Raw genomic sequence first — 129,231 nt, 5'->3', positions numbered from 1 at the left:
CTCCACAGCAGCCTCCTCCCTCCACCACACTATTTGTCTACCAACCCCCTTCCACCACCATCACCAATTCAGCCACCACATACTCAGCTAAATCTCAAATCCTTGACCCATTTTTGATCTCCCAAATGAACAAAACTTGCCCCAATTTTAAATTCCCTAAAAAAAAAAAAACCTTTATCATATGTACTGCGCATACGGTTATATATCTAATTTATAAACAGAAATATACATATATAGGTCTGTATATAAACTAGAGTCCAAGTGAAACACAATGCATGTGCAACTCAGGAATAGTGCAAAAATGTGAAAATAATGTATCATTCCATCCCTCTTGAAGTTCGTTACAATTGGTAAATAAAGCAAAGAAAAAAGATGTTAAGAGTGAAATTGGAGGCCCTCGTTTGAAATGGATAGTAATTAGTAAACCTATTGCATTCCAACCTGAAAGTAGTGGAGAGAAAAGAAAAAAAGAAGTCATACGGTTGAGGAGAAGATATTCCCATACACTAACACAGCATCATGTATCTAAAGTCTAAGACTAATTTGAACGATTCGATGAATACAGATGAGAATACATAAAAGTAGAAAGCTATCATAGAAATGAACCATGTCTAATTTTTCTGGAGACACATGACCAATTGTTTGATTATCCAATTTGTATTTAACGTGTTTATCAATGAAGAGAAGGAAGACTGAGAATATATAATGATGGGCATGCAAAGACTTCCAGAACTACTTAAATGAATAGATAAAGAAAACTAATGAACAATTCACTTCCATGTGAGGCATTTTTTCAAACAATATAAAGGCAAGAAAAGGGTATAATAACACAAATCATCATTCTTCAATCTCACGCCCGACTGTTAACTTTTCTAAGAAAAGAAATCAAGCCTCCAAACAATTTACTTCCATGCTTGTATACCTTTCTGCTTATTTTCTGAGAGAAATACAAAGGTATGCAAGCTTATTTCCCGAGAGAAACACAAAGGTATGCAAGCTTATTTCCCGAGAGAAACACAAAGGTATACAAACTACCATAAGCAGAAAATTGTACACCAGATACAGTGCTAATCACAACTTTATGCTAACATAAATCCAAATGGGTTTTATACAAAGTTAATGGGTATTTCACTGGTGGAAAAGCATGCAATATCCATTTTCTTTTTCCTTTTTTACCAGAACAGGCAATACCCTTAGCAGCGATTACAATAATAAAAACCAGATCGAGCATGGAGATATAACGAAAAAGTTCAAGAGCATCTCCAGACTCCAGTCCTTACTGTTTCTATTATTGACTCATTTGATTAATGAGCAAAACCTCCTAAAATCCACCAGAGTCTTCACCCACCTAGACCTCACTAACCTTGACTTATGTCAGATGGAGTTTTACTCAAATTGGAGGTTATTCTCATACTCCAAAATCGACAAGTATGCCGTGAATGAAGCTTTTACTTAAATTTATGCGCTTAAATTTGACTTTACTTATAGATACTAAAGAAATCTTTAAACAAAACAAACCAAACCAAACAAACCTCAAGTCCCAATCAAAGGAAGTTTCCACTTAAATTTTTCTCATAACTATGTGTTCGCCAACTTGTGCACATCTCGATTAATCTCGGGCATGAAGTTCACAACCAGGCAAACCTCTGGTTGCGAGAGGTTTCGAAACTGAAATGGAGCAAGCCCTTACGTTTGAGGCTTTGACAACCTAGCTAGGGCTGCAAATGAATGAATCGAGCTGCTCGGACGGCTCAACTTGTTTAGTAATCAAGCCGAGCTCAACCAGTTCAAAGCTCGGCTCAGTTCTCAAGAGCTCGAATTGTTTGTATAGGTTCGGCTCATCAAGTAAATTAAGCTGGCTCGGCTCGTTCGTTTACTAAACAAGCCGAGCTCAAACACTGTAAAGCTCGGCTCAGTTTGTTCACAGTTTGCAGCCCTAAACCTGGCCAATCCGTTGGGATTGTTTCGAAAATTTGAGTGAAGACTCGAGATGCTCTAACAATGCCAATCAAACGCCCAAATGCCAGATATCCACCTTGGGATAATGGTGGGCGATCGATGAATGTGCCGAATGTCAATCGAACCGTCGATGGGTCCCATCACCGCTGAGCCGCCAAAAACGCTACCCATGTTAGAAAGGGATCTGTGGGTGCAGGTGCTGCAGTTGGTTGGTGTTCTCGGCGGCGACGAGTCCAAAGGTCGAACAATAGAGAGAGAGAGCGAGAGAGAGAGAGAGGAAAAGAAATCGGTATCGGTCGAACTAGAGGGAAGAAATCGTATTAAAGTCTAAACCCAAAAACCTCAGGGAAGGTTAAAAAGCGCGGGTGGGGAAGGGCAGGTGAGGCGCAAAAAGCGCGCGCCTTGGGAGTGGGACCAATGGTGTAATTTTCCAAAAAAAACAAAGGACTTTTTTTTGTTTTATTCTTATTTAATTTTTTTCCGTATTTGTTAATTTGGGTCAAATAGGAAAAAATTTTACTGACTTATCCCCTTTTTTAAAAAAATATTCAAAATTTTGTACTATTAATCCAAAAAGCTGGGTTAAAAATGCTAAATTTTGAATTATTTCCAAACAAAATTGGATAAGTCATATCTTTAAATTTTTTAATTTCTCTTATCGAGACAAATCAATTATGTACAAAGTTTGACGCAAAATTAACAAAGAAAAAAAATTACCTTTTTTTTTGGAAACTAGGCCTAAGTACAAGGCCATGAAACATGTGCTTAATCGTTGGAGTGCACCAGATCGATCAAAGCTTTTAATGAGACAAAAGTACCAAATTACAGCTTTTATAATGAGGTAAACGTTTTGCCCGGAATTGGAAATGCACTGTGTATTGCAGCATCGTAGTTGTTTTGCTCAGAATCGGAAACGCTATAGTGCACTGTGTATTGTAGCATCGTAGCCGTGTAGTGTGCTCTTGGAATTTTTTTTAATCTCAATCGTTAGTTGATGAAATCGACGGCTGTGTATCATCTTAAATAGGATGCAGAAAAAAGAAAAAGACAAAAAATAAACAAAAATATTGGTTCATAGGGGTGCAACGGCAGGGTTGGCATGAGATTCCGGGGCGCTAGACAAAAAATTGTATAATAATAGGCCCTATGTAATTATGTTATAAAAAATTTAACCCAATTATAGATTTAAAAAATAGAACGTTAGAGCATCCACAGTGGAATAATCAAGACCATAAAGTTGTTAAAGTTAGCAATTGTAACAACTCCGATTTTTCGTGTAATAAAAATCTCGTTGTTATTTGAAATTTCTTAAATTTCTCTTAATTGCTCGTTGATGTTCTTATTTGATTTTCTTGTGGTTTGTATTTAAGCAATCGATCGCCTTATCATCGTATTTCTCGACTAGAAACCCTAATCGCACTTTGGACCCTCAAGGATCGTTTCTTGACTTATATGCCCTACTTAGCAAGCCTAGTTAGCTTCTAACCGGCTTGATGGAGTAACCAAACTAGAAAGTCACCTAGTTACTTATCCCTAACCGAAGATGGACCATTTTGCCCATCTTGAACCTTTTGAACCCTAGACTAGAAATTGTTTAATTGTTTTCTTTTATTGTTTTAACTTTATTCTTTATCCATTGGACGATAAATGTTAGGGGAATTATTATCCATTGGAGAAACGAAACCCATTTCTTTATATTAAAAGGATTTTGAAAGATTTAAGCAAAGTACTATGATTGACATTTATAATTATTTTGAAAAGTACTTTTCAATTACTTTACTAATAAAAGTACCCAAGTAACATGGACCATTGGACAATAACCATTAGGGTAATCTTTACCCATTGGACAAAAGCCTTTTCCTTATTTTAATTGGTAAGTACATATATATATATCACATGTGTATTTCCAAAAAAAGGACATGTAGTCTTTTCCAAAAAAAAACTTAATTTAGTATTTAGAGTACTCGTACCTTATTATCCCTTGGATAATAACCATTAGGGATTCTATTAACCATTGGGTAATAGGCTCATCTTTCAACCAAAGTACTTAACCCATTAAACTAATATTTTGTTAAGATTCCCGGGAGTACAAAAGTACATTATTTTATTATTTAAAGTACTCGTACTTTATAATTGTTTATTGGGAAAATTTTGACCCTTAAAGACTAAATTGCCCTTTTGTACAAAAGTACCTATTGTTTAATTATATTCTTACATGTTTGTACATATATATACATATATAGTTAGTACATGAGAGAGAGAGAGGGAGAGAGAGGAGAGAGAGGCCGAGAGAGAGAGAGAGAGAGAGAGAGGGAGAGAGAGTGTAGGAAAGAGGAAGGAAGAAGAAGATGGATTTGATGTGTACTTTGACATTAGTCTTTCAAAGTACTTCAAATCTTTGGTGATTCCTTTCCTAGCCAAATCTTAACCCCATTAACCTCCATTGTACAAACTTTCAATTGTTTAAGCCATGAATCTTGTACCAATGTCTCCTCCATTGCAACATATCTTCCAAGAATCCCATCCAAGGACTAACCTAGCTATGCAAGCCTACCAATTTAGCTTCCAACCTTTCAATCAAACCTTGACATGTGAAATAAAGTGTGACATAGAGAGAGAGAGAGAGAGAGGGGCCGGCCAAGAGGGAGAGAGGGAGAGCCCTTGCCTATAAATAGAAGCTCATACTAAAGCTTAAACTCACACCTTCCACCATTGCTCTCACTTCTCTCTAGAAATTCCAAAAGTTCTTACTTTCAAAGTTCTAGTTTTCTAGTGTTCTTGAGTGTTCTTGAGAGAAACCACCAAACCACCTCCCAAAACCACCGTTAGATCTTTTAAAGTAGCTTAGTTAGTTAGAAAGTTGTTTCTAGGAAGAGAAAAGATCAACTCTCTTCCTTTCGAAGCAAACCGACGCCGTTACGCCGCCGAAATCCAAAACCGACGACCGAATTTTCATAACCAACTACTACCGCCAAGAAGCACGGTAGGATTTTCTTAACTTCCATCCCGGTAGAAATTTCTTATCCCTATTCTTAAGTATAACGTAGTTTTGTATCATAACCCTAAAATAAGTTCATTTGAAAGTAACTTTGATCATTAAGATTATGTAGATAAGGTTATCTTTGTTTAAGAATGTATGAGATGCATGATGTTGTTATTATTCAAGCATGTTATGTGATCAAGAGTTGGATAATATTGTTGTATTCATTTTGGAAATTTATAAATGCTTGTTTATGTGGAAAGTTCTACACCACGGAGTCTATGCATGATAAATGTGATACGAGAAACAAGATAGTAGAGACATGGCACTTAGGGTGTGTTAACAAAGATAAAAATGTGTATCCGAGGGAGGAAATATTTTGGAAACTACATAATGACCGGTTTTAGGTGCATTATGTGAGTTATGTGTGTGTATGCCAATGGGAACCCGGCGCGGCGGAACCATTGTGAGGATACTCGAGAAACCGGCGCGGCGGAACCGAGGTTGGGTGTGTGCTTGGTTATCCGCGGTACGGAGCCAATGCGGTTGTGTGCCAATGGGAACCCGGCGCGGCGGAACCATTGTGAGGATACTCGGGAAACCGGCGCGGCGGAACCGAGGTTGGGTGAGTTAAAAAGGAGTTTTTGGGTAAAAAGGAAAGTGAAGTAAAAACATGGTCTACGATGAGTCCAAGTAATGAACACAACGTTAGTCAAGTAAGGATTGTAGATTCGAATATTTGGATGGACTATATGCATGATCTAAGTGGAAATTGTTGTTATTATGTTCTTCGTTCATAAGTTAAGGGTTAGAGGGTTTGGATAGTTCTATTGAGCTTTTTGGCTCACGGTGTTGCCTTTTTGGTGACCCTAGCATATTATACCGGTGGCGACGTGGGTATAATATGTCAGATCTCATAGATGAGCAGGGCGAGCTTTACACCTTGGAAGCCTTCGGAGCCGAGGAACTAGCTGTGATGGAAGAACAAGCGGAGCTATAGTTAGGAGCCTTAGTTTCCTTCCGTTTGTAATAAAAGTACTCATTTTATGTTTTTGTTGTAATAAAAGAGCCGGACTCAGCTTTTATTTCAATAAAATATTTTATTTAACGTACCCAAAATTCGGGGCGTTACAGCAATGTTCTCTCAAAAAACTGATCACAGTCGCATAACCAAACTTAACAACTTCTTAGCAACTCATCAAATTTTGGTCATTGAATAATCAAAACTAGTAACTTTTTACCAATAATCAAAACCTTTTCTCTCTCTCAACAATGTTTTTAAGAAAAATACTGTATTTTATTAAAAGAATTTTTTTAAAACAAAAACAGTTAAACCGTTTTTCAAATACTGTTTTTCATTTAAAAATTATTTTTTAAAACTATATTTTTTTTCAAAAACTTTTATTAAAAAAAATTGTCTTTTTTTCAAAAACTTTTTTTTTAAAAAACTTTATTGGAAAAGTGTTTTTCAAAATTTAAAAGTTTTCAAAAAATTATTTTCTATTTCTAATAACATGTTTTTATTAGTTTGAAAATTATTTTAAAAAATGTTTTTTATTGTGACAATTTTTAGATTTTTATAGGTTGAAAAGGTAATGTGGCAAGTTTTGATTATTCGATCAATGTTCGATTATGCCACTGTAAACATCTACATTGCTAACCTTAGTAACCCCTTAAATAGATAATCAAAAGGTGATGTGGCAACTTTAGATTATCCAATTTTGATTAGTCCAATGTGGATGCTCTAAGGTTGGCAAAATATGTGGTATCTTTTAACCAAATTGATTCACTTTATTAGTTCATATTAACTATTCAAAATAAAAAATATATATATTTTGATTGCCTAAAAATGCTAATAAAATGAGGATTGTTGAATTTTGTAGCACATTTACATTGCGAGTCATACAATTACAAAAAGTAACGTTAATTTAACCTAAAACCTCAAAATAAATACTATTAAAATGAAATCAATAAATCGAGTAATTCGATAAAAACTCATATGAAAGTATTCATATTTACAACCATTAAGGCCCTACGCTGGAATAGGAATGATCGGCGTGTTTTTTCAAAAAATGTGATAGGATCACATTTTTTGAAAAAACACGCCCATACTTATGGTTATGGATACCAATCTGATCTGGTCATTTGAAGATGGGTACCACCCGAGGTTTTTACCCATTAGGAGTGGGTACGGGGTAATCATATCATTACCTGGTCGGATACGAGGAAGGTATGATTTTGCTACCCTCATACATTCTAATCGTTTGTCAGATTATTTGTCCAAAATAGAACAAAAAATTCGAAGTCTTTCATCACCTTGGCACGATTCTGTTCTAGATACAAAATTTTACCACAACCAATTTCAGAATTTATTTTGCAAACACAATCACTTTATGAGTCGATCGATTGTTTAATCATTGTAAGTTTGATTGTACTGGATCCTTCAATGCAAAATATTATATAAAAAAAACAACTCAGATTTACTTAACTAATTAGACAAACACGAGTATATATCTGATTCCGTAGCGGCAAATTCGATGAATTGATTCTCGATAAAAAAAATTATCGTGAAATTCATCACCAACTTCACAACAATTAATTCTCAAATGAATTATTAATTTGCAAAATATATTATTATTGATTTTGGAATAAACAGGGGGAAAAAAACAAAAAAAAAAAAGAGTTTTTTTTTATTGATGAAAGTAACATTTTATTAAAGAGAGCGAGAAAAGGGTTGGAAAATACATCAGAATGGGACAAAGCCCACACACACCTTAGGGATAAAACCCAATACACCAAATGGCTTACAAAGCCCAAATGTTACAAATAAAGCCCAAATATCATATAGTCTAAAAGTGCAAATCTTACAATTAAACACATAAAGAGAACCTAACCCACCAAAGTGGGCTAGCCCAGCCAAAGGCAATCCCAAAAGAAAACCCTAAACCTAAACACACGGAAATAGAACTCCTTCCAGTCCGCCGCCGGCCACCCACAACTACCCAAATCAAACAGCAATTGGCAAGACCAAACGTCGGATCACAACCCCCTAGCACCACCACAGACACACCCCAGGAGGACGCAAAAATGTATTTAGCCTAATTATCGGTACGGTATTACTTAGGAGTTGGTTTTCCTGCATACCTTGTAGCAGGAGTTCCTCCTACCATGTAAGCCCCACAAACTAGCGAACTTGGGCAACCACTCGGCATGGGGCAACCAAAAGACCAAAATGTTTCATAAATTTAAAAAAAATTGATAAATCCCGCAAGAAAAATTAGGAGTATGTATAGTTTCTATCCCAAAATTTTTTTAGAAAGTTTCTTGGACATTTGAAAACAATATTGCCGAGAGAAGTACCAGAATCAATTGACAACCTTGATTTTTATAAGGTCTTGTTGGAAAGATGGTGGTTTTCAAATGGTATTAGTTGTTTATCGAATTTTGTTGCTTATACTGGTCACAGTTGTTTCGGTCAACAGAGAGGAGCTTTTTGAAGTTCAAGTTCATAAAAAATTACCTTAGACCATGTTGTAGGAGAGATTATGTAGATTGGTTATAAGCTCAATTGAAAATAAGTATTTTGATAAGTTAAAATATGATGATTTCATTGAAAAATAATTTGCTTAAAAAAATGCAAGAAGAATTTGTTTTTTTTGAATCGGATCGTGTTAATCATAAATCACTATAACAATATATGATTGCATTTTCATTGATTTTTGTGAGAAATTTTTTTTTTTTCTGTTCAGAGGGTTTTTTTCTTATCCATTCTATTCTAGCTTTGTTGGAGAGAGAGAGAGAGAGAGAGAGAGAGAGAGAGAGAGAGAGAGAGAGAGAGTAGGAAAAGAATACTTTTACAGGATAATTGTAGCAAATAAGGGGTTGCCATGCACGAGTACATGGCAGGAGGAACTCCTGCTACAATATATGCAGGAAAACCGATCGACTAGTCCAGACTGTCCAGTATGAGTATTATTGGCTGAAAGTTATGAACCTAATTGGTCTAGATGATCGGCTACACAGATAGCAAATATTAACACTCTAATTACGTAAGTGATGAGATTAAATGTTAAGCATTCAATGAATATTAAAATTAAAGAGGGGTACGTTTGGAGATATGGAACCAGATCCTTTAAACTAGGGAGATGGAGAGATATAGATACATTGAGAGAGAGAGGGGTGGAGGGAGAGACAGAGAATACCTTGTCGAGGTTATGTGTGAAATCCGCGGCGATTGTAAGAGAGCTGCCGATATCATTCATAATCTTGTTAGTGAAGAGGAACGTCAAGGGCGGACAAAGCCCTTCGCAGACGGCCCCGATGAATCCGAGTCCCATTAGCAACTTATCAAAGCCATCCGAATGCATGAAAATGGAACCATATGAGCCAATAATGCTCTTCTTTTCCATCTCTCTCTCTCTCTCTCTCTCTCTCTCTCTCTGTGTGTGTGTGTGTGTGTGTCTCTAAGATGCCATTTGATCAGTTAGGAGATAGAGAGAGATGTCTACATCATATATTATTCCAATCGGAAAATTGCAGACGAGAGGTGTTTACTGATCGAACTGATTAGAAAATACAAAAAATAGTGTTTTATTTATTTATTTTTCATTAAAAGAAGAAATTAATTTTCACACTCTTATTTTGTCCAAGTGCACCTTATTTTTTTTGTTTTCATGTAGAATTACAAAATTACCTTTTGTATATTTTTTCCTTCACACATGAAAAAAATAATCATGTAATTTTACCTTCGTACAAAAAAAAATGCATTTGAATAAAAGGGGGAGGGGGGGACTGTGAAAAAAAATAAAAGAAAAGAAAAGTGTGAAAATCAATTAAATGTGGGGGTGACTATTTACAACCCTCTATTTTCTCCTTTAGCTCGTTAAAAATTTTCAACTAATTACAACATAATCCCCAATGCAAAATGACTTATTTACCTTTATACCTATACATGAGATGACCTACATGCCCTTATAACCAAAATCCTAAATTATCTTCTTTCCCCTTCCCCTAAAAATCAGTATTCACATTTCCAACACCAGACATGTTCTTCATCCAACGCCAGGAGTGTTCTTTATCTTCTCTTCTCCTCTTTAACACAATTATATGAAGCTTAATATATGCCTTCCAAAATTGTATCAAATGATATCGGATCAACGTAAATTCACACAATTTGAATGCCATTGTAAGTGGAAACGATATATAATTTGGTGTGACGTTTAATTCTACAATAGATAATTTGGTGTGATGCTCATGGAATCGTTGGTTTTTTTTTTTTTTTTTCAATCGATAGAGGAGTGATTTTTACATCAAATATGAAGTATAGAGTACAAATCCGGGAGACTATATCAATTATGAGAGTTCATGAGACAATCAAGCTCAACAAACAACTCAACCAATACACGAAATAAGCTCATTATAAGATATAAACAAGGGAAATGATATTGGCACTCCAAAAATTAATGCAAGCACTCCAAAAAACAAAGGAAAATGACTTTGGAATTACACTGATTTTGGAGTGCCTGCATCAATTTTTGGAGTGCCAATATCATTTCCCTATAAACAAAGAAAGAAATGAAAAGTCCTCTAAGGAAAGGAGCACCCACACGTAGATGGGGAGACTTGAACTCCTAACTTCTTAGTGAGATGCAAGAATTGTGGTCAACTGATCTAGTCGCAGTTAGTTTATTGAATCGTTGCTTATCTGTCACAAAATATTAATATGACTTTATATACGATCAAACAACAGGCCAGAAGTTCTGGTGCATATTTCGTCTACATTCGACTTGAATGCGTGTCCCTCGACCTCTAGACTTATATATATATAGAGTTAGGTTCCGGTGAGGGATCTCTCATTTTATTAAAATGCGGGACTCCCCTTCCCGATTGAATTTCGATGATCCGAGCCGCTCAAAGTGATCAAAACGTGATTTTAAGGGTCCTATGAGAAATCAGCAAAAAAAAAAGACCGGACAAGGCTTCATCCGAGCAGTTTTCATTGAACGGTTCAAAAAAAACTGCTCGGATGACGCCCTTCCCGGTCATTTTTTTTGCTGATTTCTCTCTTGGATCCTTGAAATTATGTTCTGCACACATTGAACGGTTCAGATTTTCAAATTTTGATCGGGAAATGAAAGTCCCTCATTTTGTTAAAATGAGGGATCCCTCACTTGAAAATTCCTATATATATATATATATATATATATATATATATATATATATATATATATATATTAAAGTTAAATGATCATTCAGTGAGGAGAAATATGGATGCAACGTGGCACGAAGATTTCAGTTTTCTTATATAGTGGAAAAATTAAATGATAGTAACTGCTAAGATCCAAATATTGGGGAAATTAATAATTCTTATTGAATAAAGGTCATGCATAATCTAAAATGTGTCTTTTAGCTTCTTTGGAGTCATAAAAAATTCGTCGAATCGTTGACAAATCTTTCAGCATATTAAAACTTAAAATCAAATCAATTGCGTAAATTAATTGCGTCTATATACATGGTTTGGATGCTTAATTAGTTGGTACTTAATTGTTATTCAAAGCCTGATGACAATGCAAGTAAATTGGAGAAAGAGTTGTTAATACATAAAATCCTTAATTTCAATCATGGATCGGTCATCATATGATTTGGGAAGATAGGCCAAGACTGATAGTGAGAATATTAAAGGTGCAAACGAGATTTGCGTGCAAGTGTTTCTTAATTTTTTACACTTCTTTAACGAATATCTGTACTATATAGTATTGCAGAATGATTTTTTTTTTTTCCAACCGATAACAGATATTATAACCACAAAGAAAATCATTACATCAAGAATTGGACTGTCCCTAATTAAAGGATCAAGTAACCACGACGGTGGAAAATCAGTCTACAGACAAGACCCCATACCAAATATACCTATGCTCGCCAACAGATGATCAACCATATTGCAAGACCTACGGGCAAAGGAAAAAGAATAGGCTTGAAAACTTCTACCCAAAGCCTGGACATCATGAATAATAACCCCCAACTCCTGACTAGTCACAATCTGTCCATTTATCATATTAATCACAGCTTGAGCATCACCCTCCACTACAATTGACCATAACCCCAACTGGCTCCCTAGCAAAATCCCTCTTCGAATTGCCATGGCTTCTACAACTGCAGGGCTAGCACACCACGACAGCTTCCCCATAATAGCACCAACAAAGCTCCCCCTACTATCTCGAATCACGGCACCAAAACCGCCTTCCTCAGATTCCTTATTCCACGCACCGTCTACATTAATCTTGAAGGACCCCTTCGATGGTCGTCGCCACAATTGCCTTTGCACCTCCCCACCTCCTCCTCTCTCATAAACTACCAGCGGGTTCACTGCCAAAAATTCCTGAAAAGCAGCCACTGCGTGTTTACTGATCATTTCAAGGAGGAGGATCTTGTGATAAAAAACCGCACTATTTCTCCCTTTCCAAATGTACCACAAAAGCATAGCAATTAACCCTAAAAACCACTCCCTATTAGATACAGTCTTCCATCATGATAAGAAATCATCTCACAGATCAATAAAAGAGTTAACTTGTAAATTTACGACATCCAACTAAAAAGGGGAGCATAACCGCACCGATGGGACAACGGACAATCCCAAAAAAGATGCACAATCGATTCCAAATCATCACCACAAACCGGACAGCTAGCATTGTCAACAATCCGTTTACGCTGCAGCTCCCTCTTTGTCGGTAAAATTCCATGGCAGCATTTCCACATAAAGACCTGAACCTTCCTGGGAACGTGCAGCTGTCATATCCCTTTCCAGCGCTTGTTGGACCCATTCTCATCAATGGGCCCAGCATCCGAGCTACCTTGCCTTCTATGCTGCAAATCCAGAGCAGCCATATAACCGGAGCTCACAAAATAATGCCCCGAATGAGTAAAATGCCAAACCATCGTGTCCAGTTTATTTGTCCATGACAATGGGATGGAAAGGATGCATCTCGCGTGATCTGGAACAAATAATCGCGAGACCACCTCCTCTTTCCACGTTGCCATGTCGTCATTAATGAGTTGCCGAACCCAAGTGAAGCTCTCGTCTACATCAATTCTCTTTGGTTTAAAATCCCTAGCCAAATGTAGCCAAGGATCTGTATCAATGCGAACCGAAGCCTCATTTTCGATCGACCATCTCAATCTAGCCTCTAAGACCTTCCTTCCTTCCCAAATGCTCCGCCAAACTCAGGACGGATTGTTCCCCAAACCTGCCTCCATAAAAGAACAATCCTTGAAATATTTACTTTTGAGAACCCTAGCCATAAAATAATTTGGTGACATCATGATCTTCCAACCTTGCTTTGCTAGGAGAGCCAAATTATAAGCACTAAGGCCCCGGAAACCCAACCCTCCTTTAAATTTAGCCTGACATAACCTGCTCCACTTCATCCAATGAATTTTCCTTTCATTATTCTTTTGTCCCCACCAAAAACTTGCCATAGCTGACTCAATTTGATGGCATAAACCTTCTGGAAACTTAAAACACATCATAGCATAAGTAGAAAGCGCCAATGCCACCGATTTGAGCAAGACTTCCTTCTTGGCATGAATAAGAATTTTCTCCTTCCAACCCGCCAACTTCTGCAGCACTCTTTGCTTTATATAGTTGAATTTCTGTTTTGGATTTGTCAACCTCCGCCAGGAGCCCTAAGTACTTCCCCAAATCAGCCCTAACAGGAATGGCTAGATTTGAACTAAGAGCCCTCTTTAAATCAGCTCCTGTATTTTTGCTAAAAAACATAGAAGACTTTTGAAGATTGATGAGTTGACTCGATGCCTTCCGATAATTATCCAGAATGTCTCCAATAGCTTGCAACTCCCTTCTTTTGCTTTACAGAAAACCAGTGTATCATCCGCAAAGAGCAAATGACTAATGGACGGGGCACCCCTACAGATCCTCAAACCTTGAATAGCACCCCGAGATTCAACATGGCGCAACATCTCTGAAAAACCCTTAGCACAAAACAAGAATAAATAAGGCGACAAAAGGGTCGCCTTGATGCAAGCTCTGGGATGCAACACGTGTTAGTGGCATTTCAAAATATTGTCTAAGGATTTTAATTTTTTTTAAATCCTGAATTTGACTAATTTGAATTCTTAATTAGCAATCCATGAATGTAATTATGTATCCTAAAATTGTATATACGATATATCAATCGACTTAGGAGAAGGATGAGAACTAATTAAAAAGGTATCCTTTCCAAAACAATGACATTCACACACCTCAAAGAAAGAAAATTTAACAACAAAATAAAGAAAGAAAATTTGGCCAACTATATTGGGGAAAAAACTGAAATAGTCCCTGTAGTTAAGTATTTGTGTCAATTTGGTCCCCGAAGTTGTAATTGGCTCGATTTACACTCTGTACTTTTCATTTTGTTCCAATTTGGTCCAATTACAAACTTCCGCTAGTCCGCCGTTAGTCCTTTAAACAACAAAATCATATGGCCCCCTTTTTTGGGGTTAAAATAGACTCGTTCGGCTAAATAAGCCAACTGGCTTATTTTTTTATCTTTATTGAATTTTTTTTCGTATTTGTTAGTTTTTCGTCAATTTTTTTGGGGTTATTGCATCGTCATGACGAGAGGAATCTAAAGGTAAAAAATTATGATCGAAATCCTTTTTTTTTTTTGAATAAAGACGAAAAAATTGGCTTATTTTTGTCTTTATTCAAAAAAATTCGGTTTCGATCGTAATTTTTTACTTTTTAGATTCCTCTTGTTATGCCGATGCAATAATTCCCAAAAAAATGACGAAAAAACTAACAAATACGAAAAAAAATTGAATGAGGACAAAAAAAATAAACCAGCTGGCTTATTTAGCTGAATAGGATTACTCATTCCCCTTTTGCCCTAATATACCTCTGAACCAAAACACAGCTCATTCTTTCATTCTCCATTGATAAGGAGGCACTTGGGAGGAAAATTTGGTTATAATTTTCTACAAAAAGTTGCTATCGAATTCAACAATTTCATGATCAGCCATGGGGCATCATAACTACTGATATTGTCTACATGTTCAACTTGTGAACAAATACTGAGATGCCTTATTTTTCTGCATAGTACTGAAAATGCATATAGAACCATGTCCAAAAGTTATAACATGATATAGATCCAAAAGTCACAATATGATAAATAACCATATCCAAAAGTCAGAATATTCTATAAACTCAGTTTCAAATTTACCATGTCATAACCTAATACATAGACATAACAAACCAATCAACTAGGTTACAATAAACCTAACTTAACAGCCCAAGTGGTTACAAAAAATAGTGCCCTGTTATTCCATTCATTTTTCTACACTTGGCCCATACACTGATTCCTGACTAGGAATGTTGAAAAATAAATCAAAGCCAATTTTTTCGTCTTTATTCAAAAAAATTTGAATTTCGATAATAATTTTTTACTTTTTAGATTCTTCTTGTCATGACGATGCAATAACCCTCAAAAAAATTGATGAAAAACTAACAAATACGAAAAAAAAAAATTGAATAAGGACAAAAAATAAGGAAGTTCACTTATTTAGCCGAACGGGTCTGTTTTAACCCCAAAAAAGGGAGCCATATGATTTTGCTATTTAAAGGACTAACGGCGAACTAACGGAAGTTAGTAATTGGACCAAATTGAAACAAAATGAAAAGTATAGAGTGTAAATCGAGCCAATTATAACTACAGGGACCAAATTGACACAAACGCTTAACTATAAGGACTATTGCAGTTTTTTTCCCTTGTATTTAGTATCCTTCTTCTATATGTGGAATGATTTCCAATGTATTGTGCACTGTTAAAATTTGGGAATTGATAATGCCAAAATTATTTTTATTCCTTCCAAAACTCAAGGGATATATTTCATGACTTAATTGCCCTCTATTATATCACTTGTTTTTACAAAAATGCCCCACTGATTCCCGTCTACAACCCCTGGTTCCAAGTTCCATCTCCACCCGCACCAAATTTTCTCAATTCTTCCAAATTCTGCCTCCCACCGCTAGGACCAGTTTTTAGCACTAGCTTTTCCCAATTCTTCCATCTCCCTCGGTCAGTCCCCAGCACTTCCTGAGGAGCGTCTCTCTTCCCCTCTCTTTGATTTGTTGATGATGCACTCACAACAAATGGAGTACTGCATAACGAAAGCCAGGAAGCAATCGATGGAGTCGATGGATCGTCAACCGGAGCAGGTTATCCCGAACCGCTTGCATCCGAAGGAATCGAATCGTCCTCAAGAGGCAAGTTTTGAACTTTATTTTTTTATTTTTATTTTTTATTCACAGGATGGTATGTTTTTAGTTGATCCCGAAAAAGAAAAGAAAAAGGACGGTATGTTTTTGTTCTTTTTGATCCACTCATTTATTTTTGATTTATTTTTTGTTTGTCTGTTCAGATCAGTTAAATTCATAGACGGATTAAAAAACGATGTCGTTTTGGCACAAAAAGTGTTTGGCTCATCTCAGCCGTTGATTTGCGAGATCAACTGCCGAGAAGAGTTGGACAGACCCCTGTCCGGATGGGAGTCGGACAGGGGATCTCCTTCGCTGAGTGGGGCGGTGGTTTTTGTAAAAACCGTGTACAGAACCAAAACGAGGTGGATTTTGTCTTTTCCTTTTCCTTTTGATCTGTCTTTTTTTTTTTTAACTCCTATTTTGTTGTGTACAAAACTAAATATTCAATAAATAAAAAAACGAATGGATAAAAAAAGTGGGTAAATGATCAGTCCCAAACTTTACATATCATATTTTTAAAAAATAACCATGGATAAAAAAAACACAATAAGAAAACGAATTTTTAATTTTTAATTTTTAATATTATTAAATTTATTAGTACAACTAATTATTATGGCATAAATGTAAAAAATTAATTATATTTGCATTTATATAATATTTAATTACTAGCGAATGAGCTCGTGCCTGAAGGCACAGTGCAACTCGTTTTGTGCACAACTAAATTGAATTATCCTTCTCTGCTTCTAACCAACCTGATAACGAACCTAACTTTTTCAAACATGATACATCTAATCAATTTCAAGCAAGTGAATTTTGAAAAAATATACTACCAATTTACAATTACCAACAAAACCCTGTTTAAGTTTTGCAAAACAAAAAAAATTAGATCACAACCTAAGCCAATTAAATCACTACATAGTGATCCACATAGAGTTGTTAAAACCCTAACATTTATCGTTAAGAGCCGTGCTGTTAGGCGGCTAGACCGTACTTCTAAGACGGTCCGTACTATGAGATATAGTTTATGCCTTTTAACAATTCAATTATTTTCTTATGATAAAGTTAGGGTTTGCAAGCCCTAACAATAATCCATTCTGATTCGAATAATTAATCGCCTATGCATGATAGAGTTATGCAGTCGAAGTGGATTCGAACCCTAGATTTCCTGTCCACTCGTTACAAACTTTTAATTTAATTGCTTTTCTTAGTTTAATAAATTCTCCAAAATCAAACAACCAAACTTTCTTTGCCCGAATTAATCTAGAAGTTAATCGAATTTGTCGTAACTCAGCCCTTTAGTTCCCATTGGAATGATACTCGGTCTTAACTACTATTCTACGTAATAGTTAATTCTTAGTTTTATAAATTTATTTTTGACACGGAACGACATGGTCACAAGACTTTATTAAACACCCCACAAAATACCCAAAATATAAAGAAGAAAGAAAGCCCTAATTCACAAAGCAATTAAAAAGCCCTTATATACAAATATATATACATATATACACAAGCAATCAACCTTCCATTAAATCAATTCGCAAGGAGATTCAAAACTACCGTAAACAAATTTGAAACCAAGCATACCGGATTTTAGGGTAAATTCCTATATATACATGTGTGTGTGTATATACACACACAGTTATACACAGAGAGAGTGAGAGAGTATGAGAGGGACAAAACTCTCCGGATTCGAAGGAAGACAGCAACAGAAGACGAGGGACGGCGAAGGCGGACTGATACAGAGTACGGCGAAGGCGAACAGCGTTGTGTAGCAATAGTTCGTTTTATTTTTAGGGGTAATGTTTTGTTTTACACACACACACACAAACTGAAAATTTGACTGGGGCACGTGGGTGTGTGTCCGTCCCTCAGATAATGTAGTTCATGCCACATGAATTAGGAGTGAATCTTGAATCTGGACACGAGTTTTCACTGTAAGGTAAGTACCCAAATTGCAGTTGTCCTATGTTTGAACAAGGAGTGCAGCAAATTAGGAGTCTCGCAACTGCTAACTAATGCTTTATAACGGCACAAATGAAGAACCCAGCTACCCAACTCGGCGGCAAAACTGATGGAGGGACACAAGTACGCAACTCGCTAGCTATATTGGAAAGAAACCCCGCCTCAGTCAGGTTTTTGCATGTTTCCAGTTTAACCAACCACCAGAATGAGCGTAACCAAATCAAAACAAATTGAGGGAAATCGCTAGGATTGGGAAGTGTAATGACACAAGCAAGTCGGCATAGGATGTTTAAGAAACAAGAAAAATCACCTGTTAATTACCCAATGCCACCATTTTCCAACTCTCCACCGACACATCAGAAGAATAACAATTGGAAACCTACTCAACAATCGCAACAAGAGGCACACAAACCAAGTTTAGTAAATAGATGAGAGCAGACAAAACCTGGGTACTGAAGGAATCGTTTAATAGGATGCAAATACCAATACATGATGAGAATGAAAAACCAAGGTTATCAAAATCTTGTTCTTTCTCACCAGAATCCTATATATTGCAAGTAATCAATCCCATCAACACATACAAACAAACCTATACCAAAAGAGGGAAAAAGATGGTGAAGATAGTACTGGAAACTAGCAAAATGTTCCTTAAAAAGGCCAAAAGACACAAATGGCACTAGAAAGTATACAAAAAAAGGAGAAAGTATTAATCAACAGTGGTCACCTGTTGCCACTCCCCATCAACTGCTTCTTTCCACAAAGTGACATTGTTGTCACCAGAAGCCACAGCCAACAAGTTTCCTGTCAAAGACCATGATGCCCTCCAAACTGGAGTCTTGAAGTCCTTCAAGACTTTACCTTCCCATTGATCACCTTCTTTGGCCACAGTCCATATAACCACTGTCCCATCTTGTGAAGCACTTGCCATAGTAGTCTTTGGAAGGCCCAGGTTGGGAGCCCAAGCCACATCCCTAACCCAATCAGTGTGCATTTGCAAGGCAGGGAAGCAGTCCATCTTCCAATTCCCATTATATAGCTTCCAAACCTTCACAGTATTATCACAGCCACCAGAAGCCAGCTTCTGAACAGAATCCAGCATGCCAGATCCAACGAGAGCGCCAGGAGCCGTAGATGGGGCCCAAGAAACCGAGGTCACTCCAAGAGGGTGGGCTTGGTCTATCCTGGTGGTGTCCCAACCACCATCGGATCTGGCAGTGAAAACTGAGATATTCCCGTCGGAAGATCCACAAGCTAAGCAGAGACCAAGTTCTTGAGGCGCCCAAGCAATTGAATTGACGGATGATTTATGTTCGGTGAACACATGGGCCTGTGTCCATTCATTTGGGTTACCTTCCTTCCAAATAATTACCCTACCATCGTAGGAACAGGAAGCAAGGATTGATCCAAACTTGGGATGTGCCCAAGCAACCTGCCAAACAGGGCCTTGATGTCCAGTTAAAGTCGTGAGGTGCTGTGATGTCAAGTTGTTGCTTACGCCAATTATTTTTATAGTGGTATCAGATGACGCGCTTGCTAAACGCTTTCCATAGTAATCCATGGACACATCGTGAACTGTGTCATTGTGACCGCTTTCAATCTTCTGGGCAGGCATTTTTCCTAGATCTTTATAGCCCCTCCTAACCTTCCTTTAATTCCTAGTTTTGCCCTCCTTATCTGGTACCTCCCAAACTACAATTGGCAATCAGAGTCAAATGCACAATTAGACAAATGGCCAGTAATATTGAAAATAAAACTAGGAACTTGTGAACATATCCTTACAAGCCCAAGCGGTTCTAGTGAATCAACTTTCATATCAAGAAAATGCTCTCTTTGTGGTTTGCTCTAGTGATGAAGGGTTTGGAAGGCACATTCATAAACATTGTACACCTTTATTAGTTCATTTCAAACAGTGAAATTTAGCAATCCCAAGCTCTCACCAAGGTATTCTCCACTTTGGCATTTTTCAAGCGTAAGAACCAAATGGAATAAAACAATACTAGAGTTTTGGCAAGACAAAAATGTGGAATGGTCTATCATAATGCTCCTATATATATGTGCTTTACATGGTCAAATTAAAAAATGGTATTCCCTCTTATCTTATGTTTACCTGTTAAGAAGAAGTGCATTCAAGATTTTATCCATGGAAGCCTACCTCCATCACAAGGCAGTTTAAGGAGGCGTACAACGTCTCATTTTCCATTTACCGTACAAGAACAATTCGCGTTCCATGCAACATAGGGAGAGACCAAGGGTTGAACCATGTGACACAGACAACTTATCTTGGACACGTGACAAGTTCCCCAAGGCTTGACAATATGTAAGTTAATTTTCTAACTCATCCTAGGTGAGAGATTATGAGTGGTTGTATAATGGGATGAATCCGATATGCCTTCATCGCGATAAGTATGACATGTTTTGAGCGGAGTTCCTAGGTCTTACTCCTAACCCATGTGTCTTGGAGGCATCTACAAGGGGCTTCTAAGAGTGTCTGCATGTGGGGTTGCAGTTGCACAGCCAATTCGGGAATATATTTGCTCAAGCAGAGATCTTTTAGACAAGCAAAGGTATGCTGCTAACCAGCATCTACACCAAGACATATCCATCAGGCAAATCGCACCATGTGAGCTCGCATTCCCATGACGCATTCGAGGAGGAATGACAGCATGAGGGCCTGTAACTATCCACATGGCACCTCACGAGGATTACGGTGATAAACATCCACGACGGAGATGATAGGGATTTGGTCAAGTGGGTATGAGAAAAGACTTGCTGTGAGTATGAATTCCACGAAGACCAAACATTCCAAACCTTTGGGCCACTAAAGGTTTGCCCGGTCATTAATTTCAAGGCCTTGGAATCAGTCAAAGGCGTGCGTAAGCTGGCCTAGACATCTAGTTATAAAAAAAATGTTAAATGATTTTCCTTAAGACCATTCAAATTCAATTCCAATTCTCTAAAGTTACAAACACAACTAGGCCTTAGATATATCAACATGCTATGCTTTCCATAAAAATGCAATACTACCAGACCCGACTCAAATGCGTGAATTCTTATCCCCTTTAGTCTAACAAACCCATATCAAGTCATTCAGTTCCAAAATTGGTCCGATTTAGGCCTCTAGAAATTCCACAGTACACGTGCGTACACAACATATCTAAATTTTTCGCTCTAGACCCAAAAAACTTCTCAGAAAACAAATTGACTCAAACCCAAATACTAGTGATTAACGTAGTCAAAAATTTAACCGATTTACCTGTGAGAGAGGGAGCACTTTCACGAATCGGATCTCTAGGGTTGGCAATGAGGCGGGTAGGGGGTGGATACCACTATCCCCGTCCCCGATCCCCGAATCCAAATCCATTCCCATCCCCTCCCCGATCCCCACCGGGGAATTATTTTTACCCTCCATCCCCTCCCCAAACAGGGAATAGAGATCCCCTTGGGGAATCAAGGATCCAACTGAAACCATAGGCAAAACCGGTATTCTTAATCCGATATTCCTCTTGCAGCAAGACGCCAAGAACAAACAACACATGCAAAGCTCTTTAAAGCTTCGTTTCTTAGTCTCTCAACACGACGCTATTTAATGAGTTTCCGACGTGAACAATATTTATCAGACGTGAACAATATTTATCTGACTAGAACTATCGATTTGAGCTCTTTTTTCTACTAATCTTCTATCCGTGATAAGTGAATTCAATTACTTCTATGTTAATTAACAGTGAGATTTAGTTTCTTTCTTTCTTCTTCACTTATGTATATATAGTACTCCTATATAATTTTCATTTATGTATATAACTTATTTATTTTATATATATATATATAGACACACACAAACAGGGCGGGGTGGGGATGGGGCGGGGATAGACTCATACCCATCCCCTACCCGTTCCCCATTTTTTTAAAAAAATTATCCCCATCCCCTATCCGATCCCCAAAAAATCCCCAAATCCCCAATCCATTTGAGGTGGGAAATGGGGCGGGGCGGCCGGGATTGCCATCCCTACGGATCTGAGACGAACTCCCAAGAAAAGAGCTTTGTTGTGTAACATCTCGTAAGCCCCGAAATAAGGTTTTGCCCCTACCTCTTTCGGCCCTGGGCTTTACAAGCCTTCATTACAGCCAAAATGGGCTGTTTGGACGGAGGCTTATAAGCCCGATCAAATGGGTCAACTGAGGGCTTAGAGCCATGTTATTAAGAAAGGCCAGCCCAAAAAATAGTACTACTACCTTCTTTTAGGGAAAATGACGGCCAATGACGTGTTTTGATAATTAATACCCGCTAAGGACGTTTTCAACATTAACAAATGTTTTTAGCATATCCTTGGCGGGTATTAATTATCAAAATACGTCTTGCGTCGTCATTTTTCCTTAATCACGAACCTAATGAAGGAAGCTCAAGAGTCACGAGCCCCACTATAGATACCGACAACTGATTTATCGTGGGCTCACTTGATTTTTTTTTTCAAAATTATTAAACGGATCGAATCATTCGTGCGGGATTCGGAGTGGACCCCACGTGCCAATCAGTACCCTCCCTATCGATACCTCAGTATTTTCGAAGAGTTATTTGGTATTGTTGGGGCAATGCTCCTGGAGCATAGAGCTCTCATTATCACACATTTTATGTTATCAACTTGAAAATGAATTAGACTCATCATTGACCACTTTCTCCGTTGTGTCGTGTTGAAATTGATGGAGTATGATTAAGCAACTTTTTGTTGGCAGTATTGCCTATGCTCAATAATACATATATTTTTTTTTGCCAATAGGCAACAACTTTTATTGAATCACAACGGCAAATAAACACATCTAAAACGCTTTTCTATCAACCCAGTCAGAAAAATCCCTTGACCAACAGACCAAGTAGTAGTAGCTACACTAGTACCATTATGTGTGGAACGAAATTAAAAGTAATAAAATGAAAAAAAGTGGCCAACTTTAAAGCATAATCATTGATGATGCCAAAGAAACTCTACAAATTACTCCATTTTTAAAAGGAGAAAAAATCTCTTACGGCACTCAATTGCGTGCGTTCAAAAGTGTTTTGGACAATGCTCGCTGTGTTTGGTTGCCCTTTTTTAGAGTATCTTTCAACTCTCGGCACAGTTTTCAATAAATCTTTCTATCTCTCTCCACTCATTACCACTCCAACTCTCAAAAAAAACTTTCTAAAAGCCCAACCAAACAAAATCTGGCTGTGTTTGGTTTGTGTTTTGCAATTTTTTTTGAAAAATAGTAGGGATAATAAGTGGAGAGATAGAGAGAAAAATATTAGAAATATTGAGAATATAGAAGGAGTCTAGGGAGAATTTTTTTAAGAATGCTTTCTGAAAAGCAAAGAGAACAAGGCATTGGATTTTAGAAAAATTATTCGCTGAAAGAGTTTTTTTAAAAACGGATCATTAATTGCTAAAACGAATGATTGAGATTGCGCGGCAAGTTTCTCGCTTTTAAAAGATAAGCTACTTAAAACTTTAAAAAGTGATTAAAGATGTCGAGAATTGTCAAATCAAATCTGTTTTAATTGAAGACCACTTTATGGGTCAGAATTCTTTTCTTGGTAAAGTACGTACAACAATATTGGATATTCAATAACGATGTTTCTGATCAATTAATCCGCTAATCTCTAATTTCGGACGAAAACATGTTCATGATTTCAAATCGCGCTTATGCATTTCGACGAGATCTACATTATGGACGGAATTGATAATTGAATTAAGTCTAACAAGCAGTCGAAAACACCCAACTGACCGTATCCTTCCGATATCTCACATTACAACACTGTAAACAGTTTGATTTTTTTTTTTTGTAATAACATATCGAGACCAACTTACTTGTACCCCAACTAATTATTGAGGCCCCGTTTCCACTAACATTTTTGCACTACAACTTATTAGCTTTTGTGAAATTGTTCATAATAAACTAATTTTTTTTTTTTGGTAAAAAATTACGCTGTTTCCACTAAACTAAAATATCCAATATATTTTCTTCTACTAACCTAATGCGCAAATATATTAGTGAAAACAACTTAACTTTGTATGTTGGGTTAGTAGAAGGAAATGTGTTGGATATTTTAGTTTGGTGGAAACAACATCTTAGCTACAAATAACTACTAAAAGTTGTCCACAAGATCTACCTTACCGATCGAAAACGTCCCTTGAGATTAGAAAATATTATTTGGTGGTTTTTAAACAATGCTCCACCACTCATCAAATGACAAATTAATATCAATTTATTTATCAAATCACTAGTACAAAGTAATGGATCCGTAATATTAGCCAATGTTACATGAGTTGGGACAGTACAAGTCTACAATATAATATTAATTCCTTTCACATTGGATAATTTATCTTAATGCTAAACTCAACGTGCGTAGGTGCTGAGAAAAAAAGAGCTTGTGCAGGTTCGTGCTATTTGCACCGACACCAACCTACCGACGGTATACCGATCGTCGCGCGCGGCCGTCGCCGGCCACCGGACGGCCGATCCGAGCCGTCCAAAATTTTTTTTTAAAAAAACCGAGGGGCCCAACGCGGGAATAAAAGGCATCCGATGTTTGTAGGATGCTTGATCTAGACACCATATTTTTCGTGTATATATGTCGCCGCGCGCGACGGTAAGAACGGTTTTCCTACACTTTTGGTCGGTGCACATAGAATTTCCGTTTTATAATGGGTGAATCTAGACAGGTACACAAAGAAATAAGGGCTTGTGCGGGTAGTATTTTACAATGGATGAATCTAGAGAGGTACACGGAGACAAAATGAGGCCGGCTAGTCATAACCCCAATATGGAGGACCTAGTCATGAATCCATACTTTGTTGCGTTTGATGATTTGACGAGGACTCTTTCCTTGCATCGTGTCAACTCAACTTCTGCCTATGTCACCTACATGGCTAACATATTTTGCAAAAGCCAATAACACGGATCCTTTTTTCCAAGTTCCAAAAAAAAAAAAAAAAAAAGCACGGCCCAAATTGTCTTCTGATCGCAAGGCCCAGTCAATGAACAAAAAATCGTCTTGATATGTGTGAATTTCATAAAATAATGAGAGTTCTACGGGCATGGACGGCTCTGATTACATCAATACACCCAAATATGTGCACGTTTGTTTGCGTATATACACGTATGTAGCCTCATTCATAGTAAAAAGCCACATAATTCACTCCATGAAATATCCATAGCCGAGGAGTTTGCTACACACACTCACATAAGTGTCTGAATTCTACACAAATTTGTGTATGACCACAGAAGTATGTGAGTGCTTCGAGCGAACTCCGGGAGCACCGATTGATCTCACTTGTTGTAATTTCGTTAAGCCCAAAGGGTTGGCTTAGTTTTTTCGAAGAAATTGGGTTGACTTAGTAGTCAAGGCTTGAGACTTAAGAATTTGGTCACTCGTAAAATCGCAAGTTTGAAACCTCTTATGTGCTATCAATTTGTTTGGGGCCGGTCCATATAGAGTTTTGCTCTCTTTTTAATTAGGACCCCCCACTAATAGGCAGTATGATTGGTCACCCATGATTAATCGAGGTTCACATAAGCTGGCTCGAACACCGAAATCGTAAAAAAGAGTTGTAATTTCCTTGATAAAGTTAAGGCAGATCCTTTGCGTGTATTGATAAATTAAACAAGAAACTGACGTCCAATGAGAAACGAGCTTGATTTTCCGATTTGTTTTGGTCACAACAGACGTAATCTAAACTTTATCCTCAGTGGGAGTGTGAAGACAAAAGTGTTTTCCAACTCATTAAACCACCAATTGGTACATTGCCTAGATACTTGATGCCATGGAAAAAAGCAAACATTGGCTCCGGGCAATAAGCAAACTTCCTGTTGAATTTATAATATTGAGATTAGAGGGTTTGTTTAATTCTTGCTTTTAGGTGGGGAATGACAAATTATTGTTCACAAAAATGTAAAGAGTACGTGCACGAGTCTACTACTTGTAAAGTTGTAATAGAGGCTCGTTTGAATACCAGAGGCTCGTATTGTACACTGTCTTAGAGATTAACAAGTAGACGAGTTTGTTTAAATTTTGTTTAAAAAAAAGAGACATTGGCAATGCGTGATAAGGAAGGATCTTATTAATTTGCATGTGTATTCTAAAAAGACAAAGTCATATTACGAATCTCTCAGAATTAAGGTGTAACATATAGAAAGAAATAATGAAATATGACACACTCAATCTCTCACTTATATACAAGAGTTTGCGCAGTTTTTCTATTTTGAAGAAAAATAGAAAAGCAGGTTGTTTCATCTCGAAATTTTATTTCTCAAAATATTGATTGTCGTAACCCGATGTCAAAGCTAGAAGCAGATAAAAAAGTAGACCTCAAATCCTTTATATCCAATTTTTTTTTGTACCAATTTTCTATTGCATTTTAGGCCCATTAGATCAATTGAACGTCTTCTCATCTTTCAGAATTTTCACGTGATTCAGTAACCGAAAACGCAGCGAGAAAACCATTGCATACAAACAAACTAGCAAAGAGATTTTAGGGGATAACTTCTACCTTTCGATCATCCAAGGAATCTTTAGTGGGATATGTCATATACTTTCAGTTATAGTAACAAACTCACAAGTGCTCTTTGCATGCGTGCAGTCTAATTATGATTGGTTTAATTAGTTAGTTAATTATATAAGCAAAACTAACCAAAGTCATACGTGGCTCTCTCGTGTCCAAAAAAGAACGTGTATCTGGGAGCACCGAATTTCCTTTATTGCGAAAAGACCAAATTACCACTGGAGCCAAACCTTGGAGAGATGCAATCCAGGGATAAAATTGGAAAAATTGGCAAGCCACCAGTTTGGGCTTCAACGTTCTTAGTTTTTAATTAGAGATAAGTAAAACTAACCAATTTTAATAATCTTCATGAAAAATACAATGGTTACGTGAGGGGTGTGTGTGTTGGCATTAGCAAAGTAATGCGTGTGTGACAAGACCTCCTACACGTCACACTCCAACAGTTTTCTTTTTCGTGACATAATAATTAAAAAAAAAAGTAGGACCCCTGCATTGCTATTTAAATTGGGGTAAATTTCCTTGACACCACGTTTGTCTTGACGATGGACACCCTCTCATATATAAAAAATGACAATAAATTCCTCATGGTTTTTATATGCGTTTCACCGACACTTTCAATTGACAATTATTTGCTCAAACAAGTGATTGTATGAGCCAAAACTGAGGTGTGTTTAATTTCTTGTCAAAAAAAAAAGAAAAGAAGGTGTGTTTCACTTACACAAATAAGTACTTATTTTCATTAATTTTCAAATAAGCACTTAATTTTTGAATTAAAGGTAATGTATTGTGAGAGAATGACTTGCCTCGTAAAGCGAAAAATAAGTATTTATAAAATAAGAACCTTATATTAAAAAATTCACATTCTCTGATCATAAAAAAGTAATAAGAACAGTCAATTTTCACTTATTTAATTTTGAACAAAAAATACTTTTTGTACCCATTGGAGGAGCTGTTTAGATGTTTAGATTAAAAAGAATAAAATTTATTGATAATTTATTTTTTACTTCTCGAAAGAACTGTTTTTGTTAAGAGAAAATGACAAATTTTTTACTTTTGGGTCATAATGAGAATTGGAAGCTTGTTATTATTTACTCCATTATTAAAAAGGGTGAAGTTATCAATATAAGACTTTTTTTTATACCAACAAATAAAATTTTATTAATCAACGAACTGAAGAATTAGAGATTAAAAGGAAACGGAAAAAGAGATATATCACCACCACTTTTTGCTAATTATATCACCTATTTGGCCGAACAGTTGTTTGTTGGGCATCGGTGAGATGAACATTGGAAACCACATGGAAGTTTATGGTCATTATTTTTTTTACGTGAAGGAATATTTGTCATGAAGGCAAACCTTAGGAGTGTCAGTGATATTTAACCTTTAAATGAAGTGGGATTCAATAGAAGATTTGAGAGAAGTGCATAAGAGGATCATCATTTGACTCTCGACAAAATGTTTGTTATATGACAAAAAGTGTTAAAGGTGGTACATTCTCTCTCTCTCTCTCTCTCTCTCTCCTTCCTTTAACCTTCTTTAAAGGTCATGCCGCACGTAGCCAAGGCTCTAAAATCGGGAGGGTGAATTTTATGTAACAAAGCCTCTAAAGTGTTCAAATGGGACAACATTTTCTTTAACCTTCTTTAAAGGTCATGCCGCACGTAGCCAAGGCTCTAAAATCGGGAGGGTGAGTTTTATGTAACAAAGCCTCTAAAGTGTTCAAATGGGACAACAAAATGCAACATTTTTTTCACTGGCTGACACAAGTCACAAAAATGTCAGACTAAAAATTGTCTTCAAGAGCCAAATGTGGAAGTTCTAAGCAATCTTTACTCGTGCTTCTTTTTGTCGTGCTTCTTTGCGAAGAGAGAGTGTTCCGTGAGACTCAAAATATGTGTCGTGTTAGTAACTTAGTGGTACTGCAGTTTGTCATGAACTTGCGACACCCAACCTCGTGATCTTAGGGTTGCTGGGCGAGGCGATGGCGTAGGACCTCCTCCGAATGTTTTAAAACCCGAACATACCAAAATTCCTACCATAAGAAAAAAACATATCAATGACTTTGATTTAAAGACTGGAGAATTGAATCCGGTCTTTATTTTTGTTTTAGCAAAAAACAGAGTCTAGAACAAAGCCCGACTTTACTAAAAACGCACACAACAATGGCAGTAGACTCCTGTTAAAATGCGCCACCCCGAACCCCAAAGTTCTGGCTCCTCCACTGGAGAAAACTAAACTGTTGAGGTGTCAATTAATTGGTCATTCGTGGAGAGCAATACTCCAAAAGCGAACATGGTGAATTGCCCACGTACGTTATGGACGGTACGTGTTAAACAAACTCAATTTCCCTACAATATCAGATCAACACGTATGTATAACAGTGCCGGCTCCGGTGTTTGGGTTACCCAAGTCCGATTCTAAGCTTGGTTACCTACTTACTATTAAGTCATAAAAAATAAAGAGACATACAAGTCAAAATTTTCTTGTTCGGTATACAAATTTTTTTTTTGGTTGCCCCATGATGGGATTTGCCCAAGCCCATGGTCTTGTGGGGCTTACCCTAGGGTCGGCTCTGCGTATCACAATTGTTTTTTTTTTTTTTTGGTGCTTGGCGAAAGTTTGTATGATTAGTTGTAGTTAGTGAGCTTTAAATCCCAGTTAATTGCATCAGAGTATATGGTCCCTACCACTGGACTATCACCCCACTTGCCATGCATGAAAATTGTTGCTACAAACACTGTGAAGACAGAACCAACGCACAAAAACTGCGAGAGTGGAGCCTTTAATTTCCTGTTTATGAATAGTTACAAACTTTCAGTGCTGATCTAGCTAGTGTTCCATTAACCCAAAAGAAACAAACTTTGCTACAAAAACGAAAGCTTAAAAAGAGAGAGAAATATATATTAAGTGGGGGAAACCAACTGACAAGAGAAAAGATTGAAGTGGCTCAATAATGTTGGTTTGTTTACTAATGGAGAGACTTGTATTTTAGATAGTTTGCAAAAGCCAACCAACCATTGGTGTTGGCACGACAATATAGAGTTGTTGCTCAGCTCGGTACGTTCATTCTCTCCCCGATGGCTGGAGGGCAAAGAGCACAAGGACTCAACAAACCATGCATCCTCCTCATAGGTAATTACTCTCGTCACCTTGCGTAAAGCCTGCAGTAGCAACGGAATCAGGAAAAGTATACCGAAAAGACATTTCTATTCTACGAGTGTTTTCTATTATATTAGACATCGTTAGTGATCCCGGCTTAGTGAGTCCTTCCGTGATGAATTGTTGGCATTAGTACTACATTTTGTTTTTGTGAACCGAGGAGGAGAACCGGGGGCTTGGTGGGAAGAGGAATATTGTACCATGGGAGAAGCCAAGGATGTCTCTTTCAAATTAAATAAATAAATAAATATATATATATATATTTTTGTTATTGGAATCTATATGATTCGTAATCGCGAGATGCTATCAAAGCTTCGAAATACATGAATCATGCGGTATGATCATGCAGCCGTGAAGACAAGACGGAGGTAGTGAAGGAATTTTGAGAAACAGAGAATCATGCGCCTCAAAATGGCCTTCACAAAAGAGTCGAGTTATGATGCAAATATACACAAATTTCCGAGGATTTTTTTTCTTTTTTCTTCTGTTGCTTTGCTTTTTTCCTTAGTCTCTCTGTTGTTTATGGACAGTGATAGCTGGTATGGAGAGGTTTGCATTCAAAGGGGTGGCATCAAATTTGGTAACGTACCTAACCGATGTGTTGAAGATGAGCAATTCTACAGCAGCCAAGACAGTAAACAGTTGGTGTGGATTCACATCTATGTTGCCCCTACTAGTGGCACCCCTTGCTGACACTTACTGGGATCAATATTCCACCATATTAGTCTCTTCTTCCCTATATGTTCTGGTAATTTACTCTTGTTCACATAATTTTTTGGTTAACAACATACAAAAGGAAAATTTATATCGGAATTTTCATGTAGACTGATATAGCGATTTGTTGTTTTTTTATTTCAAGCCAAACGACACTGTTACGCCTTGTAATTCAAATTGTCACGGTCACATCATTCTGATTATGTTGAGTATATAAACTACGATTCTATAGAGATTCCCGTATTACTTTGTTTGCTAACAGCCTCATTCACTAGACAAATAAAACTTTCTAGACCGAAGGATGTTGTGTTTCGCGATCCTTTCTATTCGACTAAAACAATTTGACTTGTCATGGTTATAAAATGCAATGGGCATACCATTCTGGTGAAGTTTCTCGGTATAATTGTTCTTGGGGATCATTTTCCATTGCGATTATTTTCTGTGTAGGGACTTCTAGCATTGACATCAACAGCATTGGTGCGGCCTTGGATTCCCATCAAGAAAACCGGTCCCTCTTCATCCCTCTTCTGGTCGCTCTACATGATTTCTTTAGGCCAAGGTGGATACAATCCCTCCTTACAAGCCTTTGGAGCAGATCAGCTTGAAATTGACGAGGAAATATTGCCTTGTAGTAGCAAAAACGACGAAATTTCTGATAAGAAGAGCTTGTTCTTCCAGTGGTGGTACTTTGGCATTTGCAGTGGCAGTCTTTTGGGAGTCTCCCTTATGGCGTACGTGCAAGACACATTCGGATGGGGGTTGGGATTTGCTATCCCTACAATTATAATGGTAACTTCGATGGCACTTTTCTCCGGCGGGAGTAGATTTTACGCATTGAAGCAACCCAAGGGTAGTAGTGTAGCTTTCAAGTCCTTTGAAAACATGGTTCATGCCATGAAAGCAACCGCATTGAAAATTGTGAATGTCCGATTCGCCCTGTTGAACAAATCAGATGTTGTTGAGCTCGAGTAAGTTTCCTTACATAGTATCAGAAATCCATACTCTGAATTTTCTTAATTCTAACTTAAACGTTGCATTCATCTTGATTGAGCATGGGTCATTCAGAATGCGAAACAACATATTGGACGCTTGTAATTTTTTTACTTGTAGTTGTAATGGTGGAGTTCTGTTTATAGGCTTCAAGAAAAACCACTTTGTCAGCCAGGTCTTGATGTGAGTGAGGGCTTGAACAAGAGCTCCAACGACGGGATTCAAATACGCGAAATCGCACGAGTTATATTGCACCTCTTGCCTATCTGGACTATGCTTCTAATGTTTGCAGTAATTTTCCAACAACCCGCGACATTTTTTACCAAACAGGGCATGGCAATGAAAAGGAACATCGGAAGCAACTTCAAGATCCCACCGGCCACACTGCAGAGCGCAATCACAGTCTCCATAATCCTTCTAATGCCTCTGTACGACGTGTGCTTCATCCCCCTCGGTCGGATAATCACCCGCAACGAGAAAGGCATCACCGTGACGCAGAGGATGGGGGTCGGCATGGCTCTTTCGGTCGTAGCCATGGTGATTGCAGCGATCGTGGAGACAAAGAGGCTCGAGATCAGCAGAAATTCACAGTCAGAGACGGTGCCACTGAGCATATTTTGGTTGCTACCCCAGTACATCCTGCTGGGCATTTCAGACATTTTCACTGTTGTTGGGATGCAGCAGTTCTTTTATTCTGAAGTTCCCATAACAATGAGGACCATGGGGATCGCACTGTACACAAGTGTTTTTGGGGTAGGGAGCTTTTTGAGTGCCTTGCTAATCTCCCTTGTTGAGCATTTCACTGGTTGGTTTTGTGATGACATGAGAGAAGCTAGGCTAGACAACTACTACTGGCTTCTGGCATTGGCTAGTGCTTTTAGCTATCTAACCTTTGTAGTTTTGTGCAGATTTTACAAGAAGTAGGTTGTGATTGGCTAGTGTAGTGGTGATTGTAAATAAATGTAGGTTGTGGTTTGAGCATAAGTGCACTGATGATGTATTTTTTTGGTAAAAAAAGAAATTGGTCTAGGAGCCAATACAAGAGTAGCTGGCTTTCACATGCCTGGGAAGCACCTCTGAAAAGATCATGTGCAACATTTAAATTACTTAGTCAACAATGGAAAAGTCGACGTACACAACTCCCGACCACAACTCTAGACACAATTGCGTTTGGAATTGTTCGATGCACATGAACCCATCTACATCGAACGGTTCTAGACGTAGTTATGTTTGGAGTTGTGGTCGAGAGTTGTGTATGTAGCATTCCCCGTCAACAATTTTTACTAAGTATTTTCTTCAACGCTACAAAGAAATTGTGCATTTTGTGTGTGTGTGTGTGTGCAGGTTTAGACATAGCCATCTTTGTAGTGCATGATGCGCATATTTTTTCGTTCATTAATTACGCATTTTTTTTTGGTATTACTTACGCATTTTTTCGTCCTTGGCATTCCTAACTCTCTCTTTTTTTTGAACTGGAAGAATCCTAACTAGGTCAGTATATTTATAGATTCACTCAGTCAATTTCTCAAACAGTTCGTAGGCAATCTTCTCCAGTTTCCGTAAACACAACTCGCCAACTAAAAGCCCCAATTTCGACCAGATAGAAAAATTAAAATTATAGAGATGTTAAAGAAAACAATGTCCCATCCCCATGATCAAAAGAAGCAGAGATGTTACGTCTTGGGCTAAGCTCCTTTTTAGTTGAATCTCTCTCTTGAAGGGACTAATTCATGTGGTGTGTAATTTTTTTTTTCTTTCTGTTTTAAAAGCCTAAATTTTGATTGATCATATGTAAGAATAGGAGGAATAAACCTTTTTGTGCCGATCGATGAGCAATACACCCAATCGGGCTCCCATCCCCATGATCAAAAGTAGCATAACCATCATCTTCCCGTGCGTATGCGTGAATGAGAGCGCGAGCGTGAAAAAACAACTTTCGAAATCGTCTCAAATTGCAACAAAATTCACAAGGGCTGAAATTGAGAACTATGATGAGCTTAAACGGAGGGTCTTAGGATTATGTGACCTGGGATGGAACCCAATTATGATATTAACATGTTTTAAGTCTACTGGAAGAATGTAAATTGTGTTGCAAAAGGTCCGTTTTCTCGGATAATCAAGTTTCACAAGATATGCGTTGAGCTGGAGGAGACTTTTTACCATACCGACCACCCTTTTGCATCGATCCTTCCTTGAGAGATTATTCATTTTCTTACCGCACATTTGGTGTGGGGTATACACATTTTGTCTTGGGCCCGTACCAATGTGCGGCAGAAACGGGCGACACTATGTGATGGTGGCACGGTGGCCCGAGGGCCCTGAATAACTGTTCTCCTTCCAAACGCTTGATAAATTCGGAGGGGCGGAATTTTTATCCGTAGGACTGGAGTGGAAGAATCATGGTGATTCGATAACAGGGAAATTCACAAGCAGAAGTGAAAAACCTTACTTGCCATGATTGAGTTAGAGGGACTTTTGGAGTACGAACAACATTCTATATAATTTAGAGGAGTCTCCATATATGAAGAACAAAATGAGAATTTGAAGAACGAGTTTGGAGATTTGAAGTATGGTTGATGCTCTAACAAAAGAAATACTTAGGTTAGCATTGAGCTCTAGTTTTACTGCCAAAGCAAATGAGAGTATGAGACCAAAGGCCAACTAATACGAACCAAATCGAGTGAAATTTATGAAGGGATATTCTACAGCTGCAATTCTGGAAAACCTAACACTCCAACTAATAAGCCAAAACCTTTTATTCTTTTATATAATCTGTACTACAATCATTGTTCCATTATTAATTAGCAGCTTGCCAAGAAGCCTTTTTTCTGAATTTCAAAATCACAAATCAAACGTTGTATAAAGCCTTTATACCCTGTATGTCATCTCCATGCAAACCTTTGGCCACCCCTTGATCAATGCTCGCGTACATGATAGCATCCGGAACCGAGCTGTGCCCTAGCCCGAGAAGGTGTCCGATTTCATGCAATGCCACCGTCTCCAACTCGAACGCACCTGGCGTGGGACCCACAGTCCATGTCTCGTCCGCATCGTAGTGAAACCTCCCGTCGGTTGGGGCCCACGCATGAGCCAGGATCCCCAATGGACCATCGAATGGGTGACCATCCCCGTGATCGCGACTGTGGAACCCGATTTTAAGATTTGCACTTCCAAAGTCCTGGCTCTGGGAGAATGTAAATTGTGTTGCGGAAGCCCATTTGTCAAATGCTCTGGCCACGGCGTTTCTTGCATCCTGTTTGGTTTCGGGTAGAAACCCGTACGTGAGGTGGGTCTGAGAAGCAGGCCATTTCGGGTTACCCTCAAAGAAAGCGTAATGGGACACTGTGTGGAGAGCGTTATGGCCATGATTCGGCCTTTTTTTTCCCGCTCGCATCCAATTGGTGCCATTGACGATATCAGCGACTCCACATCGAGGGCTAGACATTTTAGACACTGTTTGGGCGTCTAGAGTTCCGGTGGCCTTCAAATGGTAATTCAGCTGGTATGTTTTGACAGCAGCCTCCAACAAGTCATCAAAATCGTCATCGTTGGCATGGCTTTGATCTTGGGAGTGGTTATAGTTCAAATAACCGAGTTTCTCAAGATACTTCTTGAGCTGTTGGAGGCCTTCTACTGTTTCACCCTTATGGCAACCTTCCAAATGCTTGATGAAGTCAAAGGATGATGGTTTTTTAGCATTGGGTTTTGATGGGATTGCATGAGAGGAGAGTGGAAAGGCCAAGGTGAAGAAGAAAATGCATAAGCAGAGCTGGAAAATTCTAGCTGCCATGATTGAGCTAGAGGGAATTTCTATGCTTGAACCTGAAGCAAATGCAAGCATCTGATGGATTGTGCATTTGCTTCTTATGACTTAGGCCTATTGTTACCAAAATTCTTGTTTTCTTTCCAATCGACGGAGAATCGATGGGAAATTGTATTCGAGGTTTGCTGGAATGTGGGTGTGAAAAGTGGAGTTTGGTTCCTTGCCGTATTTCAGGACTTCTTTGGAAACAAACAATGAAGTGGATGAAGTATGGAAGAAGATTAACAAATTGGACTTTATTAACCCTCAAAGTAGAAGAACATCCAATCGAGATGATTGAGTGAACAATTACAAGTTAATTCTACTCCCAGAAAAGAAAAGATAAAGGCCTGATTGGCGTTGTTTGTGTGTCCCTGAAACTGCTACTAACTTGTGTAACGCCCCAAGCAGACCACTAGCCCAGTACCCTGATTTTGATCCACAGGCCACACCACATGACCCAAAAGCTTAAGCACAAGGTACTAGTAGTAGCCCACAAGGTTTGTTATATGTCCAAGATCATCCATGTAGACTTCCGATGTGGGACGGGGTGTTACAATCTCCCCAACTTCATAGCCTCGCGCCCTCGCGAGGGGTTGAGCACTATAATCACCAATACAAATCAAACCAACAACTAAATCAAACCAAACTCCAAGGCCCACATGGTCGTGACCACTAGCCCAGTACCCTGATTTTGATCCACAGGCCACACCACATGACCCAAAAGCTTAAGCACAAGGTACTAGTAGTAGCCCACAAGGCTTGTTATATGCCCAAAATCATCTATGTAGACTTCCGATGTGGGACGAGGTGTTACAACTTGTCTTTAAATAGGCCTCCTTACATTTGAATTCAAATCTTCCCTCCAAAGTGGCAGTTGAACATTCCCCCGAATTTTGATTAAGAACTTTCTCTAACTGCCGATCATGCCCACGTTGAGAAAGTTGCCTTGTTAATTGCGGTTACCATCTTCTTCAATCGTGGGATCATGGGATCTAATTCCTCTTTGACAGCTGTCACCTGATCGACGGATCACAGGGCCCTCGGAATACGCCACGCGTAGGCCAATCGACGGACATGACTTTTTGTAGTTTCACTATCGATTCTAAATTATTAAGGTAAGTCCATTCTATTCTCCTACTTGCCCATATTTACCCTTGCCACGTGTCGCCAGATCGACGGGTAAAAATGGAAATCTTAATTGTGGTACAAACACCTATTTATAGACTTGTTTGATGCAAATTGTGTTGACCGATGGATTATACCATGTGGCTTTTGCCAAGTGGTAGTCCCTGCAAATAAAAGATCGACACCTCACAATATGGGTCACTTCTATTCTTCTAACTACCCAGCAAAAGTGAATTGTAATATCCCTACTGCATGATTTGTCGCTTTGTAAATGGTACGTAAATGGTCGGAAGTAACATGTAAGCAAGGCCATGAAATACTCCAGAAATGCTGAATAATTACTCGGCTTTTTCGTGGTGCTATTCCAACTTCGACTGATAATTCCCAAGAGAATGTGGCTTTAAGTTTGACATGGTCTCGAGACCATATAAAAGTATGACAGTACGTAACAGGGAATTAAGGAAAAGAAAATACAATTATTAGCCAATGATCTCACAAGGATGTGGTCTCTTTTTCGAAGATCTTTTCTCTCCGAACATTTTATTTGCAGGTGCGTGAAAGCACTAGGGGTGTTAGTACATCTCAATTGGGCTCGTAACAAGTTCTTTATCATGTTCTGAAGGCCGATCGAAGCGTTCATTTCACACAAACTTTTTATTTTTTTTATAACAATATGTCCGGGCCAGCACGCATCTTGACTAATTCCGGAGTCCTGAAGAAGGTAACAACCGCGCACAAATGATTGACTCCAAGTCAATCCAAGGGGTCTGGTCAAGTGAGCACTACAAGAAATCAAATGTGTGTTGTATCCTCCCTGAGGTCTTCAAATCCAACAGAGGTCAAACATTCCGAATCTTGGGGCCACTAGAGAGTTTTTCTAATATTAGTCGAGGTGCTCACAAGCTGGCCTGGACATCCGGTTTTTAATTAATAAAAAAAATGATTGACTCCACCAAGTCAGTGTTTTCTGCATGCCTTGGGCGACGGGGCAATAATAGTATATAGCAAAGACTCAAAGAATAATATATATAGCAAAGACTCAAAGACCTAAACAATTCCCACTAGAAAGCTGCCTGAGAAGTTGCTTTCAGTGGTCGTCTTCTAATTCTTTCGGACACGATTCCCTGCATAGACCTCCAGAGCCACGGGAAGAAGAAATTAAAGCAGACAGCCAAAACGCCTAGTTCTAGAAAAGGGTCTGGACTTTTTCCGCGTAAATGGTGGACCAGATAGTCAAGTCATCGCGTGTGGAGTCTACCTTGGTCGTGCTAAGGCGATCTAAATCGTTCATCGTGTAGGTTTAACTGCAACGACACATTATGCACCAGTATTCATCAACTGAATAAATAAGATTGATTCGAAAAAAGTAGCCCTTTCATTTTAATCACATATATCTTTAGCAAATTCAAAGGGGCCGGAGTACGTATGATTTGGAAATAGATCGTCTGTGTTTTCAAAGAATAGTGGTCGAAAAAATAGTGGTAGAGCGCGCCCTTAATAATTGCATCAAAAAGTATGATTGAATTACTAGTATTCACATATTATTATTATGTCGGATTATTGCTCAAGAATGATGTATAAATTGGGAAAATTTTTATTTACGGAGTTTTTGTAAATAAATTTTACAGAGGTTAATCTGAGCTGTCCAAAAGTATTTTGGACGATTTAGATTGAAGACAAACTATTAACGGTAAAAAATATTTATTACCGGTCAAAGATTAAAAACATATCTCAATTGTTGATTGCCGAAACGAATGGCTGAAATCGCGTGTTTTCCGTGAACAAGCTATTCACGGCTGCTCCGTGAATAAGACAATCTCGTGTAAATTAGGCTCACCAAATGAGCTACTTAGATTGTTAAAATATGACCGAGATGGGTCTCAGATGTCATGGCTGGACTTCCGATCCAATTAAGTATTGACGAGGATCCAAAAGCTGTTGATCAAAGAGAGTTAAGTGCAGGGATTTTGAAGACTATTAATTAGACTTGAGAATGTTAGGACCAAAAAAATTTGTTAAGATTAAGGGGAAAAAAGTAGGTACAAGTAATGTGAATACATGATTACCTACCAAGTTAACTCAATGGGTTGGCCTCATGGTCTTTGCCTAAATATAAAACTCAATGAGTTGGCCTCATGGTCTTTGCCTAGTATATATTTAGGTATTAGCTAAAGTCTTATGTTTGATTTTCCATGCCGTTATTCATGGGGCCACCCACCTCACGTCACGCATATGCGTGCGAGGGTGACTGTGAGAGGGACTTTAGGGATTAGTTCGAGTTGCACGCAAGCTGGCCAAAAACACCTAGCATTACCAAAAAAATTAAATTACCTCAAAGTCCTAGTTGTGTAATTTATTTTGATTGAGTTATACGCAAACTGGCCTAAAACACTCAGCTTGCTAAAAGTTTAGCAAGCCCAAACACCCCTAACCGCCAAACACAAAAAAGAAGAAGAAGAAGAATACCATGCAAATTTCTCAAAAACTGAAAATTTGTCAGGTTAACTTATTAGTTGGAGCATTATTTAGTTCAATATATATCTATAAATATTCGTTAGCATTTACTTTATGAGATATACTTATTCACGGAGCCTCTTTACAGTGTTGAATGATCTTAGCCATCTGTTTCGGCATTAGACGGCCCATCATAAAAACAATCTATTAACGGTAATAGACCGTAAACTTTATTTACGGAACCTCCGTCATAAAGATTTTCTCGTACTTTATTTTAAGTCTTTCTTTTTTGGAACAGTTGGAAGAAAATTTTGATGTCTAGACCAAGATAATTAGATTTCACTCACAAGCTAGGTCCTGGCACAAAAGTTCAGGCTCCGCCCCCATAGATACAGTCCAACGAATAATAAAGCGACTGACCCTGGCTTTAATCTTCTAGACGAACGAAATTGATTGACTCAAGAGTCGTGATTGAGGTGACCAATTTTAGAGGTTGGCTGGGGTTGATTGGTACGGTCAACAAGGAAAAACTCAAAAAAGGTTGATTGGTCTAAGTTCAGACTCTCTAAAAAGTCTGAAAGGTTGATTGGTACAAGGTCATTAGTCGTGCCTAGCTTAGAGGACGGGGTACGAATAGAATGAGTAACCCAAAGATCGAAACCAGAATGAAACGGGCACTGTCCTGAGCCCTGAAACATGATTTGAATTATTCACTTTGTTGGCCTCAAATTAACGCCTAGAACAGACTTTTATAAATCATGTTCATTAGACTTTGATAATCTAGTCATCAAAGCCACCAAGCCCACAAAGTCTTTTTACTCCATTATCAAGTCACCTTAAATTGTGGGAGTCATCTTGGGTATTTATTGCTGCATCGAGTGTTCTCTGTGTTAGGTGCCGTTTCGTTTTTTTTTTTAATTCTTCTTTTTAAAAAAGAAGGTAATTTAAGCTCAAATATGGAGTAATGAAAATGAAAAATAAATTTTTTTTTTGCACCGTTTAAAAAATCTCAATAAGATCTATCAAACAAGATCTATATTGGTAGGAAAATTATTTGTGTAAACACATGATTTTTGAGCTTGAAATTACCTTCATTTTCTAAAAGTTTATTTTTCTAGAAACCGGAACGGGGCCTTAGCCTATTCACAGCGCCCCGAGAGTCAGTCCATAGATAGATCGTCAGTCATCGGCTTTATACCTCTCTCTTTTTTAATCTGCAAAGCCATATATTATTTTACTAGATAAATAGGTATATCGAGAAAGGAGCAAAGCAAAATACGAGCAACATGACAGGACATGGAGTTTGTACGATGCATCAATCCGCCCCTTGCAATTTGCATGCTTAAGAACCATTTCGTTGTGGAATAATGATACTAAAGAGTCCATCATATCATTTGGACCCAATATATATTGAATACACTCCGACCCAATTTTCTATAAGGCCCATTCTCAAAATGAAAATGAATTAATAAAATCATGAAATTGAGAACAACATAATTTGTTGTGGTGGTCCCGGCCACGAGACCAAAGCAAGTCATAGGGGAGGCAACTCCTTAGAGCATCTCCAATCCATCCAAAATAGAGGATGGATGTAACACATTGAGGGGAGATTTTGTAATTTATTCCATTTTTTCTTCACTTTTTGTACTTTTTGGGAGAATCTTTGAGGGACCCATAGTCCTTTTTAGAGTTTTGGAGGAATTTTGTACTCTAAATTTACTTTTGATCCTCTATTTTTAGAGGACCAAATTTACTTTTAGAGGACCAAACTCTAAAAAGGACGGTGGGTCCCTCAAAAATTCTCCCAAAAATTACAAAAAGTGAAGAAAAAAGAGAATAAATTATAAAATCTCCCCTCAATGTGTCACATCCATCCTCTATTTTGGAGAAATAGAGGTGGATTGGAGATGCTCTTAGAAGAACAACTCTCATCCCCTCTTTAAAAAAAAAAAAAAACCCTTCGTACCACTGATATATTTTCTTCATAGAAGTCTATAAATAGGCCTAAGACATGGGATTCAAATTCACAAATCCACCAAGTACCCAACTAGCTACTAGCTTCCCTCTACCAAAAGAAATGGAAACAAAAGTATTTCAGCTTTTCTTATGCATTTTCCTCGTCTCATTACCCCTTCCTCTCCCCTCTCATGCAAGGCCATCAAAACCCAGGGCCGAAAACCCAACATCCTTCGACTTCATTAAGCATTTGGAAGGATGCCACAAAGGCGAGACAGTAAAAGGCCTCCAACAACTCAAGAAATATCTTGAGGCATTTGGTTATTTGAACTACTCCCCTAACCAAGCCCATGCAAACGACGATGATTTCGACGATTCCTTGGAGGCTGCCGTCAAAACATACCAGCTCAATTACCATCTAAAGACAACTGGAGCTTTAGATGCCCAAACTGTGTCCCAAATGATGACCCCTCGATGTGGGGTCCCTGACATCATTAACGGCACCAACTGGATGCGAGGAGGCAAAAAAGAGGCCAATCACACCCACAGCAATATCCACACTGTCTCTCATTTCACTTTCTTTCCCGGTAACTTGAAATGGCCTCCAACTCGGTACCAGCTCACTTACGCATTTGCTCCTGGAACCAGCTCGAATGCCATATCCGCCGTGGCCAGAGCATTCAACACATGGGCTTCCCAAACACAATTTAGATTCTCTCAGAGTCAAAACTTTGCGAGTGCAGATCTTAAAATCGGGTTCTACCGTGGCAACCATGGGGATGGGGCACCGTTCGCTGGGCGAAATGGTGCCCTGGCCCATGCTTTCGCCCCAACCGATGGAAAGTTTCACTACAACGCAGACCATTCATTTTCCGTGAACCCGGTTGCGGGTTCGTATCATCTGGAGACTGTGGCCTTGCATGAAATCGGGCACCTTCTTGGACTTGGACATAGCAATGTCCAAGCTGCTATCATGTGGCCTTCCATTCCTCCAGCAACAACCAAAGGTTTGAATGCCGATGATATACAAGGAATTAGGACTTTATACGCGTGAAATTAAGAATACTTTGGCCAACAATACAGTGATCTATGACGTACACCATGTATATGCATGGAAGTATTCAATTAGAGTCATCCCCAAAATAAAGGTAAGAAGATGGGGTATTTCTTGTTTGTGTTTTCCTTTCCCCCCCCTATATTGTGTAACCATTGTGTGTTCAAGTTAAGATGTATCAGTGTTTGTCAAAGAGTATTACAGAGTCCTTATCTTATCGATCTTCTTCTTCTTTTTATTATAGAGTGTCCAGTTTAACTTGCACATCGACTAATTTCAAAAAGCATTACAAAGTTTACTCTATTGGATCCAACAATAGTGACCCAATGGAAAATTCAATTTCCTATCCAAAATTGATTAAGCCAAAAAAAAAATTTGATTAAGACAATCTCGTATTAATTAGGGTCACCAAATGAGCTACTCAGATTGTTAAAATATGACCGATATGGGTTTCAGATGTCATGGCTGGACTTCCGATCCAATTAAGTATTGACAATCTCATCAGGATGGCTACTCTACCTTGAAAACTATAGTAACAAGCAAAATCCAAATTGATCATTGGCATGGAAAGTGGCGGAGCCAGAATTTTAACAGGAATAGAGGAGGGAAGGGTCTTAATAGACATGTATTTTTTACCGGAACGTATAGTTACCAAGGCCTACCAATAATTTTTCTAAAGGCAAGCTTTTACGGCCTTGGGATGTACTGCCTACTTTCTAGACGACGTATCAATACTTTAGACATTGTCCCTCCAAAAAAGGCTTTAAGCAGTGTCCTGCTGTCCTTGGTAAATTGCTATTCCCCCCTCCCCTGACACCCCACCTCCCGACCCCACAGCACTTTTCCACACTTTTCCAGGATTATCCCCCGGCTCCCCCCCTAAAACGGCAACGTTTTAGTTAAAAAAAAAAAAAAATCAAAACCATCTATTTGCAATTCTATGGAGCAGAAACGTAATTATGAGAGCTTTACAGATAAAATTTGATTATGTCTCTTTAGAATAATATGATCAGAATAAAAATATCTACACATCCATTCAAACAAATTAAAAATTGAAGCACTTAATTTTTTAACCATATTTTTTAATATATAAACGGTCTCAAAAAATTAAGTGCTCAAATTTTCACTCCGTTTAAGTCGGTGCAAAGATCTTGTTATTTTGATTATATTGACAAGATCTTTGCACCGATCCAAATGGAGTGAAAATTTGAGCATTTAATTTTTTAGACCGTTTATATATTAAAAAATATAGTTAAAAAATTAAGTGCTTCAATTTTTAATCCATTTAAACGGGTGTGAAGATCTTATTATTTTGATCATCTTATTCTAAAGAGACATAATCAAATTTTGTCTATAGGGCTCTCAAAATCACGTTTCTGCTCCATAGGATTGCAAATGGATGGTTTTGAATTTTTTTTTTTAACTAAAACGTTGCCGTTTTACAATTGCCGTTTCAGAGCAAAAATCTTTTTATTATTATTTTATTTTGAATGGTCATAATAAATTTAATGAATTTTTTGGTTTAAGGTCTTTCAACAAACACCTTAAGACTCATTATTTAGTTTCAAGACTCTCTTAAGGTGTCTATTGAAAGGCCTTGGAATCAAAAATTTATTATGACCATTTAAGATGAAATGATCAGAAAAATAACATCTTTGAACCGATTCAAACGGATTGAAAATTGAAACACTTATTTTTTTACACCGTTTATATATTAAAAAAATAAGTGTTATAAAATTTATTACAACCATTTAGGATGAAATGTTTAGAAAAATAATATCTTTGCACCAGTTCAAACGGATTGAAAATTGAAATACTTTTTTTTAACTATATTTTTTAATATATATATATAGGAAAAAAAGGGAAAAAATAGTCAGATTAACTTTTTAACTATATTTTTTTAATATATAAACGGTTTAAAAAAATAAGTGTTTTAATTTTCAATCCGTTTGAATCAGTGTAAAGATGTTATTTTTCTAATCACTTCATCCTAAATGGTTCTAATAAATTTTTGGCTTTACAACTTTTCAATGGGCACCCTAAGAGCTCTAAACTAAATAAGGAGTCTTAGGGTGCTCGTTGAACTGGTGGTTAATGTTGTACTTATATATATTTGTTTTTTTTATATAGATTTTTGAAAGCATAGAAATATGTTAGCTTGGGCACAGAGCGTTGGTCTTAAATATGGTATTGTGGTGGTTAATTGAAAATAGAATTTTAGATATAAAAAAAAAGGAGGAAAAATGGGAAAGGAAGCAAATAAAGAAAAAATTGAAAATTAGAAAGAAAAAAAAAGAAAAGAAGAAAAAGAAGGAGCTGGGGGAAGAGGGTAAAACGGGAAGGAAGGGGTGGGGTCGGGAGGGAGGCTGTGTCAGAAGGGGGGGCGTAAATCTCTTTGCGCGCCCCCGACACCACCCCGCCCGACCCCACCCCCAGACCAAAATACCCCCGGCAATAATTAAACCCACTCAACCCACGACATTTTTTTATTTTTTATTTATTTACATCATAACTTTTATATCTTGTTTCATTTTTATTTATTTAATATTATTTAAGTGTTTCAATTTTCAATCCGGTTGAATCGATGTAAAGATCTTGTTTTTTTTATCATTTTGTCTTCAATGATCATAATGAATTTTTGGCTCGAAGGCCTTTCAACAAGTACCCTAAGACTTATTATTTAGTTTCAGGTCTCTCTTAGGGTGCTCATTGAAAGGCTTTAGAGCCAAAAATTCATTACGACCATTTATGATGAAATGATAAGAAAAATAAGATCTTCGCACCGGTTCAAACGAATTAAAAATCGGAACACTTATTTTTTTACTCTTTATATGTATTTTTAAATTATTTAATATTATACCCACAATTAATTCAACCACGGCATTTTCTTATTTCTTATTTATTTACTTAATAACTTTTATATCTTGTTTCATTTTTATTTATTTAATATTATTTAAGTATTCCAATTTTCAATCCATTTGAATCGATGTAAAGATCTTGTTTTTTTTATCATTTTGTCTTCAATGATTATAATGAATTTTTGGCTCGAAGGCCTTTCAACAAGTACCCTAAGACTTATTATTTAGTTTCAGGCCTCTCTTAGGGTGCTCATTGAAAGGCTTTAGAGCCAAAAATTCATTACGACCATTTATGATGAAATGATAAGAAAAATAAGATCTTCGCACCGGTTCAAACGAATTAAAAATCGGAACACTTATTTTTTTACTCTTTATATGTATTTTTAAATTATTTAATATTATACCCACAATTAATTCAACCACGGCATTTTCTTATTTCTTATTTATTTACTTAATAACTTTTATATCTTGTTTCATTTTTATTTATTTAATATTATTTAAGTGTTCCAATTTTCAATCCGGTTGAATCGATGCAAAGATCTTGTTTTTTTTATCATTTTGACTTCAATGATCATAATAAATTTTTGGCTCGAAGGCCTTTCAACAAGTACTCTAAGACTTATTATTTAGTTTCAGGCCTCTCTTAGGGTGCTCATTGAAAGGCTTTAGAGCCAAAAATTCATTACAACCATTTAGGATGAAATGATAAGAAAAATAAGATCTTCGCACCGGTTCAAACGAATTAAAAATCGGAACACTTATTTTTTTACGCTTTATATGTATTTTTAAATTATGTAATATTATATACATGAGTAAATTTCTTTATGTTATTGAAATTTTACTCTTATTTTCATGTATTTTCACTCTTCCATGAAATTAGTACAAGTTATGTTTGGTTTGATTAATTAACATTAGTACAAGTTATGTTAGTATAAGTTATATTTTAATTATTCATTTATTAATTAAAATTATAGTAAGAAGTCTTTTAAAAGTAAAATAAAAAACTAGTAAAAGTAAAACAAAAAAAAAGCTAATAAAAGTTTTAAAAAAAAAGTAATTAAAGTTTTTTATAAGTAAACAAAAAAAAATTAGGCAAAATTACAAAAAATTAAAACAGTAATTAAAGTCTTTTAATAGTATAAAAAAAATTAGTAAAAGTAAAAAAAAATAATACAGTAATTATTTACTTTTAAAAAAAAAACAAAAAAAAAACTAGTTAAAGTGAAAAAAAAAAAAAAACCGAAAAAGAAGGGGAAGGGTGGAAAGACAGTGAGGCCGGGGGGAGGGAGGGTGTCAGGGGGTGCAAGAAGAGGGTCTCGGGGGGGGGGCGGGGCGGCGGAATAGCAGCTCTCCTGTCCTTGTTGCCGACTTTACAGAAGACTCATTTTTTCCTCCAAGTCTTCTTCAATCGTTCATATTGAACCCCCAGTCTAGCAAATAAAACTCATATGCAGTTTTAATGTAAAGTTTCATTTTTCAGCACCGAGATATATAAAATTGTCTACGCCAATTTACGTGCACCTCAACTAATTGAAAATTTCAAACCGGCCCCGCTTTTTGAGTTTTGTCATATACTGGCCCTTTATTGTATTTCCCTTCCACATAGGTCTTGACGCACGTGGATAACATATTAAGCACGTGCTTAATGTTGACTCGTGCTGATGTGGACATATTATACTTATCCGTTTTTTTTTTTATAAATTTTATATTTTCAGAACCTACTCGACGAGATCTATTAAATAAGACTCATATTGGATATAAGATTAAACATAGGGAAAAAAAATGTTTTGGGGTGTGAATTTTGTATTTTTAGGGTGTGAATTGTCTATTTAAGGGAGTGTGAATTTGATATATAACATGCGATGGAAATTGTCTGTTAAAGGGATGTGAATTGTTGTATATCTAGAAAGAGTCTTGCCTGTGCCTGAAGGCACGTCCATATGTAATTAGACCGAATTTTTTTTCATCGACAATTAGACGCAAAAATTAATCAACCATCTAGTGGTGTGAGTTTATCAATGCCTCGGTGAGGAATGAGAATGTTGAGTTTTCGATTTACATATCGTTGTTTAGATTAGGTTAATTTGCACTTACACGTACTATTTCCGATTTGAAGATATATACTTACACCCCTATACTTTGAAGTAAAAGAAGGGGAATTTGCACTTAAACCACATGTATTTTTATGTATAAGGGGCATAGGTGCTTAAATTTGAAGTACAATAGGTGCATTTTAAAATCGGAAATAGTACAGGGGATCTAAGTGCGAATTCCCCTTTAGATTAATGAGAATCAAAGTGGAAAAGGAAGGAAGCCCCCTGTTTTTCTTTTGCACCTCCAGTGATAGAGAAAAGTGTGCCTCGGTGGCTAGCACATTGAGAGGGGGAGGGGAATTTACGTCGATTTTGGTATATTAAGCAGTAGAAGAAAACCTGTTCATTTGAGATTTTAAAATGTGAAAAGGATATACGAAAAGTCTTTTAACCCTTGGATCAAACTAAATTTTCGGTAGCAATCACAACCCTTCAATGTGTCACATAGGATAGTTGTGAGTGAGACATTTTATAAAACCGTTGTGTATTATAAGATAGATGGAAATTGTGTATAACATGGGCTGTAAGTTGTCTGTTATAACAGGTGTGAATAGTTGTGTATTTTTTTGGTGTAACTTCCCTATTCTAGGGGGTGTGAATTGTTGTGTAAGGATGTGAATTGTGTATTATAGAGAGTGCGAATAGTTGTAAGGGGTGTGAATCATGTGCAAAGTGGGTTGTGAATTGTGCACAATAGAAGTTTAATGAGTGTTAGTTGTCTGTTACAGGAGGTGCGAATAGTGTAGAACAAGAGTATAAGGTGGTGTGAATTGCTTAGATATTTCAACAAGTCCCATAGCATTTACGATAACTTGTGACTTCTTTTATAATGCTATTGACAACTCATTTGGGATCCCTATGACATTTTTTACCAAGTGTAAGCAAAAGGCAAATTTGAAAGATAGCATATTGATTTCCTAATAGAATGGGCTTGAGCTTTATGATATGTTGATGGGTCATCTTCTGCAATCATACCAAGTACCTCAATTTTGTGACTTCTTTTGTAATGCTATTGACAACTCATTTTTTTTGCTGAAATTTGGGTTAGTGATCTAAAATTTGGGCTTTCAATTTCAACGTGGATTAATTTGTTGGTTATTTTTGGGTCAGTGTTCATTTATTTATGAATTGAGCATTCAATGACATTTAGGTTTGTGTTCATTGATATATATTTGGATTGGGTGTTCAAAGTAACGTTAGCCCAACACTTTTACATGTATCCTAAGCAAAAAGAGGTTTTTTTGGGTGTTCAGTTGATCATTGAAGGCTCCAAGTAGAGCCGCCTCTGGGTGTTGATGTCGGATAAACTTGTTGTGTTGGATGAGCAATTCAGTTATAGTACTTTATAAAATGAGCGATTTGGATCATGAATAAATGATGGATACTAGATAGCATGCATGGCTCCTAGTTTCTCGACTATTACCATAAAAATAAGTAGATTGACATTTTCAACAAACAATCACAATCGATTGACTCCAAGTCATTAATCCCAAAGGGTTGGATCCGTCTGGTCAAGTGAGCATGAAAAATCAAATGTGTGTTTATCCTCTCTGAAGTCCCGTGTTCGAATTCAATAGAGACAAAACATTTCAAATCTTGGAGCCACTAGAGAGTTTGCCTGATCGTTAACTTCTAGATCGTGAAATTAGTCGAGGTGCTCGTAAACTGACTCGAACATTCCACTTAAAAAAAATGATTGACTCCACCAAGTCAGTGTTTTCTGGAGGCCGGGGAGTCTAATGGCTGTTTATGGGTTGTGAGGTTGGACTAGTCTTTGGTGATTAATTAGTCACTGCCTTGGGCGACGGGCCGGGGAATAATATATAGCAAAGACTCAAAGACCTAAAAAATAATTCCCTCTAGAAATTAAGCTGCCTGAGAAGTACTTGCTTTCAGCGGTCGTCTTCTAATTCTTTCGGTCATGATTCCCCACATAGACCTCCACAACAATGGGAAGAAGAAATTAAAGCAGACAGCCAAAACGCCTAGTTCTGGAGGAAAAATGGTCTGGACTTTTTCCACGTAAACGGTGGACCAGATAGTAAAGTCACCGAGTGTGGACTCAACCTTGGTCGTACTTAGGCGATCTAAATCGTTCATCGTGTAGGTTTAATTGCAATGACACATCGTGTACCAGTATTCATCAATTAAATAAATAAGATTGAGTCATAAATTAAAAAGTAGCCCTGCCATTTTGTTCACATTTATCATTAGAAAATTCAATGGGGCCGGAGTACGTATGATTTGGAAATAGATCGTTTGTGTTTTCAAAGAATAGTGGTCGAAGAAATAGTGCTAGAGCGCACCCTCAATAATTGCGTCGAAAAGTATGATTGAATTACGAGTATTCAAATATTATTACATCGGATTATTGCTCAAGAATGATGTATAAATTGGGAAAGTCTTTATTTACGGAGGTTCCGTAAATAAAGTTTACAGAGGCTAATCTCGGCCATCCAAAAGTATTTTGGATGATTCAAATTGAAGACAAACTATTAACGAGAGGAAAAATTTATTACCAGTCAAAGATTAAATACATATCTCAACCGTTGAGTGCCGAAACGAACAGCTGAAATCGCGTGTTTTCCATGAAAAAGCTATTCACGGCAGCTCCGTGAATAAGACAATCTCGTATAAATTAAGCTCACCAAATGAGTTTACTCAGATTGTCAAAATATGACCGAGATGGGTCTCAGATGTCATGGCTGGACTTCCGATCCAATTAAGTATTGACAAGGATCCAAAAACTGTTGATCAAAGAGAGTTAAGTGCAGGGTTTTTGAAGACTATTAATTAGACTTGAGAATGTTAGGACCAAAATTTTTTGTTAAGACTAAGGGGAAAAAAACAGGTACAAGTAATGTGAATACATGATTACCTATCAAGTTAACTCAATGGGTTGGCCTCATGGTCTTGGCCTAGTATTTTTTTTTTTGCTCAGCCTTGGCCTAGTATATATTTAGGTATTAGCTAAAGTCTTATGTTTGATTTTCCTTGCCGTTATTCATGAGGCCACCCACCTCACGTCACGCATATGCGTGCGAGGGCGAAATGACTGAGAGAGATTTTAGGGATTAGTTCAAGTTGCACGCAAGTTGGCCCAAAACACCTAGCATTACCAAAAAAAAATTACCTCAAAGTCTCTAGTTGTATAATTTATTTTGATCGAGTTGTACGCAAGCTGGCCCAGAACACTCAGCTTGCTAAAAGTTTAACAAGCCCCTGCTTTAATTTGCGGCGTAACAATAACGAGCGTATGCAAATATTATGTAGCGGAAATCGGGTGTGGCCATAAGCTACCTAGCCGTCATAATTTAAATCATTGCTTGGGGTCATCCAAATTTTAACTGAACGTGTTGCTTTGTGGGATGGAAAGGAGCCACCAGACTCACGACTCCTACCTCCTGACCACAAGGTTAAACCTTTTTACAGAAATATATCTTGCCATGAACCAAATAACACAATAAAACTATTAATATTCACGTTTTATTGAACACCAATCTAACAAATACAGTAGCTACATACCCATCAATAGGAGCAGAAAAAGTGCAATAATATATATTTTGTAGAATCCAAACATTGGTGCAGATTGCAGAGTATGACCGAAGAAGGTTCCATTCCGAAAAAGTACTTGTTTTTTTTTAATTAAATGCGATACATTGTAAGAGAATGACATATATTGTAAAACGAAAAATAAGTACTATTTAAAAATAAAAACTTTAGTGAAACAGGGCCGAGACTGTGGAACCCCGGGAACCCAAGCACTGGTAATTGAGAAACCACCTCCTTATTTACAAAAAAGAAAGGAAAAAGAAAGAGAAAGCACCTCCTTGAAAGAACGACTCTCAACGTGACACACGACCCATAATTTCTTAATACAAGTCTATAAATAGGCCTAGGAGATGAGATTCAAATTCACAAATCCACCCAAGTACGTACCCCAGCCAGCTACCTACTAGCTTCCCTCTACCTCATAAATGGCAACAAAAGTTTTTCAGCTTTTCTTATGCATCTTTCTCTTCTCATTAGCCCTTTCTCTCCCCTCTCATGCAAGGCCATCAAAACCAGAGGCTGAAAACCCAACATCCTTCGACTTTATTAAGCATTTGGAAGGATGTCAAAAAGGGCAAACAGTAAAAGGCCTCCAACAACTCAAGAAATATCTTGAGGCATTCGGTTATCTAAACTACTCCCCTAACCAAGCCCATACAAACGACGATGATTTCGACGATTCCTTGGAGGCTGCCGTCAAAACATACCAGCTCAATTACCATTTGAAAACTACTGGAACTTTAGATGCCGAAACGGTGTCCCAAATGACGGCCCCTCGATGCGGAGTCCCTGACATCATTAATGGCACTAACTGGATGCGAGCAGGCAAAAAAGAGGCCAATCACACACACAACATTCTCCACACTGTCTCTCATTATGAATTCCCTTCCGGTAACCCAAAATGGCCCGCTACTCAGTACCAACTCACTTATGCGTTTGCTCCAGGAACCAGCTCGGATGCCATATCCGCTGTGGCCAAAGCATTTAGCACATGGGCTTCCCAAACTCCATTTACATTCTCTCAAAGTCAAGACTTCGCAAGTGCGGATTTAACAATCGGATTCTACCGCGGTGAACATGGGGATGGGGCACCATTCAACGGGCAAGATGGGGTCTTGGCCCATGCCTTTTACCCTCCTAATGGTAGGTTTCACTACAACGGGGACTATTCGTTTACCGTGAACCCGGTCGCGGGTTCGTTTCATCTAGAGACTGTGGCCTTGCATGAAATTGGGCACCTTCTTGGACTTGCACATAGCAATGTCCAAGAAGCTATCATGTGGCCTAGCATTCCTGCAGCAACAGTCAAAGGTTTGAATGACGATGATATACAAGGAATTAAGACTTTATACGCGTGAAGGAATACTTCGGCCATGGTTTCTATAATCTACGGACGCCATTGATATAGGGAAGTTACTAAATTAAAGTCATCCCCAAAATAAAGGAATAAAGATGGGGTATTTCTTGTTTGTGTTTTTTCTATGAGGTACTATCGTGTATTCGAGTTCAGATGTATTAGTTTGTGTCAAAAAAATATATTATAGCGTCCTTATCTTATCGGCCTTTTTCCTTTTGGCTAACGAGTTTCCTGATCGCTTGCTCGCATATCGACTGTAGCAGGCTGAGCAAAATGGCTCGGACCATTTCCGAACATAATCCAATAATCCCTTTCAACTCCAAGTCATCTTTTTCTCAACGTTCGGAACAACAACCGTAGCCGAGGGTCCCCGTAGCCGAAGGTCCCGTTAATTACTACTTCCTTAAACGCTCCAGTCCCAGCACCCGCATGGGCGGGGAATACATTCGTTTGGACAGCTGCCGAGGTCGCACGACATGCTCGGTTCCGAGCGTGGCGTGGCCGACGATCTAGCCCGTCTGCGTTGGAACAGTAGCCGTGGCAATGATGATGGTCGTGACGTCATCCAAACGGTTATGAGGATAATGATGGGGCACGTGAAGGTGCCAGCTCATCTTGAAAACGGTTGCAAAACCCTAAACGTGATGTAAGAGTGACATCAGCCAACGCGTGTTGAGCGTTGGTGCGACCTTGGAGACCAAGCTAAGGGTTCCCTATAAATATCCCATTATGCCTACTTGGACGAGGTACGCACAGAACAAACCCTAACTCCTAATCCCTAATTCTTCCTTGCAAGTAAAATGACTCTTGCACCGGAGGGCCATCCCGGAGAACCTCCGGTGTGGTCTTTTAGTCGTGCTTCGTTTTGCAGGACAGAGCAGGGAACCAGGAGCTGACCTCGAACCCACATTCAGAAAGTATAAACCACTCGGAACGGAGCCCCCACGTCGACTATTTCAATAAAATATATATATATATATATATATATATATATATATATATATATTATATTATATTATATTATAAAACAGAGCGATTTTTGTTGAAATTGTCTGGGCATATAAACGAAAACAACCTCTACAACCGTTAGATCACTTCCTGTAAAAAATTTTAGCCGAAGACGCTATTTCTTGGGCTTGTCCTCAAGGCCGGCTTTTGTGTTGGGTTGAGTGGTGTCGAGACTGCCGCTGGACCAAAGAATGATCGGGTGCCGATCAATAAAAAAATTTGAAAACAGATAGGATCGAGTGTGTTCTACTAACTAAAATAGGGAAATGATATTGGCACTCCAAAAATTGATGTAGGCACTCCAAAAAACAAAGGAAAGTGACTTTGGAGTTGCACTAATTTTGGAGTGTCTGCATCAATTTTTGGAGTGTCAATATCATTTTCCCTAAAATAAGCACTTAAAGCACTTATTTTTTGGATTTAAGAATTTTAATTTCGGGAAGTTAAATAGAGGTTGACTCGTATAAATACAAAGTCTTCATCCTACTTGATATGAATACTTATGTTTTAATTCTGAAATTTGAACAAATCCAATAATACTCTCATGCCCATTTTTTTCCTATAAAACCTACAGTAATAAATAACACCCATAAACTCATCCTCTCTCTCTGCTCTGAGAAATTCTTCGGTTTCGGATGGATATGTCCCATGTGGTACTTGCTTGGCATATCCGGCCATCCAATACATTTTTAGACGTTTCGGATTGAAACTCTCTCCCTCCTCTCACCACAACACTTTCTTTTTCATTTTTCTCTCTCCAAATATGCTACATACACTACCATCCATCCACTACACCATCCACTATATCTTTTGTGGGGTTCATCTTGGGTCCCAAAAAAATACAGAAAAATGTCCATAAATTTTAGAATAATATTTTATGAGGCCTTGTAAAAAATCAGCTCCAACGAATATTGGTAAGTATTATTTCTTGATTTGTAGGGGCGAAACTGCTCAATTGTACAATTTCGCCCCTACGAATCAAGAAATAATATTTATCGATATGTGTTGGAGCTGATTTTTTTTTCTGTTTTCTGGAACGCTTTAAAAAAAAGATTTTGGTTTTGTTTTTTTGGAACGCTTATTCTGGAACGTTTATAATAAAAAAAAGTTGCCGGTTTTAGAATTTTAGCAAAACGTGGGCTTAACCATAGTACGTGCGCAAGGCTCAAATCCCGGATTTGCACCCCCCCTGCGCGCGAATGACTCGTGACGCGCAACCGGTTAATTGGTTTCCGAATCAGTTTTTCCAAATTGCCTTTGGCCACGGCCCATTTTCCTGAGCGCGCGTGACCTCTTCTTGGATCTTCATTCACAAGTTCACTAGTGTGCAAAGTCATTAAAAATGGAAAAGAGCTTTGTAACAAGGCAATGTGGGACAAAAGGCAAATACATATGTGTTTTATGATAAATTGCATGGTATGGGGGAATTTTTTGAATTATAATTATTATATATATTCTAGTTGCGGTAAATCTGAAACGGTACCCGGTACCTGACCGGTACCGGTACATATCGTACCAGTAGAAAAACCGGTACCCTGTCCGAAACGGTATTCAGAACTATGATCGTGACCCATACCACTCGTCTCTCTTCTCCCATAAACTCATTCCAACACCCCATTCTTCCCCCCAACCGCGGTCCATCTGTAGCTGCCGGCGCCACCGAACAATATTTGCCCAATCGTGTGGTGGGCTACGTACCGTCCATCCCGTCATCAAAGCCACCGAGGCACCAAGGCCACAAAGTCTTTTTTATATCAGAAAAAAAGGCACCAAGGCCACCCAAATTTTTTTCTAATGGCAAGCTTTGACCGCCTAGGATCAACTCTCTGTCTCATTCCTCCATACCAAGAATGAGCCAGAGGAGACAGAGGGTGGCTAGTAGAGGCTGTCCCCTCTCCCCCACCCTCCCGGCCCCAATAATTTTAAAAAATTTTACTACATTGAAAAAAAATTCGTCTCTCCTATGCCAAAATTCTAGCTCCCTCTCTGCTCCACACCCCTCCCAATTTTTATCTACGGATCATCCTGGCCTTAGAATGATAATCCAAATCATAAAACTTGAAAATAAGAACGAGTTTATGTAAAAAAGGAAAAATCAGTTTGATTGAATATGTGAAGGTACGCGAACAAGTTGAGTTTTGTTATAAAAAGTAATACATCTTCCGAGTAAATCCAGATAGGTTGAATTGATATTTCCTCTGTGAAGATTGTAGTGCAAAAGCCTTTCGGCAAATTGCATTCTTCATTATTCAATTGCTGTCTACTTTCTAGACGACGTATACAAGACTTTGGACATTTGCCCCTCCAAACAAGACTTTAAACAGTGTCCTGTTGCATGTCCTTGTTGCGGACTTTACAGAAGACTCATTTTTTTCTCTAGTCTTCTTCAATCGTTCATATTGAACCCCAGTTTAGCGAATAAAACTCATGCAGTTTTTATGTAAAATTAATCTCTATTAATTTTTTATTTTTTAGCACCGACATATCTCAAATTGTCTGGGCCAGTTTACGTGCACCTCAATTAATCGAAAATTTCAAGCTGGCCCCGGTTTATTTTGTGTATGTTTCAACTTTCTTCCTTCCCCTTTGTTTTTATTTCCCAATGTTGTCACCAATATATTCATGCAAGTCCCCGGTGTAGATACCTGCCTTTGATAGAATTAGAAAAGGAATAAGTCAAAATGCGCATAATCTGTCCGTACACCCCTAACCACCAAACACAGAGAAGAAAAAGACTATCATGCAAATTTCTCAAGAACATGAAAATTTGTCAGGTTAACTTATTAATTGGAGCATTATTTAGTTCAATATCTATAAATATTCGTTAGCGTTTACTTAATTAAGGTCTTTTGTTTTTGGAACAGTAAAAAAAATATAACCAAGAAAATTAGATTTGAAACAAAATATTTGGAAAAATGGTTGACTGTTTGGTAGATCATTGTTGTAAGAGCTTTATTAAATTTCTTTTAGGCTGCACGCTCTACGAGCTTTGGTATAGTCTTGTGGTTCATGATCGGTCACTTCTCATTTTGGAGTGTGACATGTTTGGCACAAGGTGAGTTTAAACCAAGAGGTCCTATATAACCCTAACGAGGTACGTTGTTACTATATATATATACACCCACGTAAGAGTTATGCACTTCATCTTCTCTGTCAAGGTACTTAACCAAGGGAGTGCCTTTCCCGTCATCCTTGGCCGGATAGGAGCTAACGGGGGTTCCTTGCCTTGTAGTGCTAGGTCTGAAGACTGAGCTCAATATGCCAAATCCGGACCTGAGATCTAGCGTAGGGATTTCAGAGGAATGTTCGACACAATTTATCCAATCCCATTGTCCACTCACGAGAGCTGCGAGACTCTAATTAAAATCAAAGACAAAACCTATAGACTGGCAAGCTGCCGAAATAATACTCGATTATCATCTCATGTGGAACATTTTATGGACTACTCACATCCGCTAAGGTGCAAAAAAGAGCCAATTTGGTTACCTCATTTGATCATCCTTATCTTTGCTTCATATCTCTGCAGAAAAAGTTTTTGAACGTTTTCGTCATTGAACTAAAATTTCAAAGCCGCCTTGTAAGGTTTATTTTGTGTATGTTTTGACTTTGTTCCTTCCCCTTGGTTTTGATTTTCCAATTTTGTCACCAGTATATTCATGCAACTCTCCAGTGTAGATCATCTGCCTTTGTCTTGACAAGATCACAAAAGGAATAAATTGAAGTGCACATAATTTGGCCCAGCCGGAACACCCCTGACCGCCAAACACAAAAGAAAAAAGGGAAGAAGAAAACCATCATGCAAATTTCTCAAAAACTGAGAATTCTCAAATAAGGCGACTGACCCTGGCTCTAATTCGCTAAACGAACGAAAGTCGTGATTGAGGTGGCCAATTTGGGGGTTGGCTAGTGTTGATTGGTTCAAGAAGGAAAAACTCAAAAAACGTTGATTGGTACAAGGTCATTAGTCCTGCCTTATAGGACGGGGCCAGGGACGGAACCAAGATTTTATCCTAGCAATGGCAAAATGTATATTAAAAAATTTAAAAAAATACATTACAATATTAATAGTCATCGGCTCCAGAAAAAACTAAAATAATATAACAAAAACTATATTAAATGATGTTTGTACGTCATTTGCACATAGAGTATGAAAAAAGACTAATTATAATTTTGGGCATCGATAATGTCACTCTCCAAATCCTTATATGGATTTTCCAAATTGATAACTGCACTCCCCTCCCTTTTGGGAGTGGCATTATAAATTTGGAAAGTGCCATTATAATTAAATTCCCTTAATTTTTTAGGTTAAGTTGTTTTAGGGTTAGAATGTGGAGTTTTTTTTTTCTTAATTACACATCATCATTTATATTATTTCACTTTGGCCGATTGAATTTAGTTTTGAATACTTTTTTGGGTCACCTTTCTTGAAAAAAAGAAGAAGATTTATGATTGGTTTATAATAAAAAATAAGAAAAAAAACTTAGCAGTGGCGAGACTATATAAGTAGGGAATAATTTTTTTTTTACATATAATAATTATATTTTCTAAAAATTTTGTCGTGGCAGCCGCTGTCTCTAGATCCCCTAGTTCCATCCATGGACGGACCACGAATATATTGAAGGAGCAACCCGAAGATATGGAAGCCAGGATGAAACGGACACTATCCCGAGCCCCGAAACGTGATTCGAATTATTTGCTTTGTAGGCTTTAAATTAACGCGTAGAACAAACTTGTATGAATCAAGTTCATTTGACTTAGGTAATCTAGTCATCAAAGCCACCAAGGCCACAAAGTCTTTTTATATCTGCAAAAAAGGCACCAAGGCCACCCAATAATTTTTCTAATGGCAAGCTTTTACCGCCTTGGATCAACTCTCTGTCTCATTCCTCCTTACCAAGAATGGAGCCAGAGGAGACAGAAGGGGGCTCGTAGGGGCTGCCCTCCCCCGTCCCCCTCTAAAATTTTAAAAAATCTTACTTTTATATTGAAAAAAAAATCCGTCTTGTGTATATTCGTCTCCCCTACGCAAAAATTCTAGCTCTGTCTCTGCTTCACACCCCTCCAAATTTTTATTTATGGATCATCCCGGTCTCAGAATGATAATCCAAATCATAAAACTTGAAAAGAAGAACGAGTTATAGAAAAAAAAATAAAAAATCCGTTTGATTGAATATGTGAAGGTACGTTAACAAGTTGAGTTTTGTTATAAAAGTAATACATCTTCAGAATAAATCTAGATAGGTTGAATTGATATTTCCTCTATGAAAATTGTAGTGGAAAGGTCATTCGCAAATTGCATTCTTCGTTATTTAATTACTGTCTATTTTCTAGACGACGTATACAAGACTTTAGACATTGGCCCTCCCAACAAGACTTTAAACAGTGAGGGTTGCGATCTTGATTGGCAGTTTGGGCGGCTGGATTTAGGTGTGTGGATCAGTTGTTGCTCGTAGGTTTCGGTTTTGTTATTGTTTGTTGTTTTTTGTTGGTACTTGTGTGGGTCTTTCTCCCCTCCGTGGGACTTTCTCACCCCTTGTGGGTGTTGTTGTGGCAAGTTTTACTTTTCTACAATGTCTTGATGGCTTTTCGAGGTTGGAGACGAGTCTATTCTGTATGAGGTCTTGAATGTTTTTTTTGTGAGTTTAAGCCTACTTTGTGATTGTTTTTCTCTCTCTTTGGGGGTGGTTGCCAGTTTTCGATGTTTGATTTTCGACTTTTCGTAATGAAAGTACCCTCCAAAGATTGGAAAAAAATATAAACAAGACTTTAAACAGTGTAAGGTGCGTACTGTCCTTGTTGCGGACTTTACAGAAGACTCATTTTTTCCTCTAGTCTTCATCAATCGTTCATATTGAACCCCCAGTTCAGCAAATAAGACTCCTGCACTTTTAATGTAAAGTTGCTCTCTATTATTTTTGTTCTTTTAGCACCGAGATATCTCAAAATGTTTGGCCAATTTTCAGACACCTTAACTAATATCTGGGGATCAATTCCGCCGTCCACCAACTGGGGGGCCCATTCAAACCCTTAGCAAAGTTTCTTATGTACTGGCCCAGAAGATTTGATAGCATGTCGGAGGTTTCACATTTCAATGGTGCTTCGTCAAAATTGCTTTGTTCTAAAAAATTTTTAACATTGTCCTCCACATTAATTTAAGGATAGGACTAGTAGCAGTCTACAAGACCAGTGGGCTACAATCAAGATCAATCTCATTTTAGCCATGAAATTTTGAAAATTCTATTAGACTCCTTGGCCTCCACATATCACGCCTATAAGTAAGTCATCGGTTTCATTTGTTTATGACGTCTAAATTATAGTAATTGGACTCCTTCAATAATCTTCACCTCAACATGTTCTTGATCTAACAAAGTTTTGATAACACTTATGTTGGCTTTACCATTTAACTATTTATTGATTTTAGTGGAGGAATCAAGAGATTTTGGGCAAATTATGGCTGCCCAAAAAAAAGCCACAGGAGCCGAAAGAAACAGGGGAGGAAAAGGGGCTGCTCTCAGCTCTTGCTTTCTTAAAATATAAGTTAACTTAAGTTCATCAAACATCACACTGAAAGACAAATTTAAAAGAACTAATTCTAACAGGCTCAAGATCGTACAAAGTCTTAATTCCTTGTATATCATCGGCATTCAGACCTTTGGTTGTTGCAGCAGGAATGCTTGGGTACATGATAGCCTCTCGGAAAGTGCTATGTCCAAGTCCAAGAAGGTGTCCAATTTCATGCAAGGCCACAGTCTCTAGATGAAACGAGCCCGCGACCGGGTTCACGGAAAACGAATAGTCTGCGTTGTAGTGAAACCTCCCATCAGTTGGCGCGAAAGAATGGGCCACGACACCGTTTGTCCCAGAGAATGGTGCCCCATCCCCATGGTCACCACGGTAGAACCCGATTTTAAGATCTGCACTTGTGAAGTCTTGACTCTGAGAGAATGTAAATTGAGTATGGGAAGCCCATGTGTAGAATGCTCTAGCCACGGCGGATTTGGCGTCTGCACGGGTTCCGGGAGCAAACGCGTAAGTGAGCTGGTACTGAGTTGGGGGCCATTTCATGTTACCGGGAAAGAAAGCGAAATGAGAGACAGTGTGGATAGCGTTCTGGGTGTGACTGATCTCATTTTTGCCTGCTCGCATCCAGTTAGTGCCCTTACTGATGTCAGGGAACCCACATCGAGGGGCCATCATTTGGGACACCGTTTGGGCATCTAAAGTTCCAGTAGTCTTTAGATGGTAATTGAGCTGGTACATTTTGACTGCGGCTTCCAAGAAATCGTCAAAATCGTCGTCGTTGGCGCTGGTTTGGTTAGGGGAGTAGTTCATATAGCCAAATTCGTGAAGATATGTCTTGAGTTGTTGGAGGCCTTTTACCGTCTGGCCTTTCCGGCCTCCTTCCAAGTGCTTAATAAAGTCGAAGGATGTTAGATTTTCAGCCTTGGGTTTTGATTGGCTTGTATGAGAGGGGAGAGGAAGGGCTAATGAGAAGAGGCAAATGCACAAGAAATGTTGGAATACTTTTATTGCCATTTTTAGTAGCTATCTGAGTACTTGGTGGCCTGATTTTTGAGTTTGAATCTCATGCCTTGTGCCTATTTATAGACTTCTATGAAGAAAATATGGGTGGTGTGTTTCGTTGAGTCTTGTCAGTTTTTATTTTTTGTCACGCAATAGATGTCTAGCTTACTTCTAAAGAGATGAGATAGGGGTTCCGACATACCATTCGGGGGCGGACCGAGTGCAAGGCATATAGGGTCACGAACCCCCACTGGCCCCAGAGTTTTTTTTTTTTCCCTGCTGCTATTGTATCGCGCTGTTATATCGTTTTCGACCGGATCTTCCCTTTGTAAAACAAATCCTCTGACACCAGTATGTTAGAATGGGTATAGCACCATTGGACTTGCCCTTAGTTCGGATCAAATGAATGTTCTTAGCCACAAATTACGACTAGTTATTACTTATTCTACAAATGAGAGCTTCTAAACAAACAAAATCAGTTGACCCAGAGTCTATAGTTTTTGGAGGGGAGTGTAATCATGGCTGTTGATTGGTCTTTGGTCATATAGTGGAAGCCCTGTCTTAGACGACAGGGTTCTAAAGTAATTGGTCAAAAAGACCAAAAGAATTCCCACTACAACTTCATTAGCAAATTGATCAAACTTCCCTAACAACTTCCTTCAAGTGTGAATTCTCGGTTCGGAAGTTTGATTAAATGTTTTTAATAACCCAATGTCTGGGCCAACTTACGAGCGTCATAACCCTTTAGTGATCTCGAGGTTTGGAATGTTTAATCTCCGTAGAATTCGATAATGCTATTATTTATAAAGGGAAGAAGGTTTGATTGAGTATCAGAAATTATATGAACACGTTGAGTGTTGTTATTCTGGTGTTCTTGACCTGGAACTTAGGGATTTGCTTCTTTCCAAGGCTCCATGTTTGATTCCTGTAGAGACTCATAATTATTTTTTTCAAATTTTAAATGTTTAATATGTATTTGGATTATCAAAGTTGGGATAACAATGTAGATATGAGTTGGCGCAAGGTGAGATGACTTGTAAGTTGTGGGAGTTGACGTAATACAATAGGAGTGAAAGGGTGTAAGTGTTATTTGTGCTATATAATCAAAAAAATGGGGCAGGAAACCACTCACTTTCCCTTTTCTTTTTTCTCTCTTCTCCGGCGTCTCTCTCTCTCGGCTCTCACCTCTCTCACCTTTTCTCTTCAATTTCATCTCCTACGAGTGAGATTTTTGAAAAATCCCAAGCACTAAAGTTGTTCTACGCGACGAGAGCTTTCTATTCATCCAAGAAAATTCGTGATTGGAGCACTTCGAAGTTTCCTCCATGTTCGGGCTTGCTTCTAACCTTCGAGGTAGGGATCTCCTACCTTTCTTTACATGTTTGAGTGTTAGTTGGATGTACAAGAATCAAGTTTGATCATCTATTTTGAGTCTTGCATAAATCTTGAGCATGCTGAAAATTTCGTGGGTTTTGGTAATCTGTCTTTTGGGAGCCCTTCTGCTAGGAATCAATTTTTGGTGTCTTCATAACTGTTAAAGTTCGTTTCAATACGAAGATTTCGGTACCAAGATCATGCAAAACCGATAATCACACAATTAGTTATGAATTTTTGAATACTGGCTGTTTGCTGGATGTGCGAATCTGTGCGTGGCTGTCTTCTTTTAACTTTCTGGGCATGACGAACATTTTGGGTGGCTTTGGGTCTTTTACAGGAGGTGCATATTTAAGTTAAGAAGAGATTGGCGTTGGAATCAATTAATTTGGTTAAGTATACAATTTTTGGTGAATTTCTAAAGCTGGGTTGGTTGATAGGTGCGAAAATGGTTGCGAAACTGTTTTTCTTTTGATTGTTGGGTTAATCTCCTCTCGTTTCTGAACCTGGGATTTTTACTGAGTGTAGGGTTTGTCGTCGTGCAACTTTTGGCTTTGGTTTCACTATTTTTGGGTTTAAGATGAAAGAGTTATGATTTTTCAATCAATTTTACTTATTCCCGCGTAGAATCTGACAGCATCGGCGGACTTAGGTAAAATGGCCATAACTCCTAGCTCGGGACTCGAAAGGACACACCGTTTGTTTTGGTAGAAACTAGACACATAGAGCTTTCCAACGATACATCCCATGCATCATGGGTATGTCCGAGCGATAACAGATTTGCATCCAAAGTTGACCTAAATTCTGCCTTTGTACCAGTTTTTACTGTTATATTGGAGCTATAATTGAAAGGCCGTAGTTAAGTTACCCGAACTCCGTTTTTGATGTATGATCTATGGATTCAAAGGAGAAGCCTACTTTTCAATGGTTTAAATGTCGTTCTTAAATTTATGTTATTTGATCGGATATAGTCAGAACTTCAAGTGTGAATAATTAATTTCACCTATTGGATATGTGGGGATATGATGAGTTGATCTAGATGATTAATTATTGGGATATGAGAATTAGTGAGCATAAGGGTTAAAATACTTGTAAACGATTGGAATAGAAAATGGATTAGATGGATGATACGATTGATGATAAATTAAGTTGTAGAATGTTTGACGCGATGTGTAAATTATTCGATGTCTTTCCATGAGATTGAGTCTTTGGGCTTGCGGGATACTTGTAGTGAGTTAAACAGGATTTGGTGAATCACTTGGCATGAGTGCATGGTTGTTAAGCACTGATGGGTACTACAAAGATGAGGATCTTTATAAGTATTTGCAAATTAGACTCTTAATGGAGATGTCACAAAGGGGGTCCATTGGGTGGTAATATGAGATGTGAATCAAAAGGATTTTAGTGGACGCACGGGGGTCCTTAATGCCCGGAATTGAATGAAAGGATTTTAGTGGACGCACGGGGGTCCTAAAAGCCCGGAACTGAATCAAAAGGATTTTAGTGGACGCATGGGGGTCCTTAAAGCCCGGAATTGAATGAAAGGATTTTAGTGGACGCACGGGGGTCCTTAAAGCCCGGAATTGAATGAAAGGATTTTAGTGGACGCACGGGGGTCTTAAAAGCCCGGAATTGAATCAAAAGGATTTTAGTGGACGCACGGGGGTCCTTAAAGCCCGGAATTGAATGAACGGATTTTAGTGGACGCACGGGGGTCCTAAAAGCCCGGAACTGAATGAAAGGATTTTAGTGGACGCACGGGGTCCCTAATGCCCGGAAGTGCACAAGAAAGCCACGGATCCACCGAAAGGTGTGATGCCGGAATGGACATAGGACGCACGGGGTCCTTAATGCCCGGAAATGAAATCGAAACATGTGACAGTGAAAACGGAGAATCTTCATAGTATTTAGCATCATACTAAGATTGAAATGTCAGTTTGAGTTGGTAACTTGGATTGTCTAGTATGTCAATACATGTTTTACATTCCTTCTTTTAGACCTCCAAATCATTGTGGCTTGTTTTCCTGATATGTGGTGGTCAACTTGTTATGTGTGAATGCATATTTGGTACCTTGTGGTGCTATGCATTGCGAGAGTTTCATAAAAGACATCTTATTGTGAAGAGATTTTTACTAGATGTTAAACTTGAGATTTGAAGATTGATTTGGGGAAGACGGGTGAGTTTCCTTGTTGTTGAGGTGCGATATTGTTTGACTTGTTATTGCTTACCTTATGTTCTAACTCCACATGCCTAGCGTGTATATTTTGGGGTGAGGTAGGCTAGTTGTATGAGTAAAGAAAGTGAAAACATTTCGTTAAAGAGCTGAGATTAATCTTTAGGTCATTGAAATGGAAATGAAAAAGCAAGGATTGATTTGGATAACGTCGTAACGGTAAGCTGAGATTTTTAAGAGTATTGGTGTGAGTGGGTGAGAGTGTTGGTGTTTGAGAAATGGAGTTAAATATTTTCCAGCGTGAGTATGACATTTTGAGTTTCACTTTTGACAAAACAAGTATGCTTTTGGAAAATGTTTTCCCTTGTGATCTGTCTTCACTTCTGCATGTAATTTAGGTATGGATATCTCTACGAGCTAGTGTAGCTCACCCTATCCTTTCAGGTACTCGCCATTACACTTAGCTTGGATTGCATGGAGTGCACATTGAGACGTCTCTTGAGAGCTTCATTGGTATCATAAAGGAAGTGTTTAGCATCTAGTCTAATTCATGTTGTGTATTTTACTCGCAATGGAAGGTTGTGCCCTTTTGATTAGAATATTTGTAAAGCCATGTATAAACTCTTCTCCTTGACGATTATGAAACCCATTTAATTGTAAATGTTTGGGAGATTTTAAAAAAAAAAAAAAATTTAGAGAGAAGAAGAAGTAGCGACTTGATTGGCTGTTTGGATTTACACGACATTTAAAGGAAGATATAGTTGAGAAAAAGACTTTTGTTTGTAGAAAACATATTATTATTTTAGTTGAAAATCGAGGGTGTGACAATTCCTCTTGCCAACAATTTTTAGGGTATTCTTACCTTCGCGCATAAGCATGTGAAACAGTTGTGGGAGAGGCTGTAGGGATAAATCTGTGGTGCGCGTAAGCAGATCCGGGACATCGTGCAATCCCAAAAAAAGAGTTGTGTTTTTCTGTATGTAATAATACTCCTATAACACATCTTCAAACTTCAAAGTACATACAGGAGTAAATGGGAGTATATCACAATTATTTTGGAAAGGCAATTTGCAAAATGGACTCTGCTACGGAAACAGAAAAGGGGCACTGACGGGAACTACCGACGGCCACGCGGGGCCCACTCTAGGCCCCGCACGGATGATCTGAGCCGTTCAATAATTTAAATTAAAAAAACCTGAGTGGGCTTGTGAATAATTAGCTCAATCTGATATGTGTAGATATTCGATCCAATCTTTCATTTTTTTCACGAATCCAAAGTCTGAATGAAAAAATGTAAGATCAAATCGAGCTCTTACACATATTAGATTGAGTTGATTTTTTACAGGCCCACTCAATTTATTTAAAAAAAAATTATTGAATGGATCGTATCATCTGTGTTGGGCCCCGCATGGCCGTCGGTGGCTCTCGTCGGTGGCTCTTGTATGTTTCTTTAGAGTTTCCGTTGCAAATTGCAATCTTTCATTATTCAATAACTGTTTATTTTCTAGACAACGCGTATTCCATTTTCTTTTTCAGCAAAGGAAAATGATTTTCACACTCTTTTTTTTACAATTCACATTCCCTTTTCTCTTTTTTAAAAGGAATGTGAATAGTAAAAAAGGAAGCATAGCAAATTAAAAAAACATCATTTTGAGCATTTGTCACGGTCAATAAAAGCAAGTCCATCAAAACAAGACTTCAGACATTAATTGTCCTCGTCACGGACTTTACGGAAGACCTTTTTTTCTTCTAGTCTTCTTCAATCATATACAAATGAAACCCTAGTTTAGCAAATAAGGCGAAGCAAAACTCTGTATAAACGTGCACCTCCATGGAATGACAAAACTGAAAACAACGAGCGTGTTTCAAACATGCTGCCTGTCCCCTAATGTTTTTGGGAAACAACTTATGCCATTTTACGATCTTGTTCACGCTAATCAATAAATTTTGGTATTTTAGCATCTTGTTAACACTCATCAATAGTTTTTTGCATTTAAGCATATGGTTCACACTAAATAACAACTTATTCACACTAATTCACTCACAATCAACAACTTATTTAGTATCTTGTTCACACTGATCAACAACTTATTGGGTAGAGAAAATAACTAGTCAACGACATGCAACATCTTCTCCTTAATTTATTCACTACTAGAAACACCCCATAAAGTATTATTTTCATTTCCAGCATTCTAGGTTTTCCGTTTTCCGAATTTCATATACATTTTATCAAAGACAATGTATTATTTTCATTTCCAACATTCTAGGTTTTCCGTTTTCCGAATTTCAAATACATTTTATCAAAGACAGAGAACTTTGATGAAAAATGTCCTATTCGCATCGTCGTATTTTTTGTGCATTTCAAAAATGAGTTTCCATAATTCCAAAAAATAAATTGAATTTTCATAAATTGAAAAAAAAAACATTTTTATTGGTGCCCCATCAAAATTGATTTGTTCCCAAACCCAAAATTCTGAAAATAGTCCACCACACTAATTTATGAATTAGGACAAAAAAAATTGTTAAGATTAAGGGGAAAAAACCAGGTACAAGTAATGTGAATACAGGATTACCTACCAAGTTAACTCAATGGGTTGGCCTGATGGTCTTTGCATAATATATATTTAGGTATTCGCTAAAGTATTAGGTTTGATTCTCCTAGCCGCTATTCATGGGGCCACCCACCTCACGTCATGCATATGCGTGCGAGGGTGAAATGACTATGAGAGGGATTTTGGGGATTAGTTCGAGTTGCACGCAAACTAGCCAAAAACACCTAGCATTACCAAAATAATTACCTCCAAAGTTCTAGTTGTGTAATTTATTTTGATCGAGTTGCACGCAAGCTGTCTCAGAACACCCAACTTGCTAAAAGTTCAGCAAGCCCCAGCTTTAGTTTGCGGCGTAACAATAATGAGCGTACGCGAATGTTATGTAACGGATATCGGGTGTGGCCATAAGCTACTTAGCCGTCATAATTTTAATCATTGCTTGGGGTCATCCAAATTTTAACTGAAGGTGTTGCTTTGTGGGATGGAAAGGAGCCACCAGACTCACGAGTCCTACCTCCTGATCACAAGTTTAAACCTTTTTACAGAAATATATCTTGCCATGAACCAAATAACCCAATAAAACCATTTATATTCTCGTTTTAATGAACACCAATCTAACAAATAGCTGCATACGCATCAATTAGGAGCACAAAAAGTGAAAAAATATTTTGTAGAATCCAAACATTGGTGTAGATTGCCAAGTATGACTGAAGACCCCATTCCAGTAAAGGAAATAAGTACTTATTTTTTATTATTTATTTTTCAAATAAGTACTTATATTTTGAATTAAATACAATGTATTGTGAAAAAATGATCAATCGTGTAAAACGAGAAATAAATACTTAAAAAAACAATCTTAACGGAGCAGGGCCTGACTGTGGAACCCCAGGGGACCCATGCACTGGTCATTGAAAAAGCAGAACGACTCTCAACGTGACATACAACCCATACTTTATTCATACAAGTCTATAAATAGGCCTAAGAGATGATATTCAAATTCACAAATCCGCCAAGTACCCAGCTAGCTAGCAACTAGCTTCCCTCTCTCTACCTCAAAAATGGCAACGAAAGTTTTCCGGCAGCTTATCTTATGCATCTTCCTCTTCTCATTAGCCCTTTCTCTCCCCTCTCATGCAAGGCCATCAAAACCCAAGGCTGAAAACCCAACATCCTTCGACTTTATTAAGCATTTGGAAGGATGTCAGAAAGGGCAGACAGTAAAAGGCCTCCAGCAACTCAAGAAATATCTTGAGAAATTTGGTTATCTAAACTACTCCCCCAACCAAACCGGTTCCAACGGCGACGATTTTGACGATTTGCTGGAGGCTGCCGTCAAAACATACCAGCTCAATTACCATTTGAAAACTACCGGAACTTTAGATGCCAAAACAGTGTCCCAAATGGCAGCCCCTCGATGTGGGGTCCCTGACATCATTAATGGCACCAACTGGATGCGAGCAGGTAAAAAAGAGGCCAACCACACACAAAAGACTCTCCACACCATCTCTCATTTTGTTTTGTTTTCTGGTAACCCGAAATGGCCCCCTACTCAGTACCAACTCACTTACGCATTTGATCCCCAAACCAGCTCGGATGCCATATCCGCCGCGGCCAATGCATTTAGCACGTGGGCTTCCCAAACTCCATTTACATTCTCTCAGAGTCAAGACTTCGCAAGTGCGGATCTTCAAATCGGATTCTACCGCGGTGAACATGGGGACGGGGCACCATTCAACGGGCAAAATGGGGTCTTGGCCCATGCCTTTCCCCCCACTGATGGTAGGTTTCACTACAACGGGGACTATTCGTTTACAGTGAACCCGGTCGAGGATTCATATCATCTAGAGACTGTGGCCTTGCATGAAATTGGGCACCTTCTTGAACTTGCACATAGCAATGTCCAAGAAGCTATCATGTGGCCTGTCATTCCTGCAGCAACAATGAAAGGTTTGAATGACGATGATATACAAGGAATTAACACTCTATACGCGTGAAGGAATACTTTGGCCATGGTTTCTGTAATCTACGGACGCCATTGATATAGGGAAGCTACTAAATTAAAGTCATCCCCAAAATGAAGGAATAAAGATGGGGTATTTCTTGTTTGTGTTTACTACGAAGTACTATCGTGTATTCGAGTTAAGATCTTATCAGTTTTAATTTGTCAAAGAATATTATATATGGAGTCCTTATCTCATCAGCCTTTTTCTTTTTGGTTAATGAGTTTTATGGTAAGCTTGCTCGCATATCGACTGCTTTGATAATATATATATATATATATATATATATATATATATATATATATATATATATATAGAGAGAGAGAGAGAGAGTATATGAGTTAGGTTCCGGTGAGGGATTCCTTATTTTATTAAAATGAGGGACTCTCCTTCCCGATTGATTTTCAATGATCCGAGCCGCTCAAAGTGATCAGAACGTGATTTTAAGGGTCCCTGTGAGAAATCAATAAAAAAAATGACCGGGAAGAGCTTCATCCGAGCAGTTTTCATTGAACGGTTCAAAAAAAACTGCTCGGATGACGCCCTTCCCGGTCATTTTTTTTGCTGATTTCTCGTGGGGACCCTTAAAATTACGTTCTGCACACATTGAACGGTTCGGATTTTCAAAATTTGACCGGGAAATGAAAGTCCCTCTTTTTGTTAAAATGAGGGATCCCTCACTTGAAAATTCCTATATATATATATATATATATATATATATATATATATATATATATATATATATATATATACAGATTCAATCAGGTAAGGGCGCCCTTACCTTGTTAAGGTAAGGACCTCCCATTTTCCGATCGAATTTCGATGATCCGAGCCGCTCAATGTGTTTAGAACGTGATTTTAAGGGTACTCGCAAGAAATCGGCAAAAAAAATGACCGGAAAGGGCTTTATCCGAGCAGTTTTTGTTTGTTTTTTATCGAACGGTTCAAATAAAAACTGTTCGAATGAAGCCCTTCCTAATATTTTTTTTTGCTGATTTCTCGCGGGTACACTTAAAATCACGTTCTGAACACATTGAGCGGCTCGGATCATCGAACTTCGATCGGGAAAAGGGAGAAAAAGGGAAGCCCTTACCTTAACAAGGTAAGGGCGCCCTTACCTGAAGGGGACTGATATATATATATATATACAGAGTTAGGTTCCGGTGAGGGATCCTTCATTTTATTAAAATGCGGGACTTCCCTTCCCAATTGAATTTCGATGATCCGAGCCGCTCAAAGTGATCAGAACGTGATTTTAAGGGTTCCCGTGAGAAATCAACAAAAAAAATGACTGGGAAGAGCTTCATCCGAGTAGTTTTCATTGAACGGTTCAAAAAAAACTGCTCGGATGACGCCCTTTCCGGTCATTTTTTTTGCTGATTTCCCGCGAGGACCCTTAAAATTACGTTCTGCACACATTGAACGGTTCGGATTTTTAAAATTTGATCGAAAAATGAAAATCCCTCATTTTAACAAAATGAGGGATCCCTCACTTGAAAATTCCTCATAGAGGAATTTCATTTCTCGATCAGATTTTGAAAATCCGAACCGTTCAATGTGTGCAGAACGTAATTTTAAGGGTCCCCATGAGAAATCAGCAAAAAAAATGACTGGAAAGGGCGTCATCCGAGCAGTTTTTTTTGAACCGTTCAATGAAAGCTGCTCGGATGAAGCCCTTCCCGGTCATTTTTTTTTGCTGATTTCTCACAGGGTCCCTTAAAATCACGTTCTGATCACTTTGAGCGGCTCGGATCATCGAAAATCAATCGGGAAGAAGAGTTCCGCATTTTAATAAAATGAGGGATCCCTCACCGGAGCCTAACTCATATATATATATATATATATATATATATATATATATATATATGAAAAATCCTAGCTTGCCTAGGTTTGTAGATTTGCTATGTTTCAAACTTTTTCAATAATCAACGCACAATCAATATATCAGCCTAATCAAAACGCCGAAAAGCTATAAAGAGAAGAACACCAGATATACGTGGAAATAGTTCTTACTTTGTGTATGATTACAAATAAGGACTCCATAATTATGATTACAAATAATGAGTTTACCATGAAACTCGATCATTAACCATTATTTGTAATGAGTAATCATCATAATACGGGGAAATAGAGTAAGCTTTTTCAACGGGCTTTTTCTTCAAGAGGCTTTTTCTTAATGGTTCCAGGGCCGGCTCATAAGTTTTGGAAGCCGAAAGCGAACCTCTTGAATGAGGCCACCCTATATTTTTCATATAAAAGTGGTCTATAAAGAATCATAAAAAAAAAAAAAACCAATACAAAAAATTTACCATACCTCAAAATCTATCATTTGAAAATTATTTTTCTCGCACTTTTTGCTGCAAACGCATTGATTAAGTCTCCATAGTCAAGCTTCTTCTCCAATTCTTTCTCGATAGACAACATAGCCAATCCATTTAATCTTGCTTGAGACATGGTTGATTGAAGATAATTTTTGATCAATTTCAACTTTGAAAAGCTTCTTTCCCCCGATGCAACTGTAATCGGTATAGTCCACAATTTAGGCCTATTTTGTAGCTCTTAAATTTCAATTGGGCCTATTTTGTGTAAATGAGGCTAGTGTAATTTTTTTTTGACCATACACACACACACACACACACACACATATATATTTTATCAAACGGTTCAAATAAAAACTGCTCGGGTGAAGCCTTTCCAGTCATTTTTTTTTGTTGATTTTTCCTGGGTACCCTTAAAATCACGTTCTGAACACATTGAGCGGCTCGGATCATTGAAATTCGAACGGAAAATGGGAGAAATGGAGAGGTCCTTATTTTTTCTCATTTGAAAATGACTGTGTATATATATATATATATATATATATATATATATATATATATATATATATATATATATATATATATATATAGGAATCCTAAAATTTGGGGGCCCTCGTTTTTTATTTTTTTCGGGGGCCAGAAGCGCCCGCTTCCCTCGCCTTGGCTATAAGCCGGCTCTGCATGGTTCATGGTTGATGGAAATAGATTATCTTCAAGAGGCTTTTTCTTCTTACTACTTCAACATAATTAACATCTGTGCGAAATAGTTCTTTTTTCTTCTCATTGTATGATTACAAATAGTTCTTACTCTGTGTTCGCATATCCTCACCACGAATCCTAACGACCGGGCAAACCGTTCAATAACCCCGAAGTCTGAAATGTTAGACCTTCGTGAGATTCAAATATACTGCCCCATATGCACTTGGCCAAACTCATTCGCGTTGGAAAGTTGATCAACTAACTAATAGAGTGGGCCTTTCTTCCAATTCTGTGTGGTCATAGTTCCGCAAACAGACCTTCACAGCGATGGAAGAAGAAGAAGAAATACAAATAGCCAATGCATGCCTAATTTTGATCTAAAAATGGGGGCCATTCTATTTCGATTATAAGAACTAGCATAAAGCCCGTTCATACATTTGCTTTATCGGCTATCCATGCAAACGAACTGTTTATATGTGTAAATTATTCTTGAAAGAAACCAAGTGAATAACGTTTTTAATTTATATTTTTTTTAAGATCGTGAGAACAAATTTGACACCATAGGTGGAAGAACAATATTATGATAGCCAATTTTTAAAGGTGTCAAATAGCCACATCAGTATTCAAAAAATTTAATTGAAATATTCAAATTTGAAGTAACGTTTTGACATCTTCAAATTTAAAGTAAAGTTTGGAGATACTCTAATGCAGTTAAAATAGAGTCTGTTTTTTATCTGAAAAAAAAGGCACAAAGGCAAGCCTTTACCACCTTGGGAGTTGGGATCAAACCCCATGTCTCCCATTCATACCACTCCAAACTTCTATATATGGGTCATCCCTGTAAGCAGAAATCACTAAGTGATTTTCTGCATTCTTTAGATACATATAGCAATGCTGAGCTGGCAGTCAATTAGTTTAGTTTGGTTAAGTTTCTGTGGTTAGTTTAGTTTGTTAGTTAAGAGCTAACTAATCTGAGATTAAGTGGGAGTATATAAGCTCCAGTGTACTCTGTCTTCATTCAAGAGAGATGAATGTCGTGAATAGAAAAACCCTAAAAATCAGTTCTTGATCTGATTTGGATTCTTGAATGAGAGTTGTGTAGATTCTTGTGTATTTCCATATGGTATCAGAGCCGTGAGACGAAAGTCCACAGATCTAGTTGCTTTTCTGTATTTCGACGGCGATTTCCTCCCAATCTCGAAGGTGATTTTCAATCTCGAAGGCGATTTTCTTCTTTTGTCTTCTCCAATTACTTTTCTGTGTTTCAACGGCGATTTCCTCCCCATCTCGAAGGCGATTTTCTCCTCGAAGGCGATTTTTCTTCGATTTTACTTCTCCGATCTTCAATGGCTTCGAATTCCTCTTCCGCGAGTTCAACCTCCACTGCATCAGTAACTGTACCTTCTTCTCTCGCCTTCTTAGTCTCTAATTTTCATTCGTTAGTGAATATTAAACTCGATGGGGCCAATTATCTTTTATGGCGTGTTCAAGTTGAAAGTGTGTTAAAAGCCAATGGATTTCTTGGCTATTTGAATGGCACAACTACTTGTCCAGCTTCTCAAATTCGTAATACAGATGGTGAAATGGTTCCAAATGCTGATTTTGTGATGTGGAATCTAGTTGATTCGCAACTGTTGTCATGTTTACTTGCCTCGTTATCTCAGAATACACTGCCTTATGTTCTTGGATTAGATCATGCCTATCAAATCTGGCAATCATTGTCGAGTCGATACAATTCGTTGTCTAGAGCACATATACATGACGTAAGAGACAGACTGTATAAAAATACCAAAACCTCTACCATGGAAGCCTATATAGATACAATCAAGGGCTATGCACAGAGGTTAGTAGCTGCAGGCTGTCCAATGGAGGATGATGATCTTGTTTTTCACACACTCAGGGGTCTAAAATCCAAAGCATTTGATGGTTTTAAAACTGTTGTACGACTGAGGGGCGATGATATCACTTTTGACGAATTAGTGACAAGGCTTAATGGAGAAGATATGCAAATGATAAAAGATGATGAAGCAGTGACTACATCTGTATTGGTTGCTACACATGGTAATTCTTCAGTTCCCAATCCAATGTCACAAGGCAATTTGGGTTCTATACAATCTGTACAGCAACTACCTAGCCCTTCCCCATCAATTCCTATGCTTCCTATGATACCTCAAGTTCCTATGATACCTCAAGCTAGTAGTGCCAATCAAAATCCATTTCTCCCTTCCTATTCATCACAGCAGTTTATGCCTCAACAACCATTCTATTCTACTTCATCCAGAAATTTTTATAGAGGAAGAGGGGGAAGAGGCCCTAGATTTCCCAGAGATCCTTGTGAAATCTGTGGCAAAAATAATCATATCACTAGCTTTTGTTACTACAGATCTCAATTTCCTCAATTTCAAGCTCAGATTCCTCAGTTTCAAGCTCAGTTTCCTGCTTATGATCAGTTTTCGAGTGGCCAATGGAGAGGCTCTCAAGGAAATCCATGGATGAATTCTTCACCTATACAGTATAATTTTCCTGTGATGCCTTCTCAGGTTCCTTTTTCAGGCCCTAGATCATCTTTGAGGGGCTCTCAACCTTTCAACTTTCAACAAATGTCACACATGTCACCTGCCTCAGTTTCTGCACAGGCTCATTTTATTGGTTCTGTTGGTCCTTCTGGGGTTTCTAGCTCTGGGTCTGGTCAGAGTTCCGTTAATGGAAATTACAATGGTTATGATGGATTTCTCTCAGCAACTCTGTCACCTCCGCAACCTTGGTATTTTGATAGCGGGGCAACGAATCATATAACCAATAATCTGCAGAATCTGGACATTTCTCAACCTGTTCATGGGACTGAAGGAATTTTGGTGGGCAATGGTAATTCTCTTCAAGTAACCCATACTGGAAAAGGTCTTCTTCCTACTCCAACAGCACAGTTTCATCTTTCTCATGTTCTTCATACACCTCATATCACACACAATCTTATTTCTGTTTATCATTTTGCCAAAGATAATAATTGTTCTCTTACTTTTGACTCATCTGGTCTTGTCATTCAGGACAAGACTTCCCACAACATTCTCTATCAGGGACCATGTCACAAGGGGCTCTATCCAATTATGAACAACTTTAAAAGCTCATCTTCTGTCTCAGGTTCTCCTATCTTAGTGAGTTCTGATTCCTCTGCTATGTTGTGGCACAGGAGACTTGGTCATCCAAGTCCTCCTTTGTTTCATGCTTTAATAAATCAGCTTAGTTTAGCTATCTCTAAGTCTGTAATGTTGAATTGTTCTTGTTGTAATATGGCCAAAAGCCATAAGTTGCAGTTTCCTTTGTCTATATCAAAAACCACTGCTCCCTTTCAACTAGTCCATATGGATGTTTGGGGCCCTGCTCCCATCCCTTCTAATAAAGGTTTTCGATATTACTTATTGGTTATTGATGACTTTTCAAGATATTCTTGGTTGTTTCCTGTGCATTATAAATCTGAAGTTAAGCAGAAAATTGCTGAATTCAAATCTTATGTTTCTACCCAATTTCATACTTCTATTAAGATTGTTAGAAGTGATAATGGGGGTGAATTTGTTAATCACTTTCTTCTTCATCTATTTTTGTCTACTGGAGTTCTTCATCAAACCTCTTGTCCCCATACACCAGAACAGAATGGAGTTGTAGAACGAAAACACCGACACCTAATCGAAACAACCATAACTCTTCTGCTGCAAGCTAAAATGCCCAGTAAATTTTGGCTAGAGGCTCTTACTACAGCTGTGTACTTGGCGAATAGGTTACCTCATTCTTCTTTGAAATTTCAAGTTCCTTTTTATGTGCTATTCAATACTTCCCCAAATTACCTGGCTTTAAAGCCTTTTGGTTGTTGTTGTTATCCTTGGCTTAAGCCCTATGTTCCTCATAAACTTGCTCCAAAATCTACACCATGTGTGTTTCTGGGGTATAGTGAGACATCTAAGGGCTATAAATGCTATGATCCAGTTCAGGATCGAGTTTATATCTCTAGACATGTCAAATTTGTCGAGCATGAGTTTCCTTTTGTATCTCTATCTTTCATTTCTCATACCTCTTCATGTGATTTACCTCCTCCTTCTCTATCTTTTCCTCTTACATCCTTTGATGACATTATAGTACAATTGCCTATTTCTGTGTCTCTTCCTACATTTTCTACTACTGTTGCCCCTGCACCTGTCTCTCCTGTTGTTGTCTCTTACGCAGTTCCTCATATTTCTTCTTCTTGCTTGCCTGTATCCTTCAATAATGATGCCTTTTCTCCTCTCTTATCCTCCAGTCCTACTTCTTTGTCTCTTTCATCCTCATCTTTACCTGTATCCTTACCCATTTCTGTTGTTCCACCTCCTGTTTCTCATTCTATGACTACAAGATCTAAGAATGGCATTGTTAAACCAAAATATCCATGAAGTCTCAGTGCAGTTGTTTCTGATTCTGTTTTGCCCACTACAGAACCTACTCATTTTTCTCAGGCTATGAAACATACAGTGTGGCAATAGGCCATGGGGGAAGAATTTCAAGCTTTAGTCAAACAAGGCACTTGGACACTTGTTCCTCCACCACCTAATGCTAACATTATAGGATGTCAGTGGATTTACAAGATCAAACAAAACTCTGATGGTAGTGTAGCCAGATATAAAGCACGATTGGTAGCCAATGGAAATCAGCAGTTTGAAGGGTTGGATTATACAGAGACATTCAGTCCTGTTATCAAACAGCCTACTATAAGGGTTGTCTTAAGCTTGGCTGTTCATTATAATTGGAATATTCGTCAATTGGATGTGTCTAATGCGTTTTTACATGGAGCGATCGAAGAAGAAGTGTTTATGAAACAACCGCTCGGTTATCAAAATAGTTCTTTCCCTCATTATGTGTGTAAGTTGACTAAAGCCTTGTATGGTCTCAAGCAAGCTCCACGGGCCTGGTTCTCTACTTTTTCTGCATTTTTGCTTAGTCAAGGTTTTGACAATAGTAAGGCTGATGCCTCTCTTTTTACTCTTCACAATGATCAAGGGACCACTCTTATTCTGGTGTATGTTGATGATATTCTGATTACTGGGAGCAATACTTCATATATAGATGAACTGATTACTCTTCTAGGGACTAAGTTTGTTATGAAGGATCTTGGGACTTTGAGCTATTTTTTGGGAATAGAAGCTCTGAAGCATGGTTCTAGTCTGCTTCTATCTCAAACAAAATATGCAACAGATTTACTATTCAAGGCAGGCATGCACGATTGCAAGTCTAGTTTTTCTCCTTCCTCAGTGAAGCCTGCAGTACTGGATCCTGATCCTCCTTTTTCTGACCAACAGTGGTATAGAACTATAGTAGGTTCACTTCAGTATCTTACATTGACACGTCCTGAAATTTCTTTTGCTGTCAATTTGGCATGTCAACATATGCACAACCCAAAGCATAGTCATTTCATTGCTGTGAAAAGAATTCTAAGATATCTCAAGGGTAGTTTAAATCAAGGCCTTCTTTTTGTTCCTAGTCCTCTGATGCTTACTGCTTACTCTGATGCGGATTGGGCAGGTGATCATTTAGATCGCAGATCTACCTCAGGTTTTTGTTTGTTTTTGGGTTCAAATATGATTTCATGGTGTTCCAAAAAGCAACATACCGTTGCGCGATCATCTACTGAGGCAGAGTATCGATCATTGGCACATACAGCAGCTGATCTCTCTTGGGTTCAACAACTTTTGGTGGATTTACATGTTTCTGTTTCTGGTTCTCCTATTATCTGGTGTGACAACCAGTCAGCAATTTCATTAGCTGCTAATCCTGTTTTTCACGCAAGGACTAAGCATGTTGAGGTGGACTATCATTTTATTCGTGAAAAGGTTCTCAGCAAACAACTACAGGTTCAGCATATTGGGACTTTGGAGCAGATTGCTGATATCTTCACCAAATCTCTCTCTGTTGCTAGGTTTTTGTTTCTAAAATCCAAACTCATGGGGGTTGATGCAGGGGACTGTAAGCAGAAATCACTAAGTGATTTTCTGCATTCTTTAGATACATATAGCAATGCTGAGCTGGCAGTCAATTAGTTTAGTTTGGTTAAGTTTCTGTGGTTAGTTTAGTTTGTTAGTTAAGAGCTAACTAATCTGAGATTAAGTGGGAGTATATAAGCTCCAGTGTACTCTGTCTTCATTCAAGAGAGATGAATGTCGTGAATAGAAAAACCCTAAAAATCAGTTCTTGATCTGATTTGGATTCTTGAATGAGAGTTGTGTAGATTCTTGTGTATTTCCATAATCCCATCCTCACAATGAACTTTCGAATCATTTACTTACCACAATGGACTAAGGCTCCGTTCCAGAACACCTTTTTAAAAAATAAGTACTTATTTCACATTTTTAAACTCAAAAATAATGTAAATGAAAAATAATTTTTCAATTTTTTTTTGCATCGTATTAAAGATTTCAATGAGATCTATCAAATAAGATCTAAATTCATAGAAAAATAATTTGCGTAAGCACATGATTTTTGAGCTTGAAATTGCCTTCTTAAAAAATAAGTACTTATTTTCCTTTCCGGAACGGAGCCTAATCAAAATTAGATAATCAAAACTTGTCAAAACAGCTTTTTACTATTCAATAAAATTTAGGGATACTTAAAGAATCATCCTCAGAAATCACTTTCTTTAAGTTTTCATCCTGCTCAATTTTGGCACTTATGTTTTCATCCTCACTCTTTTTTAATTCCAAAAGTGCCCTTTTTTATTATTTCCATGAAAACTTAATACCATATATATGCATTGAATTTTGGGATGGAATCCTAAAGTTGGAGGTCCTAATGGTGATTATGAGATATACTTTACTGCACAAAATCCGGCAACAAACAGATCCATATCTCCATTACTAGAACATGCACCTAATCTGCACCTAATTCACGGGATTGGTTCTATAACCCACAATCCAACTCCATCATTCTCGCCATCCTCCTGTCCACAAACCATATGAACATGTTCCACTGCCGTCGTCGTCCTCCTGCCAAGACCCGTTTCAAATCCTCCATAGTTGTTCAATATAACAGAAAACGATGGAGAAGATGGAGAAGAAGACAATACAACCAATTCTCCATTATCTCGACGTTCGGTGAAGAAAATCAACGCATGCACTTCACCCCACATCGGCGTCCTCCACATCCTCGTCCTTGTCGCTCGCATCCATTGTCCCCGTACGCTGCATTCATGTTGGCAGAGTAGCGGTGTTGGCAGCAACAACAGCGGGAGGAAGACGAAGACGCCAACTGGAAAGCCACCATCGATTCCGTCGCCGTTGCCGCCTGTCGGGGTTCGATTTTGGATCAATCGGTTCGGGTTCCACTCCTGGCTCCTTCTTTATAGCTCCTTGTGTCCTCCGATGATCAAGTTAGATCTAAGGAGAAGAAGATAGGCCTCGGGTTAGGGAGAAAGAGCGTCCTCCCTAACGACTGTTTGGCCATGACGGGAAGAGCGTCGATGGCCTCGGGAAGGAGATAGGCCTCGGGAAGGATATAGACCTCGGGAAGAACATGAACAGTGCAATGAACAGTGTTATTTCATGCTTCAGACGACAAAACCGGCGTTTTCCACCGATTGTCGGAATCTTGATCGCGAAAGGATTTCGGTTCCTTCCTCCGTTTGCTCCGCGCCTCCGCCGTTGGACCTGCAACAAGTCACTAAGGCTGTGGAAGCCCAGTGACCCTCCGACGATCAAGTTAGATGTAAGGAGAGAGGTTTAGGTCTAGGGTTAGGGTTAGGGAAGAATGACATACCTCTTTAGATTAGAGTCCCTTTGTATTTATAGATCTTGGTTTGCTTAGCCTCCAAGTTAGTGCGTGGAGGTCACGCTCAGGTAACCGCCTCGGGTGACATCATAGATAACGCACCGGATAAGGCGGTTACGGAGCACATGGCCAGGTCAGCCCTTCGCGAGGATTCTTCTCGATGATGTGTCTCATTAGGCGCAGGAGGCTTGCTCGGGAGCCCTCGGTACTGTGTTTCGGGGGTCGGTATGGAGCCCTCGGTGGTATGTCTCCGGGGTTGGTACGGAGCCCTCGGGTGCTGTCGGTAATATGTCTTCGGGGTCGGTACAGAGCCCTTGGTAATATGCTTCCGGGGTCGGTACGGAGCCCTCGGTGGTATGTCTTCGGAGTTGGTACGGAGCCCTCGGGTGCCGTCGGTAATATGTCTTCGGGGTCAGTACAGAGCCCTCGGTAATATGCTTCCGGGGTCGGTATGGAGCTCGGTGGTATGTCTTCGGAGTCAGTACGGAGCCCCATTTTTTTGGGCCACTACACCGCCACTATTGGTCGCACGTCTATCGACGACCGGCATCAAACGTCGGAACTCGAGCTTGATGGCCATAGTCCGAACTCGATTGCGACGACGAAGACGACAACAAAGACGGAGTCCACAATCTGCACGATCTTAGAGCATCCATGATCTCCACATCCTTGTGGGTTTCCAATTGGTATTGTCAATGTTGAGTTCCTTTTCTTAGAAATTAAATAGGCATTATTTTTTTCCTTGTAACGAGATGGATTTTTTTGAAAGTTGGGTTCCTGTCAGTATATGAATCGTCATGAAATGTTGAAATCGACATGATAATTTAACCATGAAGCGCTGATCACGATAACTTGTTTTGATGGTAATTTAACCATATTTGAACCGTTTAACATGAAATATTTGTTCGAATCATGGGATATTTATCGTATTCACGTTGTAATCGTCATGGTAATTTAACCATTTAACGATGTAACGGTTTGAGTATGTCATGTTATTTTTTTTTTTATGATAATTTAGCCATGTTCCATGTAATAAGATCAATGGAAAATATGACTTTTTGTTGCCTGGTTAGCCAATTCGAAGAATGAAGAAAACATGTAAATGTATGGTCAACTTATCATATCATATTCCTAATAAAATTGATTTCTCAAATACATTCCATGATAAAAAAAGAGAGAAAAGTATCAATCATATTTAAATTACCAAATTCCACTGAATTAGGAAAATAATCCAATTTAATCCCACTAAATTGGGAAAACAATTCAATCCAATCCAACTAAATTAGGAAAGCAATATAACATAATATATATATATATATATATATATATATATATATATATATATATATATATCATAGGGAAATGGGCAAGATAGGTAATTCACACACTAAGAGGATGAAAACATAAGCATGAAAAAAGGGCGAGATGAATTCTTACATGGCATGGATAAAAATGATGGATATTTAAATATTCCATAAATTTATTGGTTACTAAATTTAATGATATTGTTAAGTTCTACAATGGTTTTTTCTTTTTTGTCCATAATAAAAATAATAGATGTCACTGTAGTGATAATTTCACGCCTGAAAATGAAGGGGAAAGACAAGACAAAGAGGAAAGAGAATAATTTTCAGTTTGAAGGTGGGCGACAATGAGAATGATTAATTTTTACCCATTAGGCGGAGGATAATAAGTACTCTGAATATTGATTCACTTTCTGCCCATTATCCTAAACCGAACGGGAGGAGGTTAGCAATAGCATTTTCCATAAGAATTTTAAACGTTGATGGAATCGGGGGCTCCTCTAATTAGGGGTCATATACAAACGAAACTGAATGAGTTATAGGGGTGGCTAGAATGAGATTGATCTTGATTGTGCACGAAACTGAATGAGTGATAGGCGTGGCTAGAATGAGATTGATCTTGATCTTAATCTTGATTGTGCACGAAACTGAATGAGTCATGAGTGATAGGCATGGCTAGGATGGATTGATCTTGATCATGATCTTGATTGTGCACGAAACTGAATGAGTACTGATATAGGCTTGGCTAGAATGAGATTGATCTGGATCTTGATTGTGTGATTTTTTACTAACCTAAAGACAACTGCTACGAAGTCCTCACCGTAAATTACTTGTGTGGAGATGTAGGATAAGATCTTGGAAGATTCTATATTCTTATTTTTATGATTCTAGAATTAGAATATAAAATCTTTCAAATTCTTGAATAAAAATATAAAACCTTTCAGAATCTTAACCTACATTAGGAGAACTATTTTCATAATTTTTGGTTGGAAAACAAATCAGTTTTGACAAAGCATCAATAAAAATATGTTTTTTTTTTTTCCCAATCTGTGGAATCTCCATTTTTCTTTGAAATTAAGAAGGAAAAAATCATTTTTGAATTGTGCAAAAACGAAAAACAATGCAAATAGGAGAGCTTTTATAAAAGTTCTCGCTATCTCGGAAGTCGGAAAACGGAAAAATATAATATGGTGGAAAGGAAAGTAATACACAAAACAGGGCAACATGTTTCTAACAAACTCGTTGTTTTCAATATTGTAGAGGTATAATTTAATGTTTCTTGAAAGGGGAAAGACTACAATACACATCATTTATTTGAGTGTATATCATATGTACTCCTAAAATATTATGAATTATACAGAAAATGTTACGAATCGTATTAAGGTTACGAGATATACCAAAATGTTATGAATCATAATAATAATGTTACGAATCGTATTGCTGAAAGGTTATGAGTTCTAGAACAAAAGTTACAAAACACATTACACACGAAAATGTTATGAATAAACCATAAAATAGGTGCATATGGTACACCCTTTTGAATGGTATGTATTGTAGACTTTCCCTTCTTGAAAAAACTACTGTTGTTTTGGAACGTAATTCTTGAATGTTTTTTCAAATTATACCGCCAGACAAGCACTTAGTTACTTTTTCTCTCCGACAGATTGATAAAGAAAATGCCATTAGCGGTTGAATCATTTGGTCTACGAAGAAATGAAGAGAGAGATAGTTCATTATGAGTTAGGGGCTGGTGTTGTCCAGTAGTGCGCGTAGCACGGTGCTATGTGCCTCAATCCGAAGTCCGTTCATTATATAGGTAATTATAATTAACCTTTTTTGCATCAAACAAGTAAAAATCTGCTTGTTCGGCATTTTCGATTTAATTCTGAGTTCTTAAAATACACGCTTTTGGTTGATTAGATAATTCGTATTTGAAAAAAAACAAAAACACTTTTTGCATTGCCTTAAAAATGGTCGTAGTTGTGAAGAAAATTAAACATTGTCCTCAGTCATATTTTTAATGGTTTTCTTCTCCCAAAGTCTTAAGTTCGAAACTTTTCACGTGCTATCAACTCTTGTTGGGTCAGTTCATAAGGATCTTTGCTTCGGTTTTGAATGTCCCTTGCTAGTGGACGGGGAATTGTTCCCCTTAAGATTATTTGAAGGGCACGTAAATTGGCCCAGACATTTTTAGGTATCGGAGCTAAAAAAATCAAATTTAGGAGACCAACTTTACATTAAAACTGCAGGAGTCTTAATTTTTATTTTTTTATTTGGTAAGGGAGAAACAGCTCTACAGCCAAATCACTAAATGGATGCGACTACGCAATCCAAAACTCCGGGGGAGCTAACGCAACCAGACCAGTCACCGCCCCATACTCACTCTAGGTTACTCACTCTTTGGGAAATTGAACCCAAACCTTAAAGAGTACTCCCAAAACTTAAGCATCCGCCCGAATCACTGGGGCAACCCTTTGTGTGTGCAGAAGTCTTATTTGCTAGATTGGGGGTTCATAGTTCAATATAAACGATTGAAGAAGACTAGAGGGAAAAAATGAGTCTTGTTTGGAGGGACTGGATTTTTGGTCTCGACGGTTCACTGATTTGTTGAAAGAATGCAATTTGCCAATGGCGTTTTCACAAGTGTCATAGAGGAAATATAAATTCCAATTCTAATGATTTACCTTGAAGATGTGTTATTTTATACTATAAAGGAAAAAAACGCAACTTCTTCTTCTTTGCAAAGTTCTTGTGAGGTACTACTATATGCACAATGGCGTAACTAAAACTAAACCGTTGCTAAAGTTAACAATATTTGCTAAGAAATAGTATTCACATAAGAATAATCAAATTTAATAATCTCTTAATTACTAACCAAATTCTGCCACTTGCATAACAAAAATTAGAAATCTTTTGCCAAGAATCAAATTAGTTGACCCCACCCCACACAAGTTAATTCAACTCACAGGCCACTCGGTGAGTGCATGATTTTAATGGAGTGCAACATGCGCGCACTCTCTCTTTCTCTAATCTTCATTCTCACTGGTACGTACCCCCACCTTCAAAATTTTCAGAAAGGAGGAGAAAGAATAATTTTTTGTTTCAAGCTCTCCTATTTGCATCGTTTTTCGTTTTTGTGCAATTCAAAAATGAATTTTCATAATTTCAAAGAAAATAGAGATTCCATAGATAGGGGAAAAAGACACATTTTTTTGGTGCTTCGTCAAAATTGATTTTTTTTTTTTTTGCTACAACGATAACAATTGATATTATAAAGGGTGGCGCTAATGCCACGAGGCAGTTTATTAAAGCCACGACAAGTCATAAACTGTGACAAAGTTGTCCTCGGCCTTTAACACCTCTCTCTCTAGAAAGAGAGAGATCTTCTACTCTCTCTGTTTCCTCTTCTCATGGATCTTTCACCCCCTCATTCAAATTTTTTATTTTTTTATTTTTTTATAAGCCCCTCATTCAAATCTTCTCTTCTAGTTTCGGAAAAAACCACCGGGAGGTGATGGATTTGAAATTGCAGATATGCATTTTGCGACCATTACCAGAGTTGGACCCAACCTCTCCGTACAACTAAATTTAGCAGTGACCACAGCTGTGTACCTACTGATCTGGGTATCAAGCACAATCCATATCGATTGCTTCTGTGTCTCAATTTTTGATAGAGGAAATTTCTTTTCTGTAGGTTAATTCAAGGACGATGGAGTAACTGTTGCTCCAAATAGCAACCCAAGAGAGGAGGTGAATTGGGTATCTCAAATATAATGCGGAATTTTAAAAAACGAATTGCAATCTATTCAACTACAATTCCAATTTCAATGATATACTATTCTACTCATGCAATATTGATATGCAAGATGGAAAGTAAAGAGAGTAGGGAAGAAAGAATCAAACGCAAGGATTTATAGTGGTTCGGTCCGCAACTTCACGGCCTAGTCCACTCCCCAAGTGTCCAACTCGGGATTTGCTGCATTATCTCCAAATATCCTTTGTTGGTTACATACAAACATTACCCTTTACCTCCTCTTTTTCTCGTCCCTAGCTATCCTCTCTCTCTCCCAAAACCGACAAACCTCAATACATTTTTTCATATTTGATTCGTCCATGGACGCTTTCAATTGGCAAAATCTGGATTAACAACTTATGATCATGATGAACATGGGAGGGAGAGAGAGAGAGAGAGAGAGAGAGAGAGAGAGAGAGAGAGCTATTTGCATGTGAGGCCCTCAAAATCTCAATCTTGAATCCGACAAACCTTCATGGCTCTAGCAATTATCGGCGGCTTCCACATCCTTCGTAGTCCAGGTTTGGTTTGAGTTTGAGGTGTAGAGGTTTGGGTTGGGTTTGAAGGTTAAAAATGAAAATTCGGAATTGGGATGAGGTTTGGGTTGCCAATCTTTACCATGATTTTTTCGTTGGGTCCTGTTTCTTTGTCGCCCTACTGCAGACTTACACTAAAGTTTTTACAACGCCACTGTAAATGATCAGTTACGATAATCAGGAGAAGTCAAACTCTTAACATGAATTACGAGCACTTTGAACAAGATGTGTAATGTCTTCAAAATAAAGAAGGGGGGCGATAATGCGTCCACGATCGTATTGGTTAATGACACGATTATTGTTCATATGGTCTGATAGTTTTGCCCTCAAATGTCTCTCTTGGTCTTTGTGGGGCTCCGTCCCGAGTGGTTCATGCTTTCTGAATATGGGCTCGAGATCTGCTCCTAGTTCCTTCCTTCGCCCTGCAAAAATGAAGCACAACTAAAGACCACACCGGAGGTCCTCCGGGATGGCCCTCCGGTGCAAGAGTCAGTTTACTTGCAGAGAGAAATTAAGAACCAGGAGCTAGGGTTTATCTGTGCATACCTTTTCAAGGTAGGCATGATGGGATATTTATAGGGAACCTCTTAGCTTGATCTCCAAGATTGCACCAACGCTCAACACGCGTCGGCTGACGTCACTCTTATGTCACGTTTAGGGTTTTGTAACCATTTACAGGATGAGCTGGCACCTTCACGTGCCACCATCGTTATCCTCATAACCGTTTGGATGACGTCACAACCATCATCATTGCCACGGTTGCTGTTCCCACGCAGGCGAGCTGGAACGATGGCTATGCTTTGTTCGGCACCGAGCGTGTTGTGCGACCTCGGAGGGTGTCCAATCCGAGCGCGTTTCTCACTCGCGTGGGTGCTGGAGACTGAGGCGATTAAGGAAGTCGTAATTAGCGAGACCCTCGGCTACGGAGGCCTTCGGAGTTCCGAACGTTGAGAGAAAGATGACTTGAAGTTGATAAGGATACTGGATCACGTTCGGAAATGGCATGAGCTTTTTTGCTCGGCCTGCTACTGTCTTCCATGTGAAAAATTATTCAATGCCGCATGAACATGCCACGTGATGCCCTAATTTTTCACTTTATTATTTACGCCCATAACAAAACTGAAGCCGGCCCACACAAATATGTGGTGCAGAGTTTACTGGGGGCGCCACTTGACAATGCCACTAGGGCACTGAATAATCACTCCTTATGAGGGTTTCAAAACAAGAATCAAATTGAAGAAAAGTGGAATGAATGGAATATTAGAAGTAGACGAACAGAGAGGGAAGAGAATGGGCCAAATGGGTTTTCCATTGTAGTGAGAGGTAAAGCGTATTGTGTACGTGGAAGGGCCCATTCTTTCCCTTCTCTGTTCGTTTACTTCTAATATTCCTTCATTCCACTTTTCTTCAATTTATTCTTGTTTTGAAACCCTCGTAAGAAGATACCCATGTACGCGCATGACCAGATTATTACGTCCTCTTTCAGTTTCTTACTTTTAGCTAATAACAAGAAAGTAAGTAACTTCTTCATTTTCATACATCTTATTGACTGAAAAGACTGATGAAGAGGCCGGTTCAATTTCTATTGTGTAGAAGTATGTTTCCGCTCTCAATTGTTCATTCTCTCGATTTACAAGTATATTGATAATCCAGAGTGTTACCCGTATTCTGACATGATCGAGGAGCATTGAGTTCTATCACTTTGACTAAACAAGGGTATAATGGACAGTCAGCACAATTTGTTGTGTCCCTAGCAAATGTGATCGTGGCAATTTCGCCATCCAAACTTGTAACATGCATTGAATTATTCAGTTTTTTCACCAAACAAATATGACGATCATTGTATTTTTGGTGTTCGTCTTAGTTGGGATAAATAAAATGAATGTTCCTAGCAACAAATTATGAATAGTTGATTATTCTACAAATGGAGAAATTTTTCATTGCCAGATGGGTACCACGTGGTGCCCGCTTGACACATCCGAGCCGTCCAATGCGATTTTGGGCAGCTCGGATTTAAAGAGTGAAAAAGGAGAGAGAAATAGGAGGGGTGAGAGGAGAAAAAATGTTTCAAAATTTGAGTCCTCCAAAAGTGCATTAGACGGCTCACGAGTGCCGAGCGGGCACCACATGAGATATACCAGCTCAGCACTGAAAAACTTGATTTCTAGAGCCTTTTTCTCCCTCCAAATCCGAATCGTCCAAAATCGCATCAGACGGTTCGCATGTACCGAGCGGGTATCAAGTGATACCCACCTAGCACTAAAAAATTTCTCCTCTATCAAAACCAAAGACCAATAAATCTCTATCAAAATTAGGGCTGCTCGCGGTCCGGTTCGATTTGGATTCCTAGGAATCCAGGGACCGAACTGCTAGTTACGGTTTTTACAAAATGAAATTTATGTCCGGACCAAAAATCATACGGTTCAGTTACGATTTTGTCCACGGATTTTCACAAAAATAAAGCTCAAGCAGCCAAGCATATCCCACACTAAAAGGGTAGAAGGTTACACTCAAAATTAAATTTAACACCACCAGAAAGTATTTGTTACATAAACTACCAAAGACCTACTTTAGAAATCAAATTCAAAAAAGTTTAAACACTAGTAAATTGTATCATTATAGTACATAACATAAACCCACAAAAAAAAAAAAAAGACATTAAAGTGGGAAAAGAAACGAGGAATAGAAATTAGGAAAGCTGAAAAAGAAACGAACTACTGAAACTAGACTATGGTTACTTGTTACTTATACCAAAAAACTACGATTTGTCTACACTATATCTCATTATTAAGATAAAATACAAACATTGGTAGAAATTTTTTTTAACATTACTAATAATTAATTATATAAATATATATTTATTATCTATATAAAAAAAATAACTTACGATCCGGTTCGGTTAATCCACAGTTTCCTAATGAAAATTCGTAGACCGAACCGCGAGTCAGAGTTTTCTAATTTTTTAATCCGTGTCCGGACCAGTAATTCACAGACAAAATCCAAAAGGTATGGATCGATTTGGTCAGGACTGATTTCACGGTTCACTGGATTTTTTCAGCAACCCTAATCAAAACTGCCATAATTTAGACTTCTCACTTTGGGTCAATTAATTTTGTTCATCTTCAAAGTCTCTCATTAATTTGTAGGAGAAATTTTTCAGTGCTGAATAGGTATATCCCATGTGGTGTCCGCTCGGCACTCCTGAGCCGTCCGATGCACTTTTGGACGGTTCAGATTAAAATCTTCTCACCCTTCCTCTTTCTCTCTCCTTTTTCTCTCTCCAAATTTGAGCCGTCCAAAATCGTATCAAACGGCTCAGATGTGCCAAGCGGGCACCACGTAGTACCTACCCGGCACAGAAAACTTTCTCCACTATCAAAACCAAAGACAAATAAACCTCTATCAAAACTGCCATAATTTACTCCCCACTTTGGGTCAATTAATTTTGTTTATTTCCAAAGTCTCCCCATTAATTTGTAGGAGAAAAATTTAAGCGTCGAGCAGGTATATCTCATGTGGTGCTTACTCGGCACTCCTGAGCCGTCCGATGCACTTTTGAACGATTCAGATTGAAACATTCTCTTTCCTCTCACCTCCTCCTCTTTCTCTTTCCAAATCCGAGCTGTCCAAAATCGCATCAAACGGCTTTCAATCCGTGTTCGGATCATTAATCTACGGATAAAATTCAAAAGGTACGTATCAGTTTGGTCCGGACTGATTTCACAGTTTACCAAATTTTTTGAGCAGTCCTAATCAAAACTGTCATAATTTAGACATCCCACTTTGGATCAATTAATTTTGTTTATTTTCAAACTCTCCCATTAATTTGTAGGAGAAATTTTTCAGTGTTCATTTGGTATATCCCACGTGGTGCCTGTTCGGCACTCCTAAGCCGTCCGATACACTTTTCAACGGCTCAGATTAAAATCTTCTAACCCTTCCTCTTTCTCTCTCCTTTTTTTCTCTCCAAATTTGATTCGTCCAAAATCGCATCAAACAGCTCGGATGTGCTAAGCGGGCACCACATAGTATCCACCTGGCACTGAAAAATTTCTCCGCTATCAAAACCAAAAACCAATAAACCTCTATCAAAACTGCCATAATTTACTCCCCACTTTGGGTCACTTAATTTTGTTTATTTCCAAAGTCTCCCCATTAATTTGTTGGAGAAAAATTTAAGTGTCGAGCAGGTATATCCCATGTGATGCTTGCTCGGCACTCCTGAGACGTCCGATACACTTTTGAACGACTCAGATTGAAATATTCTCTCCTCTCACTCTTTCCTAATCCGAGCCGTCCAAAATCGCATCAAACGGTTTTCAATCCGTGTCCGGACCATTAATATACGGATAAAATCCAAAAGGTACGTATCAATTTGGTCGGGACCGATTTCACGGTTTACCGAATTTTTTGAGCAGCCCTAATCAAAACTGCCATAATTTAGACATCCCACTTTGGGTCAATTAATTTTGTTTATTTTCATTGTCTCCCATTTGTAGGAGAAATTTTTCAGTGCCAAGCGGGTATATCCCACGTGATGTCCGCTCGGCACTCCTGAGCGGTCCGATGCATTTTTGGATAACATAGATTGAAATATTTTCTCTCCTATCTCTTCTCACCCTTCCTCTTTCTCTCTCATTTTTCTCTCTCCAAATTTGAGCCATCCAAAATCATATCAAACGGCTCGGATTTGCCAAGCGGGCACCAAAGGGTAGGTACCCGGCACTGAAAATTTTCTTGAGAATTTTCTCCACTATCAAAACCAAGCACGAATAAACCTCTGTCAAAACTACCATAATTTAGACTCCCCACTTTGGGTGAATTAATTTTGTTTATTTTCAAAGTTTCCCATTAATTTGTAGGAGAAAATTTTCGGTATCGAGCAAGTATATCCCATGTAGTGTCTGTTCGGCACTCCTGAGCCGTCTGATATACTTTTGAACGACTCAGATTGAAACCTTCTCTTTTCTCTCACCCCTTCTCTTTCTCTCTCCTTTTTTTCTCTCCAAATTCGAACCATCCAAAATCGCATCAGACGACTTGGATGTGCCGAATGGGCACTACATGGTACTGCCCCGGCACTGAAAAATTTCTCTGGATAGTGGAGACTTTGTATTACCCATCTTAGACTACAAGGTACTATTAGAACATCCACAGTGGAATAACCAAAATCATAAGGTTGCCGAAGTTAGGAATGTTTGTTCAGAAAAGTGCTCACAGTGGCATAATCAAAATTTAACAACCTGCTTGGCACTCCTGAGCCGTTCGATATACTTTTGAACGACTTAGATTGAAACATTCTCTCTCCTCTCACCCTCCTTTTTCTCTCTCCTTTTTTTCTCTCTAAATTTGATTAGTCCAAAATCGCATTAAACAGCTCGGATGTGCTAAGCGGACACCACATGGTATCCACCCGGCACTGAAAAATTTCTCCGCTATCAAAACCAAAAACCAATAAACCTCTATCAAAACTGCCATAATTTACTCCCCACTTTGGGTCACTTAATTTTGTTTATTTCCAAAGTCTCCCCATTAATTTGTAGGAGAAAAATTTAAGTGTCGAGCAGGTATATCCCATGTGGTGCTTGCTTGGCATTCCTGAGACGTCCGATACACTTTTGAACGACTCAGATTGAAATATTCTCTCTTCTCACCCATCATCTTTCTCTTTCCTAATCCGAGCCGTCCAAAATCGCATCAAACGGTTTTCAATCCGTGTCCGGACCATTAATACACGGATAAAATCCAAAAGGTACGTATCAATTTGGTTAGGACCGATTTCACGGTTTACCGAATTTTTTGAGCAGCCCTAATCAAAACTGCCATAATTTAGACATCCCACTTTCGCATCAAACAGCTCGGATGTGCTAAGCGAGCACCACATGGTATCCACCTGGCACTGAAAAATTTCTCCGCTATCAAAACCAAAAACCAATAAACCTCTATCAAAACTGCCATAATTTACTCCCCATTTTGGGTCACTTAATTTTGTTTATTTCCAAAGTCTCCTCATTAATTTGTAGGAGAAAAATTTAAGTGTCGAGTAGGTATATCCCATGTGGTGCTTGCTCGGCACTCTTGAGACGTCCGATACACTTTTGAACGACTCATATTGAAATATTCTCTCCTCTCACCCCTCATCTTTCTCTTTCCTAATCCGAGCCGTCCAAAATCGCATCAAACGGTTTTCAATCCGTGTCCGGACCATTAATACACGGATAAAATCCAAAAGGTACGTATCAATTTGGTCGGGACCGATTTCACGGTTTACCGAATTTTTTGAGCAGCCCTAATCAAAACTGCCATAATTTAGACATCCCACTTTGGGTCAATTAATTTTGTTTATTTTCATTGTCTCCCATTTGTAGGAGAAATTTTTCAGTGCCAAGCGGGTACGTATATCCCACGTGATATCCGCTCGGCAATCCTGAGCGGTCCGATGCACTTTTGGATAGCTTAGATTGACATATTTTCTCTCCTATCTCTTCTCACCCTTCCTCTTTCTCTCTCATTTTTCTCTCTCCAAATTTGAGTCATCCAAAATCGTATCAAACGGCTCGGATTTGCCAAGCGGGCACTACGGGGTGGGTACCCGGCACTGAAAATTTTCTTGAGAATTTTCTCCACTATCAAAACCAAACACCAATAAACCTCTGTCAAAACTGCCATAATTTAGACTCCCCACTTTGGGTGAATTAATTTTGTTTATTTTCAAAGTTTCCCATTAATTTGTAGGAGAAAATTTTCGGTATCGAGCAGGTATATCCCATGTAATGTCTGTTCGGCACTCCTGAGCCGTCCGATGTACTTTTGAACGACTCAGATTGAAACCTTCTCTTTTCTCTCACCCCTTCTCTTTCTCTCTCCTTTTTTTCTCTCCAAATTCGAACCATCCAAAATCGCATCAGACGACTCGGATGTGCCAAATGGGCACTACATGGTACTGCCTCGGCACTGAAAAATTTCTCTGGATAGTGGAGACTTTGTATTACCCATCTTAGACGACAAGGTACTATTAGAACATCCACAGTGGAATAACCAAAATCATAAGGTTGCTAAAGTTAGCAATGTTTGTTCAGAAAAGTGCTCACAGTGGCATAATCAAAATTTAACAACCTGCTTGGCACTCCTGAGCCGTTCGATATACTTTTGAATCTCCTCTCACCCTCCTCTTTCTCTCTCCTTTTTCTCTCTCCAAATTCAAACCGGCCAAAATTGCATCAGATGACTCGGATGTTCCGAATGGACACCACATGGTACCCACCCGGCACTGAAAAATTTCTCTAGATAGTGGGAGACTTCGTATTACCCATCTTAGATGACAAGGTACTATTAGAGTATCCGCAGAAGAATAACCAAAACAATAAGATTCCTAAAGTTAGCAATGTTTCTTCAGAAAAGTGCTCATAGTGGCATAATCAAATTTAATAACCTTTTAGCAACTCATTAAATTTTAGACCTTAGATAATCATAACTATCAACTTTTTGCCAATAACTAAAACCCTCTCTCTCTCTCTCTCTCTCTCTCTCTCTCTCTCTCTCTCTCAACATTTTTAGAAGAATTTTTTTTCAAAAACATTTAAACTATCTTTTTTTTTTCTTTCAAAAACTGTTATTTAAAAAAAAAAACTATCTTTTTTTCAAAAACTATTTTTTAAAAACTTTTTCGGAAAAGTGTTTTTTCAAAACAAAAGTTTTCAAAAAATTATTTTTTATTTCTAATAACCTGTTTTATTAGTTTGAAAACTATTTTAAAAAAATTATTTTATACGGTGGCAATTTTTAGATTTTTACAGGTTGAAAATGTGATATAGCAAATTTAAATTATTCAATGTTTATTGTGCTAGTATTGACATCTATATTGCTAACATTAGCAACCCTTTAAATAGATAATCAAAAAGTGATGTGACAACTTTTGATTATCTAATTTTAATTAGTCCACTGTGGATGCTCTAAGTAGTGGCAACTGCTTAAAGTCAATTGATTAGAATTCACTATAGAAACTCATTAATCAATTGATCAACTTCCCAAAAAAACTCCCTCCTAGTGGGAATTCTTGATTCGAAAATCCATCCTGGACAACTCCCCTTTGGATTTTGAGATAAATAAAAAGACGAGAGTACGTAATAAATGGAGAGAAACTTATTGAAAATTGTGCACAGAAAGAGAAAAGAACGGTTTTAACTCCTGTTTGTTTCCGAAAAAGTAACAATTGGCCTAGGAACGGCAAGTAGTGCAGTTCTAGGCCTGATGCGGGCGTGCCAGGGCAGGATTGCTGCCCAAATTTGTATCAAGGCCTGGAAGCCTCAATCTGACTTCTAACTGGACGAAAGTGCACGGCCTAAAGGTGGAGACCGTGAGGAGGTTCGTGGTTTGCCTTTGCGGGCTAAGGACTTAAAATTTCCTAATCGTGTGAAAAATGGACAGAAAGGTAGAGCAATGCCTAAAACAGAAATAAATGGACTTTATTAACGGCTTAACAAAGTCTGATTACAAGGAAACGAAATAAAATCTAGGCTTGGCTAGATTGAGTACAAACTATTCTAGAAAGTAAAGGTAATTGAACGATAAGCTGTGGGCTTGTTTGGTCGGGGACCGAAAGATAAAAATAGTTAAAAGATAAATGAAATGTAATTTGGATAAGCCATGGGCTTTGATGGTCGTGGACCGAAAGATAGAAGATAATTAAAATATAAATTTGCATAAGTCGGGGGCTTGATGGTCGGGGACCGAAAGATAAAAGATAATTAAAACATAAATTTGCATAAGCCGGGGGCTTGATGGTCGTGGACCTTTGCCAAGGCCTTCAACTCTGGTATTTATAGGCAGATGTTCCAGGTCTTGAGCTGTTCAAGCTGCTTCCACAGGCCTTCATGCATGGCTACCAAGTGTCCCTTTTGAGCTGCTTCAAAATGCTCCAATGAGAGGCTATTCTTTGATAAAAACGTGCCTTTTACTCCAAGGAAATGGTAAAGGCCTGAAAAATCCTTCTTTTTTGCATATAACTTTGAAAAAGGGCAAAGAAAATTTCAGTTTCTGCAGTATCCAGGCCATTCCGGGCCCACCACAGCTGCAGACCAATACTTCACCAGGCCTTTCTTATCATTTTATTGGACCTTGCATACTTGTGGGCCCTCTAAATCCTCTGAGGTTCATCTTTTACGGAAGAAGGATCCAGAAACAAAGGATTAACTAGACCTGGATGAGCTGCTTGTGAGCAGCTTGCTTAGGTCTGCATGAATCATTCACCAACAGCCCCAAAGGCTGCATGTGTGCCACCTGTCTCTGGCCTTGCTTCATGCTGAAGAATGGGATCCCACCAGTTCAGACCTTGAGCTGCTTGTGAGCAGCTTACCCAGACCTGCCTATCAGGAATATTCTAGGCCTTTGAGCTGCTTGTGAGCAGCTTAAGGCCTTTGAGCTGCTTGTGAGCAGCTTAAGGCCTTTGAGCTACTTGTGAGCTGCTTGTGAGCAGTTTAAGGCCTTTGAGCTCCTTGTGAGCAGTTTAAGGCCTTTGAGCTACTTGTGAGCAGCTTAAGGCCCCCTCATTGCTCATTAAATGCTTTAACGATGCTCTTAAAGCAGTGGGCCTTTCATCAATTGGGCCTGAACTTATTGGTAAATCATGGGCCTTTGCCCAATGTAAGCCTTCTGAGCCCAAGCCTGGTGAGAAAACGAAGGCTTCTACCGATTTGGGCCCATTTCTTAGGCCTTTGTTACTTCTAGGAATTTGGGTTAGGCCTGGACGAAATACTCAGGCTTGGTGGACTGATTCAAGCCTTAGGCCTTTGACTGATTTAAGCCTATATGGAAGGCCCATCATTTCTTAAGAACCGGCCCTAATTCGTGGGCAACTGGTCGTAAGGTCTTTCAAGGCTAGGGCCTCGACCCTCGAGGCTACCTTTTAACCCATAAATCCATTTCCTGATTTTTGGCCAAAAATGGGTGTAAACAACTCCCCAAGCAAGTTAGGAAAGAACGGTTTTGACACCCCAAGCGGGTTCACAAACCCAGGGGGAGTTGTCCGGGATCGATTTTCGAATCAAGAATTCTCATGACTAGGATTGAGGTTTCTGGGAAGTTGATCAATGGACTAATAGAGTGGAGCTTTCTTCCAATTTTGTGTGGTCGTAGTTCCCCAAGCAGACCATCAGAGCGATAGGAGGAAGAAGAAGGGGGAAAAAAAGAAATGCAAACAGCCAATGCCTAATTTTGACCTAAAATGGGGAATCGTATTTGGTATTTACTGCCTCATTGAGTGTTCTCCGTGTTAGCCTATTCACAACGTCCCGAGAGTCTGCTCATATATAGATCGTCAGTCACCGGCTTTGATACCTCTTTTTTTTTTATCTGCAAAGCCATATATTATTTTAGTAGACAAACAAGCATATCGGTAAAGGAGCAAAGCAAAATACGAGCAACATGACAGGACATGGAGTTTGTACGATGCATTGATCCGCCCTTTGCGGTTTTGCATGCTTAAGAACCAATTCCTTGTGGAATAACAGTACTGAAGAGTCCACCATATATCACTTGGACCCAATATCAATTGAATTACTCCGCCCCAATTTTCTTTAAGGCCCATTCTCGAAATGCATATGAATTCGTAACAGGCAAATGCTAACCAATGCCCCCGCGGCACAAATTAAGGTGTAATATATATGGAATATTTCTCAACATTTATGTCATCTCCTAAAAGAATCTAGCCCTTTTGCCGTTTTCCATTTCTGAAGCTTTCCAAAAAAAATAAGGGAAAACATCCCCTCAAAAATAAATCACTGGAAAAGATTTACGTACCATTATCTACAACAAGAATCAAAACATATATAGAAAGTCATAGCAGCAGTTTCTTTCACCTCCTACAATCTCCTTTTGCCCTCTCGTAGAAGACGAACTAATGCACATTATAAAAGAAGCTAGTGCACTTTCTACCTCAGTCTTTAATTTCATAGAAAGAATTAGTAAGATCTCGGCGTTGAAAATCCCACCAATTGCCCTTTCCATCTAATAATATTGAAAAATCAGATGATTCATCGCAAATTAGTAAGATCTCGGCGTTGAAAAATCCCACCAATTGGATTCATCGATAATATTGAACCCAATGTATCGGGCTAAAGAAAAACTATATGGTTTACATTTTGTGAGTACAGTTTATAGTATATCATTACGGTAACATATTTAATTACATGCTAAAATAGTGGAGAAAGTATATATATTTATATTGTTGTTGACTTTGTTTTTAGAAAAATCGCATTAATAGTAATAAAATCTTATTGCTGGAGAATATTTCATAATTAATGCACTTTTTTTTTTTGGCTCGGCAAACGAAATTTATTAAAAACTCGAAGGAGTACATCGAGGGGAGAAAACAAAGACAAACAAACAATGCAAGACCATCCAACAGAAAGTTGGACAGTTACAATGCCTAAAGAAAAGAACTACAATTTGAGCTTTCGGATACCATCCAAAAACAGCCTAAAGTCCTCCACCGAGTAAAACTTAATCTCTAACTTGGGCTTCATCCACATTGCTACTCTGGATGCACTTTAACTTGTGCCCGGAGACACTTGTTAGCAGAACAGTTTATAAAATCATGAAATTGAGAACAACTTAAGTTGTGGTGGTCCCGGCAACTCCTTAGAAGAACAACTCTCAACATGATACACCCCTCTTTAAAAAATAAAATAAAAAAACTTGATACCACCCATATTTTCTTCAAAGAAGTCTATAAATAGGCCTAAGACATGGGATTCAAATTCACAAATCCACCAAGTACCCGACTAGCTACAAGCTTCCCTCTACCAAAAGAAATGGAAACAAAACTATTTCAGCTTTTCTTATGCATTTTCCTCGTCTCATTACCCCTTCCTCTCCCCTCTCATGCAAGGCCATCAAAACCGAAGGTTGAAAACCCAACATCCTTCGACTTCATTAAGCATTTGGAAGGAGGCCACAAAGGCGAGACCGTAAAAGGCCTCCAACAACTCAAGAAATATCTTGAGGCATTTGGTTATCTAAACTACTCCCTTAACCAAGCCCATGCCAACGACGACAATTTCGACGATTCGTTGGAGGCTGCCGTCAAAACATACCAGCTCAATTACCATCTCAAGACAACCGGAGCTTTAGATGCCCAAACCGTGTCCCAAATGACGGCCCCTCGATGTGGGGTCCCTGACATCGTTAATGGCACCAACTGGATGCGAGGAGGCAAAAAAGAGGCCAATCACACCCACAGCACCATCCACGCTGTCTCTCATTTCACTTTCTTTGGTGACGTGAAATGGCCCCCAACTCAGTACCAACTCACTTACGCGTTTGCTCCCCAAACCAGCTCTAATGCCATATTCGCCGTGGCCAGAGCATTCAACACATGGGCTTCCCAAACACAATTTAGATTCTCTCAGAGTCAAAACTTCACGAGTGCGGATCTTAAAATCGGGTTCTATCGTGGTGACCATGGGGACGGGGCACCATTCAATGGGGCTAATGGGATCTTAGCCCATGCTTTTGCCCCAACTGACGGGAGGTTTCACTACAACGGGGACTATTCGTTTACCGTGAGCCCGGTCCGGGGTTCGTATCATCTAGAGACTGTGGCCTTGCATGAAATTGGGCACCTTCTTGGACTTGGACATAGCAAAGTCCGAGATGCTATCATGTGGCCTTCCATTCTTGATGGAACAACCAAAGGTTTGAATGCCGATGACATACAAGGAATTAGGACTTTATACACGTGAAATTAAGAATACTTTGGCCAATAATACAGTGATCTATGGACGTACGCCATATATATGGAAGTATGTGAATTAGAGTCATCCCCAAAATAAAGGAAAAAAGTAAAAGGGGGTATTTCTTGTTTGTGTTTTTCCTTTTCCTCCCCTATACTAGAGTACCATAGTGTTCCAGTTAAAATGTATCAGTGTTTAATCAAAGAATAATTCAGAGTCCTTATCTTATCGACCTTTTTTTTTTATTCAGTGTCCAGTTCAACTTGCTTGCATATCGATGAATCTCAAAGAATCACGAATTATTTTTCTTTATTATCTGCTTTGGTAATGTATATACGTAGACACGATAGGGCGTTGTAAATGTTTTTTGGAGGAAGGTTAATATATTGCACCATGGCCTCACAAAATCAAGAAAATGCTAATTGGAATAGCGGGAGAGGATAATACTGTAGTGAATTTAACAATATTTTTCTTTCAAATGGAAAAGCATTACAAAGTTTACACCATTGGACCCAACAATAGTGACCAAATGGAAAAATTCAATTTCCTATCCAAAATTGATTAAGCCAAAAAAAAATAATTTAATTGAGATTTTTTTTATCAATCGATAAAAGAGATCATTTTACATTAAATATGAAGTGCACAGTACATAATCCGAAACACGACATCAATTGTTAGAGTCCACTAGACAACTACGCCCAACAACTCAACCAATATAAGAAATAAGCTCATAATATGGTAGAAACAAAGAAACAAAGAAACAAAAGAAAAGCCCTCTAAAGGAAGAATGTCTACACGCAGGTGGGGAGACTCGAACTCCCGACCTCCTAGTGAGTTGCAAGAGTTCTGACAAGTTGGTTGATTGAGACAATAAATGACCAAAATATTTGCCCCAAATTGCCTATTTTGCTTGTTTGCAAAAATCTATAAAAGTCTTTTTTTTTCCCTTTTAACATTACAGTCTTCTGAAAGTAGATTACGTGTGCACAAAACCGGAGTAAAAAATCATTTTCCAAAGAAGCTTTCAAATGAAATATATGGTGAAGAGAAACAGGGAGAAAATCTTCCCCGGTGTAGCGGCGAATGACACCGAACAAATGCCATGCAATATCAATCAACTAGTAGCTTTCCCTCGTAATAATTTAGAATAAATTGTAGTAGCAACCTCATCATCAGGACATAAAAATCAATAGGAAAGATTGGGTGTATAATTATTATTTTTTCATTTTTGGTAATTTGGTGTAGAATTCATTATTTAAAACCTCACAAGATTTTCTTCTAAGATTGCAATACCTTTCACATTAAACCAAGAGTTATAGAACCCGTAAATGCACAAAATTAGTCATTTTCCTCACTAATAGCGTATCTATTATCAATAAGATATATACAAAATTAGTCATTTCAATTGTCCATAATTAAATAGTATAAGAGGAGAAGCCTGAAGAGCCACAATACTAAATTAATCTACCGGCTCATCCCGGCCCAACTAACAAGCCTGAAGCAAATTCGGATTAACAAAAACATCAAACAGATGTGCCGACTGGCTAGCCCACACAAAAACTAATGTTGTATACCTTGAGAATACCCAAACAGAGCTTCTCAAACTTATTTCAGAAGATTCTTGTGGTGTTAGCCAAAAAAATGCACACTTTGCAAACAGTACGACGAATTATATTTAATTAAGTCGTTTTGTTTAGTTACGTTGATGTCTAGCAAGCTTGCTTAGAACCCAACGGATCTCTAAAAGACTAGAACCATAGATGTCCATGAAAAAAACCGATTAGAGTGCTCGCTTGTAGAAAAGTCACACTCTCTCTCTCTCTCTCTAAAACTACCCTTCCGTCCCATAAATTAATCAAAGATGGCATGACTAGCTGTGAGTAAAAGTTAGCATTGAACATTTATTGTTTTTTCTAAAAGGTGGCCTATCAGTAAAAATTTAAATATATTTAGAGCAATGATTGTGTGAATATGATATGGAGATTCTGGGACCAATCATAAAAAATTAATCAGCTTACACAAATAAGAAGGGGACAATTCAACGTACGATTACTACTACAAAGAACATATATAAAAATGCAAGAGTGCGAGAAGCTATGCAGTTTTACAAATCCTATTTCCGAAGGATTCAAAGTGGAACCACACAAACCACCAAGTTCATTTTGGGACAGTGAGAGAAGCTGACCTGGTTTTTTACTGTATTTTTTTTGGATAAGCTTGTTGCTTGTCCACCCGAAAATAAATACCATCATTTTTCCTTCACTTCACTTTCTAATTCTTCCATGAAGCTTCAAGTCGTATGAACTTCATTTGACCAGAAAACTTCAGATGAAAGAATGGGTTCAAAGCTATGGATCCCGATCGGCCGTGTGGATGAGTACAACAGCTCCGAAGGCCCAAGTCACGAACACAACTCCACCGGGTGACTCAGCGATCGGAACTTGGCTAACTCAGTCATCGCAACTCCAATGGCCGTGTTGATGAGCTCACCAGCTCCTATGCCAAGCACTAAACGAGTCAGTTAAGTGCGCACAAGTGGGCCATAAAAGGTATAGGAATGTCGAGCCCTACAACCAACCATTTCACAATTTTACTTCAAAAAATTACTGGTTTTGTTTTGAGTAAACAAAGAGGAAAGCCTTAGGAAAAAGCAACCATCGCTATTATTTTCAGCAAAATATGTATTTAGTTGGCAACTCAGAAAAAACACCCAAAAATCAAGGGATAAGTTGAAAACCGATATCTCTCAATAATCAATGGAGGAGCAAAGACAAAGCGGAGCATAAGGAAACATTACAGACGACCTCCAAAAGAGGACACTTCCACCCTAGTGCCTGTGTACAGGAATCAGCATTTGCAACCACAATCACCAAGAAGGATAAAACTACATCCTCTAAAGGGAAAACCCCTGTTTTTCTTATTCACTCAACCGCTCCAACCATGGCCATTTTTACCAAGGACGTATACCAACCCACAATAAGAACAGAAGACAATAAATAACTCCCGAATCTTATTTGCACCAGGAGTTCATCAGGCTAGGGATATACGTAATATGAGTTGTTATATGCAAACCGAAAAGATCCAAACATCCAAACTTGCAGATTGTATGATGATCAAAAAAGTCAATTGGAATTACCTCCGAAACCCCAGTTTTGGCTCCAGTGACTTTTCAAGAACTTAGAACAGACTACTACATAAAGGAAATAGTTTTTTTCCCTCCAAAATCCTTAAGATGACAAGCAGAAACCATCTAAATTCGTCTCCAAAACATCGTACCAAAAAGACCATGCCCAATAAAATTACCAATGCAATAATTAAATTACAGGTCAACCCATTCCCAAATATTTTAGAACCACCAAAACACTGTGTTTGATTAAAAAGTTCAGCAGTTTATCCATTTTGTATACAATAATTCCAAATTCAATCCCAGGATTGTCAGCTTCAAAGTAACACGAAACCCAATAACATAGAAACCACACAAAGAGTCATACACCGAAAAACACACAGATCGCCACCAAAACTGCAAATCATAACAAAAAGAAGCATAATAAATTAAAACTGTGAAAAATCAAACCTTGATCAGTGGTCACAATAGTAGACACCATATCCAGTGTTCCAGGTAACCCGCCAAAGAGTTTTGTGTACCCCAACCGAACAAATAACCGAAACCTTAACTCTAAAAAATGTCCGAGCCGGCATAGAGTTTGGAATCGAAAATCCTAATCTGCTCCTGGACCGCCTCCGGATCAAGACCCAACCGATCAGTGAGGCCCAGAATCACATCCGTTGACGGCAGCCTCACTTACTCGCCTAAGGGGAAAATTCGTCCGATATTGGGGAAATTGGCAAGCCATGCACCGGCTCTTTTTACATAGGAGGATTCAAGCCAAATTAGTAACGCAACAAACACGCTCGCAACAACTCTTTTCCCAACACTTCGCTTTCAAGAACACAGAAATCATGCAATAAATGATCACCACAAAAAATAATTTGATTATTTATAGGAATGAATAACATAAACACTGGATATTCCTATATGAATTCAAAGAGCAACAAACCATTCAGCACCCAAACTATAGCCATTTCCCAAAACAAAACAAAAAAAATGAAATAGAAGGCGAAATCAACAAACAAATTAAAATAAGAACGCGCTGTTTTTTCACATACTTCAAATCCATGCATTCGGAGCACTGGTAAAAAACTACTGCCGAACCCTTTCTGGTAATATCTGTAGATAATACTAAACTCATGGCTCTTAACCAAATGAATTTGAAAATATCTACCCGCAAGACATACAATTAAGATAAGAAATAGGTCAAACCTGACCAACACCAACTGGACTGACATAGCTCAAATACCAGCAATTGCCAACACCAATACACGAAATTACAAGAAAATAATATAACGGCACTCGATAAAGCAGCATAGGGAAAAAATATACATCAAATACAATTTTACAACCACAAATCGTAAAATGAACAGAATACATATTCAAGCATTATCCGAATGCAATAAATTAACTTGTAGCTATACCTTGTTCACTATACTGCAGAAAAGAATGATACACAATGCCATCTAAGTATCTAACCATGCAGCCAACTGACACCTGAAATTCCATTCTAATGCAGTGGTCAAAGGCAAAAACAGCACGATACTCTTCAAGGAAGCTATCAAAAGGTCTATATGTTATATGATTCCCCTCACCAGGAATAGCAGCAACACAGACCACTTTCTCATCTTGAGCAGTTTCCAAGTAATACACGCACAACCATTCTGGCATGGACATGTCAAATACAAAAGCAGTTACATAACAATTCCGCCCAAAAAAACAGATGGAATTACCACCATTACCATACACACGGCCATTTTTGCTACCAACAGTACATTTACTTTTGCTTTATGGAAGAGAAAATCAAAGCAAATAACACAAAGAGGAACTAAGTGAAAACACAATAAGCACAGACACATACCCAAACGGCGATAAAAGCTAAAAAAACAAGTAAATTCTTCCATGCATATAAAAATTACTCCATAATATTTCCTTGGGCTTAAATTTCGTACCAATTTGATTTAATTATTCCTCCATAAATGACTTTATTGCAGGGTACAAATACATGAACCTGAATAACAGGCACCTAAAACTATCATGAGGTAAATCTTGAATGGCAAAAGCCTCTACAAATGTTCACACAACTAAACAAGCACAAAAAATAAGCAGACATTTGTGTAAGTTTCTCCAATACTATCTCCAGCTTCCATCAAGCATGCATAAAGTGAAGACACAGCGAACGACCAACACATAATGCACAAACAACACAATACGCAAACCTCGAAAAGGAAAAGGAAGACGAAATTAATAGACCCCAAAACAAAGCACCAAAAAGGACACTCATCGCACATGCACCAAACGGAAAACACAGACCACGGGGAAAGAGGAACAAAGCAACCGGAACAGTTACCTGTCACTGTGAAGCACGCAGCAAAACCAGACCCTGCAAAAGGAACAAACAACAAACAGTATGATCAGACAATAATAACTCCTAAGATGTCCTGCACGCGCATAGGTAACTCAATTTTGCACCAAAAAAACGCACACAAAATAATCACTATCAGCGACTGAAAAAGGTAATCCTAAAAAATACATTGCATGCTGGAGAAAATACCCAAATAACAAACAAACAAAGGACAACACAACAAAGCGAACGCCGAGACACTAAAGCAACCAGCATAACGACAAACAACAAACAAAACTCACGCAAGCGACCCTCAAGCAACCAAAATCTACGAAATACACAAGACCAAACGATATAAAAACCAGCCATCCGCAAGGCGAGCCAGAAGCAAACGACAATAGGTACCTCCTCGCAGCAAGCGCATTGCAGCAGGTTCGGACAAAAGGAAAGAAAGGAAAAAGAAAACAGAACAGCCAACCACGTCGCCGTGGAAGGTGCGAAGCAAAGCGAGAAAGACGCAAACTAGATCCGGAAAGACTTGCCTCCTCGGACGGAACACACAGAAGAAGAAGACGCCAGAAGCAGCACTGCAGAACCATCCTCAGTCCACAGTAGTCGCTAGTCGAGTAATAAAGGAGCGACCACAAAATCAACGGTCAGAATTCATCACGAATCCTGCGGAATAACCGGATGACGCCAGGTGTGCCAAAGCACAGGTGCGCGTGAAATGACCACAATGCTTCACTGAAAGAACGCGGCCGGAAGAAGTCAAAGGACCTAATTGAAAAAATTGACCAAAAATTGGCATCCGAAGAAAAAAACTGCTCCTTTATACTCCGTATATAGTATATAGGAAGGAGAGATAGGAGAAGATAGGAGATAGGAGAGAGAGATATGAGATAGGAGAGGAGGGGAGGAGATGTTATCAATCTTCAAAATGTGATACACTTATTAGGTTATCGATATTCGATCGACTTGATTTTTAAGAGGTTATTCTATGCGTCCAACACTGTAAAGTTTACACCTGTTTTTTACATCAAACCTTGGACCAGTGCTGAAGGGCCATTTAATTAACTTTGGGCCTATATTTATGAATTTCTTGGGCTAAAAATTAATAGACCATATTAATTTTGTGATTTGAAACAAGACCCGATTAATTAAAGCTCATGTAAAATGAGATAAACCGAATAATTTTCTATGAAAGTAAAGTAATTATTCTTTTTTTTTATCGGGAGGAGTATTTCTATGTTGATAGTAGGGCTGTAAATGAACTGATCCATTCGCGAATTGTTCGAGGCTCGGTTCGGCAAGAGCTCGTTCGAGTTCGATTCGTCTGCTAAATGAACTAAACCTGAACCTCAATTCTAGGCTCGTTCCATAAATGAGCTGAACCTGAGCCTAACGGTAATCGGCTCTGTTAGACTCGCGAACCTATACTTAAATTTAATTAATAATTCAATAGGAGTCTATTTGTAAATATAAAAAATTTTAAGGTTGTATATATAATTCAATACATATTTTTCTCCCAAATTCTATACGATTAATGAGAGAGTTTGGGTTCGCTTGAATTTAATGAGCCGAGCCGAACCAAACCCAAGTCTTGACGAGCTCAATTCGAGCTTAGATTCGGCTTGGTTCAATTCGATTGAGTTTAACGAGCCGAACTCGAGCCAAGTTGTTCAGGCTCGAATCGAACTCGAGCCAAACTCGAACCAAACTAGTACCTTAACGAACCCGAGCCGAACTTAACAGGGTTCGGCTAGATTCGGTTCGTTTACAGTCCTAGTTGATAGAGAACGGTTATGCGGGCTAAGAAGACTTGGAAGTTGAAGAATAGGTCTACCATGTTGCATGACCTCATTCCAGATTCTCAAATAAATTTTTAATTTTTTTACAGAGTTTGATAGATCTCGTCGAAATTTATCAAACAAGATCTATATTGTATATTTTTTTATTTAAATAAGTTTATTATTTTTAAGTTTGAAAATTACATATAAGTATTTATTTTTTAATAAAGGAAAGCGGAACACCTAACTTGCACATCCCCCGATTTAATTTTATGCAAAACGGGACGGTTATTAATTTAGATCATGGGACACTGGGCATAAATAAAGGTGCACTTGCAAACCGGGAGCCAGTCCATGTTTATTCTCAGGCTATTTCTCTTTCGTTTATTACTTTACTTTTGTGTTACTTTTTGTAATATTATGAAAAATCACCTTACTCAATTATTTTATTGAAAATTTTCAACTAACAACCACAACTAAACTGTAGAAAAGATGTGCTCTTACATTTGATTAAAAATACTTATCTCAAAGGCTAAAAAAATTTATCACATTACTCAATTACTTTTGTTCATTTTTTTATACTTTTACCATTTTTTAGGAATTAATGAATATGCTAAGGGTTCAATATAGAGAATTTGTTTCGGACCTTCAAAATATATGAGCTGGCACTGCCTCCAAACAAGACTTCAATCAGTGTCCTGCTGTCCTTGTTGCGGACTTAGGGAAGACTCATTTTTTCCTCGTCTTCTTCAATCGTACGTTCATCTTGAACCCAGTTTAGCAAATAAGACTCATATGCAGTTTAAATCATTAATAAATGTAAAGTTGCTCTCCAGTATTATTTTTGTTCTTTTAGCACCGAGATATTTTAAAACGTCTGAGCCAGTTTACGTGCACCTCAACTAATCTTTGGAGGATCAATTCTGCCATCCACCCATTGGCGAAGCCAGGATTTTGTTACCGGGGGGCCCGGCTTAACAGACATATTTTTTATCGGAACGTATAACTATTATATCATAAGATTTTTGCTTTTCAGTTTATTACATTTGTACATTAAATTGATTCTTTATGTTATTTCAACTGTCACAAGCTTATTTTTTATTTATGAAAAAAATTGAGAAATAAGAATGTAAAATAACCAGTTTTTTTATCAAATCGAAGCAAAATTATTAAAATTATTAGTAACTATACACGAATAATTATCAATAATATTTAAAATCAGATATCTATAAAATGAAAGTTTTAAAACTCAAACGCTCGGAGAGCTGGGGCGGGGCCCGGCCCACCGGGCCCCTACATACCTCTGCCCCTGCGTCCACCCACCGGTGGGCCCATTCAAACCCGAAGCAAAGTTTCTTATTCACAGGCCGAGAAGAGTTGATAGCACGTTGGAGGTTTTGAACATTTTTATTGGTGCTTCGTCAAATTGATTTGTTCTGAAACAAAATATTTGGAACATTGTCCTCCACATTAATTTAAGATTAGGACCAGTAGCAGTCTACGAGGCCAGAGGGCTACAATCAAGATCAACCTCATTCTAGCCATGAAATTTTGAAAATTCTATTAGACTCCCTGGCCCCTCCGCATATCACGCCCATCAGTCATTCAGTTTCATTTGTTTATGACGTCTAAATTATAGTAGTTGGACTCCTTCAAAAATCTTCACCTCAACTTGTTCTTGATCTAACAAAGTTTTGATACCACTTATGTTGGATTTACCCTTTAACTATCTATTGATTTTAGTGGAGGAATCAAGAGATTTGGGCCAAATTATGGCTGCCAAAACAACAGCCACAGTAGCCGAAAAAACAGGGGAGGAAAAGGGGCTGATCTCAGCTCTTCCTTTCTCAAAACTAGTTAACTTAAGTTCATCAAACATTACACTGAAAGACAAAAGAACTAATTCTAACTGGCTCAACATCTTGCAAATTATTAATTCCTTGTATATCCTCAGCATGCAGACCTTTGATTGTTGCTGCAGGAATGGAAGGCCACATGATAGCATCTTGGACACTGCTACGCTGAAGTCCAAGAAGGTGCCCAATTTCATGCAAGGCCACAGTCTCTAGATGAAACGAGCCCACAATTGGGTTCACGGAAAACGACTGATCCCCGTTATAGTGCAACCTCCCATCAAGTAGGGCGAAAGAATGGGTCAGGGCACCATTTGGCCCAGCGAATGGTGCCCCATCCCCATGGTCACCACGGTAGAACCCGATTTTAAAATCCGCAGTCGCGAAGTTTTGACTCTGGGAGAATCTAAATTGAGTTTGGGAAGCCCATGTGTTGAATGCTTTGGCCACAACGGATACGGCATCTGAGCTGATTCTGGGAGCAAATGCATAAGTGAGCCGGTCCCGAGTAGGGGGCCATTTCGGGTTACCGTTAAAGCAAGAGAAATGAGAGACAGTGTGGATAGCATTCTGGGTGTGATTGGCCACATTTTTTGCCTGCTCCCATCCAGTTAGTGTCATTACTGATGTCAGGGATCCCGCATTGAGGGGCCGTAATTTGGGACACCGTTTGGGCATCTAAAGTTCCGGTAGTCTTTAGACGGTAATTTAACTGGTAGGTTTTGACGGCGGCTTCCAAGGAATTGTCAAAATCGTTGTCATTGGCGCGGGTTTTGTTCGGGGAGTAGTTTATATAACCAAATTCCTGAAGATATGTCTTGAGTTGTTGGAGGCCTTTCCGGCCTCCTTCCAAGTGCTTAATAAAGTCGAAGGATGTTGGATTTTCAGCCTTGGGTTTTGATTGGCTTGCATGAGAAGGGAGAGGAAGGGCTACTGAGAAGAGGCAAATGCACAAGAAATGTTGGAATACTTTTATTGCCATTTTTAGTAGCTAGCTGAGTACTTGGTGCCCTGATTTGTGAGTTTGAATCTCATGTCTTGTGCCTACTTATAGACTTCTATGAAGAAAATATGGGTGGTGTGTTACGTTGAATCTTGTCAATTTTTTTTGTTTGTCATGCAATAGATGTCTAACTTATTCCTAAAGAGATGAGATAAGGGTACTAGTGTACCGCTCAGGGGCGGACCGAGTGCAGCTTACAACAATGAAGGCCGAAACAATCAGGGTAAGAGGGCAAAACACCAAATGAATGTTCTTAGTCACAAATTACGAATAGTTATTACTTATTCCACAAATGAGAGCTTGTAAACAAACTAAATTAATTGACCCAGAGTCTATGGTTTTTGAAGGGGAGTCTAATCGTGGCAGTTGATTGGTCTTTGGTCATGTAGTGGAAGCCCTGTCTTACACGACGGGGTACTAAAGTAATTGGTCAAAAAGACCAAAAGAATTCCCTCTAAAATTCGGACGCTCGAGGAGCTGGGGCCGGGGCCCGGGGCCCGGGCCCTACATAGCTCTGCCACTGAATCAAGATCAATCTCATTCTAGCCATGAAATTTGAAAATTCTATTAGACTCCCTGGCCTCCACATATTCGTTGGACAGCTTCAAAAATATTCACCTCAACTTGTTCTTGATCTAACAAAGTTTTGATAGCACTTATGGTTTTTTTTTTGGTAACAAAGTTTTTTTTTTTTGATACCACTTATATTGGCTTTACCATTTAACTATTTATTGATTTTAGTGGAGGAATCAAGAGATTTGGGGCAAATTATGGCTGCTCAAAAACAGCCACAGTAGCCGAAAGAAACAGGGGAGGAAAAGGGGCTGCTCTCAGCTCTTGCTTTCTCAAAATTAGTTAACTTGAGTTCATCAAACAGTACGCTGAAAGACAAAAGAACTAATTCTAACAGGCTCAAGATCGTACAAAGTATTAATTCCTTGTATATCATCGGCATGCAGACCTTTGACTGTTGCTACAGGAATGGAAGACCACATGATAGCAGCTTCGACACTGCTATGTCCAAGTCCAAGAAGGTGCCTGTTTGGTCCCAAATTAATAATAGGCCTAGGAATCATAATGCATACGATTCGATCTAGGCCTTACACGAGCGTGCCAGGACTGGATTGTAGCGAATCGTGCTATAAGGCCTTCCTGCCTCAAATTTGACTTCATATAGAGCGATTGCGTACGACCTAAGGGGTGAAGCCATATGTGGTTCGTGGTTTGCCTTTGCGGGATAAGAACTTAGTATTTTCCAACCATGTGAAAAATGGAAAGAAAAGAAAACTGGACTGAACGATAAGGTAAATGAACTTTGTTAATGGTTTAACAAAGTAAATGGGTACAAGGAAATGAAATAAAATCTAGGTTTGGCTAGATTGAGTACAAACTTTGCTGGAAAGTAAAGGTAATTGAAAGATAAGCCATGGGTTTTGATGGTCGTGGACCTTTGTCAAGGCCTTCAACTCTGATATTTATGGGCAGAAGTTCCAGGCCTTGAGTTGCTTCCACAAGTCTTCATGCATAGCTGCCAAGTGTCCTCTTGGTAAAGGCTTAGGCTTTAGCTGCTTCTACTTCCTCCAATGAGTGATTGCCACCTGTCAAAGCCTTGCTCCTCACTCCAAGAAATCAGCTGAGACCTGAAAAAACTCTCCTTTCCTGCATAAAAACTTGTAAAAGGGCAAAAGAAATTTTGATTGTGCAAAATCTCCAGGCCTTTTGAGCTGCTTGTAAGCTGCTTGAATGCCTGGATAGAAGATCTTGGGCCCACCAAGGTTAAAGGCCAAAATTTTACCAAGCCTTTCAGCCATGTCATTGGCTTTTAAGCCCCTTTTGAGGGCCCACTTGCTATTTTAAGTGTCTCCATATATAGAGATATGAAGCAAAAGGAATTTGTTGGAACTTGTGCCCCACTTCTTGCTCTTCACGTATCTTCAATGATCAGGCCTAATTGAGCTGCTTCTGCAGGCCTGATTGAGTTGCTTCTAAGCAGCTTGTGCAGGCCTGTTTGAGCTGCTTGTGTGTTGTTAGATGGAAACTTCTAGTCCTTTGAGCTGCTTGAGCTGTCTTCATGCATGGCTGCCATCTGTCCCAAAGCCTTGCTTCACCTTGAAGGATAATGGTTCGGCAGGCCTTGAGCTGCTTATAAGCATGACTAAGTAGCTTCCACAGACCTGATTGAGCAGCTTCAATGCTTCCATAAGAAGGCAATTAGTAGAAGGCCGAAATCAGTGACTCTTGGCCCTAGGTGGTGGGCCCCTCCCAGGCCTTAAACAATCTTCCCATGCTTGCTACTCTATCGTATTCCCATAGGCCTCACTCCTATGGGCCGGGTACATTCTAGAATATGGTAGAACATGGAAGGAATCTGGGTTATTTCATGAGTCAGGCCTTTCAAGAGTCTGGCCTTCATGAGTTCAGGCCTTCACGAAAGTTTTAACTGATTTACACCTACTACAAGGCCCAAAAGGGAAGCCCAAGCATAAAAAGTAAGCTTTTGGCCCTTGGCCCAATGGTCCAAATTTTAAGGGATTCCATCGTAGGCCTTCGCAAAAATTGGGTAAGATCAGGCCTGAAATAGATTCGACCTAGGTTCTTATTAGTGAAATTTTGAACATTAACCCAGCCCGAGCTCCAAAGTATCTGGTGAGGCCTACTAGTTTTCCACCCTTAATGGCCTAGTTAGTTTAACCCGGCCCGTGATGATTGGCCATGGGTGGACCTACCCTTGGGCAAGGGTGGTCTATTGACCCCACTAAAGGTGGAAATCCCCCAGGGATATACATTAAATTTTGGAAATTTCGGTTGTTTTTGCCCCATAGATTTAGATCCTTTGGTTCTTGCCCCAAAGGAAATATAATTGCCCCATATATATTTTACACTTTGGTTCTTGTCCGAAAAGTATTATACTTGCCCCAGGTCTTTTTTAACCATTCAGATATTTTCTTGGGTAATTTCGCCAACAATAATACTAGTCTTTTGTGTTAAAAATGGATAAACAAAATGGAAGGGAGGAAATATTGTTTAATGTTTGCTATCCACGTTACGTTGGTCAATTCTAATTTAGGATTTTGAATTTTGTGTATTAAGTTAAGCCCTATCATTAATCCAACCTAGCTACCTCAGCAAACTTATATTGTGACCTTGTTTTGTTAATTAAAAATTAGAATAAATTTGGGTCAAGTTATTCTGTGTGCTATGTTGATTGTTTTGCTCACCAAATATGAAAAATCTTTGGGGTCAATTGTAAGTGAAATGATGTGTAATGGATTGACAAATCGCTTTTTGTTCATGTATTACTCTCTCCGTCCCTTTTTAAATGTCCATGCTTGAAAAACAAGCAGTTGTAGGAGTCAACTTTCACATGCACTTTACACTTTTCTCATCAAATTTTCTCTCCCCTTTATGCTTTCTACATCAACTTTTATCTTCACTTTCCAAAATTTTACCCATTAATTTTTCAAAGTGAACACTTATTTTGGGACAGTCCAAAATGAAATACTAAAAATTTAAATAGGGACAGAGGGAGTATATAAATAGGTATTTTTTTGTGTAGTATTAATACTGAATTTGTTTATCCTTTATCATGTTTTAATACAAAATTATGGAGTACATGCTATAGATATTTTGACACCAGTAATTATAAATCCTGGGTCCGCCCCTGTGAGTGGCCCATTGTACACACTCTTCTTAAGGCCTAGAAATAATGGCTTTTTTAACATTTAACTTGTGAATAAACCTCTTTTTAAAATTTGGCCAAAAATAGGTGTAAATAGTGCCCAATTTCATGCAAGGCCACAGTCTCTAGATGAAACGAGCCCGCGACCGGGTTCATGGAGAACGAATAGTCTGCGTTGTAGTGAAACCTTCCATCAGTTGGGGTGAGAGAATGGGCCATAACACCATTTTGCCCAAAGAATGGATACCCATCCCCATGGTCACCACGGTAGAACCCGATTTTAAGATCCGCACTCGCTAAGTCTTCACTCTGAAAGAATCTAAATTGAGTTTGGGAAGTCCATGTGTTGAATGCTCTAGCCACAGCAGATTTGGCGTCCTCGCAAATTTCGGGAGCAAACACATAAGTGAGCTGGTATCGAGTTGGGGGCCATTTCGAGTTACTGGGAAAGAAAGAGAAATAAGACACAGTGTGGATAGCGTTCTGGGTGTGACTGGCCTCATTTTTGCCCGCTCGCATCCAGTTTGTGCCCTTATGATGTGACGGAACCCGCATCGAGGGGCCATTTTTTGGGACACCGTTTGGGCATCTAAAGTTCCGGTAGTCTTTAGATGGTAATTGAGCTGGTATGTTTTGACGGCGGCTTCCAAGGAATCGTCAAAATCATCGTCGTTGGCACGGGTTTGATTAGGGGAGTAGTTCATATAGCCAAATTCCTGAAGATATGTCTTGAGTTGTTTTTGTTTTTGATAGGCTTATGTCTTGAGTTGTTGGAGGCCTTTTACCGTCTGGCCTTTCCTGCCTCCTTCCAAGTGCTTAATAAAGTCGAAGGATGTTGGATTTTCAGCCTTGGGTTTTGATTGGCTTGCATGAGAGGGTAGAGGAAGGGCTAATGAGAAGAGGCAAATGCACAACAAATGTTGGAATACTTTTATTGCCATTTTTAGTAGCTAGCTTAGTACTTGGTGGCCTGATTTGTGAGTTTGAATCTCATGTCTTGTGCCTACTTATAGACTTCTATGAAGAAAATATGGGTGGTGTGTTACGTTGAGTCTTGTCTGTTTTTATTTTTTTTTACGCAATAGATGTCTAGCTTTCTCCTAAAGAGATGAGATAGGGATTCCGGCGTACCGCTCGGGGGCGGACCGAGTGCAAAGCATATAGGGTCACGTACCCCCACTCACCGCAAAGTTTTTTTTTTTTTCCCTTGCTGCTATTGTATCGTGCTTTTACATCGTTTTCGATCAGATCTTCCTTTGTAAAACAAATCCTGTGACACCAGTATGTTAGAATGGGTATACCACCATTGGACTTGCTCTTAGTTGGGATCAAATGAATGTTCTTAGCCACAAATTACGACTAGTTATTACTTATTCTACAAATGAAAGCTTCTAAACAAACAAAATTAATTGACCCCGGGTCTATGGTTTTTGGAGGGGAGTGTAATCATGGCTGTTGATTGGTCTTTGGTCATATAGTGGAAGCCCTGTCTTATTAGACGACGGGGTACTAAAGTAATTGGTCAAAAAGACCAAAAGAATTCCCACTACAACTTCATTAGTAAATTGAGATCAACTTCCCTAACAACTTCCTTCAAGTGTGAATTCTCGATTCGGAAGTTTGATTAAATTTTTTTCATAACCCGACGTCCGGGTCAGCTTAGGCGCATCATAACCCTTTAGTGGTCGATCTCGAGGTTTGGAATGTTTGATCTCCGTAGAATTCGATAATGCTATCATTTACCTACTTGGCCAAACCCATTGGAGTTGGGGGAAACTATAATTGATTGTACCTTTCTTCTAATTTTGCATGGTCATAGTTCCCCAAACAGACGTTTAGAGCGATAGGGAGAAGAAGAACAACAACAAAAAAATGCAAACAGCCAATGCCTAATTTTGGCCATCAGAGTTATATTTTGATTATCAGAATCGTTTGTTCTATTTGTGTAAATCACATATTCATGAAAAAAACTAAGTGGCAATAAATAATCGGTATCCACCGGAACAGCTGACACTTAATTTTTTGAGGACATCGTAGGCACCGTTCCGTTAAGGGAAATAAGTAGGAAATGAATAGGACTTCTTAGGCACTTGAACAGCCGATACCTTTATTTTTTGAATTAAATGTGATGTATTGTAAGAGAATGATTTATCTCATAAAATAAGAAATAAGAGCCATAGCGGAATGCGGCCTTAATAGTTCTAAGTCTCTAGAAATAAAATTTGCACAAAGGAAACAAAGAGCAATGCAATTGAAACAGAGTCTTTTTTTTTTTTTAATCTGAAACAAAGGCACAAAGCCTTTACCACCTTGGGATCAACTCCGGTTTGATTGGTTACTCCCTCCCACTCTTTTTTTATTATAAAAAAAAATTGAATATCAGAAATTCTTATTTATGCGCCATCCTGGCTTACAGTGATAATTCAAGTGATTTATTTATCTCAAAGACCTTGCAAAGAAGTATGCATAAAAAATTTAAAAAAACGGTTTGATTGAATATCAGAAATTACATGAACAAGTTGAGTGTTGTTATTCTGGTGGTCTTGGTCTGGAACTTAGGGGTTTGCTTCTTTCTAAGGCCCCATGTTTGATTCCCCTTGTCAACAATTCTTGGGGTATCCTTACCTCCGCGTGTAAGCGTGTGAAACGGTTGTGTAAGAGTTGTGTTTTGCTGTATGTAATAATACTCCTATAACACATCTTCAAACTTCAAAGTACATACAGGAGTAAATGGAACTTATATCTACTATATCACAATTATTTTGGAAAGGCCATTTGCAAATTGGACTCTGCTACGGAAACAGAAAAGAGGCACTGAGGGGAACCACCGACGGCCACACGGGCCCACTCTGGGTCCCGCATGGATGATCCAAGCCGTTCAATAATTTGAAAAAAAACCCAAGTGGGCTCGTGAATAATTAGCTCAATCCGATATGTGTAGATACTCGATCCAATCTTTCATTTTTTTCACGAATCCGAAATCTGAATGAAAAAATGTAAGATTAGATCGAGCATTTACACATATCGGATTGAACTGATTTTTCATAGGCCCACTCGGTTTTTTTTTAAATAAATTATTGAACGGATCATCCGTGCTGGCCCCGCATGGCCGTCGGTGGCTCCCATCGATGCTTCTTGTCTGTTTCTTTAGAGTTTCCGTTGCAAATTGCAATCTTTCATTATTCAATAACTGTTTATTTTCTACACAACGCGTATTCCATTTTCTTTTTCAACAAGAGAAATGATTTTCACACTCCCTTTTTTACAATTCACATTCCCTTTTCCCTTTTTTAAAAGGAGTATGAATGGTAAAAAGGGAGGGTAGAAAAACATCATTTTGAGCAATTGTCACGGTCAATAAAAGCAAGTCCATCAAAACAAGACTTCAGACGTTGTCCTGGTCACGGACTTTACAGAAGACTCTTTTTACTTCTAGTCTTCTTCAATCATATACAAATGAAACCCTAGTTTACCAAATAAGGCGAAGCAAAACTCCGTATGAATGTGCACCTCCACATAATGACAAAACTGAGAACGAGTGTGTTACAAACATGATGCCCTGCTTAGGGGACGTTTCCACTAATGTTTTTGGGAAATAACCTATGCCATTTTACCATCTTGTTCACGCTAATCAATAAATTTTGGTATTTTAGCATCTTGTTAACACTAATCAACAATTTTTTGCATTTCAACATATGGTTCACACTAATCAACAACTTATTCACACTAATTTACGTACTCACAATCAACAACTTATTTAGTATCTTGTTCACACTAATTAACAACTGAATGGGTAGTGAAACAACTAGTCAACAACATGCAACATCTTCTCCTTAATTTATTCACTCCCGAAAACACCCCATAAAGTATTATTTTCATTTCTAGCATTCTATTTTCCGTTTTCCGAATTTCAATATACATTTTATCAAAGACAATGTATTATTTTCATTTCCAACATTCTAGGTTTTCCGAATTTCATATACATTTTATCAAAGACAAAGAGAACTTTGATGAAAGTTGTCCTATTCGCATCGTCGTATTTTTTGTGCATTTCAAAAATGAATTTCCATAATTCCAAAAAATAAATTGGATTTTCATAAATTGAAAAAAAAAATCATTTTTATTTGTGTTCCATCAAAATTGATTTGTTCCCAAACCCAAAATTCTGAAAATAGTCCTCCATACTAATTTATGAATTAGGACAAAAAACAATTGTTAAGATTAAGGGGGAAAAAACAGGTAAAAGTAATGTGAATACAGGATTACCTACCAAGTTAACTTAATGGGTTGGCCTGATGGTCGTTGCACGCAAACTGGCCAAAAACACCTAGCATTACCAAAAAAATTACCTCCAAAGTTCTAGTTGTGTAATTTATTTTGATCGAGTTGCACGCAAGCTGGCCCAGAACACCCAACTTGCTAAGAGTTCAGCAAACCCCTGCTTTAGTTTGCGGCGGCGTAACAATAACGAGCGTACGCGAATGTTATGTAACGGAAATCGGGTGTGGCCATAAGCTACTTAGCCGTCATAATTTTAATCATTGCTTGGGGTCGTTGCTTTGTGGGAAGGAAAGGAGCCACCAGACTCGCGACTCCTACCTCCTGACCACAAGGTTAAACCTTTTTACAGAAATACTATATCTTGCCATGAACTAAATAACCCAATAAAACCATTTATATTCTCGCTTTAATGAAGACCAATCTAACAAATAGCTACATACGCATCAATTAGGAGCACAAAAAGTGCAATAATATTTGTAGAATCCAAACATTGGTGCAAATTGCAGAGTATGACTGAAGGCCCCGTTTCGATAAAGGAAATAGGTACTTGTTTTTCATTATTTATTTTTCAAATAAGTACTTATATTTTGATTTAAATACAATGTATATATTGTGAAAAAATGATCAGCCGTGTAAAGCGAAAAATAAGTACTTAAACAAACAATCTTAGCGGAACGGGGCCGGACCTTGGGACCCCAGGGGACCCACACACTGGTCATTGAGAAAGCAGAACAACTCTAAACGTGACACACGACCCATACTTTCTTCATACAAGTCTATAAATAGGCCTAAGAGATGATATTCAAATTCACAAATCCACCAAGTACCCAACTAGCTAGCAACTAGCTTCCCTCTCTCTACCTCAAAAATGGCAACAAAAGTTTTTCAGCTTATCTTATGCATCTTCCTCTTCTCATTAGCCCTTTCTCTTCCCTCTCATGCAAGGCCATCAAAACCCAAGGCAGAAAATCCAACATCCTTCGACTTCATTAAGCATTTGGAAGGATGTCAGAAAGGGCAAACAGTAAAAGGCCTCCAACAACTCAAGAAATATCTCGAGGCATTTGGTTATCTAAACTACTCCCCCAGCCAAGCCGGTGCCAACGACGACGATTTTGACGATTCATTGGAGGCCACCATCAAAACATACCAGCTCAATTACCATTTGAAAACTACGGGAATTTTAGATGCCGAAACGGTGTCCCAAATGACGGCCCCTCGATGCGGGGTCCCTGACATCATTAATGGCACCAACTGGATGCGAGCAGGCAAAAAAGAGGCCAACCACACACACAAGACTCTCCACACTGTCTCTCATTTTGTTTTGTTTTCTGGTAACCCAAAATGGCCCCGATATCAACTCACTTACGCGTTTGCTCCCCAAACCAGGTCGGATGTCATTTCTGCCGTGGCCAAAGCATTTAGCACATGGGCTTCCCAAACTCCATTTACATTCTCTCAGAGTCAAGACTTCGCAAGTGCGGATCTTCAAATCGGATTCTACCGCGGTGAACATGGGGACGGGGCACCGTTCAACGGGCAAAATGGGGTCTTGGCCCATGCCTTTTCCCCCACTGATGGTAGGTTTCACTACAATGGGGACTATTCGTTTACCGTGAACCTGGTCGCGGGTTCGTATCATCTAGAGACTGTGGCCTTGCATGAAATTGGGCACCTTCTTGGACTTGCACATAGCAATGTCCAAGAAGCTATCATGTGGCCTGTCATTCCTGCAGCAACAATCAAAGGTTTGAACAACGATGATATACAAGGAATTAAGACTTTATACGCGTGAAGGAATACTTTGGCCATGGTTTCTATAATCTATATATGGACGCCATTGATATAGGGAAGTTACTAAATTAAAGTCATCCCCAAAATAAAGGAATAAATTAAGATGGGGTATTTCTTGTTTGTGTTTACTACGAAGTACTATCGTGTATTCGAGTTAAGATCTTATCAGTTTTAATTTGTCAAAGAATATTATGGAGTCCTTATCTCATCGGCCTTTTTCCTTTTGGTTAATGAGTTTCATGGTAAGCTTGCTCGCATATCGACTGCTTTGATAATATATATATATATATATATATTCCTCACTTGATCCGTGGTGTGTGTGTGTGTGTGTGTGTATATATATATATTAAAAATCCTAGCTTGCCAAGGTTTGTAGATTTGCTATGTTTCAAACTTTTTCAATAATCAATGCACAATCAATATATCAACCTAATCAAAACGCCGAAAAGCTATAAACAGAAGAACACCAGATATACGTGGAAATAGTTCTTACTCTGTGTATGATTACAAATAAGGACTCCATAATTATGATTACAAATAATGAGTTTACCATGAAACTCATTAACCATTATTTGTAATGAGTAACCATCATAATACGTGGAAATAGAGTAAGCTTTTTCAAGAGGCTTTTTCTTCATGGTTCATGGTTGATGGAAATAGATTATCTTCAAGAGGCTTTTTCTTCTTACTACTTCAACATAATTAACATCTGTGCGAAATAGCTCTTTTTTCTTCTCATTGTATGATTACACCTAACTGATGATTATATATGCCGATATGCGCACTAAATGTTGCCTAAGCCAAAACAAAGTTGCTTAAGCAACTTTATCCAGTCAGCCTCTCTTGACACGGCTTGAAATAGTTGCTTGAGCGAAACTGGAAGCTTCAAATTCATTCCAATACTTTCTGAAAACTCTTGACTAAAAATTACAGCGCTCGCACATATACATATCAACAAGATTCCTTTCCACAACCCTAAACAAATTCTCTGAAAAATTAAAAAAAGAAAATACATCTCGATAAATGGGACACATGGAAACATGTGTTTTGACATGAACTTGCCAACCACAAGGGAGCTCAGCATATGGAACTTACAATATATATACACGTATATGATAGGACGTTCTAAATGCCTTTTTCATTGGAGAAAAAAACTTAGTTTGAGGTTTAAAAAACTAAGCACAACAAACTAAACATTTTTGTTTAGATTTTTTTTTTTTAACATCGCTGGTGAAAGATCAACACCGCTAATCACACAGACAAATCGCGCACAGATTGTGTATAGATTTGTTGTGGGGCCCATCCCGGTTCCACACAAACGATCCGAGCAGTTCATTAGATGTAAAAATATTTTTTCAAAGGTTCTCATGAAAATCGGTTGATCAAGTCGATATTTATAGGTGCTTTATTCAATCATCTAACTTTTCATCCAAATTTTCGAATAATGAAAACTTAGATGATTGAATCAAGCACGTATACGTATCAAATTGAGTTGATTTTTCGTGGTGACCTTTAAAAAAATATTTTACATTTAATGAACAGCTTGAATCATTTGTGTGAGACTTGTGATGGGCTCCACAACAAATTCTGTGCACAATCTATGTGCAATTTGTCTATGTGGACAAACTTATCCCACTAATACAACAATAAGTCTTTCCACATAGACAAATCACGCACAAACTGTGCACAAGTTTTATTGTGGGACCCACCGTGGGTCCCAAACAAAAGATTCGAGCCGTTCATTAAATGTAAAATATTTTTTCAAAGATCCTCAATAAAAATCAACTCAATCTGATACCTATAGATGTTTGGTCATCTATAGATGGTTGGTCCAATCATCTAACTTTTCACTATCCGAAATCTGAATGAAAAGTTAGATGATTGAATCGAGCTTCTATAGGTATCGGATTAAGATGATTTTTCATAGGTCCCCTTATAAAAATGATTTACATTTAATGTACGAATCGGATCATTTGTATGGGACACGTGATAGGCTTCACAATAAAATTTGTGCACAATATGTGCGCGATTGTCTGTGTGATTAGCAGCGTTGTTAATACAAAGGAGGCCTTGTAGTACACGCGAGAGTTTTAGCCTTAATTGCAGTTGGGGGCCCGAAGAAGCTGTTTCCTGGGCTTACCCTCAAGGCCGGCTTTTGTGTTGGGCTGGGTGGTGTCCACGGTAGACTACCGCTAGACCAAAGCCTCATTATTCTTCTTTTTTTGTAGTTGCACATATGATATCTTCTATTCTACTACTATCTCTATCCCAAAATATTTATCCGGTCTGCAAAATAAGGACTAAAAAATAATGCATTTCTTCCAAAAAAAAATTGAAACTTTTTTCATAAATTAAAAGAACTCATCGATATCTAGTGAATTGCTGAAAAAAAAATTAAATTTTTCTTGCAAAATTTATATTATTTTTACGTCCTTGTTTTGTGGACCAGACAAACATTTTGGGACGGAGGCAAAAAAGGAGAACTCATCTTTGGTGTACAGATATTTTTTTTTAGATTCTGTGTACTTAATTGTTCCACTAATGCCCCTCTTCAAAATAAGTTAATGCATCACTTATAACTGGGCACGGGCGATCACACTTAGGCAACCTAGTATATTATTTAAAACAACATTATCAAACCACTATCCCGCTATGGAAAATAACCCTAAAAGCGTGCACGCATGTGCCAACCTTCTAGCTAGTTTATATTTTATAGCCTTGTGTATTATGGTAGTTCTAACGGCTACCAGTGAGATGACATCTTTTATCATAAATTATTTGAAGAATCATTGGAAAATCTGAAATGGATGATTATTAATGGCTGAACAATAATAGAGAGAGAGAGAGAGAGAGAGAGAGAGAGAGAGAGAGAGAGAGAGATATTTTAATTTGATACCGTTAAATAATGAGCTAACATACAACTTTTTTAAAGTATGAAACTCGACATTATCCACTTTGAAAACCTGTATATTAGTTATCTTTACATAATACTATTTCATCAATCTTTACTATGATTTTTTTTCGTTGGGTTATACTTTGTTGTATGTTATTAGTATGAATTATGAGAATCAGGGGAAGTCGAAGTACTCCTAATTTACAAGAAGTTATTAGCGCTCTTACCTCTTGAACAAGATTTAATTAATATCTTCAAATATATAAATTTAAAACATGAATTGAACTATTATTTAGTTTTGTCACGTAATTACTATGATCATCATTGTACTTTTTGTGTTTGTCTCAGTTGGGATCAAATGAATGTTGCCACAAATTATGACTGGATACTTATTTTACAAATGAGAGAGACCTTTTTGTAAACAAACGAAATTAATTGACCCCTGAATCTAGGGTTTTTGGAATGGATCGAGTCTAATTATGGCAGTTTTGATTGAGGTTGATTGGTCTCTGGTCTTAGACGTTGGGGTACTACATAGTGGCTGCTGCCAAAAAGACCAAAAGAATTCCCTCCAGAACCTCCCTCCTAATGGCAATTCTTGATTCGGACATTAATTAATCAATTTTTATTTTGATAATTGGTTAATTGTTCATGTCAGCTTATGCGTACCTAGACTGATGCATGCGAATAATTTATGAATATAGGAATTTCAGTTTATTAATTTGAAATAATAATCTATTAAAATAACTAGTATATTCGATTTTAATATTTTCCTAGGAATCTTCAAATTAGGAAAATAAGTATCCTAGAGTAATTAGTTTTCTAATTCTCTAGTAGATTTAGTTTCCTTTTAATTTTTGTTTGGTGAAGACAAATTGTTAGTTTCTAATTTCATTGTTTCCTTATTTTTATTTCCTACTATGTAGGGTTCCTTCTAGTCTAGTATAGATAAGGTTGTAAGCCTTAGGGCAAATGAGTTATTTTATGATTGATTAAAGAAAATTTGAGAAGTTTTCTCATAGTTAACGACCGGGCAAACCGTCCAATAATCCCAAAGTCTGAAATGTTAGGCCTCCGTGAGATTCAAATATACTGCCCCATATGCACTTGGCCAAACTCCTTCACGTTGGAAAGTTGATCAACTGACTAATGGAGTTGGCCTTTCTTCCAATTCTGTGTGGTCATAGTTCCCCAAACAGACCTTCACAGCGATGGAAGAAGAAGAAGAAGAAATCCAAATAGCCAATGCCTAATTTTGATCTAAAAATAGGGCCATTCTATTTCGATTATCAGAACTAGCATAAAGCCCGTGCATACATTTGCTTTATCGGCTTAATTGTCCATGCAAACGAACTGTTTATGTGTAAATTATTCTTGAAAGAAACCAAGTTAATAACGTTTTTTATTTTTATTTTTTTTAAGATCGTGAGATCAAATTTGACACCTTAGGTGGAAGAACAATATATATTATGACAGCCAATTTTTAAAGGTGTCAAATAGCCACATCAGTATTCAAAAAATTTAATTGACATATTCAAATTTGAAGTAACGTTTTGACACCTTCAAATTTAAAGTAAGGTTTGGAGATGCTCTAATGCAGTTAAAACAAAGTCTGTTTTTTATTTGAAAAAAAATACACAAAGGCAAGCCTTTACCACCTTGGGAGTTGGGATCAAACCCCATGCCCATTCATACCACTCCAAACTCCTATTTATGGGTCATCCCATCCTCACAATGAACTTTTGAATCATTTACTTAGAGTATCACAATGGACTAATCAAAATTAGATAATTAAAACTTGTCACAACAGCTTTTTATTATTCAATAAAATTTAAAGGTTACTAAATTTAGCGATATTGTTAAGTTCTACAATGGTTTTTTCTTTTTTGTCCATAATAAAAATAATAGATGTCACTGTCGTGATAATTTCACGCCTGAAAATGAAGGGGAAAGACAAGACAAAGAGGAAAGAGAATAATTTTCAGTTTGAAGGTGGGCAACAATGAGAATGATTAATTTTTACCCACTAGGCGGAGGATAATAAATACTCCGGGTATTGATTCACTTTCTGCCCATTATCCTAAACCGAAAGGGAGGAGGTTAGCAATAGCATTTTCCATAAGAATTGTAAACGTTGGTTGATGGAATCGGGGAGGCTCCTCCAATTAGGGATCATATGCAAACGAAACTGAATGAGTGGTAGGGGTGGCTAGAATGAGATTGATCTTGATTGTGCTCGAAACTGAATAAGTGATAGGCGTGGCTAGAATGAGATTGATCTTGATCTTAATCATGATTGTGCACGAAACTGAATGAGTCATGAGTGATAGGCATGGCTAGAATGAGATTGATCTTGATTGTGCACGAAACTGAATGAGTGATAGGCTTGGCTAGAATGAGATTGATCTGGATCTTGATTGTGTGATTTTTTACTAACCCAAAGACGACTGCTACCAAGTCCTCACCGTAAATCACTTGTGTGGAGATGATGTAAGATAAGATCTCAGAAGATTCTATATTCTTATTTTTATGATTCTAGAATTAGAATATAAAAATCTTTCAAATTCTTGAATAAAAATATAAAACCTTTCAGAATCTTAACCTACATTAGGAGAACTATTTTCAGAATTTTTGGTTGGAAAACAAATCAGTTTTGACAAAGCACCAATAAAAATATGTTTTTTTTCCCCAATCTGTGGAATCTCAATTTTTCTTTGAAATTAAGAAGAAAAAAAAATCATTTTTGAATTGTGCAAAAACGAAAAACAATGCAAATGGGAGAGCTTTTATAAAAGTTCTCGCTATCTCGGAAGTCGGAAAACCGAACATATAATATGGTGGAAAGGAAAGTAATACACAAAACAGGGCAACATGTTTCTAACAAACTCGTTGTTTTCAATTTTGTAGAGGGAAAGACTACAATACACATTCTTTATTTGGGTGTGTATCATATGCATCCTCTAAAATGTTATGAATTGTAGAGAAAATGTTACGAATTATATTGCTAAAAAGTTACGAATCGTATAGAGGTTACCAGATACACCAAAATATTATGAATCATAATGAAAATGTTACGAACCGTACTGCTGAAAGGTTATGAATTTTAGAATAAAAGTTACGAAATACACTAAAACATTATGAATGAACCATAAAATAGGTGCATATATTACACCCTTTTAAGGGGTGTATATTGTAGACTTTCCCTTTTGTAGAGGTATAATTTAGTGTTTCTTGAGAGGGGGCCGGAAAGACTACAGTACATACCCTTTATTTTGGTATGTATTATATGTACCTCTAAAATGTTATGAATTATACAAAAAATGTTATGAATTGTATTAAAGTTACGAGATACACCAAAATGTTATGAATCATAATGATAATGTTACGAATCGTATTGCTGAAAGGTTATGAGTTCTACAACAAAAGTTACAAAACACATTACACACTAAAATGTTATGAATAAACCATAAAATAGGTGCATATGGTACACCCTTTTGAATGGTATGTATTGTAAACTTTCCCTTCTTGAAAAAACTGTTGTTCTGGAACGTAATTCTTGAATGTTTTTTCAAATTTTACCGCCAGACAAGCACTTAGTTACTTTCTCTCTAGCAGATTGATATAGAAAATGCCATTAGCTGTTGAATCATTTGGTCTACGAAGAATTAAGAGATAGATAGTTCATTATGACTAAGGGGATGGTGTTGTGCAGTAGTGCATACAGAACGGTGCTGTGCACCTCAACCCGAAGTCCATTCATTATATAGGTAATTATAATTAACCTTTTTTGCATCAAACAAGTAAATATCTGCTTTTTCGGCATTCTAGATTTAATTCTGAGTTCTTAAAATACTCGCTTTCGGTTGATTCGATAATTCGTATTTGAAAAAAAACAAAAACACTTTTTGCATTGCCTTAAAAATGGTCGTAGTTGTGAAGAAAATTAAACATTGTCCTCAGTCATATTTAATACAAAAGGTTGGCCTGGTGGTGGTTTGAGAGTTAATGGTTTTCTTCCCCCATAGTTTCAAGTTCGAAACCTTCTACGTGCTATCAACTCTTGTTGGGTCAGTCCAAAAAGATCTTTGCTTCGGTTTTGAATGCCCCCTGCTAGTGGACGGAGATTGTTCCCCTTAAGATTATTTGAAGGGCACGTGAATTGGCCCAGACATTTTTAGGTAGCGGAGCTAAAAAAATCAAATTTAGGAGAACAACTTTACATTAAAACTGCAGGAGTCTTAATTTTTATTTTTTTTATTTGGTAAGGGAGAAACAGCTCTACAGCCAAATCACTAAATGGACGCGACTACGCAATCCAAAACTCCGGGGGAACTAACGCAACCACACCAGTCACGGCCCCATACTCACTTCAGGTTACTCACTCTTTGGGAAATTGAACCCAAACCTTAAAGAGTACTCTCAAAACCTAAGCATCCGCCCGAACCACTGGGGCAACCCTTTATGTGTGCAGAAGTCTTATTTGCTAGATCGGGGGTTCATAGTTCAATATGTACGATTGAAGAAGACTAGAGGGAAAAAATGTGTCTTATTTGGAGGGACTGGATTTTTGGTCTCGACAGTTCACTGATTTGTTGAAAGAATGCAATTTGCCAATGGCGTTTTCACAAGTGTCATAGAGGAAATATAAATTCCAATTCTAATGATTTACCTTGAAGATGTGTTATTTTATTCTACAAAGGAAAAAAACGCAACTTCTTCTTCTTTGCGAAGTTCTTGTGAGGTACTACTATGAAATAAGAGCGAGTATGCACAATGGCGTAACTAAAACTAAACCGTTGTTAAAGTTAACAATATTTGCTAAGAAATAGTATTCACATAAGAATAATTAAATTTAATAATCTCTTAATTACTAACCAAATTCTGCCACTTGCATAACAAAAATTAGAAATCTTTTGCCAAGAATCAAATTAATTAGTTGACCCCACCCCACACAAGTTAATTCAACACACAGGCCACTTGGTGAGTGCATGATTTTAATGGAGTGCTCCGTCAAAATTGATTTTTTTTTTTTTGCCACAACGATAACAATTGATATTATAAAGGGTGGCGTTAATGCCACGAGGCAATTTCTTAAAGCCACAACAAGTCATAAACTGTGACAAAATTGCCCTCGGCCTTAACAGCTCTCTCTCTAGAAAGAGAGAGAGATATCTTCTACTCTCTCTGTTTCCTCTTCTCATCGATCTTTCACCCCCTCATTCAAATTTTTTATTTTTTATTTTTTTGATAAGCCCCTCATTCAAATCTTCTCTACTAGTTTCGGAAAAAACCACCGGGAGGTGATGGATTTGAAATTGCAGATATGCATTTTGCGACCATTACCAGAGTTGGACCCAACCTCTCCGTAAAACTAAATTTAGCAGTGACCACAGCTGTGTGCCGCTGATCTGAGTATCAAGCACAATCCATATCGATCGCTTCTGTGCTTCAATTTGGATTAGAGGAAATTTCTTTTCTGTAGGTTAATTTGAGGACGATGGAGTAACTGTTGGTCCAAATGGCAATCCAAGAGGGGGTGAATTGGCTATCTCAAATATAATGCGGAATTTTAAAAAACTAATTGCATTCTATTCAACTACAATTCCAATTTCAATGATATACTATTCTACTCATGCAATATTGATATGCAAGACTGAAAGTAAAGAGAGTAGGGAAGAGAGAATCGAACGCAAGGATTTATAGTGGTTCGGTACGCAACTTCATGGTCTAGTCCACTCCTCAAGTGTCCAACTCGGAATTTGCTACACTATCTCCAAATACCCTTTGTTGGTTACATACAAACATAACCCTCTACCTCCTCTTTTTCTCGTAACTAGCTATCCTCTCTCTGGCACTCTCTCTCCCAAAACCGACAAACCTCAATACATTTTTTCATCTTTAATTTGATTTGTCCATGGGCGCTTTCAATTGGCAAAATCTAGATTAACAACTTTTGATCATGATGAACATGGGAGTTGTAGAGAGAGAGAGAGAGAGAGAGAGAGAGCTGTTTGTGAGGCCCTCAAAATCTCAATCTTGAATCCGACAAACCTTCATAGCTCTAGCAACTATCGGCGGCTTCCACATCCTTCGTAGTCCAGGTTTGGTTTGTGTTTGAGGCGTAGACGTTTGGGTTGGGTTTGAAGGTTAAAAATGAAAAATCGGAATTGGCATGAGGTTTGGGTTGCCAATCTTTACCATGATTTTTTCGTTGGGTTCTGTTTCTTTGTCGCCCTACAGCACACTTACACGAAAGTTTTTACTACGCCACTGTAAATGATCAGTTATGATAACCAGAAGTCAAACTCTTAACATGAATTACTAGTACTTTGAACAAGATGTAATATCTTCAAAATAAAGAACTTTACAGGGGGCGATAATGCGTCCACGATCGTATTGGTTAATGACACGATTATTGTTCATATGGTCCGATAGTTTTGCCCTCAAATGCCTCTCTTGGTCTTCCACGTGAAAAATTATTCAGTGCCACATGAACATTGCCACGTGATGCCCTAACTCTTCACTTCATTATTTACGCTAGGTGATAATTTTAACCCATATTTTTAAAACCCGCCTATTTATAACGCAATTCAATCCGTCCATATTTTATAATAGGTTTATATGGGTTGAACCCATATAAACTTATTTTGATATGAGTTTAAATGGGTTAAAAATGGGTTTAATCTGGGTTGAAGCTAAAAGATCCATAGCCTGTTAGAAAACGTAAAAACACGGAAGGAAACACAAAACACGGAAGAAAAGGTCAAGCTAATTACAAAATTGCCATTGATATATGGAGTAAAAGACAGTCACTCGCCCCTCTCCTCTTCTCTCTGCTTTTATCAGGATCAGTGTGCCACAGTTATAGTGCCTTTTTTCTATTCCTATTTATTTATCCATTTCATTTTTTAAACCTTTTCATCCATTAAAAGACCACATTAATTCCACACCCTTTTTCAAATTTGATTAAGAAAAAGGAAAGAGAATGGTCAAGATGGAGATCCATACGTTCCCTTGTTCGGCCTAATAAATCAAATGACTTATTTTTTGTTATTATTCAATTTTTTCGTATTTTTTAGTTTTTCGTCAACTTTTTGTGCATTATTGCTTTTTTATGACGAGAGAAATCTAAAAAGTAAAAAATTACAATCGAAACCTAAATTTTTTGAATAAAAACATAAATAAGTCAATAAGCCAATTTTTTCGTCTTTATTCAAAAAAAATTTAGTTTTGATAATAACTTTGTACTTTTTAGATTCCTCTCTCTGTGACAAAGCAATAATCTACAAATAATTGACGAAAAAGTAAAAAATGCGATTTTTTTTTGAATAAGAACAAAAAATAGATGTGGACGTTTTCGTTTTCCATTTCAAATCGGAAAAACGAAAAAGGAAAGAAACAGAGGACCATGGGGTGGTGTATTTGGGGTTTCTATTTTGAATTGGGTCACTGTATTGTACTCCCTCCGTCCCGATTTATTTGTCCATTTTCACTATTTGGGACCTCTTACAAAATTGTCTATATGTTTCAATTTATAATGTTTTTTATATTCCTACTTATTTATCCATCTCATTTTTCAAACCTTTTCATCCATTAAAAGACCACATTAATTCCACATCCTTTTTCAAATTCGATTAAGAAAAAGGAAAGAGAATGGTCAAGAAGGAGATCATACGTTCCCTTGTTTGACCTAATAAATCGAATGACTTATATATTTTTTGTTATTATTCAATTTTTTCGCATTTGTTAGTTTTTCGTCAACTTTTTGTGCATTATTGCTTTTTTATGACGAGAGAAATCTAAAAAGTAAAAAATTACGATCGAAACCTAAATTTTTTGAATAAAAACAAAAATAAGTCAATAAGCCAATTTTTTCGTCTTTATTCAAAAAAAATTTAGTTTTGATCATAACTTTGTACTTTTTAGATTCCTCTCGCTGTGACGAAGCAATAATCTACAAATAGTTGACAAAAAAAGTAAAAAATGCGATTTTTTTTTTTGAATAAGAACAAAAAATAAGCCATTTGGCTTATTAGGCCGAACAAGCCAGAAATAGATGTGGACGTTTTCGTTTTCCATTTCAAATCGGAAAAACAAAAAAGGAAAGAAACAGAGGACCATGGGGTGGTGTATTTGGGGTTTATATTTTGAATTGGGTCACTGTAATGTACTTCCTCCGTCCCGATTTATTTGTCCATTTTCACTATTTGGGATCTCTTACAAAATTGTCTATATGTTTCAATTTATAATTTTTTTAATATTCCTATTTATTTATCCATTTCATTTTTCAAACCTTTTCATCCATTAAAAGACCACATTAATTCCACAACCTCTTTCAAATTTGATTAAGAAAAAGGAAAGAGAATGGTCAAGATGGAGATCCATACGTTCCCTTGTTCGGCCTAATAAATCAAATGACTTATTTTTTGTTATTATTCAATTTTTTCGCATTTGTTAGTTTTTCGTCAACTTTTTGTGCATTATTGCTTTTTTATGACGAGAGAAATCTAAAAAGCAAAAAATTACGATCAAAACCTAAATTTTTTAAATAAAAACAAAAATAAGTCAATAAGCCAATTTTTTCGTATTTATTCAAAAAAAAATTAGTTTTGATCATAACTTTGTAGTACTTTTTAGATTCCTCTCGGTGTGACACAGCAATAATCTACAAATAGTTGACAAAAAAGTAAAAAATGCGATTTTTTTTGAATAAGAACAGAAAATAAGCCATTTGGCTTATTAGGCCGAACAAGCCAAAAATAGATTTGGACATTTTCATTTTCCATTTCAAATCGGAGAAACAAAAAAGGAAAGAAACAGAGGACCATGGGGTGGTGTATTTGGGGTTTCTATTTTGAATTGGGTCACTGTATTGTACTTCCTCAAT

At 38.0% G+C, this 129,231-nt stretch overlaps 13 protein-coding genes across 14 annotated transcripts; 6 read left to right on the top strand and 7 right to left on the bottom strand.

Annotated features, from left to right (window-relative positions):
• Nucleotides 1-13,451: 13,451 nt before the first annotated feature.
• Nucleotides 13,452-13,915, bottom strand: LOC131298506 (uncharacterized). Its single transcript, XM_058323992.1, has 2 exons — nucleotides 13,752-13,915; nucleotides 13,452-13,704 (listed from the first exon to the last, which is right to left on the bottom strand). The coding sequence occupies exons 1-2, from the start codon at nucleotides 13,913-13,915 to the stop codon at nucleotides 13,452-13,454; spliced, it is 417 nt and encodes a 138-aa protein (XP_058179975.1).
• Nucleotides 13,916-15,922: 2,007 nt separating this feature from the next.
• LOC131298937 (protein transport protein SEC13 homolog B-like) lies at nucleotides 15,923-22,188 on the bottom strand. Its single transcript, XM_058324442.1, has 3 exons — nucleotides 22,172-22,188; nucleotides 21,412-21,446; nucleotides 15,923-19,847 (listed from the first exon to the last, which is right to left on the bottom strand). The coding sequence occupies exon 3, from the start codon at nucleotides 19,768-19,770 to the stop codon at nucleotides 18,865-18,867; it is 906 nt and encodes a 301-aa protein (XP_058180425.1). The 5' UTR covers nucleotides 19,771-19,847; nucleotides 21,412-21,446; nucleotides 22,172-22,188; the 3' UTR covers nucleotides 15,923-18,864.
• Nucleotides 22,189-29,487: 7,299 nt separating this feature from the next.
• On the top strand, nucleotides 29,488-32,610 carry LOC131298936 (protein NRT1/ PTR FAMILY 5.8). The gene is made up of 4 exons (XM_058324441.1): nucleotides 29,488-29,821; nucleotides 30,379-30,596; nucleotides 31,010-31,530; nucleotides 31,699-32,610. The coding sequence occupies exons 1-4, from the start codon at nucleotides 29,767-29,769 to the stop codon at nucleotides 32,474-32,476; spliced, it is 1,572 nt and encodes a 523-aa protein (XP_058180424.1). The 5' UTR covers nucleotides 29,488-29,766; the 3' UTR covers nucleotides 32,477-32,610.
• A 1,572-nt stretch (nucleotides 32,611-34,182) lies between these two features.
• On the bottom strand, nucleotides 34,183-35,411 carry LOC131298935 (metalloendoproteinase 2-MMP-like). The gene has a single exon (XM_058324440.1). The coding sequence runs from the start codon at nucleotides 35,391-35,393 to the stop codon at nucleotides 34,401-34,403; it is 993 nt and encodes a 330-aa protein (XP_058180423.1). The 5' UTR covers nucleotides 35,394-35,411; the 3' UTR covers nucleotides 34,183-34,400.
• A 5,531-nt stretch (nucleotides 35,412-40,942) lies between these two features.
• On the top strand, nucleotides 40,943-42,182 carry LOC131298934 (metalloendoproteinase 2-MMP-like). Its single transcript, XM_058324439.1, has one exon. It carries the CDS (start codon nucleotides 40,948-40,950, stop codon nucleotides 41,944-41,946), a length of 999 nt encoding a protein of 332 aa, XP_058180422.1. The 5' UTR covers nucleotides 40,943-40,947; the 3' UTR covers nucleotides 41,947-42,182.
• An 8,656-nt stretch (nucleotides 42,183-50,838) lies between these two features.
• LOC131298932 (metalloendoproteinase 2-MMP-like) lies at nucleotides 50,839-68,616 on the top strand. Of its 2 annotated transcripts, XR_009190575.1 has the most exons (2): nucleotides 50,839-51,943; nucleotides 68,560-68,616. XR_009190575.1 is itself a non-coding variant. In XM_058324437.1 (1 exon), the coding sequence occupies exon 1, from the start codon at nucleotides 50,875-50,877 to the stop codon at nucleotides 51,805-51,807; it is 933 nt and encodes a 310-aa protein (XP_058180420.1). In that variant the 5' UTR covers nucleotides 50,839-50,874; the 3' UTR covers nucleotides 51,808-52,006. The 2 variants fall into 2 exon arrangements, 1 of the variants encoding a protein (XP_058180420.1); XM_058324437.1 differs by lacking the exon at nucleotides 68,560-68,616 and having other exon boundaries at nucleotides 50,839-52,006.
• Nucleotides 59,252-60,381, bottom strand: LOC131298930 (metalloendoproteinase 2-MMP-like). The gene has a single exon (XM_058324434.1). It carries the CDS (start codon nucleotides 60,348-60,350, stop codon nucleotides 59,367-59,369), a length of 984 nt encoding a protein of 327 aa, XP_058180417.1. The 5' UTR covers nucleotides 60,351-60,381; the 3' UTR covers nucleotides 59,252-59,366.
• Nucleotides 67,449-117,639, top strand: LOC131298931 (metalloendoproteinase 2-MMP-like). Its single transcript, XM_058324435.1, has 2 exons — nucleotides 67,449-68,566; nucleotides 117,588-117,639. The coding sequence occupies exon 1, from the start codon at nucleotides 67,497-67,499 to the stop codon at nucleotides 68,430-68,432; it is 936 nt and encodes a 311-aa protein (XP_058180418.1). The 5' UTR covers nucleotides 67,449-67,496; the 3' UTR covers nucleotides 68,433-68,566; nucleotides 117,588-117,639.
• LOC131298929 (metalloendoproteinase 2-MMP-like) lies at nucleotides 96,600-97,823 on the top strand. The gene has a single exon (XM_058324433.1). It carries the CDS (start codon nucleotides 96,615-96,617, stop codon nucleotides 97,608-97,610), a length of 996 nt encoding a protein of 331 aa, XP_058180416.1. The 5' UTR covers nucleotides 96,600-96,614; the 3' UTR covers nucleotides 97,611-97,823.
• On the bottom strand, nucleotides 101,990-106,176 carry LOC131298505 (uncharacterized). Its single transcript, XM_058323991.1, has 3 exons — nucleotides 106,143-106,176; nucleotides 103,061-103,093; nucleotides 101,990-102,374 (listed from the first exon to the last, which is right to left on the bottom strand). The coding sequence occupies exons 1-3, from the start codon at nucleotides 106,174-106,176 to the stop codon at nucleotides 102,118-102,120; spliced, it is 324 nt and encodes a 107-aa protein (XP_058179974.1). The 3' UTR covers nucleotides 101,990-102,117.
• Nucleotides 106,713-107,676, bottom strand: LOC131298504 (metalloendoproteinase 2-MMP-like). Its single transcript, XM_058323990.1, has 2 exons — nucleotides 107,362-107,676; nucleotides 106,713-107,291 (listed from the first exon to the last, which is right to left on the bottom strand). The coding sequence occupies exons 1-2, from the start codon at nucleotides 107,674-107,676 to the stop codon at nucleotides 106,713-106,715; spliced, it is 894 nt and encodes a 297-aa protein (XP_058179973.1).
• On the bottom strand, nucleotides 108,537-112,109 carry LOC131298503 (metalloendoproteinase 1-like). The gene is made up of 3 exons (XM_058323989.1): nucleotides 111,820-112,109; nucleotides 111,477-111,754; nucleotides 108,537-108,735 (listed from the first exon to the last, which is right to left on the bottom strand). The coding sequence occupies exons 1-3, from the start codon at nucleotides 112,078-112,080 to the stop codon at nucleotides 108,567-108,569; spliced, it is 708 nt and encodes a 235-aa protein (XP_058179972.1). The 5' UTR covers nucleotides 112,081-112,109; the 3' UTR covers nucleotides 108,537-108,566.
• Nucleotides 116,460-117,532, top strand: LOC131298933 (metalloendoproteinase 2-MMP-like). Its single transcript, XM_058324438.1, has one exon. It carries the CDS (start codon nucleotides 116,526-116,528, stop codon nucleotides 117,450-117,452), a length of 927 nt encoding a protein of 308 aa, XP_058180421.1. The 5' UTR covers nucleotides 116,460-116,525; the 3' UTR covers nucleotides 117,453-117,532.
• Nucleotides 117,640-129,231: the final 11,592 nt, after the last annotated feature.

The sequence above is a fragment of the Rhododendron vialii genome, chromosome 8a (genome assembly GCF_030253575.1).
Source record: "Rhododendron vialii isolate Sample 1 chromosome 8a, ASM3025357v1".
NCBI classification, from domain to species: domain Eukaryota; kingdom Viridiplantae; phylum Streptophyta; class Magnoliopsida; order Ericales; family Ericaceae; genus Rhododendron; species Rhododendron vialii.
The sequence above is the reverse complement of the archived record's forward strand: the minus strand, read 5'-3'. Positions and strand labels throughout refer to the sequence as shown.

Excerpts from the sequence above, each read along its gene's own strand:
- LOC131298506 (XM_058323992.1), bottom strand. The coding sequence starts at position 13,915 with ATGTTGCGCCATGTTGAATCTCGGGGTGCTATTCAAGGTTTGAGGATC. Across the intron at positions 13,705-13,751 it reads TTCTGGATAATTATCGGAAG|CAAAAATACAGGAGCTGATT; the intron begins GCATCGAGTCAA and ends TATGTTTTTTAG.
- LOC131298937 (XM_058324442.1), bottom strand. The coding sequence starts at position 19,770 with ATGCCTGCCCAGAAGATTGAAAGCGGTCACAATGACACAGTTCACGAT.
- LOC131298936 (XM_058324441.1), top strand. The coding sequence starts at position 29,767 with ATGGCTGGAGGGCAAAGAGCACAAGGACTCAACAAACCATGCATCCTC. Across the intron at positions 29,822-30,378 it reads ACCATGCATCCTCCTCATAG|TGATAGCTGGTATGGAGAGG; the intron begins GTAATTACTCTC and ends GTTTATGGACAG. Across the intron at positions 31,531-31,698 it reads TCAGATGTTGTTGAGCTCGA|GCTTCAAGAAAAACCACTTT; the intron begins GTAAGTTTCCTT and ends TTCTGTTTATAG.
- LOC131298935 (XM_058324440.1), bottom strand. The coding sequence starts at position 35,393 with ATGCTTGCATTTGCTTCAGGTTCAAGCATAGAAATTCCCTCTAGCTCA.
- LOC131298934 (XM_058324439.1), top strand. The coding sequence starts at position 40,948 with ATGGGATTCAAATTCACAAATCCACCAAGTACCCAACTAGCTACTAGC.
- LOC131298932 (XM_058324437.1), top strand. The coding sequence starts at position 50,875 with ATGGCAACAAAAGTTTTTCAGCTTTTCTTATGCATCTTTCTCTTCTCA.
- LOC131298930 (XM_058324434.1), bottom strand. The coding sequence starts at position 60,350 with ATGGCAATAAAAGTATTCCAACATTTCTTGTGCATTTGCCTCTTCTCA.
- LOC131298931 (XM_058324435.1), top strand. The coding sequence starts at position 67,497 with ATGGCAACGAAAGTTTTCCGGCAGCTTATCTTATGCATCTTCCTCTTC.
- LOC131298929 (XM_058324433.1), top strand. The coding sequence starts at position 96,615 with ATGGGATTCAAATTCACAAATCCACCAAGTACCCGACTAGCTACAAGC.
- LOC131298505 (XM_058323991.1), bottom strand. The coding sequence starts at position 106,176 with ATGGGCCCACCGGTGGGTGGACGCAGGGGCAGAG. Across the intron at positions 103,094-106,142 it reads GGGTGGACGCAGGGGCAGAG|GGTCTGGTTTTGCTGCGTGC; the intron begins GTATGTAGGGGC and ends TTCCTTTTGCAG. Across the intron at positions 102,375-103,060 it reads TGCGTGCTTCACAGTGACAG|AATGGTTGTGCGTGTATTAC; the intron begins GTAACTGTTCCG and ends TGTCCATGCCAG.
- LOC131298504 (XM_058323990.1), bottom strand. The coding sequence starts at position 107,676 with ATGGCAATAAAAGTATTCCAACATTTCTTGTGCATTTGCCTCTTCTCA. Across the intron at positions 107,292-107,361 it reads GAACTTTAGATGCCCAAACG|GCAAAAAATGTGGCCAATCA; the intron begins GTGTCCCAAATT and ends GGATGGGAGCAG.
- LOC131298503 (XM_058323989.1), bottom strand. The coding sequence starts at position 112,080 with ATGAACTACTCCCCTAATCAAACCCGTGCCAACGACGATGATTTTGAC. Across the intron at positions 111,755-111,819 it reads TTATTTCTCTTTCTTTCCCA|GACGCCAAATCTGCTGTGGC; the intron begins GTAACTCGAAAT and ends GAAATTTGCGAG. Across the intron at positions 108,736-111,476 it reads GTGGCCTTGCATGAAATTGG|GCACCTTCTTGGACTTGGAC; the intron begins GCACTATTTACA and ends GGGACCAAACAG.
- LOC131298933 (XM_058324438.1), top strand. The coding sequence starts at position 116,526 with ATGGCAACAAAAGTTTTTCAGCTTATCTTATGCATCTTCCTCTTCTCA.